The 112,809-nt window shown below is 41.6% G+C and overlaps 2 protein-coding genes and 1 pseudogene across 6 annotated transcripts; 1 reads left to right on the top strand and 2 right to left on the bottom strand.

Annotated features, from left to right (window-relative positions):
• Positions 1–17,204: 17,204 nt before the first annotated feature.
• On the top strand, positions 17,205–18,050 carry RPP38 (ribonuclease P/MRP subunit p38; the record flags this gene model as incomplete). The annotated part of the gene is made up of 1 exon (XM_080650443.1): positions 17,205–18,050. The coding sequence occupies one exon, from the start codon at positions 17,205–17,207 to the stop codon at positions 18,048–18,050; it is 846 nt and encodes a 281-aa protein (XP_080506569.1).
• Positions 18,051–18,175: 125 nt separating this feature from the next.
• NMT2 (N-myristoyltransferase 2) lies at positions 18,176–112,427 on the bottom strand. Of its 4 annotated transcripts, XM_080650404.1 has the most exons (14): positions 112,202–112,427; positions 64,343–64,478; positions 63,911–63,953; positions 59,472–59,616; positions 57,724–57,842; positions 57,537–57,628; positions 57,304–57,420; positions 55,795–55,965; positions 53,940–54,048; positions 42,977–43,147; positions 24,744–24,827; positions 23,284–23,451; positions 21,545–21,682; positions 18,176–21,180 (listed from the first exon to the last, which is right to left on the bottom strand). In XM_080650404.1, the coding sequence occupies exons 1-14, from the start codon at positions 112,227–112,229 to the stop codon at positions 21,160–21,162; spliced, it is 1,542 nt and encodes a 513-aa protein (XP_080506530.1). In that variant the 5' UTR covers positions 112,230–112,427; the 3' UTR covers positions 18,176–21,159. The 4 variants fall into 4 exon arrangements, with proteins under 4 accessions (XP_080506530.1, XP_080506532.1, XP_080506529.1 ...); XM_080650406.1 differs by lacking the exon at positions 24,744–24,827; XM_080650403.1 differs by lacking the exon at positions 63,911–63,953 and having other exon boundaries at positions 112,202–112,421.
• LOC308246279 (chromobox protein homolog 1-like) lies at positions 80,266–80,853 on the bottom strand (annotated as a pseudogene). The gene has a single exon. The product of its transcript is annotated as a chromobox protein homolog 1-like (transcript).
• Positions 112,428–112,809: the final 382 nt, after the last annotated feature.

The following is a 112,809-nucleotide window of genomic DNA, read 5'->3' as shown; positions in this document are numbered from 1 at the left end:
CTCACTTAAGTTTCTTTTTTTATGTATACCTCCATCCTCCCCATATTGCCTAGAAATCTGGACGGTAGACAGCGTTTGTTCAGACCTTTCACGTCTCCCCAGCCGCCTCTAGACACACTTCACCAGGAGTGAAAAAGGCTGGTAGTTTGGGTCTTTTTTTGTAAAGCAAAAGCACATTCTGAACACGTGCTGCAACCGCGCTAACAACTTTCACAGGCACAAGACTACAGACCGACCGCATTTTTTTGGGGGGGGGGGCGGTGGGCGGGGGGAAACAGTGTCACTCCAAGTCTGCAGACACACAGAATGGGATTGTGATCCACATTGATTAAATTTCCAAAGAACTGGGACCGCGTTTCTCGGTCATATGAGGAGTTCATTTACAGCTCTTCCTTTAAATAGGAACATTGTGCAGCGAGGTGACAGGAAGAATCCACAAAGGCAGGGTCAAAAAAGTTACTAATTTGAAACGTCTAAGGATACAATGACGTCTAACAATGCAAGGGACAGAGAAGAAAAGCCTCAACAAATTTTAGCTTGTTTTTGCACAAAATGACATTTTAAAAATATTTGCTACTTTTTCATGTAAATCCCTTGGTTTGTAATTTTCTCCTTGAAAATATTTTCATAGTGATATCGGTTGAATTTCCAAGTAAAGAACAAAAAGCAAGTGTCAGAAAACTTAGTGGACACGATTTTTGTATTTTTATTTTCTAAATTCCTGGGCAATGGGCAATACACGCTTGGTTCAAAGGCAAACTTCCTCTGTGGAGAGAGCCCTGTCGGCGCATCAACAGGGAGATCCTGCAATGAGAGCCAATGTCTGTGTCTGTGCAAAGGAGGCATTTGGACATTATAGCCATTTTAAGAAACCAGAAGAAGGGGAGAGAGGAAAGGTACTCTGCTCTGTTTTATTCTCTAATCTAAAATGTTCTTTTAAGAACTCTTTTCAAAGCACATTCTTCTCTTGAGTTGCCATTCCTGAACAAAATGCCAGAGCCATGGGTGTCTTGTCTCCAGGAGCACAAAGGAAGAAAAGAAAATGGAAATATTGATGCCCTCTGTCCAGTGATAATAGTATGTTAGGTACAGTAGAAACAGCTTTCTGGAACCCTTAGGGGGTGAGTCAATTTGGACAGAAAATAAGTTATTTTTTCTTTACTACTTCATTAAACATTAATTATAAATCAATATATACATCCTATATAATAAAATTATAATATGCTAAGTGTCCAGTCATCTATTCAACCAATCAAAGCGTAATATGCTAATGATATGCTAAGGCAGCTCAACTGCTCACGATGATATGCACGGACCACCAGGGGGCAGACATTCGACTGGTCGACCAGTTGCTATGATGTGCACTGACCACAGGGGGCAGATGCTCTGACTGGTATGTTAGCTTGCTACTGGGGTTTGGCCAATCCGGACTGAGCGAGACAGGCCGGACATTCCCTGGAGCTCCCCTTCCCCCATGGTCCCTCCCCAGCTGGCCAACCTCCTACATCCCTCCCTGGAATCAATCGTGCACCGGTGGGGTCCCTTGGCCTGGCCTGTGCCCTCTCACAATCCGGGACCCCTCAGGGGGTGTCAGAGAGCCAGTTTCGGCCCAATCCCACAGGCTAGGCCTAGGGACCCCACTGGTGCATGAATTCGTGCACCGGGCCTCTAGTATATAATAAAAATTTAAAAATAAAAAGGCACCTTTATAAACCACCAGTTTAAGAAATAGTACCTTTGTGACTCTTCCGTCCCATCCTATCCTCCTATTTGTTCATTAGTTAAATTAATTTCACTCATTGATTCAAATAGTTAGTGAGTGCCTAATATAAGCCTGGCACTGTTCTAGGTTATTAAGAAACATCAGTCAGTAAAATTGAAACAATCCCTATTCTTGTAGGAAGTTACAGATAATCAACACTATAACAAGCAAACTATATAGTTTATTAAAAGATGTTTGGTGATAAGTGTTATTTTAAAAAGAGCAGATGAGTGGAATAGAAAACTGGTACATTTACACAATGGAATACTATGCTGCTGTAAAAAAGAAGAAATTCTTACCATTTGACAATAGCATGGATGGACCTGGAAAGCATTATGCTAAGCAAAATAAGCCAGTTGGAGAAAGATAAATATCACGTGATCTCACTCATTTGTGGAATATAATGAACAACATAAACTGATGAACAAAAACAGATCCAGAGACAGAGAAGCATCAATCAGAACGTCAAACTTCAGAGGGAAGGCAGGGGAGGGTGGGGGGAAGGGGGAGAGATCAACTAAAGGACTTGTATGCATGCATATGTCTAACCAATGGACACAGACAATAGGGGGTGAGGGCATGAGTTGGGGGGTATGGGGCGTAATGGGGGAATAAGGATACATATGTAATAACTTAATAAAGAAAAAATAAATTTAAAAAAAGGACAAAAAATTGTGCTATCCTAACTGTAATTGAAAAATAAATAAATAAAATGGTTCTACCTTGTTCAAAGAGGAGTAGATGAGGTAGAAAGAATAATCTCTTTAGGAAGTAGCTCAGGTGTTTCACAATTAATATTCAGATGCTATATCCAGCCATGCTTGTCCTGCCTGTGTGCTGGAAACCTGCCCTGCTTTGTGCCTGTTATTGGAACTACATAATTTTTACTGAGATGACTCTTTTCTGGCCTTGACACTAGACCTCTCTAACCTGCTCAGGAAACACTGTCTAGCTTTGGGCCACTATCCAGAGCAAGGTGAGGATCCCCTCTAAAATTTTCAGGTACTTATAATTATGTAACATTTCCTGACTACCCTCACAGTCCAACCTATTCAGAGCAGCAGCCGCCAGAATTTCAGGCAAAAATGTTTATAAATAAAATAACCAGACTTTAGGAAGCAGTCCTTGAAAATTCAATGTATTTCAATGACAGCAAATGCTACAACATGTTTAGCTCTTGGTGAAAAAAAGCATGGTTTGGTAAACAGCAGGCACTTATATTTGTACCTCAATTGTACCTTTCCAAATAATACTGTACTGTTGATGCCTAGGATAGGACATTTAATTTAGTGGCTGAGGTTAGGCAGGTATTTACGATGTTTCCCTAAAAATCTTTCTTCTACCCTCCCCCACTGCCAAGTTGTGGAAGGTACTAAAGTTGGATGAGGCTATATATAAACCTAACTTGTTTTATATGATGGCCAATTGAAGGACATCGTGTGTACATTAAACTGGGATTGAGCTATGGAATAATATTTATTTGTTCGTTCATTCATTGCTCATCTACATAATTAAAATTTACAAAATCCCTGTTTTTTAAAAAAAAAAAAAAGGATCACTCTTGCGCTGGCTGGTGTGGCTCAGTTGGTTGAAGTGTCATCCCGTACATGGGAAGGTCTCGGGTTCGATTCCCGGTCAGGGCACATACCCAGGTTGCAGGTTTGAATGGGGCATGTACAGGAGGCAACCGATGTTTCTCTCTCTTCCTCTCTCTCCCTTACTTTCTCTCTAAGATCAATAAAAGTATGTCCTTGGGAAAGGAAGCAAATAAATAAATAATCACTCTTGTGGAAAAGAGATTACAACGGAACAAGGTTGGAAGCAAGATCCTTAATGTCATAATAATTCAGGGAAGAACTTAAGGGTGCTTCAAACTCAGGTGGTAGCAATGGAGATAGTGAGAAGAAGTAGTTCAGATTCTGGGTATATTTTGAAGGCAGTCAACAGGAGTCCCTGATAGATTCTACATGGGGTGTGAAAGAAAAAGAGGAGTCAGGATAACTACAACATTTTTGACCTGATTGGTTTGGTTGGTGGCAAAGATCAGAAATTCAGTTTTGGACCTGCTACTTTTGAGATATCAGACATCCAAGTGGAGATGTCAAGTAGGCAGTTTGATATCCAAGTCTAGTCTGGGTTAGGTATATGAATCTGTGACTCATGGACATAGAGATGATATTTACTAGTAGACCTGGAGACTGGATGGCCCAAGAAACTGAATGTATATAGAGGAGAAAAGCAAAGAAGACTGAAGATTGAGCCATGGCAAATTCCAGCATTAAAAGTTCAGGGAGGAGCAAAGAAGACAAAGAAGTGATGAGAGAGAGAGAGAGAGAGTGAGAGAATATGAATGTGGTGTCCCAGAAATCAAGTCAAGAGAGAACAGCAAGTGAGGAAATATATTAAATTAGATGAGGACTGCGAGTTAATGATTGGATCTAGGTTATTGTTAAGATCATTGATGACCTGAAGAGAAGTTTTAATATGCAGTGGTGGGGGGCAAAGCCTAATTACAGTGGTTTTAAGAGGAAGTATCAATAGCAATTATAGAATAGTTTTTGGGTGCTGTTTGTTTATCCCTCCACCTATATCACTGTCTTAATTATTAAATCCTCCCAGTTGTGTTCTTCTTCAGGAAGAGTTGTTTTTGGCACTTTGCTCTTGTATGTAAACTTTAACATCCATGAGCCAAGTTCCACAAAAGAAAATTATTGAATTTTTCTTGGAATTGCATTAAAACTCCACATCAATTGGGTGGGGGGTAAGGAGGCAGATATCTTCTAAAAAATTTATCTTTATTGTTAAAAGTATTACAAATGACCCCCCTTTTATCCCCAATTGACACCCTCCTCCCCACTCCTGCCCCTTCCCCAGGCCTTCACCACCCTATTGTCTGTGTCCATGGGTTATGCATATATGCATATAAATTCTTTGGTTAATCTCTTCCTGCCCTCCCCGACCCCCTAACCCCGCCCCCCCCCCCCCGCCCCGTCTCCCCTCTCAGTTTGTTGCATTCTTCCTTATTTCTGGCTCTATTTTGTTTGTCAGGTTTATTTTTTGTTCATTACATTCCACATATAAGTGAGATCGAGATATTTGTCTTTCTCTGATTGGCTTATTTCACTGAGCATAATCATATCTAGGTCCCTTTATGCTGTCTCATTGTATCAGTGAAAATTCTATGTTTTCTTCACAGTGGTTGGCAAACTCATTAGTCAACAGAGCAGCAAACTGTGGCTCGCAAGCCGCGGTTTGCTGACCACTGTTCTAGGATGTTTATGGTTTCACAACTAAACATTTAATTTTTTTTCCATTTTGACTTTATTCTTGTGTATGATGTAAGTTGGCAGTCTGGTTTAATTTAACTTTTTTTGCATGTTCCTGTCCAATTATCCTAATACCATTTATTGAAGAGACTGTCTTTACTCCATTGTATGCTCTTGCCTCCTTTGTCAAATATTAATTGAGCATAATGGCTTGGGTCGATTTCTGGGTTTTCTGTTCTGTTCCATCGATCTCTATGCCTGTTCCTGTGCCAGTACAGGGCTGTTTTGATTACAATGGCTTTGTAATATAGCTTGATATCCAGTATTGTGATCCCTTCAACTTCGCTCTTCTTTCTCAAGATTGCTGCAGCTATTTGGCTATTTGGGGTCTTTTTGGTTCTATATAAATTTTTGGAGTACTTGTTCTAGATCTGTGAAATATACCATTGGTATTTGAATTGGGATTGCACTGAATCTATAGATTGCTTTGAGTACATTTTAATGATGTTAACTCTACCAATCCATGAACATGATATATTCTTCCACTTTTTATATCTTTTTTTTTTCTCAACATTCTGTAATTTTCTGAATACAGGTCTTTTGTCTCCTTGGTTAAGTTTATTCTGAAGTATCTTAATTTTTTTGTTGTAATGGTAAATGAGATTGTTTTGTTAGTTTCTCTTTCTGAGAGTTCATTATTGGTGTATAAAAATGCCATAAATTTCTGGGTGTTAATGTTGTATTCTGCTACATTGCCAAAATAATTTATTAAATCTAGAAGTTTTTTGGAAGAGTCATTAGGGTTTTCTATGTATAATATCATGTCATCTGCAAATAATGAGAGTTTTACATTCTCCTTTCCAATTTGGATGCCTTTTATTTTTTCTTCTTGTCTGATCACTGTGGCTAGGATTTCCAGCACTATGTTGAATAAAAGTGGTCAAAGTGGACAACCCTGTCTTGTTCCTGTTCTTAGAGGAATGGTTTGTTTTTGCCTATTGATGATGTTGACTGTAGGTTTGTCATATTTGGCCCTTATTATTTTGAGGTATGATCCCTTTATTCCCACTTTGCTGAGAGTTTTTATAAAAAATGGGTGTCGGATTTTTTTGAATGCTTTTTCTGAATCAATTGATATGATCATGTAATTTTTGTCTTTCAATGTTTATGTGATGTATCACATTTATTGATTTACAAATATTGTACCAGCCTTACATCCCTAGAATAAATCCCACTTGGTCATGGTGTATGATATTTTCTTGTTTATTGCTGGATCCTATTTGCTAATATTTTGTTGAGGATTTTAGCATCTATATTCATCAGGGACATTGGCCTATAATTTCCTTTCTTTGTAGTGTCTTTATTTGGTTTTGGGATTAGGATAATGCTGGCCTCATGAAGGGGGCTTGGAAGTGTTCCTTCCTTTTAGATTTTTTGGAATAGTTTGAGGAGGATAGGTGTTAGTTCTTCTTTGAATATTTGGTAAAACTCCCCTGTGAATCCATCCAGGCAAGGGCTTTTGTTTGCTGGGAGGTTTTTTATTTTTTTTATTATTGCTTCAATTTAATCACTGTTATTGGCCTATTCAAATTTTCTGATTCTTCCTGTCTCAGTTTTGGAAGGTTATATTTTTCTAGGAATTTGTCCATTTTGTCCTAAAGGGCAGCTTGTTTGCATATGGTTGTTCATAGTATTTTCTTACAATCCTTTATATTTCTGTGGTGTTAGTTGCTACTTTACCTCTTTCATTTCTTATTTTATTTATTTGAGTCCTTTCTCTCTGTTTGTTGATGAGTCTAGCTAGAGGTTCATCAATCTTGTTTATTTTTCCAAAGAACCAGCTCTTAGTTTCATTGATCTTTTGTATTGTTTATATTTTTGTTTTGTTTTGTTTTAGTTTCTGTGTCATTTATTTCCACTCTGATCTTTATTATTCTTTCCTTTTACTTACTCTGGGCTTTTCTAATTCTTTAAGTTGTAGGGTCAGATAGTTTATTAGTTTTTCTTGAAAATAAGCTATCGAGGGAAGGAAGATGGCTGCCGACGGGAAGGCAGACTTCAAGATAGTGTGTAAGTGAGAGAACAAAGGGAGAGTGTGTGGTTGCATGGGGAGTGTTTGTTTGTGAGCTGAGGGACAGTTATACTCCAGGGGACTGTGGGGGATTGCTGGACAGGGTTCCCCTGACCAGGTAGCCTCCACTGCTGCTGGGATCCCTCCAGGAGCGACCAGCTCTGACATGGAGACCACGCCATCTTGAAGGGGAGAGTGGATGTTGTCAGGAGCCTGAAAATCCTGGGAATTTACAACAAAGCCACCCAGCGAACAGCTGCGAACCCGGGAACATGGGTCCCCAAGCAGTGCGAGCACGCGGATTCGGAGGAGCTCTGCATCTTCTCATGGGAAGGTCAGATTTCGCCTGGGATAAGGTGAGGTCTGTGGTCCAGGCAGGAGAGAGAAACACGCACTGCAGGAGCTGGAAGATACAGGGAAGTCTCTGCACAGAAAAGTCCGTGGCCATTGGGGGTGGCATGATCTGCGAATGTGGAAGTGGATAGGCAGAGCTGCTAATAGAAGAGAACTATAAAAAGCAACCCTTAGCTGAACTTGGCGCAAAAGGGCAGCCTAAAAATTTTAAGAGTGTGCCGGCTGCTTAGACCCAAGGGGAAAAAAGACTGCACAGACTTGCACCGTAGTGCCAGAGTTCACGCACTTACTCTGGCTTGTTTCTCTCTCTCTCTCTCTCTCTTTTTTTTTTCTGTTTAAATCCTTGCTTTTGATTACTAAGCCCAATACGTAGGATCACCCAATTGGGGACACCCTAAGAGACTGCAGGGGGAAGTTGTTTTTGTGGAACCTGAGGATCAGAGTGGGGAATAACGATCAGAGAACCAGCTCTGGGGCAGTCCATTCCCCCAAACTGGTATTAAGTGCCACAGGGAAAACAAAATCTAAACACTAGCTAGAGAGGACCTATAGACCCAGAGGTCTATCCAGAAACACTGCCACCCAGGGGTTGAATCACAAATTGATGCTTGTGTAAACACAAATAAAGGAGTATAAGAAATAAAGACGTACTGCCTGCTTGAACATCAGGACTGTGGCCTACAACACTGAGGAGTAGTGGAACACAGGGATCTTCAATACTGTCCTGAGTAGGAAACAGGCGTGCCAAACAGAACAGTAGAGGAAGTGAATGACCTTCACTATGTCACATTTTTATTTTTATTTTCATCTTTTAATTAACAAACTAAATTTTTTTCTTTTTTCCTCACTTGATTTTACCTTTTTAATTATTACATTTTTTATTTTTAATCAGTATTATTACTACTGCTATTTTACCTTTTTTTTTAAAAATGTCATTTTATTTTCTCTTTATTTTATTTTGGGATCAGTGTTCTACATTTTATTTTCATCTTTCCTTTAGCATCATTTTACTCTATCTCAACTTTACCTTTATGCCAACACACTCTTCCTAACTTTTCCCCTTTTGTTGTCCTGTTTCTCTTATCCTATTCCTGCTTTAGATTTTCTCTATGCCTTCTTTTTACCCCCTGTTAAAATTTCACCCTACTTATATATCTAATTTCCAATCCCCTGCTCTAAGTCCATACACACTTCTCTCTTCTCTTTCTTCACTATCCAAATTTTTTCTCTCTGTCCTTTTGTTGTTTTGTTGTTGTTTGCTTGATTGTTGATTATATTGGTTTTTTTATGCTTGTTTGTGAGATTGTTTCACTTTTTATTTTTATTTTTTTAATAAATCTTTATTGTTCAGATTATTACAGGTGTTCCTCTTCCCCCCCCCCCCCCCCATATCTCCTCTCCACCTGATTCCCCACCCCACCCATGCCCTTACCCCCTGCCACTATCTTCATCCATAGGTATAAGATTTTTGTACAATCTCTTCCTGCACCCCTCACACCCCCTACCCCCTGAGAATTGTCAGCACACTCCCTTTCTATGTCCCTGATTCTATTATATTCACCAGTCCATTCTGTTCTTCAGATTTTTTATTCACTTGATTTTTAGATTCACTTGTTGGTAGGTATGTATTTGATGTCATTTTGTTGTTCATAATTTTTATCTTTACCTTTTTCTTCTTCTTCCTCTTCTTAAAGAATACCCTTCAGCATTTCATGTAATCCTGGTTTGGTGGTGATGAACTCCTTTAGCTTTTTCTTGTCTGTGAAGCTCTTTATCTGACCTTCAACTCTGAATGATAGCTTTGCTGGGTAGAGTAATCTTGGTTGTAGGTTCTTGCTGTTCATCCCTTTGAATATTTCTTGCCACTCCCTTCTGGCCTGCATAGTTTCTGCCGAGAAATCAGCTGACAGTCGTATGGGTACTCCCTTGTAGGTAACTAACCGTTTTTCTCTTGCTGCTTTCAAGATTCTCTCTTTGTCTTTTGCCCTTGGCATTTTAATTATGATGTGTCTTGGTGTGGTCCTCTTTGGATTCCTCTTGTATGGGGTTCTGTGTGCTTCCTGAACTTGTGAGTCTATTTCTTTTACCAGGTAGGGAAAGTTTTCTGTCATTATTTCTTCTAGTAGGTTTTCAATATTTTGCTCTTTCTCTTCTTCTGGCACCCCCAAAATTCGGATGTTGGTACGCTTAAAGTTGTCCCAGAGGCTCCTTACACTATCTTCATATTTTTGGATTCTTTTTTCTTTTTGTTTTTCTGGTTGGGTGTTTTTTGTTTCCTCATATTTCAGATCTTTGGTTTGATTCTTGGGGTACGTTGATCTACAGTTGAGTTTCTATATATTCTTTATTTCAGACAGTGTATGCTTAATTTCTGACTGGTCCTTTTCCATTTTTTTGGCATTCTCATTAAGGTCCTTGAAGGTCTCACTAAGCTCCTCGGAGGTCTCATCAAGTTTCTCTGCGGTTTTTAGAAGATTCTTGAGTAACCTTATAAATGTGGTTCTGAACTCTATGTCATCCATTAGTTTGCTTTCCTCCATTTCTCTCATTCATGACATGTTTCTTTGTCTCCGCATTTTGCTGCTTCCTTGTGTTGATGGAGTGGCTTTGTGTGGTAGGTGACCTATAGGGGTTAGTAGCTCAGCCTCCCCAATCACCTGAGGTGGACGCTCTTGGTACACCCCTTTGTGGTCTGAGTGCAAAGTCTTGGTGTAGTTAAGCCTTGATTGCTGTTGGTACACTGGGAGGAATTGACCTCCAGGCCAATTGGCTGTGAGGACCCGCTGTGTCTATAATGGAAGAACTGCTGTGCTGGAGACACGCTTATGGGGCAGGACTTGTTTCAGTGAGGCTTTGGTGCTCACTGAGTCTGCCTCTTGAATGTATCACTTATGGATGTGAGGAGTTGAAATCTGGTGTCTCACACTGACCACTAGGTACACTGGCTTCTGGATCTCCAATGGGGTGCAGGTCAGCTACTGTCTGAGGTCACCCAGCAGGAGCTACAGCAAGAACTACAGTTTTCTCCTCTTTGCTTGGAGTTTGGAGGTTTTGGAGCTGTCTGACCCGGGCTGCAAGTTTGCTATGTTAAGCTGCAATTGGGCAGGCCATTCATATGCTAAAGCCGCTGCTTGGAGCTTGGGTGGGTTTGTAGATTGTGCAGGGTGGGGTCTCAGGGCTTGACTAGGCTAGGGCGTGGCAAACAGCGATGGCTGCCAGTAAGCCGGCTCTGTGGCTCTGCGTCTCCGACGGTGTCCCTGTGTCCCGCGCCCCAGCACAATAAACAATTGTTCCTGCGTGCAGCCCTGCAAGCAAGCCTCCCTCACTTTCCGACCCCACAGCAGACAGTCCAGCTTCTCCCCGTAGGAGTTTGGGTCCCCCGCGTCTCCCCAGAAATGAGTTCGGAGTAATCGGGAGCTTATCTCCCTTCGGGTTGAAAACAGCAGCACTTTCAGTCACCCGTCGCCAGCCCGATTCGCGTGTCTTGTACCTCAGCTTTTCAGCGCTTGTGCACCCCTCAATGCTGTTTGCTCTTTCCTTCTAGTTGTAGAACTTCCACTCAGCCAGCTTTCCCGTGGTTCTGGGTGATAGACATTCTGTCTTTTAGTTGTAGTTTTGAAATTGTTGTGCGAGGCAGCAGTTTAGGTGCTTACCTATGCCGCCATCTTGGTTTCTCCTCTCTCATTTGTTTTAATATTCCTCAGTAAACTTGTGAAATTTTTAGCCTTTAGATTCAATAGCAATGTGTAACCAGGACTGAATTAAAGTATATAGGGCTTATAATTTTGTCTCCACTCTGCTCTTTTGGTTATAATATTGCATGTGCCTTACCTATTAACGTCCAGTTAATGTATTCTGCAAGGAGCTCCAGAAAACAATTATGTCTTCCTCCTGGGGAAGCCACTGCTCCCCACCTAGTATCCATCTCCTCCTATTTTGTCAACAACCCTACTTCTGCTTAGTTATGGAGCCAAAAGATGCTCAGGGAAGGTGGGTCCATCTTCAGGAGAAAAATCATAGTTGGCCTAAGCTGGTCTTGCTTGACTCATTCAGCTCTGCAATGACTGGTTTAGGCGTGGGCATATGGCCAATTCTGTCCAATAAGCCGCTAAGGGAAGTACATTGGGGCTTCTTCGATTTTTCTTTCTGGTAAAAAGAAAGAAATTCATGAGGCAAAACTTACTGCCTTATACAAGGTGATTGTGTAGGATGTGATGATTGGAATTGTGACCTTGAGAGGACAAGCTTGAGGGCACATGCCAACATTCTGAGGATGGCAAATGGAAATATAGAAAGCCCTTGGGATTTTGATGAACTGCTGTGTAGCCAAATGAGCCAGCTCTGGAAAACCTCCAGACTTCTGTGACAGATAATAACCCCTATTGAATAACCACTTTCAGTAGGATGCTTTGAAAGCATCATCATCCCTTCAACTGGATGGAAATATGTGCACCTTTAGACTATATTTAACACAGGTGGCACATATGGGTATGAAGAAGCACAGTCTATGCAATGAAGTGTTCCCTGATTTCCTTTTTGGCAAGTAGGACCTTTACTGTGCTCCAGCCCAAGGCTTCCTGTCAAGTGAGGGACTGACCATGTCTGGGACCACAGACAAGTACTGTTAGAGTATATGGTAAAATATACATAACATAAAGTTTATTATTTTAACCATTATTAAATGTGAAATCCAGTGGAATTAAATACATTCACAATACTGTTTTACCACCACATCTATCTACTTCTAAAACTTTTTCATCTTCCCCCACAGAATCTCTATATCCATTAAATAATAGTTTCCCATCCCCTCTTCCTCAGTCCTGGTAACCTCTATTCTACTTCCTGTCAGTATGAATTTGCCTATTCTTGGTAGCTCATATAAGTTTAATCATACAATATTTGTCATTTTGTGAATGACTTATTTCTCTTTGCATAATGTTTTTCAAGATTCATCCATGTTGTAGCATGTGTCAGTACTTCATTCTTTCTTTTATGGCTGAATAATGTTCCGCTGTGTGTATATATCACATTTTGTTCATCCATTCATCTATTGATAGGTGCTTTGAGTTATTTCCACCTTTTAGCTATTGAGGATAATGTCACTATGAGCATTGGCATATAAGTATCTGTCCAGTGCCAGCTTTCAATTCTTTCGGATATACAGGAGTGAGCGAAAGTAGGCATGTTTTTTCCCTCAAATCACCCTCACCTCCCATTTATCTTTCTTTGTGTGTGTGCCACTCCCTTCTGGATCCTCTATTTATCTTGATTTTTATGGAGCTGAGGATTCCCACGGGGATTCCGTGAAGATGAGGGCACTGGGCCGGGGTTAGGTGTGGTGACCCTTAGGCAAGCCAAATACAGAAAAGCGGGAAGAGAGAGAGGACTGCAACTGCCAGGCGCTGAAAAGTAGAAATTGGGTCAGAAGGGAGAGGGTGGCAGGTGAGAGGACAACCTTCAGGAGACTATTGGCGTCAGACTGGCTCCCAGATCAGTCGAGCCAGCTAGCAGCAGGTTACCGTGGCAACCGTGAGATCTCGCGAGACAGACATCGCGCCTGCGCAGTACTGCTGCAGGGCCCTCTCCGGAGCCTCCCGCCGCCACCAGACTCCCAAACTCCAGGTGTTTACAGCTTGGTCCTCCCTCTGTATCCCCTCGGCCGCGGGTGGCAGTGAGCCGACATTTTCTGTTGTGAGGTAACGCAGAATGATGAAGTGTGGAGTTCCGTGAGCATTTGGAAGGCGGAGCAGGGAGGGCGAGGGTTGTGCGCACGCGCACAGCGGCTCGCGCGGAGCCGGCGCTGCCGCGATCGGGAGAGGGAGCTGGAGCCGCGGAGGGGCGGGAGGGGGCTCACCCGGGTGGAGTCGTGGCTGGGACTCGCGGAGTGCGGGCTGGACTGCACGCAGGGTCTCCAGGGCTTGCCCTTGACCCCGCCTCCCCCGCCTGGCGGCCCTGCCCAGACTGTCCCGGCCTCGGGCCTTGGCTTACGCTCCGTGCTCGGCCTGGAGTTGAGCGTCTTGGGTACGAGAACTACTAAGATAAAGCCTCGCTCTGGCCTTACAGTACTCCACAGCCTGGAAGTGGAGACGGACAACAAAATAACTACAATCGTGTGCTAAATGGTAAAGTACTGAAGGCTCTAGATACCAGGGAGGGATAACTCTGGGCCTGGCCTTCCCTCCTCCGCAGGATCTAGAAGCCGGGAGGCATCCCTGAGGCCATTTCTGCTTTACTCCAGGTTGTTCACTATGTTTGCTAGATTTCACTTCTTAGCTGTTTCAATTAGTATGTATTTCTGTCCATCCCCTCTGCAGCTACTCATCTGCAGGCCACCATCATTTATTTATTTTAAATATATTTTTATTGTTTCCAGAGAGGAAGAGAGAGAGAAACATCAATGATGAGAGAGAATCACTGATCGGCTGCCTCCTGCACACCCCTCACTGGGGATGGAGCCCACATCCTGGGGAATGAGCCCTTCATTCCGCAGGCGGGCCCTCTATCCACTGAGCCAACCAGGTAGGGCCCACCATCATTTTTTCACTAGGACTTCTCCGGGAGCCTCTACTGCTTCCAGTCTTGGCACATGACCCTTTTACACCCCAATCCACAAAGGTCTTTCTGCAGTGCTTGTCTAGTCCTGCCACTCCTCTGCTTTAAGGTGAGAGAGTGGCTTCCCACTGTAAGGCCTTCGAGGACCTTCACCATCTGGTCCTTACCCACCTTTCCTAGTATCTCACCACTCTCTCTAGCATCTGCCCCAGTGACATTGACTTACCTCCTTTAATGCTGTTCCTTGGACACGCTACTTGTACTCCCTTTGGTAGGCATTCTTCGGGTATTTAGTCAAAGGGTCACTTCCTCCAGGAGGCCCTTCCTGACCCCCTCAACTAAGTCAGGCTTCTGCTGTTTCCTTAGTATCCTGTTGTTCCCTGATCTGAATGTCTTACTGTATTATCTGCTGATATGTCTTCCTCATAGATTCTAAGCTCGGTGAGGCCAGTGACTGTTTTTCTGTACTATTACTGTGGGTAATCCAGAAATACTTGAAGTAAGAAAGGGGGCTGTGAGGCTGAGGATGGGAGTAGTACTCCAGGCAGAGGGAATAATGTGCATAAAGACATGCGAGGAGAAGCTGATGACTTTATTAAGTAGCATGTGGCCCAGTGGATATAATGTGATGGGGCACAAAGAGAAAGGTTGGTGGGGAGAAGGGGCCAGTGTGTGGGGGGCCTTAGAGTTTGCACTTGATCCTATAGGCAGTAGAAGCCTCTAGTCAGCTCCAAAGGCACCTCAGCAAGGGCTTTGTATTTTTCTCCTCCAAAGCTGTTACTTCTCTTTACCAGTGAGTAGTTTTGCATTATAGGGCATTAAGATTCTGCTTATCTGAACTTGGTTCTCATCTCCCCCACCAGATTCTGAAGACAGAAGGAGTTAATGTATATCTTGCTGTCTCTCCAGAGCACATAACTGTAAGTATTTATTCTGTGTTTGAATGTTGATACATTAACTGACTTGCAGTTTGGCAAGAGCTCTGTTAGATCATTTTTGTCTTGCTTGTCTTCCTGACCACCTTCAACCTGCTACCAGCATTGGATTTGAATGAGCTACGTCCCAGTCCCGAGCTTGAGTAGAGCATGTAGAAAATGGGGGAAGTGGCGGGCTGTGCAGTGTGGTTGGGTTTGAAGACTGCAGATAGTCTCTAGCAGTGGACATGATACTGATATGAATGAGATCTGACCACTCACCCCATGGAACTGTGGAGACCAGGAAGAGGTCAAGAGACCATTTTTAGAGCTATCCAGTGTGGATAGGCCTCCTCTCCTGTGGTTCCTAATTCCAGTTCTGCATCACATTCACCCAGGCAAATTTTACAAGTCCAAATGCACCAGCCTTATTCTCAAACTCCAATTGAGTAGATCGATTGTAAGGACCAACCATCTCTGTTTTAAAGGCCACAGATTATTTTTGAAGTGCAGCCAGGATTGGGAGAGCATAAAATTTAGATTTGGAAACCAGCTGTGACTTCAAGCAAGGTGTCTGACCTGAGTCTGTTTCCTCACCCACATGCCGGGCAATTACACAGAAAATTTGTGAGACTCAAGTTAACACATGGAGAAAGTACCTTATAAATTCTGACATTCCACAGACACTTGCTTGTCAACATCAGTAGATAGCCCAGTAAGTAGAAATTCAATTGGAGAGGACCTAATTCCTAATCCTGCATGGGTGGAGTGTTTCAGGGAGAGCAGGCCTCAGTGGTAAGTCTGGAATATCTGGAATGAGAAAATCTGGTTACCTGAAAGTAGGGATAGTTCCAAACTCTAGATGTCTCCACAGCTGGCTTAACTTCCTTGAGTTTTGCCATGTGGGTCCCTATGGTTGTTACCTGAGCTCCAGAAAGAATGTGAGGAAGAAATCTGAGTGAAGAGAAAGGAATATGCAGTTGTCTCTGGGAAGGAGAAACACGATATATTCCCTAGTGGGTTTTTTTGTTTGTTTTGTTTATTGATTTCAGAGGGAGAGATAGAAACCTTGATAAGAGAGAAAAATTAATATTGACCATTGCCTCTTACAGGACCCCTGCTGGGGATTGACCAGGAGACCTCTTGGTGTATGGGTAGATGCTCAACCACTGGGCACACTGGCTGGGCTAGACTAGTGTTTTATAACATTTTCCCAGTAAGGCTCCTTCTGGTTATTTTTCCCTAATAGATTAGTATCTTTAAATTTCAGTACAAAATCTTGCTAGTTTTCATCAAATTGCCAGCTGGAGGAGCAGTTGGCTTGGAATAACTGTACGAAGGGGGACTGTCCACCTGCATGTGTATCAAATGTTTTAGGGAGAATATACAAGAAGCTCAGAGTCCAGGGAGGAAGACTTACAAGAGGCATAAAATGAAAGTATCATTTGAATTTTTAATCATGTGCACATGTTACTATTGCAGTTTTTTTAAAAAAAATCACGTGTAGTTAATCATAAATGGCAGAAGCTTCCAGGGCCCTCAGATTGTGAACTCCATGCAGGTGAACAAGGGGACTTATGTGGGTGGATGTGGGGACTTGTTCACGCTGAACCCCAGGGCCTAGAACACTGCCTGCACACTTGGAGGTGCTCAGTGAATATTTGTTGAATGGATGAATGGAAGCCTAACTAGAGGGGGATTTACAGAATGGTAACAAAGCTATGAGATTAATATCATACAGCCATTAAGAGGATAACCGCTAATTCTGAACAAGTAGAAAATTTTTATTGATTTTTAAATATTTTTATTGATTTTTACTGAGAGGAGGAGAGAGAGAGAAACATCCATGTGAAAGCGAAACATTGATTGGCTGCCTCCTGCACACCCCCTACTGGGGATCAAGCCCACAACCCTGACTGGTAATCAAACCAGCAACCCTTGGTGCATGGCATAATACCCAAGCAACTGAGCCACACGGGTCAGGGCAACATGAAACATTTTTAATAAGCTAAATAAATAGAATTTCACTGTGATTGGCAATAATGCAAAACATTCATATATGGCCTACATATGAATAAAAACAAAGTCATGAAAAAAAAAGGGGAAAATAAATTACTGAATCTTAAAAGAGAGGTCAAGTGTATGGTCACATAATTGGTCCTCTATGATTAGGCCTGCTGTAGCCTGTAAAGAATCAGAACAAGTATAACCAGGATATTCTTAAGACCTGCACTGCTAGTTAACAATTTTCCTTTGTCATTTTGCTTCTCTGAAGGATTTTTATAATGGCTGCAGCTCCTCAGGCCCCAGGGAGGGGCTCGGTTCGGAAGACAAGACCTTTAACTGTAAAGACATCATTGAACAACCCGTATACTATCTGCTGGAGTGCTCTGGAGAGAGAGGATTTGCACTTCATCTTACAGACACTTGAAGACAGATTTAAATCAATTGGACTTGAGAAAATTGAGAATAAGAAAAGAAGTAAAAAGCAGTTTTTTAAAAAACAAAGCAGAGACAAATGTAGCATAGATGTTCATATGAGTGAGGATCTGAGGGAGAAAAAAACAGAAGATAACGAACAAGTATCAGGGTGGACTTCTGTCCATGTGAGGAAGCAGCTTGCCATTGGCGTTAATGAAGTCACCAGGGCTCTGGAAAGGAACGAATTGCTTTTGGTTCTAGTGTGTAAGTCAGTCAAGCCTGCGATCATCACCTCACACCTGATTCAGTTAAGTTTAAGCAGAACGGTTCCTGCTTGTCAGGTTCCCCGTCTCAGTGAGAGAGTTGCGCCTGTCATTGGCTTAAAATGTGTCCTGGCTTTGGGATTCAAAAAGAACACCACTGACTTTGTCAATGAAGTGAAAGCTATAATCCCCAGAGTACCCACTTTAAATGTACCATGGCTTCAAGACAGACTTGAAGACTCCAGGGAAAATTCAGAGTCCGAATCTTTGGAAAGCCAAGACAAAGAGATTTGGGACATTTCCTTTGAAGACCTCTCTAAACATAAGAGAAAGTTCACTGAAGGTCAGCAGGCTGCAGTGCTACAACCCCTTAAAATAAAGAAACTGATTCCAAACCCTAATAAAAAAAGGAAACCACCTAAGAGTAAAAAAATTACTTCAAAGTAATCATGTATAAACTTGTCACTTCATACAATTGGAAAATGACACCTTGTAAAAGAAACCTTGAAGCTAATAAACTGAATTACTTTTACATAGGTTTGTGGGAGATTGTTTGGTAAATGTTCCTTTCAAATGCTTAAGACTTTTTAGACAGCACAGATATGCTGAAGCTTAAAAACACTAAATGCAGGAAATATTCAGAAGTATGCATATCAAAAGTTTATTGACACTAATGTCCATGCTTGTATAGATTCACTTTTTTAAAGGTTGATACAATGCTTGTGAGCAAAAACATCTGTATCCTACAGCACTTAACATCTTTCTCTCAAACTTGGAAAATGTACCACAGTAAACATGGTTCAAATTAGTAGAGTAGATGAAACTGGATTGCAGATACACCATCAGTTTTAAAGGAAAGATACTAAATGCTAAGCAATACATTGTCTTCAGAAATAATACATCAGGTTTTTACTTCCTTCTATTTTACTTTCTTTGGGTAGGTCTAAGCATTGGCTTGGGAGAAAGGCTTGACACCTATAGGAAAAGCCAGATAAGGTCTTTTGACTAGTTAGAATTCACCCCTTTACATGGTTAACATTTCATTGAAAATTTATCATGTATAAAGTGTGATAGTAATTAGGTGAAATGAAGCAGGAAGAAAATAAAAAAATGGAGCTTGGATTCTCAGAGGCAGGTCTGTACAATGATGGGCATCCTTCATGTTAGGAAATGGAGCATAATCAGTTATCTATGATTATGACTGCTACCTACAGTGTGTGTTTGGAAAAAACTTTTTCTAATTTAAGGGGAAGAGTGGCCAGAGTTTATTTTCAGCTTTAATTCTGTTTGATGCATGAATTATGCCATCTCCACTTATTTAAATTTTACTGAATACTATCGTGGCCAAAAAAAAAAATCCCTTAAGAAATTGAGTATTTTTATTATTGACAAAGGATGCAGGACAAATGTAGGTTTTTTGAATATGTAAAACACTATACTACACTGAAATTTAGTTCTAATAGCTACTTAAACACAGCAGTTTTACTGATTATTTTAAAATATTCATTGATAATCTGCTTAAATTATAGAGGCAAATGTGCTAGTTATTTTTAAATGAGAAAAAAGATTTCTATAAAATTGGAATTTTAGCCCGTAACAAAATTTCTGATTGGCAATTCTGCAATTATTTGAAAACTTCCCTTTGTATGACTTTGTGCTATAAAAATGAATGGAACATAATTCCCAACTGTGCCTTGGCTGGTATCTCAAAAAAGTTTCAGTGAATTGGTTCAGTTTTGTTCCTTAAAGTTTTCATCTTCTGTTAAGGAAGAATAGTAATACCATTGGGTTGAATCATCCTAAATAACTCTTCCCTTGTGTCTTCAAGAAAGTACACAGTTATCTAAGTACGCTCTACTGTGGGGCCCACGCGCGCCCTCTATTGGTAGTCTCAAGGATACCCCAAGCCCTGGGTTGGCCTGTTGGTTAATGGCAAAGCTGTAGAAAGTAGCTTTCAGCTCCTTAATGTAAATCAGGATCAACAATTTTTCTTTCAGGGCCAGTTAGCAAATATGTTAGACTTTTTTAAGAGAAAGAGATTGTTTACAATCTCTATTGAAACAAATCAACTCTGTCTTTTGTAGCATGAAGCAGCCACAGGCAGTATATAAGTGAATGAGTGTGGCTGTGTTCCAATATTATGGATGCTGAAATTTGAAATTCATACAATTTTCATGTGTCCCAAAATGTTATTATTTTCCTCTAACCACTCAAAAATGTAAATACCATCCTTAGCTTAGGGTGACAAAAACATGTGATGGGCTGGATTAGGGTGATGGGCCATAGTTGCTAACCCCTGCCTGGTATAAGATAGGACTGGTTTAATTTGACTACTTATGACATGGAGAAAAAACCATCATGTTGTCAAAAATAATTAAAATTTTCTGGTCAGAACAGCCTAGGCACTGGAAGAGGGAAGGCAGAAAAAAGTAACTACTTCGTGGAATGAGTCAAGGCCAGTTTATATGGCCTCATTTAGCATCTTTTTTTTCCTTGGACTATTGGCAATATATATATATATTACACTGTGAAACTTGTTTTTTCAAATTCTAGATAAAAACACCATCAGTAACAAAAGTATGAATACTTATTTACAAATAAGACATTTTCTATTAGCATGACAGCTTTCATGATAAATTAAAGTCAGCATTAAGGAATATGTGCAATTTTGCATAAGTAATAAAAACATTCAAACTATCAATATCCTGATAGCACTAATAAATTCCACTGGGCAGTTCCTTTGACTTTAGCACTTATATTTTCTTTTCCTCACATATCTTTGCTGTTCCTGAAAAGAAACGAGCTTGTGCAGCAGCAGCAAAGTCTAGTTAGTCATGGGTGCATATTTCAGAGAGCACATTTCATGTTTGCACAAAACTTTGCTTTTGAACCCATCCACCAAACTGTTGAACATTAAAGTACAAATTTGTGTGTTTACTGATTTGGCAACTTTGCTTCTGGAGAAATAAATGTACTAGTCACCAGTACATTTTTATCTTGCTCTACACATAAACACCCACCACTCGTCATTGAGTTGTGGAAGTGCTGATTCCAGAAATGTCTCCAATGATAGCATGGAAGGTGATAGGAGGAAAAATTTCCCAATTGGATCCTTTATTCTGTTACACGGACAAAAAGACCATCACTTGATAAATAGAAATGCAGCAGTTTCTCTCCACACATTAGCAAAGATTTTCTTACACAAGTCTGTGACTTCTGTTCCGTCTATTAAAAAAAAGTCCCTTTCTAGAGAATGGAAAAATACCTTCAAGAGACGGTCAAAAGTTTGAAAATTAGAGGAATGTGCTCTTTGTACCCTTTCATCCCTCCTTCAAATGGGTAAACGGTGAAAAAAAGGAAGAATGTTAACATTCTGGCTAGACATATGTAGTATTGGTCACATATGGATGTTTTTCATCTTTTCCAATTATTACTGACTGCATCGATTTCACTTAGGTTGTGCTTTTATTCTTTGGAATGAAATTTCCAGGAATCATTAAATAGAATATTAACAAATGATGGATGGTATCAGAGTTCTAGGAATGGAAACATCCATCTATTGTAATACAAGTCCAACCTAAAGGAAGGGAAGAAATGGAATAGTAAGAACAGGTAAGCAAAAGAGAAATCTATAATAATAAAAGCATACTATGCTAATTAGACCCAACGTCCTTCCGGATGAAGCTGGGGCTGTGAGGGAAGCCTGGGTCCAGGGTGCCTGCCAGTGGCCAGAGGGAAGCCTGGGTCCTGAGGGCAAGAGGGAAGCTGGTGCCGGCAGCCGGGGGAAGGGAGGCCTACTCTTGCACGAATTTCGAGCATTGGGCCTCTAGTTAAGTTATACTGTAGTACAATAGAACTGTATTTTTTTAAAGTTACTAAAAAATTAATAATCCTAAGGGAAGTATGGAACTATATATAAAGCATATATCAACTTTTCTTACCTTTTCAGAATCTGTTCCTGGACACCTCCAGTTGTACAAGTAATACTGTAAATTGCCATCTCCTATTCCAAACTTGAGTTTTTCCAAGAATGTCTTATTTTCCATCAAATCTAGTGCATTGAATACATCAAATCCTTTCTGCCAATGTAAAAAGGATTGAAAATTTCAAAAGACTAGAGTCTTTTCTGTATTATTTCAGCATAACATTGAATTCCTATAATAACCTGAATATGCACTTATAAGATTCGATGTCTGTAATATATATAATATGGGTTAAGAATTCAGTTATATATAATTAGCAGTGAATCTGTCTTACATAACTAGCAGTGAATCTGATGAAGTCAGCTATCCAGCAATGCTGAATTAAAATATAGTATACCAGCTAACAGTGACATAACAAATCTATTAAAAGTTCAGAAAATATTTGCTCCTGTTTTAGAAGGAACAGTCACCTAGATGGCTCCATCTCCAGAACTGTTACTTACTGGTCTACATTCTGACTTAGCTCAAGTTACAGCCAAAAACCCAAGTTGTAAAAACTTTAAATAGTATATCTTGGGCTGATAATGGAAAATAAATTTTGTAAAATTTAATAGTAAAAATCTAATGTCTTTAAAATGTTAAATAATACTATGCAAAATGTGATATAGATGAAGCACCTAAATTTCTATGTCTTAGGGCTTTTACATTAAATAACTTATTACTGGCCTCTTGGGGGAAATAGTTGAAAATGAGCAATAGGATGAAATAATCAGGATAATGTTGATTTGGGTATCCACTAGTAATGGGTGTTATATGTGTTTTAAAAAAATCAATGTTCAAATACTAGTAAATGCAAGGAAGACACTTTTGAGGTGTTGTTCCCAAATTCTCATCAATATTTCCTTATATTCAATAATTACTTTAAAATGTATCTGTCTACTGATTTTAATTTATTTTTAAAGGAAAATGTTTATTTGCAGCAAGAATTTAAATTGTCCTAACTATGACACTGAAGAAATAAAAAATATATATAAAATAAGGCATATTTTGAATTTAATTCCTTTCATTTTAAAGTCCTTTAATTTTGCCCTAACTGGTTTGGCTCAGTGGATAAAGCATTAGCCTGCAGACTGAAGGGTCCCAGGTTCAATTCCGGTCAAGGGCATATACCCTGGTTGTGGGCACATCCCCAGTGGGGGATGTGCAGGAGGCAGCTGATCCATGTTTCTCTCTCATCAATGTTTCTAACTATCCCTCTCCCTTCCTCTCTGTTAAAAAAATCAATAAAATATATTAAAAAAATAATAAAGTCCTTTAATTTTAACAATAATCCCCTTTAAAAATAAAGTCCCTTTAATTTTAAAATTCAGAGACCATTTATTTAAATAAAAAAACTGATTGATGCTAATTATTCACTACAAAACAAACACTCATGTATTTTCCTTATATCATGGGATCATGTATTAATCTTATATTTCTTACGGGTTTTATGTACTCTTATGTAAATGTTTAAAGTATCTACTTTATACAAAATGACTTTTTGGTTAAGTTGCAATAGAATTAATGAAGAAAATAACCACTGAAGTTTTACAAGAAACTCTTATCAAAATTCTTCCTTTGACCGATGGTCATAAGTAATAAACAAACAAAGACTCAAATTAATTCCTCCAGTGTGAAAGAAAATACAGTAAGATGCTTTATGTTCTTTGACACACATATTTAGAAAAACACAGGATAAAAAGGAATGAATTGCTTACCAATTTAGCTATAATGAGCGCATCATTCATGAGGTCTAACAGGGGCGTCTCCGTGTGAATGTTGTAGAAGGAGTAGGCAGCCTTGAGGCTCTTATGAGCAGGGTGGTGCATGACTGTGGAGGGGAGTGTGTAGAAGCTCAGGAAGTCAGTAAGTTTACCACTGGAGTTCTAAAGAACAAAGGTAGCATCAAGTAAATACCTTCTATTATCCATGCATTTAAGCTAACTTTTTGACCTTTGACTTACTTTCTGTTAGAATAAAAACAACAAGTCATACTTCTCCCTCAGCAGTCTGATATGGAGCCTTGTAGAATATGTTCTGTAGAGGTCAAGAAGGGTTTGGGGTTGTAACTTTAGGCTAAATGCTAATTAATGATTTGCATAAAGATCTTAATCAGTAGAAAGTTTTAAAAGGAAAGCTTTCCTTGGGATGATTAATGAGTCTCTCCAGACTTATGGAAAAGTGATCAAAATAAAATAATTGCTTTTACAGAAATGAGTGTTAAGGATTAGACGCTGCCTTTTCCAGCTAACAGACACTATATAATTTAACATCTTCTTGGCACAAGGGGAGAATTTTATTTTATTAGCTTAAAGCAAAGTTGGATAGAGTTTGGAAGCTGTTTTTAGAAGCTTATGGAAGGTACTGGTATTACACCAAAATATACATTATGTGAGTAACAGAAAATCTGAAGCTATCAAAAATTAAAAGGGATATAATAGTGATATTTATTTCATTATCATTGGTATACTCTTCAATACAAGAAATTAGCTGGTGTCATTTGGGTTGTTTTAAGAGCTGTGGTAACCTATGCAGTTTGCATATAATTCAAACGAAATGTTTCAATTACACAGCTGAGGAGGCTAGTCCACATGCATGCTATTGCTAGTATTTCTTTCAGCAGAAAAGACAATTCTATAGGGATGGATGATCTGGTCTTTGAGTTTTTCTGATTTATTAAACCATGTTTTAGACATTAAGAAGTTAGAGACATTAAGCTAAAGTTATTCTCTATTGTGTTGTATTAGCAGCTCAGTATTAGAGATGAATTAGAGACCTAAACTATCAGCGTTAATAAATACAGGCAGTCCTCGGGTTATGTCAGACTCGATGTACGTCGTTTTGTGGTTACTTTGCCATCTCCCATTATTTATTTTAAAAAAAAGTTCCATCATTTCGACATATATACATACATATGTGCTTTATGTTTTTTATTATTTATTTACCACAAGTAAAGGTCTAGGAATTGTTATCTTTCTTTTACATTTTTTTTTTTTACTGTTTCACTTTATTACTGCTGTGTATGTGCTCCATGTGAGTAGCGTAGGTGCTTATGTAGGTGGGTTCTGACTTATGGCAAAAATCGCGTTACACGCCTAGGAATGGATCTCCGAAGTAACCCAAGGACCTACTGTATTTTCAACTTAAAAAGTAATATAACAGAAAAAATTTTAAAAACCTTAATAGATGGGCTTAACAGTAGAGTGGAGATGACAGAGGACAGAATCACTGAACTTGAAGAATTCAGTAGAATAAATCCAATCTGAACAAAAAAAGAGAAAACAGACCAAAAAAACAAAACAAAACATGAATTAAGTCTCAGGGATCTGTGGGACAGTAACAAAAGATCCAACATTCATATGATTGAAGTCCCAGAAGGAAAGGAGAAAGTGTAAAGCTGAAAGAGTATTTGAAGAAATAATGGCTAAAAACTCCCCAAATTTGGTAAAATGCACACAACAGATTCAAGAAGCTGAGTGAGCCTTAACAGGATAAACTTAAAAAAAAAAAAAAAAAATTCACTCCAAGATGCACCATAGTTGAAGTTCCAAACACTAAAGACAAAGAAAAATCTTGAAAGTAGCCACAGAAAACAATGCATTACCTATATATAACCAATCAGACTGACAGAAGATTTTGCATCTGAAATCATATAGGCCAGAAGGAAGTAACAATTTTTTTTTTAAGTGCTGAAAGAAAAGAACCATCAAATATGAATCCTATATCTGGTGAAACTATCTTTCAGGAATGAATGGGAAATGACATTCTCAAATAAATGAAAAGTAGAAGAATTTGTTGCTAGTAGACATACCTTTAGGACTAGCCAAAAGAAATTCTTCAAGTAGAAAGGAAATAATAAGGAATCTTGGTGCATCAAGAAGGAAGAACAAACAACAGAAACAGCAGAAATTCTGGAATACAGTTAACCCTTGAACAAGATGGGAGTGAGAGGCGCTGACCCCCTGGACAGCTGAAAACCTGCATATAACTTTTAACTCTCTCGAAACTTAACTAATAGCCTACTGGACATCTTACTAATAACATAGTCAATTAACACATATTTTATATGTTATATGTATTACATACTATATTTTTACGATAAAATCAGCTAGAAAAATATTAAAATTAAAATCATAAGGAAGGGAAAGTGCATTTATATTACTATACATGTTTACTGAAAAAAGTCTGTATATAAGTGGATCTACACAGTTTAAACTTGGGTTGTTCAAGGGTCAACTGTATACTATAAATTATGCTTCAACTCTTAAGTTTTATAAATTTACTTGATGATTGAAACAAAAGTTAAAATGCCATCTGATACTCAAGACATTGATAATTAAAAGTCAAGAATGTAAAGGGACCTAAATGGAAGTGAAGTCACTTGAAGTGGTAAAATGTTGATACAATAGACTACGATCAGTCACACATGTATATTGTAATAGCCAGAGCAACCATCATGAAAACTATACAAATACACTCAAATGTACTAAAAATAAATCAAGACAGAATCCTAAAAAATTCTTCAAGCAATGCACAGGAAGGCAAAGAAAAAGAAAAAGGAACACCACCAGGGGAAACAAACAGAAAACATAATAAAATGGTACAGTTAAGCTCTAATACTATCTAATAAAGAGGGGATATGCTAATTGACCCTCACACCGTCGCAAAGATGGCGGCGCCCACAGCCAATAAGGAGAGAATATGCTAATTGACTGCCACGCCCTCAAAGATGATGGTGCACACAGCCACAAGATGGCAGTGCCCAGTCCCCTCAGCTCTGCTGGGGCGGCAGGCACCGCAAGGCCAGGCCTGCCCCAGGTGGGCCCGGCCACTCCGCACACCTGCCTCCAGAGTCCCCCAGTCCCCTCAGCCCCCTAGCCGCCCAGGGCCGGCCCAAGGCGCAGGCAAGCCTCAGATGGCGGCTGACCAGCTGATGCCCGAGGTGCAGGCAAGCCTCAGATGTCAACTGCCCAGCCACCTAGGGCCGCCCGAGGCTCAGGTAACCAGGGACGGCCAAGGCTTGTGCTGTTGGTAATGGCAGCAGCAGAGGTGTGATGGGGTGTCGCCTTCCCCTGATCTCGGGTTGCCTCCTGCCCCTGAGGGCTCTCGGACTGTGAGAGGGGGCAGGCTGGGCTGAGGGACCCCCGCTCCAGTGCATGAATTTTCATGCACCGGGCCTCTAGTCAATATATGTAGAAGCCTAAGCGACCGAACAACTGAACGACTGGTTGACCTGTTACTCTGACGCACACTGACCACCAGGGGGTAGATGCTCAACACAGGAGCTACCCCCTGGTGATCAGTGTGCTCCCACAGCCAACCTCCCATGGCTAGCCAACCTCCTGCGGTCCCTCCTCCCCGGCCAGCCAGCCCCGATTAGCCCTGATCGCCAGCCAGGCTGAGGACCCCCACCTGTGCATGAATTCGTGCACTGGGCCTTTAGTATATCAATAACTGTCAAATGTAAATGGCCTAATATACCAATTAAAAAAAAAGATTAGCAGAGTGGACAAACATGGCCCCAACTACATGCTGTTTGTTAAGAAATTCACTGCAAATTCAATGACATACACTGAAAGTAAAAGGACTATAAAAGATATACCATGCAAACATTAATTTTTAAAAAGTAAGAGTGGCGTCCAGCTGGTGTGGCTCAGTGGTTGAGTATTGGCCCATGAAACAGGAGGTCACGGTTCAATTGCCAGTCAGGGCACATGCCCTGGTTGCAGGCTCAATCCCCAGTAGGGGGAATGCAGAAAGCAGCTGATTAATGTTTCTCTCTCATCAATGTTTCTCTCTCTCTACCTTCCCCTCTGTAAAATCAATAAAAATGTATTTTAAAAAAAATTGAAAGTGACTATATTAATATCAAAGTTACTTGAGAGCAAAGAAAATTACTAGAGACAAAGAGGGGTATTACATGATGATAGAAAGATTGATTTCTAACTAAACACAAAGGTCCTAAATGTATAGGTACCAACAAGACCTTCCAAAACATCAAGAAAAACTGATAGAGCTGCAAGGAGAAATAGACAAATAAACACAATTATAGTTGGGGACTTCACAGCCCCTCTCATCAACTAACAAAACTATTAGAAAGAAAATCAGCAAGAATAAAAAAAACCTGACTACAATCAACAGAATTTAATTGCTATATATAGTACATGCCACCTAAAAGCAAGAGAATATACATTTCATAAGCACATAGAACATTCACCAAGATAGACCACATGGGCCTAAAACAAAGCTCAAGAACCCTACGAGAGTTGAAATAATAAAGCGTGTTCCCCAATTGTAATAGAATGAAACGAGGAATCAACTGGACTTCTCAAAACATAAAAATTGAACAACAGGAGATCTTCGAAGGAAGATGGCAGCTGGCAGGATGGAGGTGAGGGAGAGTAAGTGAGTGAGGGTATGAAAGGAAAGTGTGTTAATGTGTGTGGTGTGTGTGTAACTGAGTGAGGGACAGTTAAATCCCCATAGGAGCAGCAGGGGCTGGCAGACCAGGCTTTCTTGGACAAGGAGAGACTACCACCGCTGCGGGCACTCCCCGGACTGCAGGACTCCAGCACGGAGCCCACGCCATCTTGAAGGGGAGAACGGCCTTTTTAAGGAACTCATCAGCACCACCAACCAGACAGGCCTTGGAACTGCCCTGCGACCCAGCAGCCACTCCAGCCAAAATCCTGCTACCCCACCCGCAGACCCAGGGACCCTGGGACCTCCACCCCCAAAGGCACACCGCTCGGTAGCAGTAAGTGCAACCTCCCCCTCCCCAGCGGCAGAACTCCGGACAAAACATTTGCGTGTTTCCAGCGCTTGCAGACATCCAGGGCACACCACTCCGTAGGCAGCGCCTGGGAGCCACTGGGAGCCCCCGTTGGTGTGATTCTGTACAGACTAGGGCACGCTGCCCCACAGTAGAAATTCTGAACTCCCTCTTCCTGAATAACTGCCTGCAGACACCTCAGCTGTGCAACATCAGTGCCAGGGCCCCTCAGAGTGCATCAGAGCTCTGCGCCGGCAAACGCACCTCCACAGATGCGACTTTCCAACAGGCAGGCGCCCTGAGTCCATCTATCCACAGTGTGTGCGGGGGAGCAGCTGTGAGACGCTGCTGGGTGTGATTCTGCACGGACAAGGGCGTGCTGCCCCTCAGCAGAAATTCTGAATTCCCTCTTCCTGAATAACTGCCCACATTCACCCCAGCTGCTCAACCTCAGTGCCAGGACCCCTCAGAGTACGTCAGAGCTCTTCGCCGGCAAACGCACCTCCACAGATGCGAATTTCCAACAGGCAGGCACTCTGAGCCCATCTACCCACAGGGCACAGGGGCGCACTCCCCTCCAGCAGTAGAAATTCTGAATTCACTCATCCTGGAGACCTGCCCACAGGTGCCTCAAATACACGGCTACACTGCCAGGACCCTTCAGAGTGCTTCAGTGTGCCTCGCAGGCAAACATACCGCAGGTACCCCTGTGAGCCTCCACTGGGAGTGAGCGCCTATCCACCACAGGTGCAGCAGTAAAAGCTGCGTCTGCCCACCCCACAACTCAGAACTCTGGACACGCACAGTCACGCCTTTCCAGAGTTTAGGCCCCCTGAGCCCCAACACCCCAACAGATGATTCCTGTGAGTTCCCACTGGGCACGCGTGATTTCAATTAAGGGTGCAAGACAGCAAAAATTGGGACACACCCCTCCACAGCTGCTGACTTCTAGACACCGCAGTTGTGCCTCTCAAGCTCGCAGGCCTACATCAAGAGAACCCAAATAGCTCAAGTAGGGAGCTACACTAGATTACCAAGCTCAGGAGAACTGAAAGAGTACACCAGTAGCACCAATCCCAAAAGAACCTGGGTAGCAAAGCAATTGGATCTACAATTAAAACATTACAGGAAAACATGGGAAGACAAAAAACCAATCCCCAAAGTAAAGAAAAAGAGGAATCACCAGAAAGGGAGTTAAATGAAATTGAGGCTAGCAGCTTATCAGAGAAAGAATTCAGAGTAATGGTTATAAGGACGTTTAAATGGCTGGATGACAAATACACACAACTCAATGAGAATTACAAGGAGCTAAATGAGAATGTCGCCAACATGAAAAGGAACCAAGAGGAGATTTAAAACGATATAGCTGCAATAAAGAACACAATGGAAGGCCTAAACAGTAGACTAGAAGAGGCTGAGGACCGCATCAGCGAATTAGAAGACAATGTAGGAAAAAACACACAAACACAGCAGCAACTGGAAAGAAGACTTAAAAAGCAAGAGGAGAGCCTAAGGGAGCTTTGGGACAACACAAAACAAGACAATATTCACATAATAGGGGTACCAGAAGGAGAGGAAGAGAAGCAAGGAAGAGAAAACCTGTTTGAAGAAATAATGACAGAAAACTTCCCTGATATTGGCAAGAAAAAAACCATGCAAGTCCAAGAAGGACAAGAGTCCCAAACAAGATGAACCCTAAATGACCGATACCAAGACACATCATAATTAAATTGGCAAACACCAACGACAAAGAATCTTAAAGGATTCCAGAGAGAGACAAAAAGTTACCTACAGGGGTTCTCCTATTAGAGTAGCAATGGATTTCTCAACAGAAACACTCCAGGCAAGAAGGGAATGGAATGAAATTTACAAAGCGATGCAAAGCAAGGGACTGAACCCAAGAATACTATACCCAGCAAGGCTCTCATTCAAAATTGAAGGTGGAATCAGGAGCTTCACAAACAAAAAAGGGCTAAGAGAGTTTATCACTACCAAGCCAGCAATGCAAGAAATGCTAAAGGGACTGCTGTAAAAAGAAGAAAGAGAAAGGCAAGAAGAAGCACAAACATTAAGGAAAACTATGACAACAAACATGTACTTGTCAATAATAACATTAAACGTAAATGGATTAAATGTACCAATCAAAAGACATAGGGTAGCTGAGTAGATAAGAAACCATGACCCATATATTTGCTGTCTGCAAGAGACCCACGTCAAAACAAATGATTCACACAGACTGAGAGTGAAGGGATGGAAAAACATTTTTCAGGCAAATGGAAATGAGAAAAAAGCTGGGGTTGCAATACTTATATCTGATAAAATAGAGCTCAAAATAAATGTCATAACAAGAGATAAGGAAGGCCACCTCATAATACTAAAGGGAGCAATCCAACAAGAAGATATAACTCTGGTAAACATATATGCACCCAATATAGGAGCACCGAAATACATAAAACAACTTCTGGAAGATATCAAGGGAGAGACTGATAGCAATACAGTCATAGTAGGAGACTTTAATACCCCACTGACACCACTGGATAAATCAACTAAACAAAAAAAATCAGCAAAGAAACAGCAATCCTAAATGACACACTAGATCAGATAGACTTAATTGACATCTTTAGAACATTTCACCCCAAAGCTACAGAATATACATTCTTCTCCAATGCACATGGAACATTTCAAGAATAGACCACATATTAGGACACAGGCAAAGTCTCTTCAAATTCAAGAAGATAGAAATCATATCAAGCATCTTCTTAGATCACAATGGCATAAAACTGGAAATCAACTACAATAAAAAAAATCCAAAAAAATCAAACACTTGGAGACTAAATAGCATGCTATTAAACAATGACTGGGTTACCAGAGGGATCAAAGAAAAAATAAAACACATCATGGCAACAAATGACAATGAAAACACAACAATCCAAAATCCATGGAGCATAGCAAAAGCAGTCTTGAGAGGGAAGTTCATAGCTCTACAAGCCTACTGCAAAAAACAAGAAACAATGGTAATAAATTAACTAACCCTACAACTCAAAGAGTTAGAATGAGAGCAACAAGAAAGGCCCAGTGTAAGCAAAAGGAAAGAAATAATAAGGATCAGAGTGGAGATAAATGACATAGAGACCAAAGAAACAATACAAAAGATCAACAAAACCAAGAGTTGGTTCTTTGAAAGGATAAACAAGATTGATGAACCTCTAGCGAGGCTCACCAAAAAGCAAAGAGAGAGGACCCAAATAAACAAACTCAGAAATGAAAGAGGAGAAATAACAACAGACCGCATAGAAATACAAAGGGTTGTTAAAAAATACTACGAACAACTCTATTCCAACAAACTGGACAACCTGGAGGAAATGGACACATTCCTAGAAAAATATAACCTTCCGAAACTAAATCAGGAAGAATCTAAACATCTCAATAGGCCAATAACTATGGAAGAAATTGAAGCAGTCATCAAAAAGCTTCCAGCAAACAAAAGCCCGGGGCCAGATGGCTTCACAGGGGAGTTTTACCAAACATTCAAGGCAGAACTAAAACCTATCCTCCTCAGACTACTCCAAAAAATTCAAGAGGAAGGAACACTTCCAAGCTCCTTCTATGAAGCCAACATCACCCTAATACCAAAACCAGATAAAGACAACACAATGAAAGAGAATTACAGGCCAATATCCCTCATGAACATAGATGCCAAAATCTTCAACAAAATTCTAGCAAATTGGATCCAGTACTACATCAGAAAGATCATACACCATGACCAAGAAGGATTTATCCCAGGAATGTAAGGATGGTACAATATTCGCAAATCAATAAACGTGATACATCACATAAACAAATTGAGAGATAAAAATCACACAGTCATATTAATTGATGCAGAAAAAGCATTTGACAAAATCCAATATCCTTTCTTGATAAAAACTCTCAACAAGGTGGGAATAGAAGGATCATACCTCAACATAATAAAAGCTATATATGATAAACCCACAGCTAACATCATACTCAATGGGCAAACACTAAAACCATTTCCCCTAAGAACAGAAACAACACAGGGATGCCCACTCTCACCACTCCTGTTCGTCACAGTACTAGAAGTATTAGCCACTGCAGTTAGACAAGAAGAAGAAATAAAAGGCATCCAAATTGGAAAAGAAGTAAAGCTGTCCTTACTTGCAGATGACACGATATTGTATATAAAAAACCCGAAAGACTCCATCAAAAAACTAATAGACTTAATAAATGAATTCGGCAATGTAGCAGGATACAAAATTAACGCCAAGAAATCTATGGCATTTCTAAACACCAATAGTGAACTTACAGAAAGAGAGACTAAAAAAGCAATCTCATTTACCATCGCACCAAAAAAATTAAGATACCTAGGAATAAACTTAACTAAGGAGGTAAAAGACCTATATGCGGAAAACTACAGGACACTGAAAAAAGAGATAGAGGAAGACGTAAACAGATGGAAGAACATACCATGTTCATGGATTGGTAGAATCAACACCATTAAAATGTCCATACTATCCAAAGCAATCTATAGATTCAATGCGCTCCCCATTAAAATACCAATGGCATATTTCACAGACCTATAAAGAACTCTCCAAAAATTGATCTAGAATAAAAAATGACCCCGAATAGCCACAGCAATCCTGAGAAAGAAGAACCAAGTAGGAGGGATCTCAATACCAGATTTCAAGCTGTATTACAAAGCCACTGTTCTCAAAACTGCCTGGTACTGGCACAAGAACAGACATATAGATCAATGGAATAGAATAGAGAACCCAGAAATCGACCCAAACCACTATGCTCAATTAATATTTGACACAGGAGGCATGAACATACAATGGAGTTAAGACAGTCTCTTCAATAAATGGTGTTGGGAAAATGGGACAGATACATGCAAAAAAATGAAACTAGACCACCAACTTACACCATACGCAAAAATAAACTCAAAATGGATCAAGGACTTAAACGTACGACGAGAAACCATAAAAATACTAGAAGAATCCACAGGCAGCAAAATCTCAGACATATGCCGAAGCAATTTCTTCACTGATACTGCTCCTAGGGCAATGGAAACTAAAGAGAATATAAACAAATGGGACTACATCAAAATAAAAAGCTTTTGCACAGCAAAGGAGACCATCAATAAAACAACAAGAAAGCCCACTGCATGGGAGAACATATTTGCCAATGATATCAACGATAAGGGTTTAATCTCCAACATTTACAGGGAACTCATGCAGCTTAACAAAAAGAAGATAAACAACCCAATCAAAAAATGGGCAACTGGTCTAAATAGTCACTTTTCGAAAGAAGACAGAAGAAAGGCCAAGAGACATATGAAAACCTGCTCAAAGTCACTAATCATCAGAAAGATGCAAATCAAAACAACAATGCGGTACCATCTCACACCTGTCAGAATGGCAATCATCAACAAATCAACAAATGACAAGTGCTGGCAAGGATGCAGAGAAAAAGGAACCCTCTTGCACTGCTGGTGGGAATGCAGACTGGTGCAGCCACTGTGGAGAACAGTATGGAGTTTCCTCAAAAAACTAAAAATGGAACTCCCATTTGACCCAGTGATCCCACTTCTAGGAATATATCCCAAGAAACTAGAAACACCAATCAGTAAGGATATATGCACCCCTATGTTCATAGCAGCACAATTCACTGTAGCTAAGATTTGGAAACAGCCTAAGTGCCCATCAGCAGATGAGTGGATTAAAAAATTGTGGTACATCTACACAATGGAATGCTACGCTGCAGTAAAAAAGGAGTTCTTACCATTTGCAACAACGTGGATGGAGCTGGAGAGCATTATGCTAATTGAAATAAGTCAGGCAGAGAAAGATAAATATCACATGATCTCACTCATTTGTGGAATATAATGAACAACATAAACTGATGAACAAAAATAGATCCAGAGACAGAAAAACATCAGTCAGAACATCAAACCTCAGGGAAGGTAGGGGAGGGTGTGGGTAAGGGGGAGAGATCAACCAAAGGACTTATATGCATGCAAGTAAGCCTCATCAATGGACACAGACAAAAGGGGGATGGGGGCATGAATAGGAGGTGGGGGTTAATGGGGGAATAAGGACACATATGTAACACCTTAATCAAAAAAATTAAAAAAAGAAGACAGATACAGAAGCAGTAAAGCATCAAACAGACCGTCAAATTACAGCTGGAACGTTGGGGAGGGGTGGGGGAGATAAAAGATCAACGGAAGGACTTGTATGCATGCATATAAGCATAACCAATGCACGCAAGACACTGGGGGGTGAGGGCATGTATGGGAGTGGGGTGGGGGGGGGGCAATGGGAAGATATGTACACATGTAATACCTTAATCAATAAAAAATAAAAAAATTATCATGAAATAAAAAAAATTGAACAACAGAATTTAAGTATACGCATCAAAGAGAAAGTCTCAAAGGAAATTAAAAAAAAACCTGAATGAAAATGAAAAGAGAATATACTAAAATATGTAGAATTAAGCTAAAGCAGTACAGAAAGGGACATTTATAGAAGTAAATATTTACATTGTATCAGAGAAAGATCTTGATAATCTAAGTCCCTCCCTTGAGGTATGAGAAAAAGAAGAGCAAAATAAATTCAAAGCAAGCAAAAGGAAAGAAATAATCATAAAATCAGAAATCAATGACAATGAAAATAGGATAACAATAGAGAAAATCAATGAAACAAAAATCTGGTCCTCTGGAAAAATTAAACTGATGCAAAGCTAGCAAGACTGACAAAAATAAAGAGAAAGTATGAATCATCAATAAAAGGAATGAAATAAGGGTTATCACTATAAATCTGGCAGTCATTAAAAGAATAACAAAGGCCTGGCCAGTGTGGCTCAGGGTATATGCCCTGACCAGGAATCTAACCAGAAGGTCATGGTTCGAATGCTGTTCAGGGGACATACCCAGTTTCAGGCTCTGTCCTCAGTGAGGGGCATGGAGGAGGCAGCTGATCAATGCTTCTCTCTCATCCTTAATGTTTTTATTTCTCTCTCCCTCTTCCTTCTTCCCTCTGAAATCAAATATATATATATATATATATATATATATATATATATATATATATATATATATAGATATATATAGATATAGATATATAGATATAGATATATATTTTAAAGAATATATCCTTTAAAAAAAGAGTAACAAGGAAGTGATTATGAACAACTTCACTCTTATAAATTTGACAATTTAGCCCTGACCAGTGTGCTCAGTTGGTTGGACATCACCTAAGTGTACCAAAAGGTTGCAGTTGCTGGTTTGATTCCCGGTCAGGACACATGCCTGGTTTGTGGGCTTGATCCCAGGTAGGGGGTGTGCAGGAGGAAGCAAATTAATGTTCTGCTCTCATGTCCATGTTTCTCTCTCTCTCTCCTCTCCTCCCTCTCTTAAAAAAGAATCAATAAAAAATATAACTACATTTGACAATTTAGAATGGACCAATGCTTCAAAAACCACAATCCATTAAAACTTAATCAAGATGAAATAGATTATCTGAATAGTCCATTATTTTAGCAAAAATAGTTCTCTAAGGTCAGATGGTTTTAACTGAAGAATTCTAGCGAACATTTAAAGAATTATTACCAATTCTATGCAATCTCTTCTAGAAAATAGAAGAAGTAACACTTCCTAACTCACTTTATTAAGCCAGTATTATCCTGATGTCTAAACCAGACAACATGGTACCAAGGAACAAAATAAACAAAAATCACAAAACATACCCCAAACCCTCCAGACCAAATATTACTCATGAACTAAAAAAACTCAACAAAACATCAATAATCCAAATTTTAAAAAGTATAGAAAGAATTATATACACCATAAACAATTAGATATTTTTCTAGGAATGCAGAGAGGTCAAACATTTAAAAATCAATCAATGTAAGATACCAAAACAACAGACTAAAGGAGAAAACTCATATGATCATATCAATTGAAGCAGAAACACTGGACAAAACTCAACACCCATTCATGGTAACAACTCGCAGCAAGTTAGGAGTAGAGGGACTTATCTCAAATTGGTAAGGTGCATCTACAGAAATTCTACAGCTAACACACCTCATGATGAAATCCTTCTAATATGAAGAATGAGACAAGGATGTCAACCTTCACCACTCTTATTCGAAAGAGTACTGGAAGACGTAGCTCCTGTAATAAGTCAAGAAAAATAAATAAAAGAGATACAGATAGGTCCTAGCCAGTTTGGCTCAGTGGATTGGGCATTGGCCTGCAGAGTGAAGGGTCATGGGTTCGATTCCGAGCAAGGGCATATACCTCGGTTGCAGGCTCGATCCCCAGCCCTGGTCGGGGTGCGTGCAGGAGGCAACCAATTGATGTGTCTCTCTCACATCGATGTTTCTCTATCTCTCCCCTCTCTTCTACTCTCTCTAAATATCAATGGAACAATATCCTCAGGTGAGGATTAACAAAAAACAAACAAACAAAAAAAGAGATATAGATAGGAAGAGAAGAAATAAAATTGTTCCTATTTGCAGATGACATGATGTGCTATGTAGAAATCCACAAATAAACTGGAATAAGTGATTGCAGCAAGACATCTCCCTTCCTCTCTGAAATCAATAAAAATAAATAAAAATACAATACCATTTATAATCATTCCAAGGAAAATGAAGTATTTAGGTATACACTTAAGAAAACATGAGGCCCAAGACACATTATAATTAAAATGGGAAAGCTTAAAGGCAAAGAGAGAACATTGAAAGCCACAAGAGAAAGACAGTTAGTTCCCTACAAGAGAGCTCCCATAAGACTGTCAGCTGATTTCTTAACAGAAACATTTCAGGAAATAAGGGATTGGCATGAAATATTCAAAGTGATTAAAAGCAAGGACATACAATCAAGACTACTTTACCCAGCAAGGCTATCATTTAAACTTGAAGGAGAAATAAAGAGCTTCCCACTTTTCTCTGACTTCTTAGTTAACCAAAGCAGCCCAGCCTAGGCTCATTTCCCCGCCTAGGCTCATTTCCCCACCTAGTCTCTCTCCTGTTGCTTCTTCTATGCTAGGCCTTCTCTTGTTTGACTGTGCCAGCTTTAATAAACATCCCCTAAAAATAAAATGAATGAATGAATGAATGAATGAATGAAAATGGTTAAATGCTCCAAACAAAAGGACACAGGGTAGCTGAATGGATAAGAAAACAAGACCCACATATATGCTGTTTACAAGAGACCCACGCCAGAACAAAAGATACATACAAACTAAAAGTAAAGGGATGGAAAAAGATATTTCATGCAAATGAAAGGAAAAAGCTGGGGTACCAATAGTTGTATCTGACCAAACAGATTTTAAAACAATGATTATAGTAAGAGACAAAGAAGGACATTACATAATGATAAAGGGAACAATCCAACAAGAGGATACAGCCTTTGTGAACATTTATGTACCCAACACAGAAGCACCTAAGCAAATCCTGATGGACATAAAGAGATTAACAGTAATACAGTCATCATAGGGGATTTTTTAACACCCCATTGACATCAATGGATAGATCTTGCAGATAGAAAATCAACAAGGAAATAGTGGCCTTAAATGACATACTAGATCAGGTGGATTTAATTAATATCTTCAGAGCATTTCACCCCAAAAGCAGCAGAATACACGTATTTCTTATGTGCATTTTCTAGGACAGACCTCATGTTAGGACACAAAACAAATCTCAATAAATATAGGATTGAAATTATATCAAGCATCTTCTCTGAACATAATGGTATGAAACTAGAAAGCAATCATAAAAAAACCACGAAGAACACACAAAAAACATGAAGGCTAAACAATATGTTACTAAACAAGGCATGGGTTAACAATAAGATCAAGGAAGAAATTAAGATACCTTGAAACAAATGAAAATGAGAACACAACAACCCCAAATCTATAGGACACAGTGAAAGCAGTCCTCGGAGGGAAATTAATAGCATTACAGGCCTGTTGGAAGCCGCCCATTGTCCTCACTAGCAGAGAGGTATGGACAAGGGGCCCAGAAGGCTGGTCAACCTTGAAGCTCTGAAAGGTCAGAGCCAACCACCCACTGTTTAGTTGAGACAATGGTACGGTAGCTAAAGCTTTTAGCCACCTTTTAGTCTTATGTAAATCTTTGCTGATGGGCTATCATTGGAATTGCCTGCCTAAAGTTTATGGGTGTATCCCATAGTCTTAATAAAAGGGATAGCAAGGCCAGAGCAGGGTGAAGTCCTTCCCCTTGAGTTGGGCTCCCGCCTGGTCCCCAATATTTCCAAATTAATATTTTCTAGTCCCTTTCATTTGTGTGCGGCCTCCTCCAGAGCCCAAACCCTGAACCACGCGGGATGTGGGGGGGACATTCGCACAGGCCTACCTCAAGAAAAAAGAAAATTCTCAATAAACAATCTAACTTTACACTTAAAGGAAATTTCAAAAGATCAATGAAACCATGAGTTGGTTCTTTGCAAAGATAAACAAGATTGACAAACCTTTCATCAGATTCATCAAGAAAAAAAGAGAGAACCCAAATAAAATCAGAAATGAAAGAGAAGTAACAAGTGACTCTACAGAAATAAAAAGGATAGTAGGAAACATTATGAACAACTATATGCCAACAAATTAGATAATGTGGACTAAGTGGATAAATTCCTGAAATATATAATCTTAAACTGAATAAGGAAGAATCAGAGAATCTGAATAGGCATATTACAACTAGTGAAATTGAAGCAGTAATCAAAAAACTCGCAACAAACAGAAGTCCTGGACTGGATAGCCTCACAGGTAAGTTTTACCAAACATTCAAAGAAGAACTAAGTCCTATTTTTCTCAAACAATTCCAAAAAATTCAAGAGGAGGGAAGACTCCCAAGCTAACTTTATGAGGCCAGCATTAAACTAATTCCAAAACCAGATAGACACTACAAAGGAAGAACATAGATGAACATAGATGCATAAATCCTCAATAAAATATTAGCAAACCGTATCCAGAAGTACATTAAAAAGATCATACACCATGATCAAGTGGGATTTATTCCAGGGATGCAAAATTGGTACAATATCCACAAATCAATTAGCCTGATACACACCACATAAACAAAATGAATGATTAAAATGACATGATCATATCAATAGATGTAGAAAAATCATTTGATAAAATCCAGCACCCATTTGTGATAAAAACTCAGCAAAGTGGGAATAGAGGCAACATACCTCAACATAATAAAGGCCATATATGACAAACCCACAGACAGCACCATAGTAAAAAATTAGAAGTGTTTCCCTTTCGATGAGGAACAAGACAGGGATGTCTGCTTTTACCACTCTTATTCAACACTAGTGGCCCGGAGCATGAAATTTGTGCATGGGGCGGGGGGGGGGGGGGGTCGGTTTCCCTCAGCCCAGCCTGCACCCTCTCCAATCGGACATCCCTCTTGCAATCTGAGACTGCTGACTCCTAACCACTCACCTGCCTGCCGGCCTGATCTCGCCCCCAAGTGCCCTCCCCTGCCAGCCTGATCGCCCCTAACTGCCTCTGCCTTGCCCACCACCATGACTTTGTCCAGTAGGAAGTTGGATGTCCAGAAGATGGCTGGTTGACCTGGGCTAAGTAGCATATTATCATCCTTTTATTAGTATAGATAGATTATATAGAATAGGATTGCTTAAATGGTGGGGGGGGGGTCGGAGGGAGAGAGCATTTTTCAGCAGGAGGAGATGCTCTTGGCAGACAAAAACACATAATCCCTGTATCTGGACTGATAGCCAGCCATATGCAGTATACTGCCAAACCGGTCATTAAAAAATTGAACTGCTTTCTTACACCTTACACCAAACAGTTGTTGCCCTTAAAACCCCTCCTCAGCCCCCACCTTAGGTTCTGCCTTTGCAGTTCACCCAGAATAGGTTCTGATTGGTCGGTTTCTATGCCAGTCAATGTCAGAAGCTCCACCTCCTGGACAGCCATTGGCTCCTCTCAGGTCACCCAGATTTGGTTCTGATTGGTCAGTTTCTATGCCAGTCAGCATCAAAAGCTCAGCTGCCTGGGCAGCCATTAGCTCCTCACAGTTCACCCAGATTTGGTTCTGATTGCCAGTCAGTGACTCCAGGCCTGATCAGAGAGGCAGGGCTGATCAGCAGCCCCCGCAGAGGCCCAGAGAGAAAGAGAGGCAAGGGCTGATGAACAGCTTCCACGGAGGCTATGGATCAGACCCTGCTTCTCTCTCCAGGCCTTTCTCTAGGCCTGATCTGCAGCCCCCTCGGCAGTCAGTGCTGGGTCGCCACAGCAACCCAGCACTGACTGCAGGACTGACTTCCAGTCGGTCAAGCCTTTGGTCGTTTTGGACATTACAGACCCTAAGTTTTTATATATTAGGATAGTACTGGAAGTCCTAGACACAACAATCAGACAGGAAGAAGAAATAAAAGGTATCCCAATAGAAAAGGAAGAAGTAAAACTGTTATTATTTGCACATGACATGATACCATATATAGAGAACCCTACAGAGTCCATCAAAAAACTATTAGAACTGCCCTAACCATCATGGATCAGTGGTTAGAGTGCTGGCTCATGCACTGAAGGGTTGAGGGTTTAATTCCCGTTCAAGGGCATGTACCTGGGTTGCAGGTTAGATCCCCAGCGGGGGAACACACAGGAGGCAACCAATCGATGTATCTCTCTCATATCGATGTTTCTCTTTCTTGCTCTCTCTCTCTCTCCCTCCCTCCCTTCCACTCCAGCTTAAAAAAAAATCAATAGAAAAAATATCCTAGGGTGAAGATTAACAACAACAACAAAAAAGACCAATGGATTTTAATCTAACAGTAACAAAAGTTCATTAATATGATTTGAGATACATAATATCCACAATTACCTGAAAAGGCTATTAAAATACTCATTCTTTTTCATATCTCCAGTACTCTGTGTGAAGGATTTTTTTCATATACTTCAATTAAAATAATATATCACAATAGTCTGAATGCAGAAGATGTGAGAACCCAGTTGTCTTCTATTAAGTCAGACATTTAAGAAGAGACTTGCAATAATATAATACAATATAATTCTTTTCACTAATTTTGTTACTTTGAAAAAGTTATTTGTCATACAAAATATGTCATTTAGGTAAAATGTAATGGGTTTACTATTGTTATACGGTCATTAAATAATAGATTTTTTCCAATTATTTCTTGTTTTTCTTTTTTTACTGAGATATAATTGACGTATAACATTATATTAATTTCATATGAACAATATAATTTGATATATGTGTATATTATGAAATGATCACTACAATAAGTCTACTTAATATCCATCACCTCACATAGTTACAAGTTTTTTTTCTCTTGATGAGAACTTTTAAGATCTACTCTCTTGGCAACTTTCAAATATACAATACAGTATCATAACTATAATTACTATGCTGTACATTACATCCCCAGGACTCACTTATTTTATAACTGGAAGTTTTTACCTTTAACCACTTTCACCCATTCCCCTCTTCCCACCTCTGACAACCAATAATCTGTTATCTGTGCCTATGAGATTGTTTTGTTTTTAAAGATTCCTTATATAAGTGACATTATATATGGTATTTGGCTTTGTCTGACTTACAAAATAATATTTAAAATTTGTTTTAATTTTGAATACAGTATATATTTGTAGATATAATACACAAAAATAAAAAGCTCAATAATTCTTAAAAGAATAAAGGAGTCCTGGGATAAAAAAAACAAAAAAACTTTGAGAACTGCTGCTCTGGAGAAACTTACACAAGTGCATAAAGATTTGTACACAAAGATATCCACTCCAGCACTGTTTCAGAAATAAACGTTTAAAAACAAAGACTGCTCAATTGTTTTTCAGAAATGTCCTCTGAATTCACTCTGTCTACTCCTACCATTACTGCCCTAACTTGGCCGTAATTTTACATGCAGACAATGCCTGACAATGCTGAAAATACACTTCCAGCTCAATTCTCACAACAAATAGTGAATGGATCGCTACAGTACCTCTTCGCTCCTTTCTCTCCTCCAGGTACTTACCAGTTTAAATCCCAACTTCTCAACTTCACCTTACTTCAACCAAAAGAGCTTCTAAGCGAAGTAGCATCTGCACAACAAATTCTAAGCTTTTGAAAATATGGTTTAAAAATCACTATGTTAAACTCATCTAACCAATAATCAGAAAATCTAAACTGTTACTTTTCCTTCCTTCATTTGAACAAGGAGGGTTGAATTAAGTGGCTTAATCTCAACCAAATGCAGTTCAGTTCCAGTTTTGCAAAACCAAAGGAATATTAAACTTTGGAATGTATCTATCACAAAGGAGGTCATCCAAATTGGCTTTTTTTTTGCAAAATAAGAAAAGCAATTAATAACATCAGTAGCAACAGAAAAGTATAGTGATTTCCCATTCATAAGTAGTAAAAGTGTGCTTTTATCTAAGTAATGGAAGCTGTAAGAAGAAAACCTGGTTCTAGCAGGGTGAGCAGAAATCTGGTATAGAAGCGGCAAGTCATGGAGGAAGAGGAAAGATGGCACTGTGTGATCCTCCTGGAAAATGGACTCAGTGGCATATAGTATCTTCATATTTCTCTGAACCATCATATCATCTCATCTTTACCTCCACTACAAACGTGTCAATAATGTGCTCCTGGGGGAGGAACCAGTGGGCTACGTCCTCTTCATCCATCACCGGGGCAAGGTGAAACTGCTCCAGGTAACTGTTGGTTAATTCTCGAATTGCTTTGACATCTCTCGGTTCCATTGGTCTCAAGCCTGAAGTCTTTGTCACCTTGTTAGAGTGAAAACAAAACCAATTGAGAAGTTTAAATACAGAGAAGTAAAAAGCACTTTGTGCTAACCTGTGATCTGCAGAACAGCTGTATCAGTGTCACAGAGAAGCCTGTTGAAACTGCAGACTCTTGGCCTTGCCCCAGACTTATCAGGTCAGAATCTGCAAGTTACCAAGCTTCCCTGGTAATTTGTATACACATTAAAGTTTGAGAAGCACTAAGTTAGAATATATGCTAGACCAGTGGTCAGCAAACTCATTGGTCAACAGAGCCAAATATCAACAGTACAATGATTGAAATTTCTTTTGAGAGCCAAATTTTTTAAACTTAAACTTCTTCTAATGCCACTTCTTCAAAATAGACTCGCCCAGGCCGTGGTATTTGTGGAAGAGCCACACTCAAGGGGCCAAAGAGCCGCATGTGGCTCACGAGCCGCAGTTTGCCAACCACAGTGCTAGACCATGTGTTGTACCTTATCTCTGTGTGCCAGGTCTTTGTTCAATATTGCCCAGGACACAAACAAAGTCAAAGGAACACTCCAAGTTGATGTGTATACCAATGCCAAGAATTTTAGCAGCCTACACGGTAGGGCAGAGCAAGCTCAGCATGTGTTCTGGAGTATTGGGCTTTAACACTGCCTTGTCTGACAGTCTGAAAACACAGCTGAAAAGAGTTGAGAAACTTATTTTATTCAATGGCCTGTGATAAGGATGTAGCTATTTTATTCCCATGAGCAACAAAAATGAAATAATATTGATCAGAATGGGAAGGAAAGTGTTTTAATAGCCAAGATTTTTCTGAAGGCAAATGGCTGGCTGCCAAGGACTGTTTGGTCCTCCCAGCAATCTTTTGATTAAGGGTGATCAGAATATGCATTTGAGTCCTTTCTTCCAAAGTGTCACAATTTTTCCATTAGGTCACAGGAATAAACCTAAAGGTCAGGACATTTGGATTTGTTCAACTTCCTATCCTGACAAGAGCTCCAGACATCACTTAGCTCTCTAGGAACTGTCTAGACACCAGGACTCTTAAACCTAGAAGTGAAAAACCCACTCCATTTGCTAGTTTGTACAAACAAAACACTGAAAACTTAGAAATACAATTTCATTTTCCCAGTTTACTTGATTTTTTTTTTTGAAGAAGTAGTGGATACATTTAAGTGATAACTTGTATTGCTATTCTACCTTTTCCATCTTAATTATTTCTAAATATATGAAAATTAAAAGCTGCCTCTACTGGTAAAATTAGATTGGTAGTATGGCAGAAGCACAGGTGGAAAATAGGTTTTCATCTGCATGCAGCTCTGTTTGATGTTAGTTGTGCTGCAGTTTCTAAGGCTCTGTGACAAAGAATGCTGATTGATTATTGATTGGGGGGGAGAAGATGGCAGGTGCGTTCTTTGTATTTACAGACCTGATAGTTCTTCGCTGAGTATTTACTATGCACAACTCAGTTGTGATTTATGTAACCCATAAATACATAGTAATGCAGCTAAAACAGTTTAATAGTCAAAACTGAAAGAATTTAAGTCCTTAACATTTAATAGAGAACCTGTACTTCTAGCTTTTTGTGGATCTCAAAGCCAAAGGACAAGAAATCTCCAGGTCCCAGTTTCCAATCCTAGGCTAATCCTTCAGGTAAGCAGGGCAATAACAGCTTAAATATGTGTTGAATGAATTCCTATGTTTTGTATCACCATCATTTACAAATCGAGGTGAAGGCTACAAACATGGAAAAAAGTCACCATTGGCTTAGTAAAGATGACACTTCTGTGGCGTGGCATTTATATGCAAACCAGGTGTGAAATTACATTTTTCTTTTGTTTCCCCCTAAGCCAATTTTAGTATTGGTAGCATTTTTAGACTGCACTTCATGGGAAGAGGGAACCTATGTGTTTCCAAATACTGTTAAATGTAATAAATATATATTTCTAAATGCTAGTCAGAAGAGCAAAACCTTATAGGATACATACTGCAGTCATTAATAAACAAGATTATTTTCTGCTATGAGGATGACTTTGGAAATTTTAAATAGCCTTTCTCAATATTAGACATTTTTCTTTTGTTACTGGTTCAGTAACAACAATACCAAGCACTTAGCTTTATCAATGAAAGCAACAGGACACGTGATATGTTAATAGAGAACATTCAGAAATGAAGAAAAGGCTTGCCGGCTTCTCTCTAAAGCAAAACATTCTTCTGCAGCATAGCTGTCACGCATTCAATATTGACACTGCGAAATCACCGAAGTCCACATCCTGAAAGCAACTGTTAGCCTCCCCTTCATACTAGAAAAGGTTATTGCGTACTTCCATAGAGCTTTACTAATGTGGTTATATCCAACCATATTTGTCATACTAGAAGTTAAATTAGAAATTTTAAAACAAAAGAATATATAAGGCTCTCATGTTGAGTGATGTGAGAGGAATGGCGGTGTGAGAGCGCACCTTGTTCTTTCCCCCTGAAATTTCAACAAGTTAACCAACTATAATTCAACAAAGAAATCCCTACTTAACACAGACACACACCTGAGAGACCTGCACATTGAAACATCAAAAGATGGGCATCTGGAAATAGAGGGAGAGATGAGAAGGGAGGAAAGTGCACCCGGTCCGCAGATGCAGCCCTGCAGCTGGGAACTCTCGGCTCAGCTGATAGATTCAAAGTACAAGGGTGAAAAACGATTCTCCAAGCAAATAACATCCACAGAAAAGCACATGTAGCCATACTTATATCTGACAAAATAGATTTAAAGATAATAAGAGACAAAGATGGACACTTTATAATGATAAAGGGGACACTACATCAAGAAAACATAAGACTTCTTAATATATATGCATCCAACCAGGGAGCACTGAAATATATAAAACAACTACTCACAGAAGTAAAGGGAGAAACAGATCAAAACACAATCATAGTTGGGGATCTTAATACTCCTTTACAGCTCTAGAAAGATCAAATAAAGAAATATTGGCCTTAAATAAAACACTAGACCAAATGGACATAATTGACATTTACAGAACCTTTCATCCCAAGTGCATATAGAGCATTCTTAAGAATAGACCATATATTAGGTCACAAAACTAGCATCAATTAATTCAAGAAGATTGAAATTATACCAAGCATATTCTCTGACGACAATGCCTTGAAATTAGAAATCAACTGCAAAATGGAAGTAAAGAAACCCACAAATACATGGAGCTTAAACAACATACTATTAAAAATGACTGGGTCAAATAAGAAATAAAAGATGAGATCATAAGATACATAGAGACAAATGAGAATGACAATACAACATGTCAAAAAATCTGGGATGCAGGGAAAGCAGTAATAAGAGGGAAGTGTATATCATTATAGGCCTATCTCAAGAAATAAGAGAAATCCTAAGTAAACAACCTAACATTACACCTTATAGAACTAGAAAACGAAAAACAAAAGCAACCCAAAGTCAGCAGAAGAAAGGATATAATAAAAATCAGAGCAGAATTGAATGAAATAGACAACAAAAAGACTATATAAAAAAATAACACGACAAAGAGCTGGTTCTTTGAAAAGATTAATGAAATTGACAAACCCCTAACTAGACTCACTAAGGAAAAAAGGAAGAACCATATAAACAAAATCAGAAATGAGAGAGGAGAAATTACCACAGACATCACAGATATACAAAGGATATTAGAATATTATGAAACATTATATGCCACCAAATTCAATAACCAGAACCGTGGTCGGTGAACTGCGGCTCACGAGCCACATGCGGCTCTTTGGCCCCTTGAGTGTGGCTCTTCCACAAAATACCACGGCCTGGGTGCATCTATTTTGAAGAAGTGGCATTAGAAGAAGTTTAAGTTTAAAAAATTTGGTTCTCAAGAGAAATTTCAATCGTTGTACTATTGATATTTGGCTCTGTTGACTAATGAGCTTGCCGACCACTGACCTAGAAGAAATGTGTAAGTTTCTAGATATAACCATCCTAGACTGAATCATGGAGAATTGGAAAAATTAAATAGAACAGTCAGCAGTGAGGAAATTAAAACAACCATAAAAAAATTCCATTTTCAATTCCAACCAAAAGAATAAAATACCTAGGAATAAACTTAACAAAGACCGTGAAAGATTTATATACTGAAAACTACAAAGCATTATTAAAAGAGATTGAAAAAGACACAATAAAATGGAAAAATATCCTGTGTTCATGGATTGGAAGGATCAACATAGTTAAAATGGCCATATTACCCAAAGCAATATACAGATTTAATGCAATCCCCATCAAAATTCCAATGTCATTTTTTAAAGAAATAGAATGAGAAACCACAAAAGACCCCAAATAGCCAAAGCAATCCTAAGAAAAAAGAACTGGAGGTAACATGCTACCGGACTTCAAATTATACTACAGAGCTACAATAATCAAATCGGCATGGTATTGGCAGAGAAACAGACACACATCTCAGTGGAACAGAAGGGAGAGCCCAGCTATAAAACCATATGTATATGGACAGATAATTTTTGACAAAGGATCCAGAAATACACAATGGAGTAAAGACAATCTCTTCAATAAATGGTGCTGGGAAAACTGGAACGCCACATGCAAATGGATGAAACTGGATTACAGTTTGTCTTTATATACAAAAATTAATTCAAAATGAATCAAAGACCTAAATATAAGACCCAAAACAATAAGTTACATAGAAAAAAATATAGGTACCAAACTATGGACCTTGGTCATAGAGAACATTTTATGAACTTGACCCCAAAGGCAAGGGAAGTAAATGTAAAAATAAATGAATGGGACTATATCGAACTAAAAAGCTTCTGCACAGCAAAAGAAACTGACAACAAAACAAAGAGGTAGCCAACCAGATGGGACATGACATTTACAAACAGTAGCTCTGACAAAGGTTTAATTTCCACAATATATAAAGAACTCATAAAACTCAACATCAAATAAATAAACAAACAACAACCCAATCAAAAAGTGGACAGAGGACTTGAAAATACACCTCTCCCAAGAAGACATACAAACAGCCAACAGATATATGAAAAGATGTTCAACCTCACTGGCATTAGGAAAATATAAATTAAAACTACAATGAGATACCACCTCACACCTGTTAGAGTGGCCATTACCAATAAGACAAACAACAACAAATGTTGGAGAGGTTGTGGAGAAAAGGGAGCCCTCATTCACTGCTGGTGGTAATGTAGACTGGTACAACCACTATGGGGAGATTCCTAAAAATATTAAGAATAGAGCTACCATACGAGCCAGCAATCCCTCTCCTGGGTTTATACCCGAAAAACTCAAAATCATGTATTTGCAAAGATATATGCACACCTATGTTCATTGCATCATTATTCATGGTGGCCAAGACATGAAAACAACCAAAGTGTCCCGTGATAGAGGACTGGATAAAGAAGACATGGTACATATACACAATGGAATACTACTCAGCCATAAGGAAGGGTGAAACACGCCATGTGTAACAACATGGATGGACCTTGAGAACATTATGCTAAGTGAGATAAGTTGGTCAGGAAAAGCTAAGAACCATACGTTTTCACTCATATGTGGGATATAAAACTGAAACTCGTGAACACAAACAGCATGGGTGACTGCCAGAGGGAAGGGGGTGGGGAATAGGGGGTCTTAATATATTGTGACAGGAGATTTGACTTTGGGTGGTGGACACACAGTGCCATATACAGATCTTGTAACACAGAAGCCCACACCTGAAACCTATATATTCATATCAACCACTTCCAGAACTGTTACCTCAAGTCTCTGAAGGTTGGAAAACTGGGTAGTAGGATGTAGAAACACAGTGAAACAGTAAGCCTGGGCAAATAGTCAGGAGAAAGTATATAAGCTTAGCAATTTATAAGCACTTCCAAGTTTTCACACAAGCAGTAAAGCAGAAGAGAACAGACTAGTCAGCTATAAAAGGTCCTAAGAAACGGGGAGAATATTTACTTTTGCTGACCAACAATGGCTTATGGATCTCAGGGCCTAAACTTGCTTCTTTCTGACATTGTGAAGTTACATACTCTTCAAAAAAAAAAAAAATCTAGAGAAGCATGAAATAAAATTTAAAATGTAAACCAGAAACACTCAAATTATAGCTGTTGTCTTTAGGAAGAGATGGGAAGAACACAAAACCTAGATAAAAATGGTAACTTTGGCATAATCTGAAAGAGTGAAGCGGTAATGTTTTCTGAGTGTTCAATAAAACACAAAAACTATTTTCTAGTAACTGAGAAAATCTTAAATTTCATCAGCAAATTCTATATCTCAATCAGACTTACTTTTCCACAGTCCAACTAATATGCATTACTCATTGGACTCTGTATATGAAATGTGTGTAACATCTGCTTATAAGGGCATAAGGAAATAAAGCTCAGAGTCTATCAAAAAACAGAAGCAGTGTTGTATGTCAAACTATGAGGCATGTCTGTTTTAGAGGCAAGATTCCAGAGTGGAGATGTAAGCAGTGATTATGGTTATTTATTTGATTAAAAAAAGGAGCAGTAGAACACTAAACACTAAAAAAAAAAAAAAATCGTCTACTGCTACTAAATCTAGAACATCTTTTGTGTCTTCACATGTCTTCACAAGCGTGTCCTTGCAACACAGCAGAAAGCTGGGAGATTAATCTGAATCCTGTTCTTTATCTGTTTTTAAAAAATCTGACAAAAAGAATCTAATTTTGTTTGGAAATGCTCAACACCAAACTAAAAACAAACCAGCATTTAAAGGGTAGAGAAATGCATTACTCTTGGAAAAACCTCAGTATTTGAGTTAGCAGTAGTTAATGGCATGGGCTCCTGGATAGTTCTGTCCTAACTTTAAACTGGGCAAATGAGTCTAGTGTTTCCATGTCCTCTTTTACAAAACAGGGAAAGGGACCTGCCTGCCTATGACTGTTCTAAATAAATAAATGAGACTACAGATGCGCAATGTCTAGCATGATGCTGGCCACAATGAATGTTAACTTGTATTCAGAAGTCTACGAAAAAGACATAAAGCAGCACCGTAAGCAGAAACAGTAATAATGAATCAGAAAATAAGACATCCACAGAGCAAAAAGTTGCATTCAACAAAGTTGTTCTCTTCAGGCTTAATAATACAAACCTATTCTTAAATGACACGATTGCTAACGGTGGCAGCATCTATCTGAGCCCGTGAGGGAGGAGGTCTGCTGTATGCTGCATTGTCCAGTTTCTAACTCAAGAGACTGCTGTCGGCACCTTCCAATTTTCCAAATTCTGTACTTTCATCTCTTCTACCCCCTCTTTTTTTCTCATTTATTTACTCTTTATCTTTCTTCCCTTCTCTATGACTGGAACGTGCCAATGAGAGCTGTTTGGACCTGGACAATCGTCCTTTCCTGTCTTAACCTACACTCTAATGTCTATACAGAGAGACATTTGGTAGGACTGAGCAATGATGCCCCCCACAAGAGGTTGTTAGAATTGATGGCAGAAGCAAAGAGATCTAACAGGCAAAAAATGGAAGTCTGAGGCCTGCATCCCAAGACCACCACTTACTAATGACACTCCCTAAGTGTCAAACTTCACAAGCCTCAGTCTTTTCATCTGTAAAATGGGGATAAGAAGTACCAACTTCAAAAGGTTAATTGTAAGAATCCTATCCTATATAATAAAACCCTAATATGCAAATCGACCACACAGTGGAACAGTATGATGTGCACTGACCACCGGGGGCAGACTCTCAATGTAGGAGCTGCCCCCTGGTGGTCAGTGCACTCCCACAAGGGGAGCACCGCTTAGCCAGAAGCCTGGCTCACAGCTGGGGAGAGCCTCTCCCGCCTCCGCTGCAGGTGGGCGGTAAGGAGTAAGGGGTCCCGGACTGTGAGAGCCCTGGACTGCGAGTGGGATGTCTGACTGCAGGCCTAAGCTGGCAGATGGACATCCCCCAAGGGGTCCCGGACTGTGAGAGGGCACAGGCAGGGTTGAGGGACGCCCCCTGCAGTGCATGAATTTCGTGCACCGGGCCTCTAGTATACTGAATAACATATGTGAGAACCCTTTATAAACTTTAGTTTATTGGGGAAATAAAAACCAATTCCTGACAGTGACTTTTACCAACTGTTATTTGTGTTGATTCTTGTTCAAAAACATAAAGGCTAATGGACAAAGTCAAGTCAAAATACTGTTAGTAGCTCAAATTCTAATCATCCTGAATAAGCCCATGATAGGTACTAAAACTCCTTATTCTTTATTCTATTTTGGGCAACCTACATGTAAGTGGACGCTTTCCTTAGATACAAACTAGAGTGCCTTAGTCAACAAGCTGAAATCTGGGGAGACCAAAGTAGAAGAGCATTAGCCTCTAGTGAAAAAGCAGGCATGCTTCAAGTTTTAAATTCAACTCACAGGTAGCAAAGCAGTTAACAACTGGCAAGGGGGACGTTGAGAATGAACAGTGACTACAGAGGGCGTGTTTCATCTCAGCTGGGTGTGGTGCCCTTTTTTATCACTGCCATCTGTGCCCCTGTGACTGTGTCCCTCAGTTGCTCTGGGTCTTGGCCATTTCCATAAACTGTTTCTAGTTTCAAAAGAATCAGTAGCCCTAACTGGTTTGGCTCAGTGGATAGAGCGTCAGCCTGCGGACTGAAAGGTCCCAGATTCGATTCCGGTCAAGGGCATGTACCTTGGTTGCGGGCACATCCCCAGTAGGAGGTGTGCAGCAGGCAGCTGATCGATGGTTCTCTCTCATCAATGTTTCTAACTCTCTATCCCTCTCCCTTCCTCTCTGTAAAAAATCAATAAAATATATTTTAAAAAAAAAGAATCAGTAAATATTGATTGTCATGACAACAGTGTGACCTCTCTGAACATCTTCCTATTTCTTCATTTCCTTTTTGCCCCATAGCTTGAGAGGCCTGCTCCTTCCTCCCTAGGTTGTGTGCACCCTCCTTCTTCATGTCACCGTTTTTTATTTCCATCTGCCCTGATCTACACTGCCCCTCCCTGCTAGGCTTCACAGAGAGACAGTGAGCTCATTAGTTCAAGCCCCACTTCTGTAACAACAGCTAAGACAGAGAGAAGAACATGCTTCTGATCCCGCTGCCAAGTCATGAAACCCAAGAATGATGACCCTGACACTTCCAACACCCGCTTTCCTTCACCTCCACTTCTGTCCTTATTAAATTCTGCCTAAGGTCAGACATTAGGTGATTCTCGTCTATTATCAGAAAAAAGACATCAATTCTGCAGCCACTGATGACCTGCATTTGGCAAACACACAACTGGCCAAAAGGCAAAAAGAACTGGAGTGTGCTACACCCAGAATGGCCACAGTTAGAGGGGAACATGGCTATATTCTACATGACTCCCTCAACCAAGATAAAATACCAACTGAACTGCTTTGTAAATACCCCCCAAATAGAATAACTCTGAAGAAATCAAACTTCAAACAAAAGACCCCCGCTGTGGCAGAGAGGTTCTAGGTGGCCTCCTGGTACTCACACCCTTGGGATCCACTCCTCCCAAGTGCGGGTGGACCTGTGACTGGTGTCTAACCAATGGAACGTGGCGATGGCGACTGTATGTCACTGTTGTGAATTGGGAGTAAGGTTCTAACGCCCATCTGGTAGGAGAGTCTCTATGGATGCTCTCCTCACTGGTTTTGATGAACAAGCTGCCACGTTGTAAGTCCCCGTGGGGAGAATCCCATGCGGCAAAGAACTGATGGCGGTTAGGGTGGATAGTCAGCAAGGAACCGAGCCCTCGTCCAGCTGCCTGAAAGGAACTCAAGCCTGACAACAGCCATGTGAGCTTGGACGTGGATCCATCCCTGCAGGTTTCCAGGTGAGACCTGGCTGACACCTTGGTGGCAGCTTCATGAGAGACCCTGAAGCAGAGGCCTCAGCTAGCTGTGCCTTCATTCCTGACCCACAGAACTGGGAGACAGTAAGTGTATTGTTTTAAGCTGCTACATTTGTAGTCATTTGTTACACAGCAATAGATAATACACCATCCAAGCCAAGATGGTAAACATTTAAATTTTTACAATGGAATGTTACTCAGCAATAAAAAAGAATGAAATGTTGCCATTTGCAACAACATGGATGGACCTAGAAAGTATTATGATAAGTGGAATAGTCAGAGAAAGACAAATACCGTATGATTTCACTTATATGTAGAATCTAAAAAGAAAGCCAATAACAAATGAATAAATTAAACAAAACAGCTTAGCTATAGAAATAAGCTGATGTTTGCCAAAGTGGAGAGTGTTGAGGGGATGGATGAAATTAAAACAAAAAGTTTAAATAAGAACAAATACATTTTCCCCTATTAAAATACAGACAATATTTCATGTTGGGAATTTGCTAGTTTAAAAAGATGATAATTTATTTATAAGACATTATTTTCTCTCCCAGATCTCTCCTTTTAACCTTATTCCTTAGTTCTATTGCATTAAGATTTCATCAGAAGCCTGAAACTTTTCTTCCTTTTTACTTAACAAACCATAAATACTCAAAATTTCAAAACTTACGTCTTGAGTTTAATCCCATCCAACCAAAAACTGAAGAACTTAGACTTAAAAAAACAAATTGGTATTTCCAAGTGAACTCCCTTATTTTTCCTTGCCCCTGAATTCTATGCAGACCTTTTAGCTACCTATTCATATCTTCAGATACACAAGTCAGGTTTTTAGTATATGTGCTGCCGAAGAGAGCACACAAGTCAGGTTTTTAGACCCCTGAAAATAATTCTTTTCTACATTGAAAGTTTCAGTCTTGAAAAACTGAAAATTGTTTTTACTTACATCTGGAAGTCTGTACAGCTTCATTGTTCTCTGTAAAGTCATATTTCTACTCAAGTGAGAAAATTTCACTTCTACCAATTTTCTGGGGTTTAGTGATCGATGCCAGTATCTGGAATACAATAAAGTTTCAAAGTCGGACTAATTTCTCTGACTCTCCAAATTTTTACTCTGTCTAGCTAAGCTGTGGTAGAACATTTAATGAATACTTATGTTATGCCTGGCATAATGCTGGATGTGGTCCCTCTTCCAATGCAATTATTTTATCTATCATTTTTTTCCTCTACAGTACGTCCTGCATCCCTAGTTATGTTCCTCGTAGTTTGTGATCTTTCATCTCTTTCAGTATAGAGGTATCTTAAAATTTTAACAGTCTTTTAATAATGACCAGTTTGGCCCTGACCAGTTTGGCTCAGTGGATAGAGTGTCGCCCTGAAGATTCAAGGGTCCCAGGTTCGATTCTGGTCAAGGGCATATACCTTGGTTGTGGACACATACCCAGTAGGGAGTGTGCAGGAGGCAGCTGACCGATGTTTCTCTCTCATAGATGTTTCTCTCTATCCCTCTCCCTTCCTCTCTGTAAAAAAACAATGAAGTATATTTAAAAAAATAATAATGACCAGTTTGCAAGTATTTCATAACCATCCCTGATTCTATAGAAAGCAACCCAAAAGTTTAAAACTTGAAAATATTCACCCTAAATTAGTAGAGCCTTCATATTTATCTAACAACCAACCAATAAAACAATTTTCTCTCTCTCTCTCTCTTTTTTTTTTTTTTAAAGTTGGTTCCAGAGAGGGAAGAAGATGGAGGGAGAGAGAGAGAAGCATTGATCAGTTGTCTCCCATACACACCCTGACGGGGGACTAAACCCGCAACCTGGCCATGTGCTCCAACTGGGAATCGAACTGGCGACCTTTGGTGCACAGGACAACACCCAACCAATTGAGCCACACCAACCAGGGCAAGAAAACAACTTTTCGAGAAACTAGCTTGAATTTCTTACGTGTTCACAGTTTAGGTATTGGGCTAAATGATTTGCATTAACATGTACCTGTAAGTACCAAGAGCTACCCGATTGCGCCACAAGAGCTCAAATATGCACCTGTGAAGTCTTATTTATCCTATTTATTTATGAATAATTTCATAGGACATGGTAATTGTATGGCTTAATTTTTTTATACTATGTTTACCTAAAGTTTCATTTTATTCGAATAAATGAAAATAGTGGAGGGAGAGAAATTGATTCTTCAGCAACAGATTAGTCAAGTGACAATCCGACACTCAATTTTCTCCCTGAATTAACCTCTGAAAGCTTGGTAAGAGCAGACTGAGTCATAGGCTTTTTTACCAGACATTTGGAATAGCAATGCAGAGCATGGTATAAGACTGAGTGTTAGAGGAGAAAAGGAAATGGTACCACCCTGGATATTTCCACATCACGATGCCCGGGGTTTCTCTATGTGTTTTTCCTGTAATGTATACAATTATGGCATAACTGGGTCACCCACATGCAGAATCTGATAAGATGTTGCTCTGTATATAATGCAATCCCCAGGACCCCTGAGAGGTGCCTCAACCAGACCAGACCTTCCAGTCTTTCAAATGGAAGAGACACTGAAATACAGCTCCAGATCATTGGCATACAAGTAGCTATGGTAACTGGAAAGAAGACTGGATTAAGTGGTTCTTGCTTCCAGTCTCCATCTCTGCTATCAACCAACTACATAATCACGGGTTCAGCCAAAATCCCTCTGAGCTACATAACTCACAAGTGAAAATAACACTTCTAGCAACAGGGTGGGAAGGCTCAATGCTTAGGTACAGGTAAGATGCAAGGTAAGGGTGTTGCTATTACCTGCAAGTGGCCACTGGCTTCGGAAGAACAACGCCAGCAGTATAAACGGCCTGGAAAATCCCTTCCAGGTTCACCCTCCTAGTTATTTCTCGAATTAACACTGGGGCTACCCGTTTTGATCTCAATTTTTTATGAACACAAAGAAAGTTGATTTCGACCATCTTCTTCACACTAAGAAATAAAGAAAATCAGAGCAAACATAAGATGAACATGTTTTTTAAAATAAGACAACACCCATAAAATTTCAAAGAATAAAAACTGAAAGACCTCCTTATATATAATATTAAAGAAATATATTCTTTCCTCTAGGTATTTCACAAATTCAGATCGATATGCTATTTCCCATATACCCCTACTTTATAACTCTAGAATACAGAGATGCAAACCTCTTATTCTAAATAAATTTTAGAACTTTGGTCTTCTATAGAAGTTTTTGGTTTAGAAATTGGACCTGAGGTGCTTCAGAGTTTCTCTAATTGTTTTTCCTGTAATGTATACAATTATGGCATCACTGGTCACCCACACGCAGAAACTGATAAGATGTTGCTCTAGATATAATGCAATCCCCGGGACCCTGAAAGGTGCCTCGACCAGACCAGACCTGGTGCTATTCTGGGCTACACTAAACCTTCTAGAGCAGGGGTGGGCAAACTTTTTGACTCGAGGGCCACAATGGGTTCTTAAACTGGACTGGAGGGCCGGAACAAAAGCATGGATGGAGTGTTTGTGTGAACTAATATAAATTCAAAGTAAAGGAGTGGAGGGGAGAGCAAGAGAACCCTCCGCTCTTTTGGCTCCTTGGGCCGGATAGAACAGCCAACCGCGGGCCGTAGTTTGCCCACAGCTGTTCTAGAGCTTCAAAGCCCATTCCCGGGTATGCAGGTATGCAGGCATTTCATTCAGCACACAGTATTCCTTGGGAGCAAATGTTTTTTAGCAGTAAACAACCCATTGTATTGAAAGGTAAAACAATCTATTATGCACTAGATCTTTGACTTTCAAGAGCTGGGTCTTTGACTTTCTAGACTGAAGACCCAGAGCAAAAATGCAACACAAACTTATCCTATGAAAGAGAAAGACTTTTAAAAACCTCTCCTAAAACTTTCTAAAGTAATTTCCCCGGAAATAAATCTAAAATACCTATTTATAGCTTTATTTATTCCGCTACGTACAGATACACATGGACATGTATGTTCATATATGTACACAAAACATATTGTGTGTGTGCATGTATGAGACTGAGAGGCAGAGGGAGAAAAAGAGAGTTGTCCTTTTTGTTGTTCACAGACCAATGTTTAAAAAATTAATAGACTTTATTTTTTAGAGCAGTTTTAAGTTCAAAACTGAGCAGAATGTGCAGAGTTCCCACATACTCCTGCCTCCCCTCCCCCCACACACAACCTCCCCATCTATTAATAGCCTGGATTAAGTCACTTTTAAGTCTCTTATAATTGCAATCCTTGAAAAAGCAACACATCAAAACTGACATGGGCAAGCTTTCATATGTACCTGTCATAAATCCGAATGTTTGCTGGGATGGCACTTATGAACCCTACCAGTTTTTTGTTCGAAGACACTCTAACTCCACAGTGCCACTGAAGAAGCCAGCCTGGGGGACGCAGAGCCCTGAAGTCAACGTAGGCAAGGAAAACAGGCTCCAGTTAGTGTCCAAGAATACAGGGACAGACAGAGACGCGCCAGCCCACCGCCCGACCACAGCCAGTGAGACCAGCAAGACTCACCACAGCAGGAACTCAGGCGAATAGTCAAACCGGAACATGTTGTCATCGTCCTCTACGTAATTCTCATTTAACAAGGTGTACAACTCCTTGAGCTGCAAGACCAAACAGGTGTGGGTTTATGGTGCTCAGAACCCACCCACAAGCAATCCGCATGAACGCAAGTGTTGAATTTAAGACTTTTACTCACCACCTCAGCATTACCCAAATCTAAAGTGTCCCACATAAAGCCCTGTGGCAAGGAGTACGGTTCTTGACGCACATTGTCTTTATCTGCTTCGATTGCACCATGAGATGTTATCACTTCATCTGAAGAGGAGAGAATAGAGGACAAAAAGAGAGAATATTCAGTCACAAAGCATTCTGATGATCCAAAATGGTCCGTTACATAAAATAAAATCATATTTAGGGCCCTTGGGCTAATATAACCATTAACGTACTATTATTTCACCTACTTCTAGAGTGAAAAGGGTGGCAAATAACAGCTATTTCACCACTAAAAGGAGAAATCCTGTGTCATACAATGACAAAGTGTACAATGATGGCGATTTCTCCGTCTCGACCCCGAGATTACAGATTAATTGTACAGCACCATGGGAGACCACAGAGGTTTGATGACAGACTTTTATTCTGCACTTCAAGTAACTGGGGGAGGGGAGGGACAGAGTAAGGGGAGAAGGCTGCAGAGACTTCTGACCACTTCCAGCAAAATCTAAAATTAATTTAATGTCTCTCCACCTGGATTGCTGGCAGTGCAGTTCAAGTCATCAACATCTTAGCAATTTCCAATTTCTTCCCTGCAGCTTCCCACTGTGGCTGGGATAAAACCCAGACTCCAACCATGTCGCTGCCTGCCTGGCCACCCTGGGACCCCCACCCAGCCCAGCTCCCAGGCTTAGCCACACTGCCTGCCCTAATGCTGGCCCCAGCTCAGAGCCCTTGCAAGGCCCTCCCCATGCTCTTAACTCAGCTGGCCACTTAAATTTTTTCAGATATAAGTTTACATATAGCTTTCTCACAGCATCCTTCCCTGACTAAAGCTTTTTCCTACCTGGAGCATATCCTCCCCGCCAACCCCTACTTGGGCACCACTTACCCTACTTTCATACCACTATGTACCCAGTGCCTGGCATTTAATAACAAACACACAACGAATATCTCCTAAATATAATTCAGCCATAAAAAAAGAAGGAAATCATGCCATTTGGACAACATGGATGGACCTTGAAGGTGTTATGCTAAGTCAGTGGTCGGCAAACCGCGGCTCACGAGCCACATGCGGCCCTTTGGCCCCTTGAGTGTGGCTCTTCCACAAAATACCACGGCCTGGGCGAGTCTATTTTGAAGAAGTGGCGTTAGAAGAAGTTTAAGTTTAAAAAATTTGGCTCTCAAAAGAAATTTCAGTCGTTGTACTGTTGATATTTGGCTCTGTTGACTAATGAGTTTGCCGACCACTGTGCTAAGTGAAAAAAGTCAGACAGAGAAAGACAAATTACCATATGATCTCACTTATGTGTGGAATCTAAAAAAATAGGAAAACCAAAATGAACTCATGGATACAGAAAACAGATTGGTGGTTTTCAGAGGAGATGGAGGGTGGAGAAGTGGGTAAAGGGGGTCAAAAGGTACAAACGTTCAGTTATAAGATAAATAAGTCCTTTAATGTATAGCATGGTGACTATAATTCATAATATATTACATATTTGAAAGTTTGCTAAGAGAATAAATCTTAAAAGTTCTCATTACAAAAACAATTCTGGAACTGCGTGTGGTGATGGATATTAACTTTAAGAAGAAAAGTATTACTTTTGTATAAATTTCTAACCTGTGGTATGAAGCAAGTTATATAAGTGAAATAAAGCCTCTTTTGTGTTTTTTGATTGTTGTTAACCCAGCTTTGTTCTGGGGAGGGCGGAGGAGAAAGGCAGAAAAGCTTACTTAGCTTGGGTACCGGCTGTGTGTCCCAAAACTGGTATCTGTGTTTGGCAGCCTCACCGATGTTCCTGGTGGGGCCCTGGCACACCGACAACAGCTCCATTGCTCTCTGGATGTCCTGCAACTTCTGCACTGGGATGGCAGGATTCTGCAACAGCAAAGACACACAGACACAGACTGTGAGGAAGCTGCCACCGCTCCAATGCCTGGGGCAGAGACACGTGCATCTGCCTTGGAGACTACAACACCGAAAAATGAGTAGTCTTCCTCTAAACCTGGTCAGGGCCTTGGGCTCATGTATGCTAACACATTAAAATTTAAGCAATATTACGTTAAAGATAACCACTATAGTTTCACTGGGGCTCTGACAGTTTGGGAAATCTACAGTAAATAGAACTACCCTTCACTCTAGTTTCCCACCCATCTGCAAATGGTCTTGACCATTACTCATCTGAGCGCAGCAGCAAAAAGGGGTGACATGCAACGCATGCATTACTGTCATTCGGCAGCCAGCCAGCCACTAGCCTTGCTTTCACTGTCAGGGTTAATGCTCTGCAGTAGCAATGTGGGCACAAAGGAAATAACTTCCAGGATGGAAACTAGGCAGACAAGTTCATTAAGAAGAAGAAAGAACAAAATCTGAATTTAGTGTGAGCTGGGAAGAAAGTGAATCAGGAAAGGAAACCTCTAGGGATGCCTTCCTCCTGGACCACACCTCCCTCTCCTCACCCTGACACCCCTCCAGAAACAAACCTTCCAACAAGGACCAGCCGTGTCCTCTAGGAATTCAAATCAGGGGCCATCCTAGCCTGTTCGAAACTAAACTCCTTTTTATAAGGTAAAACGTATTTTCAGACTATAAAGTGGATAATACCTTCAAATTCTAAAGTACCTTTCTCAAAGCCAATATTCTTGTAATCTGAAGATCCCCCAGCTCTTTTTTTTTTGGAAAATCCCTCAACTAATGTCATACTTCCTGCAAAATGAAACTATTCTCGAAATTAGAGAATGAATAGTGTGTAGGACTGAATATGAATATCGGGTCTGCCATATGCTTTTGAGGCCATCCACAGAATGCTAGCTCTTCACTGCAGTTCAGAAGTGGTTATAAGGAGTTTCAGAGCCCTGAGGCTGCCTGTATGTCAACACACCATGGACACCAAGGAAAGGGACCACTGCCCCTCAATGGTGTATAAACAGAGACTTCTGCTCAACTTTGACCCTCATGTGTGTGGTCTGAAGCAAATCTTCTAACCTGGACGCTTACTTGTTTGACCAGGTACAAAACGGGGTTTATTTAATACAGACTGTCCTGTGTTGCTTTACTCACTGGACTCCCTTAAGATTCTTGCCACTACAATGATTCAAGGAAACGAAGTGTTGGAGTCTAACCAGAGGTAGGTTATAGTCTTAACATCTTCCCTTATAAGTCTAACAGCATCAGCCAGGACTGCCACGAGTTTTGTAAGCTGTTTATCTTATATTTTGATTAAAGGCTAAATCATAAGGGACATATCTCAATTACACATACTAATTTAACAAAATACTTTTGCTGTTGTAAAAAGGCTAGTGCATGTCTTAATTTCTCATTTGCATCTCTTTGGAACCTCCAACATAAAGTAACTGGTTTCTAGCAAAGTGAAATCTATAGTCAAATGGACCCCCAGCAGCACGGCCTGTTAAGAGACCTATGCCTCAAACAGGAACTAAGAGCGTAGCACATGAGCTAATAGTGCTTGAACATGCACCCATTTATCTTTAAAAAGGCAGAGTAGAACCCACTCTTTCAGAATAGACCTCTAGTGTCTTCCCTGAACTTGTCATGGTAGTTCTTCCTCCCTGATGCGAGTTAAATCCCCTAACAGGAACATAGCAAACTGCAACTATTTTATAACAAACATGAGTCAGCATCTTTGTGCCAAAGGAGCCAATGATATCCCAACTCCATTAAGGGGGACTAAGAGTGCTCTCTACTCCACCTAATTAGCCTCAACAGGTTGACCAGTAGTGTTTACATGAAATCACCATTTATGAATTTACATTCCATTGGGATTAATTTATATCCCAATAGCATATGATTTATTTAAATGCTTTCTGAAAGTAGATTAAAGTAAGCACAATTTTCAAATCCATGGTGACAAAGCAGTAAGGAAAACTCAGCTATGATAAATTCTTAAACCTATCCATCCACCTTCAGTAGTAGCACCACCTGGGGAGGAATGAATTACTGTTAGGAAACGTGAGAATGTATACCAACCCGCATTAGCTTCCCACTAAATATTCCTAAGAAAGAGTCTGGCAGGCCTCTTTTCCTCCTTATCTGCTCCTGTGATATAAGCACATCAACTGTTCTCTTCATCTGTTATTTTCCAAATTTAATACTTTGAAAATCTACAAGAACCCAGACAAATATTTCATTCTGGTTCTTGAGTGTACACCAGAATATTCTCTAAGCAGGGTCCACTGCAATTTACCGTGTTATCTAGAGCTGGCATCAGCTTAAAAGAAATGAGCCTAACTTCTAAAAAATGCTATGGAGAATAGCCCACATTTAAACAATTTTAACTTATTCTTAATTTTAAAGAGAAAAGAATTTCTCTACCATATAATGCTAACAGTTCCTCCAGCCTTGGCTGGCTCTAGTTTCTTATAAGTGACCAGAAACAGGAGAAGGGCTCAAAATCACTAGGTTTCAGAGATGAGAAGCTGATGGTGATGACAGAAGCAATAAGGAAATGGTCACAACTGCATATATGTGACACCGTGTTTATCTGATGAAGCAACGTTTAGAAATGTGAAAAAAAAATCTTGCAAGCTTATGGTGTACCTTACATGAGTTACCTTGGAAATTATGTCTGATGGATAGAATATTTATTACCTGAGAACCAAGGTGAAAAGCTAGGGAGGGAGACTCTATTTTCTTCTCACCCCACAAAGGCAATCAGGGGAAAATTGGGGCAAGTAATTTTCCTTCTCAGTGATTCCTGGTCCTTAAGTGTAAAACAGGCAACAACAAAACTACCTGCAAGATTCACTTCACATGATACAATGCAAACAAAGTTTGTACAAGAATAGAAATTTTAACCCCACAAAACTTGCATAGTGGTTTATAACTGCCAGGCAGACAGAGTGCTTTATAATATAAACACCATTTAATAAAAATGATCCTATCTAATAAAAGAGTGCCATGCAAATTGACCATCACTCCAACACACAAGATGGCTGCCCCCATGTGGTCAAAGATGACTACCCCCATGTGGACACAAGATGGCCACCACAAGATGGCCTGCAGGGGAGGGTAGTTAGGGGTGATCAGGCCTGCAATGGAGGGCAGTTGGGGGCAATCAGGCCTGCAGGGGAGGGCAGTTGGGGGGGACCAGGCCAGCAGGGGAGGGCAGTTAGGGGTGACCGGGCCTGCAGGGGAGGGCAGTTTGGGGGAACCAGGTCTGCAGGGGAGAGCAGTTGGGGGGGGGGGGGGACCAGGCCTGCAGGGGAGGGCAATTAGGGGTGACCAGGCTGGCAAAGGAGGGCAGTTAGGGGTTACCAGGCCAGCAGGGGAGGGCAGTTAGGGGCGACCAGGCTGGCAGGGGAGGGCAGTTAGGGGTGACCAGGCCTTCAGGGGAGGGCAGTTAGGGGCAATCGGGCCAGCAGGGGAGCAGTTAGGCATCAATCAGGCTGGCAGGGGAGTGGTTAGGGGTTGATCAGGCTGGCAGGCAAAAGCAGTTAGGGGCAATCAGGCAGGCAGGCAGGTGAGCGGCTGGGAGCCAGCAGTCCTGGATTGTGAGAGAAATGTCCGACTCCCCGGGATTGGGTCTAAACGGGGAGTAGGACATCCCTCGAGGGGTCCCAGATTGGAGAGGGTGCAGGCTGGGCTGAGGGACACACACCCCCGTGCACAAATTTTGTGCACCAGGCCTCTAGTCTAATTATAACTTCATAACAACCCTGTGAGGTGGGAGAAGGCATCATCCCCATTTTGCAGATGAGTAAATGGGCTTAAGGAGGGGCAGAGCCCTGTGCAAAGGCCAAGCTTGAGCGCCATGGGTCAGGATGGAGCCCGGGTTCCCCATGGCACCTCCTGAGTCCCTCCCATGACACACACTACACGCATCAAAATAACTCTATCTCATTATACTTCTAATTCTACCCCTTTTCGCTGAGAATTTCTTGCATCAAGAAGGCTCTGTGCTTCACTGGGCCCAGCACACAACGCCTGTGTTCACAGCTAGGGTGACTGGGGTTGGCCCTCTAGAAAGGGTGCCTGCCATCTGCACCACCAGATGTACCAATCTGCCGGCACAGTGCCCTGGCAGATAACTTCTGGTTTGGTTTAAATGGGTGCTTCTTCAGGGAAAACATTAGGCACTATTTCCCACCCGTGGCAATGAAATTAAGAATGGCCACTGAAGACTGTTCTGATTCAAAGTCAACGTAAGACTTACCCGTGGCTGCTCCCGCTGAAATCTGCTGCCAGATGATGTTGTGCTATTCAGATAATTAGACAGACACCCAGAAAAATTAAAATGTGAATATCTTCTGAACTAATAGTTATCAAATATTAAGTGTAACTTTAAAAAAAACACAGCCTAATAGCTCACACTGAGACACTGTTCCATGATTATAATCTATATACTAATTTGCTGAGAAATATGCAGGCGGTATCCTAGTACACACAAAAGCACAAAATGTCCCTCTCTGTTATCTGGCTGCAGACGTCAGATTTAAGAAGGCTATAAGTACCCTCTGGTTACTGTCACAGTACAGTCACAACAAAACCCTCACTACATATCTGATCCAACAGGGGGCTGAGCTGCACAGATCTGCTCTCAAATGCACGAGGAACCACACAGATTAAAATAAAACAGTGCTCTCACTTTTGAAGGCTGTTGAATCTTAATCTCCTGGGAATCAGATGCAGAGTCTGACTTGGTGCCTCCGGAATTTGGTTTCTCCTTTTTTCTCTTCTGTTTCTTCTTTTTCTTTTTGGCCCCCAAGTCCCCTCTGGAACTTCTGTTCGGAAATTCACAGAGGGTAAAACAATAACAAATCATTATATAAAACTAATCATTTAGAACAATATATGTCATAATAGGGAAAAACTATGTTAGGATGTATGATATTGTGATTTATAATAAATACATAAATACACACACACACACACACACACACACTTTAATAGCAGATAACTCACTTAATTTTCACTCCTTTTCAGTTAATAAACACTAACTTTATAATCATTTGAAGTGCATATACATTTTTTGAGACACCCTGTATATATATATATATTTGGTCATATATATTTGGTTTTTGTTGATGGTTCCTGGCCTACAGTCCTAAAACCCTTGGAATTTCCTAGGTGATGAGCGCTTAAACATGTCTCTTATGTTAATGAGGTGACTTTTGGAAAGCACCTAAGTAAGGGCTGGTTGCTAGTAGAGTCAATCATGTGATTGGAACTTTTAGTGCCAACCCCCAAACTCCGGGGATGAGAGAGGAGCAAGAGAATAGCCGATGATTTAATGGTCATGCCTATGTAATGAAACCTTCATAAAAACCCTTAGGGACGGGGTTTAGAGAGCTTCCAGGTTGGTGGCGGTGCTGGGAAAGTGGTGTGCCTGGAAAGAAAATGGAAGCTCTATACCTTTCCCCAGGCATTACTCTATGCATCTCTTCCATCTGGATGTTCCTGAGTTATATCTATAATAATAAAAGCATAATATGCTAATTAGACCATGTCCTTCCAGATGACTTTCTGGACAAAGCCAGGGCTGTGAGGGAAGCCCGGGTCCCAGGTGCCAGAGGGAAGCCGGTGCCAGCAGCCAGGGGAACGAAGGCCTACTCTTGCACAAATTTCGTGCATCGGGCCTCTAGTCTTTTATAAAACCAGTGATCTGGTAAGTAAAATATTTCAAAATTGTGTGAGCCACTCTAGAAAATTTATCAAACTCAAGGATGGGGTCTTGGGAGCCTCTGATTTATAGCTGGTCAAAAGTACATGTAAAAATCTGGACATGTTACTTGTGCCTGAAAGTGGGGGCTTTGGGGGGACAGTCTTGTAGGACTGAGCCCTTAACCTGTATGGGATCTGAGGCTGCCTCTGAGTAGACAGCGTAAGAATTGAGCTGAATTCTTGGATACTCTGCTGGTGTCTGAGAATTGCTTGTTGTGTGGGAATCTCCCCAACTACACACATGTTGGGATTGAGTCCAGGAATCCAAAATAGGATGTAAGCAGGAAATGAAATTTAGTCAGACTAGGAAGTTAACAGGACAAGTAACTCAGAAGTCTACACTCAGTCATCTGCAGAATGCTCAGATGTCACTCCAGCGGGAAAACTGTAGACATAAACCATCCTATCTAATAAAGAGGGAATATGCTGACTGACCGTCACACCCTCACAAAGATGATGGCACCTACAGCCAATAAGGAGGGAATATGCTAACTGACTGCCACGCCCTCAAAGATGGTGGTGCCCACAGCCACAAGATTGCAGTACCCAGTCCCTCAGCCCCGCCGGGGTGCCTGCCTCCCAAGTCCCCCAGTCCCTCAGCCCCCCAGCTGCCCAGGGCCAGCCGGAGGCACAGGCAAGCCTCAGATGGTGGCTGCCTAGCTGCCCAGGGCTGGCCCGAGGCACAGGCAAGCCTTGGATGGCGGCTGCCCAGCCACCCAGGGCCACCTGAGGCTCAGGTAACCAGGGCCAGCTGAGGCTTGTGCTGCCGGCAGTGGCAGCAGCAGAGGTGTGATGGGGGCGTTGCCTTCCCCTGATCGCCGGTCACCTCCTGCCCCTGAGGGCTCCTGGACTGTGAGAGGGGGCAGGCCAGGCAGAGGGACCCCCCCCACTCCAGTGCATGAATTTTCATGCACCAGGCCTCTAGCACTTTATAAGAGAAGTCAAACAGTTTTCACAGTTACCACTGCTCCACTAATCTAATTCTTAGTCAGCTTTTTAAATTGATCTTTTAAAAATATTTTTTATTGATTTTTAGAGAGAGCAAGGGAAAGGGAGAGAGAAAAACTTTGATGTGAGAGAGAAACATCAATTCCAGCTGCCTCCTGCACGTCTCCCACTGGAAGTTGAACCTGTAACCCGAGTATGTGCCCCAACTGGGAATTGAACGGCAGCCCTTTGGTGCACAGGACAACAACCAACCAACCAAGCCACACTGGCCAGGACACTGCAGCTTTTTAAAGGGAGAGATACATGTTGTCAAAATTCCATTAAAAACATCTCTTGGGTACAACAAACCACTAATCTTGACAAACAGAACCAAAGAAACTGCTTCTCAGCAGAGGGGGACATTTTTCTTGATAAAAATTTTTACTAAAAGGATTAACAATAAAAAACAACAACTCTAGCTGAAACCGGTTTGGCTCAGTGGATAGAGCGTCGGCCTGCGGACTGAAGGGTCCCGGGTTCGATTCCAGTCAAGGGCATGTACCTTGGTTGCGGGCACATCTCCAGTGGGAGGTGTGCAGGAGGCAGCTGATCGATGTTTCTCTCTCATCGATGTTTCTAGCTCTCTATCCCTCTCCCTTCCTCTCTGTAAAATATCAATAAAATATATTAAAAACAACAATAACAACAACAACTCTACATGAAAACATTCACTGGTAAAACACTTCTGTTTGGAACCCTTGTCATCTATGGCTGTTTCTGAAGAACAAAAGAAACACAAGGAGATTTAAAATTTCTATTTATTTGGGCCTTTCCTTACCTATTCTCAGAAGGTAAATTAAAATTTAGAGTCAGAGATTATTGCACTTTTGCCTTGATGTAGGAAAAAGTGATGGAAATAATTAGTTCTGTTCTATTGTTCTCAATTAGCTCTACCAGTCCCCACCCATTTTCTTTCTTGAATTTTTACCTAATTTTAAAATACATATTCACCATAGAAAACACAAATGTCATTTATTTGTTAACATCCTTCTTATAACATTTGTTCCTAAAGACAACCAATAGTTCTTCTGATATGTATTCTTCCAAAATTTTCTTTTCTAAGCATGCCTTCATTTTTGCTTTGACTAAGTTTTAAACAAAAATTGAATCTTAAACATAACATTATGAAACTTCCTTTTTTTTCTCCTTTCACTTCATAATATGTCTTGGACTTCTTTCCATGTCAGGATATACTGAGCTACATCATTTCTTTTTAGTTACTGGATAGCATTCTATTGTGTAAATATACTAGTATCATATTTCATTCCTATATTAAAAATACTGCTGCCAAAAAATATTCTGGTACTTACATTTTTGTTCCTCATACTAGTATGTCCGAAGGTGGAAATGCTAGGACAAGGAGCATGCACTAAAGCTGCAGTTCTAGTAGATAATTTTAAGACTGCTTTAATAAATGCTATACCAATTTCCACTCCACCAATAGCAAATTGGGCAGTTTCTGGTTCTGCATGTAAGAAGCTTAGAAGTCATTACTGCATCCTAACAAACTGAAAAATCAACAATTCTTCTTAAATCCACTGGGATTGACCAAGTGCTGGAGGCTACATGTGGACAAGCCTGAGAGTTAGAAACTCCAGGGGACCCAGTAGTAGGGGTTGCTCACATTTTTGTGAGTTTTACCTCCAGGAGCCCAAGCAGGTTCCCACAATAAATATTGGAGAGAAGTCCCCTTGTGCTTCCACCAGCGGGGAGAGAAAATCTTGAAAAACCCAGAGCACTCTGCTCTTCCTAACAAGGTCTGCCCTGAGGAGAGACTAGTCAGCCACAGCCTAACCTGCTGGGAGATGACCAGAGCCTAACTGACCTGGGGAAGGGAGATACCCAACTCTGACCCACACTAGCCATTCCGTGCCACCTACGGGGGATGGAGAAAACCGCAATACTTGGGAGTTCACAGTCCAGAGGCACAGGCTCACTAAGACTGCGACCTGATTATAGGGCTACAGAGCACTTCCCTCCCCCCACCACACACACCTCGCCACCACGGAAAACCTCTTTATAGCAGTTCATTTTATCTAGTATATCATGTCCAGCTAACAAGAAAAAATTACAAGGCATACTAAAATACCAAAAACACAATTGGAAAAGACAGAGCAAGCATAAGAACTTAGACGAAGCAAAGATGTTGCAATGATCAGGCTAGGAATTTAAAACATCTATGATTAATATGCTAAGGCAGTGGTCGGCAAACTCATTAGTCAACAGAGCGGCAAACCGCGGCTTGCGAGCCGCATGTGGCTCGCAAGCCGCAGTTTGCCGACCACTGTGCTAAGGGCTCACATAAACAAAGTAAAAAGCATAAAAGAAGAGGTGGGCAAGGTTAACACAGAGATGGAAATTCCAAAAAGATCCAAAGAGAAATGCTAGAGATCAAATACAGTGACCAAAATGAAGAATGCCTTTAATGGGCTTGTTAGCAGACTGGGCACAGCTAAGGAAAGAATTTCTGAGTTAAAGGATATAGCAATGGAGACCTTCATAGAAACCTCCCAAACTGAAAAAATCCTGAAATAAGCCGGAGGGATACCAGAGAGGGTTAAAAAAAGACACCTTGTCTATAAAGAACAGTAAATAAGAATGTCAATTTCCCTACTTCTTTGCCATCACTGAAATATCGCCATGCTTTTTAAACCCCTTCCCCCACAAGTCTTATAGGTAGAAAGAAAACTCATTGTAGATTTAATTTTCTTTGTTTAAACAGGAGTGAAGCTACATGTTTATTGACCATTTATATTTTTTCACAAATTGCTCATTCATATGCTTTTTCTGTGAGTCATATTTGTAGGTGCTCTTTATTTAAAGTATAGATAGAAACAATAAGTAGGTATTTTTACTTTGGGCACTCTAAGCTCATTTAATCTTCTCAACAGCCCTATGATATACTACTTTTTGCCTATATTATATGGCCTAGTTTGTCGTCTATTATGTAGATTACGAATACTTTCACCAGTTTATTTTTTAGCTTTCAGTTTTAGTTATGGTATCTTTTCCTGTACAGACATTAAAATTTTTATGGAGTCTAATATTTAAATATTTTCCCTTGTGGGTTCTTGGCTTTTAAATCTTGCTGAGAAAGGTCTTCCCCGTTACCAAAATTACACAGACATCCTTCTATACTTTCCTTTCTATATAACTTTCAGGAAAAAAAAATTAGCTTCATAATTCATCTGGAATAAAGGCATATAATGTGAAGTATAGTGTTCTTATTTTTTAAAATATGTTTTTATTGATTTTAGAGAGAAAGAAAGGGAGAGGGAGAGAGAAACATTGATGAGGGACAGAAACATTGACTGGCTGCCTTCTGCATGCCCCCTACTGGGGATTGAGCCTGCAACCCAGGCATGTGGCTTGACAAGGAATCGAACCAATGACCTCTTGGTGCCCTGAACGACGCCTAACCAACGAAGCCACCCCAGCCAGGGCATTGTGTCCTTATTTTTAAAAAATACATTATAAATACAAGAAGTCCCATTATAACATAACTCGTTATTAATGGGGTAACACTGTATTGCCCAAAGACCAACAGGCATATATACTAAGAGAGGCAAACATGCCTACTTCTTAGATGCAATTTCATAGTGAGTTTTCTTTTTGCCAGACAGTGCTCCAGGTGCAAGCAATTTCAAAACAAGTCCAAAAATTCTTTGATACTTCTCCCATTAAGAGGTGGGTTCTCTTCTCCTGTAAATATAGACAGGCTTGTCTCTTTGCTCTTAACACAGAAATGACATTATGTGATTCCAAGGCTAGGTCACAAAACACACAGTTTCTACCTGGCTCCTTTGGGATGAGGCAGCCAGAAGTGATAGAAGAAGTCTGACTGCCCTAACCACCAGGCTGATGATAGTGCAGCTGAACTTCCAGGCAGCAGCTGGCACCAACTAGCAACCGTGGGAGAGAGCACTCTTGGACGATCAGCTTGGTCAGTCTGCGGAAGATTCCGTAAGGCAACATCTGACGGCTCCTGTGCAAGATGCCCCAAGTGAGAAGTTGCCTTTTCCAACTTCCTTACTCATAGAACCTACAAGCATGATAAAATAATTGTTCTTTTAAGTGACTAGATTGGTAATAAAAACCAGAACAAAAATTTGAAACCTGAAAATGGAGGGCTGCTCTAACAAAAACCTAAAACACAAGGCACACTGGCACCAAGACTAGGTGGAAAGACCCTGAGAAGACTGTTAGCAGAAGTCTATGGCTTCAAGGAGGCTGTTGGTGAGGGCTCCAAGAAAATACTTCATGTAATGATTATTTCAATAATTTCTTCATATAAAATAGAAGATTGAGGAAAAGAGACCTTTGTTATGTAGTAGAGGAGCATTTATAAAACTGTTGCCAGCAATAATGTGGAAAGCAGAAAATGTTCCACATGAACTTGATTATCTAACTAAAAAGATTTCTGGGCAGAGGGTTGAAAGTGCTGGCTTCTCCCAGCTGTCTATAACAAAATGAGAGAGGAGAGATTAAAGGAGAGAATATATAAACCCAGTCATACTTTGCAGATTAAAAAATAAAACTGTTCCTCATCTCTAGCATCTCCTGAAGCGAAAGAATTTGCATATTAAGAAATGGCCTCGGGGAGAAACCAAGATGGCAGCATAGGTAAACACCTGAACTTGCTGCCTCGCAAAACCACTTCAAAACTACAATTAAAAGACAAAATGGACATCATCCAGAACCACAGGAAGGCTGGTTGAGTGGAAATTCTACAACTAGAAGGAAAGAGAAAAGCACACTGAGACTCAGAGGAGGTGCAGAAGTGAAGTGCAGAGGTATGGAGGTGTGAGTGCGCAGAAAGGGCTGGCAACTGAGTACGCGGCTGGCTTTTTCAATCCACAGGGAGACACAAGCTCCCAACTGTTCTGAACTCCAGTTCCGGGCGAGACTCTAGGGACCCAGACTCATACGGGGAGAAACTGGACTGTCTGGCATCGGGTGGAACTTGAGGGCGGCTTTCTCTCAGAGGTGCTTGCAGTGATTACCAAGGGACACTGAGACCCGGGGGCCTCTTAGGGCAGGGCTGATGGGAAGCCATTGCTATTTGCTCTGCCCTGAGACCCCACCTCATCCAAGCTGTGTTCAGAGGCTTTTGCATATGAATGGCCTGGTCCTTTGAAATCTAAAATTACCTAACAAACTGCAGCTGAGTCAGAGTGACCCAGAACATACAAAAGAAGGGCCAAGGCCCCGCAGCAGCTTGCATTGCTTCACAGCTGGGCCTCATCTGGGCACCTCCAAAACCCAAACAAAGAAGAGGAATGTGAAGATCTCTCTGTGGCTCCTGCTGGGTGGCCTCAGGCAGAGCCTAAATTAGCACTGCCTTGGAGATCCAAGAGCTAGTGTACCCAGGGGTCACAGTGGGACCATCCAGATTACAACTCCTCAGATCCATAAGGGACACACTCAGGGGGCAGACTCAGTGAGAACCAAAGCCCCACTGAAGCAAGTCTTGCCTCATAAGGGTGTCTCCAGCACATAAGTTCTCCCAGCACAGACACAGCTGATCCTCACAGCCAACTGGCCTGGAGGTCAATTCCTCCCAGTGATACCAACAACAATCAAGTCTTAACTACAATAAGACTGTGCACACAGCCCAAAAAGGGGTGCACCAAGAGTGTCCACCTCAGGTAACTGGGGAGGCTGAGCCACTGGGCCCTATAGGACACCTAGCACACAAAGCCACTCTATCAACTCAGGGAAGCAGCCAAAATGTGGAGACAAAGAAACAGGTCACAAATGAAAGAAATGGAGGATATAGAGTTCAAAACCACGGTTATAAGGTTTTTCAAGAATTTTCTAGAAACCGCCGATAAATTTAGTGAGACCCTTGTGGATATGAAAAAGAACCAACTAGAAATCAAGCATATGCTGACTGAAATAAAGAATAATATACAGAGATCCAAGAGCAGACTAGAGGAACCCAAGAATCAAGTCAAAGATTTGAAATACAAAGAAGCAAAAAACACCCAACCAGAAAAAAAAAAAGGGAAAAAGAATCCAAAAATATGAAGATAAGTGCAAGGAGCCTCTGGGAAAACTTCAGGCATACTAACATCCGAATTATAGGGGTGCCAGAAGAAGAGAGAGAGCAAGATACTGAAAACCTATTTGAAGAAAAATAATGACCGAAAACTTCCCCCACCTGGTGAAAGAAATAGACTTACAAGTCCAGGAAGCACACAGAACCCCAAACAAAAGGAATCCAAAGAGGACCACACCAAGACACATCATAATTAAAATGCCAAGAGCAAAAGACAGAGAGAATCTTAAAAGAAGCAAGAGAAAAACAGTTAGTTACCTACAAGGGAGCACCCATACGATTGTCAGCTGATTTCTCAACAGAAACTATGCAGGCCAGACGGGAGTGGCAAGAAATATTCAAAGTGATGAATAGCAAGAACCTACAACCAAGATTACTCTACCCAGCAAAGCTATCATTCAGAATGGAAGGTCAGATAAAGAGCTTCACAGATAAGAAAAAGCTAAGGGAGTTCATCACCATCAAACCAGTTTTATATGAAATGCTGAAAGGTATTCTTAAAGAAGAGGAAGAAGAAAAAGGTAAAGATAAAAATTATGAACAACAAATACATATCTATGAACAAGTGAATCTAAAAATCAAGTGAATAAAAAATCTGATGAACAGAATAATCTGGTGAATATAATAGAATCAGGGGCATAGAAAGGGAGTGGATTGACAATCCTTGGGGGGGAAGGGGTGTGGGGGGGTGCAAGAAGAGACTGGACAAAAATCATACACCTATGGATGAGGACAATTGCGGGGGGGGGGGGGGTAAAGGCATGGGGTGGGGTGGGAACCAGGTGGAGGGGAGCTATGGGGGGAAAAAGGAGGAACAACTGTAATAATCTGAACAATAAAGATTTATTAAAAATAAAAATAAATAAAAAAGAAAAAAGAAATGGCCTCAGGATAGACAGACAAATCCAGGGTGGCCCTTTTAGACCCTTCCTTAGGAACTTGGAAAGGTATAAGGTGCTACCTTGTTGACCATTCCAGATAAAGGCCTTGTATATTTCCGAAGGATACGCCTTGTATATCCTCTCTAAACACTATGGTTTCTAAGAATCTTTGCTCCACAGTAGCCTCATCAGAAGTCCAAGGAAGAAAGAAGCTTATCTAGAAGAGATCTATGGCTAACTTTTGTCTAATGGAGTGGGATTAAAAATTGAAAGGCAGGAAGCCCATGATATATTTTTTTAAATATATTTTTATTGATTTCAAAAAGGAAGGGAGAGAGAGTAAGATAGAAATATCAAAGATGAGAGAGAATCACTGATTGGCTGCCTCCTGCACACCCCCACAGGCATGTGGCCTAACCAGGAATGGACCTCTTGGTTCATAGGTTGACACTCAACCACTGAGCTACACCAGCCGGGCACCCATGATATATTTTTTTTTAATTACATCAACATGAAAGAGACAGACAGAGCAGAACAAAATGAAAATAGGCCTTTGGATCCTCAGCCTTTTATAAGCAGGAAGCAGACAGAGAAGGTGACTCACTCAGATGCAAAGTCAGTTTTCTTTTGGAAGAATGTCTTAAAGGGCACAACAAAGAGCCCAAAGGGCAGAGGCCAGAGTCAAGGAGAACAGCTCCCAAAGAATAGGGCTGAATTCAAGTTAAGGAACTGGCAACACATTACTAAATAGGTTTCAGAACTGTTATGAACGAGACTGGGGTATGCTCTCTATTTTCCCCTTTTTGAATGAAAATATCTACATTGGCTCTCCTACTTCTGTCCACCACTTCACAAGGGATATGTGGAGAGCAGACAATGTATCTGTTCAGTTCATGGGTATTCAGATTGACTGGGGGCGGGGGGGGGGGGGGTGGAGAGTCATCCACACCTGGACTTAGTTTAGATGATGAGATCCTGGACTTCAAGCCTGAGCTTAGTAGATAAGTTAAAACACAATAGGATTTTGGAGAGGGAATTAGGGAGGGTAAATATATTTACATATGGGAGAATGTAAATAATTTTGGCCAGATGATAGACTGTGGTAGTTTTTAACATGTCCTCAAAATTTTTAAGACTCCTCCCAATGAAAGATGGAATCTAGTTCCCTTCCTCTTGAATGTGCACAGGCTTATGACTCACAGTCAGTCATTTACAACAAATGTGTCAATATATGATTTTCCTGTCTAGGTGAGAAAAGCCCATGCAGCTGCAACCCACTTCTCATAAAACGTTCTTTCCATCAGACAACCCTGAGATTCGCCATGCTGGTGAGACCACAGGTAGCCACACTGGGGTGAGAAACAAGCTGATCTCTGGCCAACAGCCAACACTGACAGCAAGCCATGTGAGTGAGCCACCTGGGATGTCCAATCCAGTGCAGCCTTCAGCTGACTGCAGCCAGCCAAAATCTAACTGCCACCACATGAGAAACCCCTTCTAACTGTGCCCTTTCAAAATTCCTAACCCACAGGATCTGTAAGTGTGATAAACTAGTTGTTGGTTTGCTATACAGCAATAGTTACTGAAACATAAAGATACAACAATGAACAAAATAAAGTCCTATTCTATGAAACATATATTCTTAGGCAACAGACTATACACAAATGAGAGACCTGGGGAAAATTAATGAGATAGGGCCTATAAGTGCATAGCCTAAGGGCTGGCATGGAGTAAGTAATTCAATAAATAATAGGGACTGTTATTATTACACATTTAAACATGTTGCTGCCCTTGCTAGGACACCGTTCTCCCCCTCATTTCCTAGCAAATTGCTTGTCATTCAAGATGCAGGCCAAAAATCCCCTTTTCTGAGAAAGGTCCCTCCTTCCCTAATCTGAATCAGGTACCCCTAACTCAATGACCCCCCTGCCATCTGAGCATCCTCTCATCTAGCACTCTAAACCTGGTGTTCTTATCTGCTTTTCTCACTAGAATATAAGCTCCTTCAGAATAGAATGTCTCTCATTTCTCTATAGGAAAAAAATGCATATTGGTCTTCCCCCCAGTTCTTGGCACAGACTCCTAAAACCCTTGAAAAAAAGAGTCTTTTGTTTTACTGAGGTGACCTGATGGCTTCCTGGATGGGAGCTGGTCACCAGAAAGACCAAGCACCACGGTTAGAAGCTTGTTATTTTCGGCCCTAGCCTCCCATTCTCCATAGAGGGAAGAGGGACTGGAAATGGAGTTAATGATGGATCATGCCTATTCATGAAGCCTCCATAAAAATCCCAAAAGTACAGGGTTCAGAGAACTTCCTGTTGATGAACATGTGGAGATCTTGGGATGGTGGCATGGCTGCAGAGGGCACAGAAGCTCTGCATCTCTTCCCACATACCTTGCCCTATGCATCTCTTCCATCTAGGTGTCCATCTGTATCCTTATCATAGCCTTTTATTTTATTTTTAAATATGTTTTTATTGATTTTAGAGAGGAAGGGAGAGGGAGAGAGAGAAAGGTTGATTGGCTGCCTCCTGCATTCACCCTACTCTAGGGAACGAGACCACAACCCAGGTATGTGCCCTGAGAATCGAACCAGCAACCTTTGGGCGCATGGGACAATCAATACTCAGCCAGGTGAGCCACACCAGCCAGGGCTATCATATCCTTTTTTTTTTTTTTTTTTAATTCTTGATTGTTGAAAGTATTACATATATCCCCTTTTCCCCCCATTATCCTCTTCCAGCCTGCCCCCACACCCCAGCACTGGCCTTCACCACCACCCCCCATTGTCTGTGTCCATTGGTTATATGCATACAAGTTCTTTGGTTGATCTCTTATCACCACCTCCCCACCCACTGACCCTCCCCTGCCTTTCCTTTAAGGTTTGACAGTCTGTTCAATGATTCTGTGTCTCTGGATGTATTTTTGTTCATAAGTTTATGTTCATTTTATTCCACAAATGAATGAGATCATGTGATACTTATCTTTCTCTGACTGGCTTATTTTGCTTAGCATAATGCTCTCCAGGTCCATCCATGCTGCTGCAAATGGTAAGAATTCCTTCTTTTTTATAGCACCATAGTATTCCATCGTGTAGATGTACCACAGCTTTCTAATCCACTCATCTGCTGATGGGCAGTTAGGCTGTTTCCAAATCTAAGCTATGGTGAATTGTGCTGCTATGAACACAGTGATGCATATGTTCTTTCTGATTGGTGTTTCTGATTTTTTTTGGGATATATTCCTAGGAGTGGGATTACTAGTAAGATCAAATGGGAGTTCCATTTTTAATTTTTTGAGGACACTCCATTCTGTTTTCCAAGTGGCTGCACCCGTCTGCATTTCCACCAGCAGTACACAAGGGTTCCTTTTCTCCACATCCTCGCCAGCACTTGTTGTTTGCTAATGATAGCCATTCTGACAGGTGTGAGATGGTACCTCATTTTTGTTTTGATTTGCATCTCTCAGATGATTAGTGACTTTGAGCACTTTTTCATATGTCTTTTGGCCTTCTGTATGTCCACTTTTGAAAAGTGTCTATTTAGGTCCTTTGACCATTTTTGATTGGATTGTTTATCTTCCTTTTATTAAGTTGTATGAGTTCCCTGTAAATTTTGGAGATTAAACCCTTATCTGAAATAGCATTGGCAAATGTGTTCTCCCATGCAATGGGCTTTCTTGTTGTTTTGTTGATGGTTTCTTTTGCTGTGCGGAAGCTTTTTATTTTGATGTAGTCCCATTTGTTTATTTTCTCCTTCATTTCCATTGTCCTAGAAAATGTCAGTAAACATATTGCTATGACCTATATCTGATATTTTGCTACCTATGGATTCTTCTAAGATTTTTATAATTTCCTGTTTTATGTTTAAGTCTTTTATCCATTTTGAGTTTATTTTTGTGTGGGGGGTAAGTTGGTGGTTTAATTTCATTTTTTTGCAAAATGCCTGTCCAATTTTCCCAGCACCATTTATTGAAGAGACTGTCTGGACTCCATTGTATGCTCTTGTCACCTTTGTCCAATATTAATTGAGCATGGTGATTTGGATCAATTTCCGGGTTCTCTGTTCTGTCCCATTGGTCTATGTGTCTGTTCTTGCGCCAGTACCATGCTGTTTTGAGAACAGGGGCTTTGTAATATAACTTCAGTGTCTGGTATTGTGATCCCTCCAACTTTGTTCTTTTATCTTAGGATAGCTAACAGCTATTTGGGATCTTTTTTTATTCCATATAAATTTCTGGAGAGTTTGTTCCAGGTCTGTGAAATATGCCGTTGGTATTTTAATGGGAATTGCATTGAATCTATAGATTGCTTTGGGTAGTATGGACATTTTAATGATGTTGATTCTACCAATCCATGAACATGGTATATTCTTCCACATGTTTACTAGGTGTACCGGTTAATAATGAGGATTTTTTTCAATAGATGGAGTTACACATATGTTGATATATATGTGATTTGATATGTATGCTATTTTGTTGTATTGACAACAAGCTTCAAAACTTCATATGTCAAATTTGTTGAAGATGTTAACATCATAGATATTTTTACACTTAAAAATGTCGAATTGCATGCCAAAAAAAGAGCATTGCAGGAAGTTATAATTCATTACTTTATTTTGAAGAAAAGTGCTGCTAAATATATTGGGAAGCTTATGTTGAACATTCTCCATCTCAAGATTCTTGTGAACACTGGTTTAAACACTTTAAAAGTGATGATTTCAATGTAAAAGACAAAGAACGTCCAGGTCAACCAAAAAAGTTTGAAGACCAACAATTACAAGCATTATTGGATGAAGATGTGTGTCAAACTCAAAAACAACTTGCAGAAAGATTAAATGTTGCCCGGCAAACAATTTCTGATCATTTACAAGCAATGGGAAAGATTTTAAAGGAAGGAAAATAGGTGCCACATCAACTGAACGAAAGACAAATGGAAAACCGAAAAGTCATCACTAAAATGTGACTGGTGATGAAAAGTGGATTTATTTTGAGAATCCCAAATGCACAAAACCATGGGTTGATCCAGGTCAACCATCAACATCAACTGCAAGGCCAAATCACTTTGGAAAGAAGACAATGCTCTGCGTTTGGTGGGCTCAGGAAGGTGTTGTATATTTTGAGCTTCTAAAACCAGGTGAAATCGTTAATACTGATTGCTAGCAACAACAAATAATCAATTTGAACCACGCTTTGATCATGAAACTACCAGAATGTTCCAGAAGACACAGCAAAGTAATTTTGCTTCATGATGACACACCATCACACACTTCAAAACCAGTTAAAGACACGTTAAAAGACATTGCCTGGGAAACATTAACCCACTGGTGTATTCACCAGACCTGCTCCTTCAGATTACCACTTGTTCCAATCAATGGCACATGCACTTTCTGAGCAGCGCTTCAAAACATACGAAAAAGTGGAAAATTGGGTCTCTGAATGGTTTGCCTCAAAACAAGACAAGTTCTATTGGGACGGTATCCACAAATTACCTGAAAGATGGGGAAATGTGTAGCTAGCGATGGACATTACTTTTTTTTTTTTTTTTTTTATAAATCTATAGTTTTATTAAAACAAAAACCGACAATGTTGTATGAAATTTACATTTAAACAATGTTTTCACAGAAATCTAACACATGCCTAAAAGGATTTTACAATGAAGTTCTAGATGTAGGTCTGGATGATGTCAATAACTGACGGATTTTATGAGTAAAGACAGCATTTTGGGTATTAGTTAATTCTTGGGATAAAAAAAAAGAATTTTTATTTTGTGTCTTAAAGTGAACCACTGCCCCAGTTTGAAAGTGAAAGTTTAATCTCCCGAGACCAGGGCTTTTGAAATAATCCAACTCTTGAAGTGATTCAATGAACTTGTGCTGTCAGTGACTGAACCCTGCCACCAATGGTTTCAGAGTTCAAAAAACAGAGAGGCTCCAAGAGTTTTTCCATCCTAAAAACATGGGACCCTCTCTTTACTCTCACACCTCCTATACCATCCTTTTCACCTCCCCCCAAATACCTCAGCCAGGAGCTTGGATGGACAAGCTAATATCTATAGCTTCCTAACTGGAAAAGAAAGGGTCTTGTCAATTTCAAGAATTAGCACCTCTAAGACAGAATGATCTGCCTATATATATGCTCCAATAAAAGACCTTCCCTTCTCAACTAATTTCCATCCCCCCTACCTCCCGCCCCAAATGGCAGCTTTGGTAACTTACCAACTGGCTTAGTCCTTTGATGGGAACAGAATTAATCTCAGGCAGGGAACACCTTGGCCTGTAAGTTTCAGGCATTCACAGCTTTTAAACAGTCTCTCAAAGTCCTCAATTAGATTGCCAATTACATTTTTTAAAAAGAAAATATTCTGGACACCAAAACCAAATCATTAGCAGTTTCTTCTTTTCATTGTTTCACCATTTCCACAACCAGGTCCCAAATTTTAATAAAAACAATCCTATTCATCTTCCTTCCTACCCCATCCCTCCCACCCCCAAATAATACATCAGTAATAGCCAAAAACTACACAGATGCTACGCTGTAAAAATGCAGTTAGCACTATTGGGAAGAAGGCTGTGGGTTGTGGAGATGCTCTTTGAAGATCTACAGTATCTTTTTGCTCTCACACATACCCATTCTGCAAGTTTTGTCCTTCATAGAAGGCCCTTCGCTTTTCTCAGCAAAGTGCAGAATGAATTGCCTTGAAACACTTATCTTCCTTCCCCTCCACATGGATGGGTGTGCAAACTATATAGCATGGAAGAGCTTTAAAGCACTTGGGCTGCTGTAGGGCACAGAAACTATACTGGCTCTCCAAAGGACATCTTCTCAAGCCACTTCTATGGTATCAAGACAAGTAGAGCTCCTTCCCCTCCCCACTTGAAACCCACAGTCAGATGTGACAGGGGCTGGTACTCGAGAGAGTTAATTCTTGTCATCTTTTTTGTCATCATCCTCTCAGGGATTGGAATGCCACGTCAGCCTTTCCTCATAGAAGGATATGACAACCTGGGGGCACTTGACATTGGCTTCCTTGGCTGGGACCAGGTCAGCCTCATCAGAGTTTTTCCATTTCATCAGAAACATGAGCTCTCCATTGGAGTCTGTAGCTCCAATAATCCATTCTGGCTCCAAACCCCGGGCAAAGCCTCGAGGCTTTTCTGGCTCTTCTTACTTCTTCTTTGGTTTGCTCTCCTCTCCCTTATCTTCAGAATCAGAGTCAGCTTTGCGCTTGCCTCCTTCTGATTTATCTGTCTCATGTGCTGTTTTCTGTGACTGTAAAAACTCAGCAATGAGGTCGGGGCAATCCAAGTTCTCTTCTGGCTCCCTCGTGTTGTCCTCATCTGAGAACCCCTTCCACTTGAGGAGGTACTCCACTTTGCCCTTTACCACTCGACGGTCAAGAACTTTTTCCACCACATATTCCTCTTCCTCCTCTTCTAGCACCTCCTCCACTTTCTTCTTGTTTTGTTTTTTCCCCATAGTGCCCGCCAGTTTTCTGGTATAAAGGGTGACGCTGCTCAGAGCAGCACCCAAAAGCACGAGGAATCGGTGCTGCGCTACTGGCGTGTCACATCGGGGGACTGGGGGAGTGGCGCCCAGAAAAGCAACAGGCCGGGTGGCCACAGTCGAGCCCCTCACTGAAGCAGTGTACTGCAGGCCCAAGCCAACGGCCCTCTCCTTAGCCGAACAAAAGAGCCTCTCACTCTGCACTGCCCGCCGCTCACACTGCCGATGGACATTACTTTGAATAAAGCACTTTTGATGTTTCTCTTGAAATTATCATGTTTTCTTTGATTACAAAATCAGCATTATTAACCGGTACACCTGGTATATCTTCCTCTATCTCTTTTTTCAGCATCCTGTAGTTTTCTGAGTACAGGTCTTTTATCTCCTTAGTTAAGTTTATTCCTAGGTATCTTAATTTTTTTGTTGTAATGGTAATTGGGATTGTTTTTTTAGTTTCTCTTTCTCTAAGTTCATTATCGGTGTATAAAAATGCCAGATTTCTGGGTGTTAATTTTGTATCCTGCTACATTGCCAAATTCATTTATTAAATCAAGTATTTTTTGATGGAGTCTTTAGAGTTTTCTATGTACCGTATCATGTCAGCTGCCAATAATGACAGTTTAACTTCTTTTCCAATTCGGATGCCTTTTATTTCTTCTTCTTGTCTGATCACTATGGCTAGCACTTCCAGTACGATGTTGAATAGGAGTGGTAAAAGTGGGCATCCTTGCCCTAGCTGGTTTGGACAATGGATAGAGTGTCGGCCTGCGGACTGAAGGGTTCCAGGTTTGATTTCAGTCAAGGGCACATACCCAGGTTGCAGGCTTGATCCCCAGAAGGGGGCGTGCAGGAGGCAGCCAATCAATGATTCTCTTTCATCACTGATGTTTCTATCTCTCTCTTCTCCCTTTCTATCTGAAATCAATAAAAATATTTTTTAAAAGTGGGCATCCCTGTCTTGTTCCTGTTCTTAGGGGAAATGGTTTTAAATGTTGGCTGTAGGTTTATCATATAAGGCTTTTATTATGTTGAGGTATGATCCCTCTATTCCCACTTTGCTGAGAGTTTTTATCAAGAAAGGGTATTGGATTTTGTTGAATGCTTTTTCTGCATTGATTTATATGATCATGTGATTTTTGTCTCTTAATTTATGTGGTGTAACACATTTATTGATTTGTGGATGTCATACCATTCTTTTATCACTGGAATAAAGCCTACTTGGTAATAGTGTATGATCTTTCTAATGTAATGCTGGATTCGATTTGCTAGAATTTTGTTGAGGAATTTGGCATCTATGTTCATGAGGGATATTGGCCTGTAATTCTCTTTCTTTGTATTGCCTTTATCTGGTTTTGAGATTAGGGTAATGCTGGCTTCATAGCAAGAGCTTGGAAGTATTCCTTCCTCTTGAATTTTTTGAATAGTCTGAGGAGGGTAGGTTTTAGTTCTTTGAATGTTTGGTAAAATTCCCCTGTGAAGCCATCTAGACCAGGGCTTTTGTTTGCTGGAAGTTTTTTTTTTGTTTTTTTTTGTTTTTTTTTGTTTTTTTACTGCTTCAATTTCCTCCATAGTTATCGGCCTATTCAGATTTTTTAATTCTTCCTGATTGAGTTTTAGAAGATTGTATTTTTCTAGAATATGTCCATTTCCTCTAGGTTGTCCAGTTTGTTGCAACAGAATTGTTTGTAATATTTTTTTTTACAATCCTTTGTATTTCTGTGTTGTCAGTTGTTACTTCACCTCTTTCATTTGTTATTTTGCTTATTTGGAGAGCCTGGCTAGAGGTTCATCAATCTTGTTTATCCTTTCAAAGAACTAGCTCTTGGTTCTATTGATATTTTGTATTGTTGTTTTTTCCCTTTATGTCACTTATTTCCACTCTGATCTTTACTATTTCCTTCATTCTGCTTACTCTGGGCTTTTCTTGTTGCACTCTTTCTAATTCTTTTAAGTTGTAGGGTTAGATAATTTATTACCAATTTTTCCTGTTTTTTTGAGGTAGGCCTATTAGTACTACAAACTTCCCTCTCAGGACTGCTTTCATTGTGTCCCATAGACTTTGGATTATTGTGTTTTCATTGTTATTTGTTTCCAGGATGTTTTTTATTTCTTCTTTGATCTCTTTGATAACACAATCATTGTTTAATAGCATTCTATTTAGTCTCCAAGTGTTTGACTTTTTAAATTGTTTTTATTGTAGTTGATTTCTAATATTATGCCATTGTGATCTGAGAAGATGCCTGATATATTTCAATCTTCTTGAATCTGAAGAGACTTTGCCTGTGTCCTAATATGTGCTCTATCTTTGTAAATTCACAGGTGCACTTGAGAAGAATATATTTTCCGTAGCTTTGGAATGTAATGTTCTGAAGATGTCAATTAGCTCCATCTGATCTAGTGAGTCATTTAGGATTGCTGTTTCTTTGATTTTTTTGTCTAGAAGATTTATCCAGTGATGTCAATAGGGTATTAAAGTCCCCTACTATGATTGTATTGCTGTCAATCTTACCCTTGATATTTTCCAGAAGTTTTTTTATTTATTTGGATACTCCTGTATTGGGTGTACATATGTTTACCAGAGTTATATCCTCTTGTTGTATCAATCCTTTTAGTATTATGATGTGGCCTTCCTTATCTCTTGTTATGGCCTTTGAGATCTATTTTGTCAGCTTTAAATATTGCTACCCCAGCTTTTTTAAAATTTCCGTTTGCCTAAAAAAAATTTTCCCATCTTTTCACTTTCAGTCCGTGTGAGTCTCTTGTTCTGAGGTGGGTCTCTTGTATGGGTCATGTTTTCTTATCCCAACAGCCACTTGATATCTTTTGATTGGAGCATTTAATCCATTTACATTTACAGTTATTATTGATAGGTACTTATTTGTAGTCATTTTTATTCTTTATGCCTGTGCTCCTTGTTCCCTTTCTATTTCTTCTTTTTACAACAGTCTCTTTAGCATTTCTTGCATTGCTGGCTTGGTGGTAATAAACTCCCTTAGCCTTTTTCTGTCTGCAAAGCTCCTAATTTCTCCTTCAATTTTGAATGATAGCCTTGCTGGATAGAGTAGTCTTGTATTCAGTCCCTTGCTTTGTATATTTCATTCCATTCCCTTCTGGCCTGATATGTTTCTGTTGAGAAATCATTTGATAGTCTAATGGGAGATCCCTTGTAGGTAACTTTCTGTCTCTCTCTTGCAGCCCTTAAGATTCTCTCTTTGCAATTAACGTTTACCACTGTAATTACAATGTGTCTTCATGTGGGTCTTTTTGGGTTCATCTTGTTTGGGATTCTCTGTGCTTGGGTGACTTTTTTCTTTCCCAAGTCTGGGAAGTCGTCTGTCATTTTTTTCTTCAAATAGGTTTTCTAATCTTTGCTTCTCTTCTTGTCCTTCTGACACCCCATATCATATGGATGTTGCTTTGTTTCATGTTGTCCCAAAGCTCCCTTAAACTCTCCTCCTGCTTTCTAATTTTTTTCTCCAATTGCTGTTCAAATTGGGTGTTTTTTTTCTACCCTGTCTTCTAACTTGCTGATTCGGTCTCCTGCTTCTTCTAGTCTACTGTTGAAACCTTCAATTGCATTCTTTATGGCAGCTATATTATTCTTTGTTTCTTCTTGATTCTTAAGTATGTTGGTCAGTTTCTCATCCAGATGGTTTAGCACAGGGGTGGGCAAAACTTTTTGACTTGAGGGCCACAATGGGTTCTTAAACTGTACCGGAGGGCCGGAACAAAAGCATGGATGGAGTGTTTGTGTGAACTAATATAAATTCAAAGTAAAGGAGCGGAGGGGAGAGCAAGAGAACCCTCTGCTCTTTCGGCTCCGTGGGCCGGATAGAACAGCCGAACGGGCCGGATCCGGCCCGCGGGCCGTAGTTTGCCCACGGCTGGGTTAGCATCTTTATGACCATTACTCTGAATTCTGTCTCTGACATATTGTTTGCCTCCATTTCAGTTAGTCCCTTTTCTGGTGATTCCTCCTTTTCTTTCCTTTGGGAATTGTTTCTTTGACTCCCCATTTTTGCTGTCTCTTTCTGGCCCTATGTACCCTGCTTGGGGTCCAAGAGGTCGAAGCTCTTAGCAGTCCAATAGTCCGGGACTCACTAGCCAGGAGGCTGGGTCTGCCTTGAGTTTCACACCTTTATTGTCTCTGCTCTGAGTTGTACCCCCTTCTCCCATGGCTCTGGTCCCTCAGTTGTTTGCTTTAGATACTCGGGGTCAGCAGGGGCATGTGCACAGTTGCTCTGGTGTGCGACTCCCTGTGAGGGTCCAGAGCCCTCTGGCTTGCAATTCACTGTGCGGCCCCAGCACCCAACGCAAGATGGTGCTCTAGGTCCCTCTGACAGCACACTTGCAACATAGTCCTGTAACCTGTGGCTGGGCACACCAGGTCACACCAGCAGCTCTGAACTGGGGCTGGGGATGAAGCGCACACCTGGTGGCCACTCTGTCCTGTGCCAGGGATTGAGCGCATGCCTGCCAAAGGTCTGTCCTGGGCCAGGTATGGAACATGCACCTCATATTGTTTTATAATGAACCTATAAACAATAAGTAAACGGTTTTCCTAAATTCTTTGAATTTAAATTGATCAAACCTGAGGATCTGGTCAATTAGTCAGAAGCACAAGTGAAAATCTAGACTTGCAATTGTCATTTGAATTAGGAAGGAGGCAGTCATGCAGGTCTGAGCCCTCAACCTCTGGGATCTAAATCTGTCTCCAAGTAAATAGTGTCAGAATTGAGTTGAACTGTGAGACACCGGCTGGTGTAGGAAAACCCGCCTCACATCTGTGTGTGTGACAGTAGAGAAACACAGGAGGAGAACTGGGGTTTTTCTACTCACATGTGTGGTAAACATCATTATTGCTAACCAGCTTTTTTTCCTGCAAGCAGCTGAAAGTATGTCACATACGCTTCCAGCCTCTTGAATTGAGGCACTGGTGGGCAGTTTGTTTAGCCAATGGAAGAGGAGTAGACGTAACAGGTGCTCCTTCCTGTGAAAGCCTGGAGAGCCATTAGACTTGTCTCTCTGCTGAATTCCCCTTCCAGCCAAGTCCTGCACAACCTTGTCAAGATAATGGCATCAGGAGGTGATGGTGCCTGCTTTAGCTTATGCCTGTGAGTCCTGCCAAGGAGGCAGGGGCTCCAGCCTGCACACATGCAGTATAGGTGGGAGACAAACTTTTCCTGACTTATGCAACGGAATTGTAGTGTTGTTTTTACCACATCGTAACTTGGAGTAGCCTAGCCAATACAAAGTCCTAGCCTCATCACTCAGTATCTAGGTCATAAAGGGGATTTTCTTCCTGTCAGTTGTTCATTATTAAAATCATACCCTTTTAAAATTTAAACTGGATTTTTTCCTCCGCAATGTCAAAATATGAAAGGTATGTTCAATAGTGAGAAAAACTGTTTAAGAGACAAGCATTTGGACTACAGCTTCATATTTCCCTGTTCCAAATCCTAGAATAAAAAGTAGAACTCATTTTTAGAGATAGATTGAGACCCCACCAAATAGCACCCTGGTGGTCTAAAATTAGCAATGCATTCCCACCCCAAAATGGACAGTTTATTTTCCTCAGTAGAATCAAATCTGTACTATTGTGGTATTTATATTTAAAATCATCTGGTAGCTAAGGATTCCCATAAATATCTGACTAGATTTCAGGCTTTCCTCCTTCAATGTTTCCATAGCTGACACCTTGTAAACTAGTGAACTTGCTATATTGTGAATATGTGATTTATGTATGCATTGGGCGGTTGGGGAGGGGGGGAATGAGTACAAAAGAAAACTATATTTGTATCCCTAAGGTCTCTAATGCTTCCATGCCCAACACAAGTAGATTTTTATAACAAAGGCTTGTTGAATAAATGAGTGAATAATTCTGGCTCTTGAGTTGGCTCCCATTCCATACTGTTAGGTGGTAAAATACCTTAGAAAGCTAAAATTCTCCCCACCTGGATGGTAAAGTCTATCACAGACATATTCATTGAGCATCTACTATATGCTCAGCATTGCATCAGGGGGATGGTAGTAATTGAAATCATCCAGGACATGGCCGTGGCTTCACAACCCAGAGAATTATCCCTCTCCTGCCTCAATCCTTTAATTGCTATTGGCCATGGCTTTTCTAGAGGCCACTAGCACCCCAGGATCTCACAGCTTTTCTGTCTAATATACCCAGTTTAAAATATCTCTAAATTTCCCAGAAGCTTTCACCCAGAGGGATACAGACTGAGAACTTAGGACTGGTATGGATGCCTATCCAACTAGATGGAAATATCTCCACCAATGAAAAATCCAGAAATGTTTGTCCTGAGTGTGAATCAATTTTTTTCTAAAACAGATCAATTAGATTCATGGAAACTGGTGAGGATATAGAGACATAAAAGATAAAAATAGATTATTTCACCAAAAATTTCTTAAATATGTTTATATCACTTATTCTATAACTTATAAGACACTTGTGCAAAGAAGTTTTCCTCTAGGTTACATTTTGGTAGTTAATTGGGAGTACACACCAACTGTATTGTTAAAATTGTACTATCTTATTTTGGTGTGATGGAGAAGCTATAATCCTTTTTGTTAACTCTAGTTTGTCAAGATTTTATTTTTCCTTCTCAAATATAAATTGATAGGGACCAACAGAAATTGCACTAAATTAGCCATCCCCTCATCCAAACTCCAAGACGTATCTGATAGTATTCATACAGTGATGAGAAGCAAAGCTACCCAATCCTTGAGTAAGTTAGAGCTACTTTCCATTCCCCAGAAGCCTGAAGGAGAATGTGAGCTGATAGGTGCAGCAACTCACACTCATCAGAATAACTATAATCAAAACAGGTAATGACCATTTTTGTTGGCGAAGAAGTAGAGAGATCATACCCTGCTGGTGGGAATATAAAATGATGTAAGAGCTAAATAAATAAAATAAAATAAAATAAAATAAAATAAAATAAAATAAAATGGTGCAAGAGCTTTGGAAAAGCAGCCTGGCAATTCCTCAACATGTCAAAAAAAAACAATTACCATATGACCCATCAATTCCAAAAAACAGGATTATATACCCCAGAGAAATGAACATATGTCCACATAGAAATATGTACATGCATATTCACAGTAGCATTATTCTAATAGCCAAAAAGTGGAAACGACCTAAATGTCCATCAACTGGTGAATAAGGAAAGAAAATATGGTATACAACAGAATATTACTCAGCAATAAAAATGAAGTACTGTCCTAGCCGGTGTGATTCAGTGGTTGGAGCATTATCCTGCAGACTGAAGGGTCGAGGGTTCAATTTCAGTCAAGTGCACGTACCTTGATTGCTGGCTTGATGATCCCTGGCCCCAGTTGGGGCATGTGTGGAAGGCAACCAATCAATGTGTCTTTCTCTTTATCTCTCCCCATCCCTTCCACTCTTTCTCTCTCTCTCTCTCTCTCTCTCTCTCTCTCTCTCTAAAAAAAAAAAAAAAAAATGAAGTACTGACACATGCAATAGCATGGATGAACTTTGAAAACATGCTAAATTAAAGAAGCCAGTCACAAAGGACACACAGTATATTATTCTATTTATATAAAAATTCCAGAACAGATAATCTACAGAGATAGAAAATAGATTAATGGTTGTACAGGGCTGGGACAATGCGGGGGGTTGGAAGGTGTCAGCTAAGGGACGTGGGGTTTCTTTTGGAAATGATAAAAATGTCCTAAAGTTGATTGTGGTGATGGCTGTCCAACTCAGTAAATATATTAATTACTAATGGATTGTACATTTTAAATGGGTGAATTGTAGGGTGTGTAAATTATATCTCAACAAAGCTGTTAAAAAATTGGGAAGTGAGCCCTAACCAGTTTTGCTCAGTGGATAGAGCGTCAGCCTGCAGACTGAAAGGTCCCAGGTTCAATTCCAGTCAAGGGCATGTACTTTGGTTGCAGGCACATCCCCAGTAGGAGGTGTGCAGGAGGCAGCTGATCGATGTTTCTCTCTCATCGATGTTTCTAACTCTCTATCCCTCTCTCTTCCTCTCTATAAAAAAAGCAATAAAATATATTTAAAAATTTTTGGGAAGTGTAATTCCTGTCCCTGGGGGTGGTTACGATGTTGCAAAGGCTTCAGGAAAATACCTACCTGAGAAGATTCTTCTCAGAAATCCTGCAAAGAAAAACTGACTCAGAACTCCAGTACTTACGGTTGATTACTGCATCAAAGAAGTTTATCCATAGATATTATGCAGCACTTTTATAGATTTCTCTTGGATCTTTAAACACAAAATTTCCATTTCCTGCTTCCCCAAGAATTCATATGAATGATCCACAATGAAAGCCTCTCAATTTTGCTATCCCAGGAAAGACAACAGATACTTCAGTCTATGTCTAGAGAGAATCTTTGGCATATTCAAATTTCAAGTGTAAACCAATAAATTCCTTCTTAACCACGCAGATGTCAAATATTTAATAAGCACATCCAGCAAATCCCTTGAAAGAAATAGTCAAGGATTCTACAGAGATAGCTTAATGCAGTGGTTGGCAAACTGCAGCTCGCGAGCCGCAGTTTGCCGCTCTGTCAACTAATGAGTTTGCTGACCACTGGCTTAATGGAATGAGCAAAGGAACACATCTACACTAATAAAAGAGTAACACGCAAATTGGCTATACCTTTGCAACGCCCACCAGCCAATCAGGAGTGAGTATGCAAATTAACCCAACAAAAATGGTGGGTCAATTTGCATACACAGGCACTGCACTAGCCGCTCCGGGCCTCTGGGCAGTGTGGGAAGGCGGAAAGGCAGCTCCGGCCAGAGCGAAGGCAGTGCCGGCAGCCAGGGGAAGGAAAGCCCATTCTTGCACAAATCTTTGTGCATTAGGCCTCTAGTTTTATAGTAAAGTGTTAAACATGTTACAGTTGCTCCAGAAGAAATAAGAGAGACAGAGTCTGCTAGCTGCCCCCAAAAATCCATCTCACCCTCTGTCCCTGAGCTCATAGCAAGATATTTCCCAGCACATTGCAGTGAGGTATGGCTATGCAAGTGAGTTCTGAGCATTGGGAAAGGAGTGGAAGTAGCATCTGTCTCTTCGCTAGCCCAGAGACCCTCTTGGGCGTGCTCCTCCACACTCCTCCTTTCCTGTGCTGACTGGATACAGGTGAAGGATGAGACACTAGAGGATGGCACAGCCATCTGATGGAGGAAGGCTAGCCTCTGACTGACAGAACAAAGGGAAGTCCCTTGGCCATCCATTTGAACACCTTGACCTGTGAATAAGAAGAAAACCTCCACTGTATATAAACTTCCAAGTACACGTTAGGGTCTACTTGTTATAGGCAATTAGTCTATCGTAACTAATACATTGTTTTTATTGTTTTTAATCCTTACCCAAGGATATTTTTGCCACTGATTTTTAGAGAGAGTGGAAGGGAAGAATGAGTGAGGAAAAAAAGGAGAGAAACATCGATATGAGAGAGAGACGTTGACTGGTTGCCTCCTGCATGTGTCCCAACTAGGACTGGGGATCAAAACTGCAACCGAGGTACATGCCCTTGACCAGGAATCAAACCTGAGACCCTTCAGTCCTCGGGTCAATGCTCTAACCACTGAACAAAACAGGCCAGGGCACTAATACATCAATTTTAAGGATGACATCAAAGGAGCTCAATTTATGGCATGTGAATCTCAAAGATAAGAAACAATTTTGGATTTCATAGGATTCCAGCAGGGAAATCAAAGAGCTTCCCCCACCCCCCAAAACCATTAGTAGTTTGATATTATAACAATTTTACAATTTTCCCCCTTGGTTTCCAATTTCCTGCATAGAAAATGGTGGGATTATAGTTGATTTCAATCTTCATTGTATTTTAAAGCATGTTCTAAATTATTTATAATAATCACAACCCCTCTAATCGCAACTAAAATATTATTAAAAATACAACAGAGCCCAAGAAGAGATAAATAGATCAGCAAAACAGATTTCCTAAATGGAGAAAAATTTAATTATTTTGCCTCTTCCCACAAATGACAAAAACAAATTCCAAATGAGTTATAAACCCAAACTTGGAAAACAAAACCTTAAATCTTTAGTTGGCTCAGTTAATATTTACCCAGTGCCTAGAACAATGTCTGGCCTATAGTAGATGCTGAAGTAGATATCTATTGAATGGGTAACTGAAAGAATAAGACAATAACTTCATAATGTCAGTGAAGGAAAGAATTCCTTAAACAAGGACTCAGAAGTACAAACCATAAGCTAAAAGAGGATAACCTGACTACATCAAAGTTAAACATTTTGTAGCAAAGTGATTATAAACCAAACTTTAAAATGACAAAATGAGGCAAGATTTTTATAAAGCACACTAGAGGCCTGGTGCATGAAATTAGAGGCCTGGTGCATGAAATTCATGCATGAGAGGGGAGAATCCCTCAGCCCGGCCTGCACCCTCTCCAATCCGGGACCCCTCAGGGGATGTCTGACTGCCAATTTAGACTACTGGCTCCTAAGCACTCACCTGCTTGCCTGCCTGCCTGATCGCCCCTAACCCCTCTGCCTGCCTGCCTGATCGCCCCTAACCACTCCCCTGCCTGCCTGATTGCCCCTAACCTGCCTGCCTGATCACCCCTAACCACTCCCCTGCCTGCCTGATCGCCCCTAACCACCTCCACCTGCCTGCCTGATCGCCCCTAACTGCCTCTGCCTGCCTGCCTGATCGCCCCTAACTGCTCTCCCCTGCCGACCTAATTGACCCTAACCGCCCCTAAAATTCGTGCATTGGGGAGGGGGGAGGATCCCTCAGCCCAGCCTGCCCCCCTCACAGTCCGGGAGCCCTCAGGGGATGTACTACTAACTAAGCCACAGTCTGACCTCCCTCTGCAGGAGGCGACCAGGCCGATCAGGGGAAGGTGCCGCCCCATCACCTTGCTGCTGCTGCCACTGCCGGCCACCATGGCTGCCTTGCCCTCAGGCCTCACAGCCACTGTGGCTTTGTCCGGAAGGACGTCCAGAAGACATCTGGTCTATCTGGTCTAATTAGCATATTACCCTTTTATTAGTATAGATGTTAAAGTTTTAATAGTCAGAATATATAACAAGCTCTTTGCCCTTCACATTTTACCTCCATACAGTAGAGAGAGGAACATGATATCCTGACCAAGACTGTAGGCATTAGCTAGAGTCTGACCACCTGGTTTTGAATCCTGGCTCCACTACTTCCTAGCTGTGTGACTTACAGCATATTACTTAACCTCTCTGGGCCTCTGTTTCCATATCTGTAAAAAGATGAAGTTTTCAATAAATAGTGTTATAAACACTGTGAGGATAAAATGAATTAATACATTAGTATTAATAGTTGGCACACAGAAATCACTGAGTTAGATATTATTATGAATAATCTACTTTACTTTTCTTCATATTGTATAGCTTATTGCTAGCTAAAAATGTATTATTTATTCATTTGTCTTCTCTAACTAGAACACCATTTTCCATTGTATTCTCAGCACCTAAAATAGGTTTTAACATATAAAAGGTCCTCACTAGATATTTGCTGGATGAGTGAGAAATCAATGTAAAAATCAATAAGAAGAAGACAAAAGACTGACAGAAGAATGTGCTGAGGATATGAATAAGCAACTCCCAAAAGAGGAAACCCTAACAGCCAATAAACTTACAAACAGATGCTCAATCTCACCAGCAGTAAGGAAAAGGAAACAGTCTCAGATTCTACTTTTTATCCACTGATTTGCCAAACATTTTGAAGTCTAATACTATCGGGAAAATGTGAGGAAAGGGAACATTCATATACTGCTGGTGAAATGTAAATTGATGTAACCACTTTGGAGAACAATCTGGCATTGCCACAATCACCATCATCACAGTCATCATCACAGCAGCTAACATTAAACACACTTACTATTGTAAGGCACTATTCTAAGCACCTTACAGACAACAATCTTGTAAACTGTCACAACTTTGTGGGGTAAGTCCCTTATTATTATTTCCATTTTATAGAAGAGGAAACTGAAATATAGAGAGATTAAGTAATTTATAGAAGTCACATGGCTAATAATGGCAGAGTCAAGACTTGAATCCAGCCAGCCTGGTTTCAGAATCCATGTAATTGCTACATTATACTCTTGTTTATGCATTTCTACTGGCTGAACATTGTTTTAGATATTTATTGGCAATTTTTAGGTCTTCTTTTGTAAACTGACTGTTTAGGATCTTTGAACACTTTTTATTAGCTAACTGTCTTTTATTAACTTGCAGCAGATCTTTAGCCTAGCCCTGGCCAGGGTGGTTCAGTTGGTTGGGTGTCATCCCGTGCACCAAAGGGTTGCCAATTTGATTCCCAGTCAGGGCACGTGCCCAGATTGTGGGCTCGATCCCCGGTGGGGGGTGTGCAGGAGGCAGCCAATCAATATTGTGCTCTCACATTGATGCTTCTCTCCCTTCCCTCTCTCTCTAAAAATCAATAAACTATTGTTTAAAAAAGATTTAAAACAGCAGAGGTAACTCAAAGGTGCACCACAGAAGATAATTCACATACATACAGCTGTGGGGATCTGGTCAAGGCACAGTCAATTTCTCCCATGTACCGGCCACAAGCCTGCCCTCAATCTGGGTCAGGAGCACCCATCTTACACAAGTTGATCATATAGTCACCCAATTTAATAATGGATTCTACCTGCAGTTCAGGTTCTTGAAGAAATTATGTGTTTCTGTCACTGGCTCATCTTTGCAATTTCAGTAATGACTTCTTCAACCTTCTTCCCCCCAAACGTAATGCACAACCCAGAGTAAGAAGCAAAGCTGCCAGCTGCCAGCATCTGGCTTCAGTACGGCCTGACCTAAAGTAAGATTTCAACTGTTTTGTAGGTTGGGTAGCTTCATCCCTTTCTCAGCATGTCCCTTCTCCTTCTGATACTGATATAGAAAACATCTGTCAGAGTCTCTTAGAAGCCACATCATCTCTGGTCAAAGCAGAAAGTCCCAGAAAAGCCCTTGGAAGGCTCAGAGCTCAAAGATGCCCTATAGTTGATGGCCAGTGAGGGGTGGAACCTGATAATGACCTTTATCATTATAAAGATCAGCAAGGAGGCAGGTGCAGCTACTGAGGCTGAAGCATTGGGCAGAGGTCATGCCAACAACTTCAATATTTACATGGATGTCAGGAGCAGAGGGTGGATGCCTCAGGGCAGTGGCTGAACCAGAAGCCCTGGATTCAATCCAGGCCTGGCTGGAGTAGAACCTGGATGACTCCATTGGCTGGCTTCTGATCTATACTTTGTTAACTAATCCCCCTCTGAGATACTGAGCTGTTTCCAAGTTTTCAATTCTTTCGACTCTTATCATAATCTAAATATGGGAAATGTTATATCTCATTAGCCTTCTCCTTCCATGATTATTACATTACCAACAAACAAATTGATGCACCCTAAAAGCTCAATTCTAGTGAGTTAATGTTAAATCATAATAAAATTATATCAAGACTCGTTGGCCAGAAACTAATCTAGTGTGAAGTTTAGTTTATGAAGACCTGTCTTTGCAGATTGTCCTAGATCAAAATAAAGGAGGACATATTTTAAATGCCAGAGATTTGTTATGAATCTTTAAAATCAGCATACATAATTAAAAGACTAAATACGAATTGTTCAGCTATTTAACAAACTAATTTCTTAAAGGCTTACTTATTTGCCTCTTCGGTAAAACTGCTTCCTAAAGATGAAATGATGAACAAAACAATTAGAAAAATCAATTAAAAAATAAAAGCTTGAGGGAATTGGCAGAGTATATCCTTCATGATAGTCCAAATTAGTAAAAAAAATTACCCTATTTCCTACAACCTTTATCACTCATGCTCACAAATGTTTTCCTAAATTCCTTGTATATCTAATTTTCATTTCATCGATTGGGAGGCAACCAATCAATGTGTCTCTTTCACCCCTCCCACCGTCCCTCCCTCCTCCTCCCTCTTTTGTATATCCCAATGCTGATCATGGACCTAGTCAATTCTTTCATTAAAGGAATGTTCCACATTTAAATAAAAATCATTGTAGTTACAGAATGTAGTGTAGCAAAAACTAAAAATGTTTCTCCCCTCACCCCAGGAGAATCCTGTGAAGGAGTAAGGGGCAAGCTATGAATGGTATGGAAGGAAAAATGCCATTTCAGGCAGTTAAATCTTTGAGGAGGAACAGTGAGGCTGCAATAGCAATAAGATAATGGTCAATTCCTAACTCCGAACAGATCCACAGCATATGCAGGCTAAGGGATTCCAGGGACAGATGGCTCCGAAGAAGTAGAGAATAACAAGAATAGAGAAAACAGGATAGTGCCTGAGAAGGGCTGAGAGATAAGTCTGTAACATGTGACCAAGAACAAAGGTCAGAAGAAAGATGAAAACAGGCCAAGTAAAGGGTCACAGGCAAAGGTGAGGCTGTGCAGAGGGCACTTTTCAACGGCAATCTCAAAGGTGAACCTGGAGTTTTCCAAAATAAAAGGATATGACCCTGCAAATCCAGAAGGGAGTTAAAGGTCATCGTCTACTTTGGGATGGTAAAGAGACAAAGACAGAAACATACCAGAACTCAGAGAAATGGGCTGATGATGCCTACAAGGGACAGCTTAAACTTGGGATAAGCCAAGAGAGAAGGCAGGACTGGGATCTCTCTTGCCAACATTTATCTTCCCTCTTACCCCTGGGCTGTGACAGCAGAAAATTAATCCAAGAAGAGCAATGGGGCATGATGGGCACGTGAGGCACAAGGTGTATGGTCCACCCATGGGCTTGTGTACTGACTGTTCAACCCAGTTTCTTCCCAGCCTCTGTTATCCCTGAGGATGGGGATCGGGCCCAGGACAAAGTATGAACTTATCTATATATGTAAAAAGCCAGCAACTGTAATGGCCATAACGACCATAACAACCAGTCGCTATGATGCCCACTGAACCGGCCCGATCAGAGGGTGGGGCTGGCTGGCCAACCTCGAAGCCCCTCCCCCCTGCCGGCCTGCCCCTGATCGGACTCTCCCACCCCGATCAAGAGCGGGGCAGCCAGCCAAACGCTCCCTCCCTTCCTCCCCCACCCCCGCCAGCCCCACCTCCATCAGCCAGCCCCACCTCCATCAGCCAGCCCCACCATGATAGGCCCACAGGCCCTCCCCCCTGCCGCCCACCCCTGATTGAACCTCCCACCCCAATAGGGGGTGGGGGTGGCCAGCCAACCTCCTGCAGCCCCTTCTCCCACCCAGCCCCACCCCAGATCGGACCCCCAACCCAATCAGGGGCAGGGCCAGCTGGCCAACCACCCATGGCCCCTCTCCCAGGCTGCTGGCCCCCAGTCGGCAACCCCCACCCCATTTGGGGGCGGGGATGGCCGGCCCACCGCCACAGCCCCTCCACATGGCCAGCCCCACCCCCAATCGGTCCCCCAACCCCAATCAGGGGCGGGGCCCACGGTCCAATCGCCCCTTCCCCCAGCCGGTCCCTTCCCCCAGCCAGCCTAGCTCTGATTGGCCCCGATCGGGGTGGGCCAGCTGGCCAACCTCCCGCCAACTCCTCCTCCAGACAGGCCCAGCCCCAATCTGCTCCGACTGGGGCTGGGCCGGCCAGACCCCACCCATGCACAAATCCATGCACTGGGCCTCTAGTCTATAATAATAAAAGGGTAATATGCTAATTAGACCAGACATCATTCCGGATGTCCTTCCTGATGAAGCCAGGGCCAGAGGGAAGCCAGCCTGGGTCCTGGGTGCCTGTGGGCGGTCAGAGGAGGAAAGCAGCCCGGTTCCTGGGTACCTGTGGGCGGCCAGAGGAGGGAAGCAACCTGGGTCCCAGATGCCTGCCGGCAGCTGGAGGAGGGAAGCCCGGGTGCCAGAGGGAAGCCGGTGCCGGCAACCAGGGGAAGGAAGGCCTACTCTTGCAAGAATTTTCGTGCATCAGGCCTCTAGTTAAATCATAAGACTTTGAGAGACAAACTCTACAATTCACTAATGAAGACATGTATAAAGAGAGGTTAAGTGACTATTCTAAAATCAGACTGAAGGTTAGTGGCAGAGGTTCCTGCCTCCAGCCTTACTACTCATTTCAACATATCACACTGCCTCCCTAAAACTTGTTAGCTGGAAAAGATTTTAAAATATTAAGAAATAGGCCTTGGCCAGTTGTGCTCAGTGGTTAGAGCGTACAACCTCAGATCAAAGGGTCTTGGGTTCAATTCCCAGTCAAGGACACATACTTGGGTTGCAGATTTGATCCCCGGCCACAATCGGGGTGCATGCGGGAGGCAACCAATGGATGTGTCTCTCTCTCTCTCTCTCTCTCTCTCTCTCTCTCTCTCTCCCCCTCCCTCCCTCCCTCCCTCCCTCCCTCACTCCCTCTTTCCCTTCTCCCTCCACTCTCTAAAAATCAATGGAAAAATATCCTCGGGTGAGGATTAAAAATAAATAAATAAATAAAATATTAATAAATATTCTGAAATTTAAAAAGAAATATTCTGGAGACATGATATACACTCAAGGATATTAATTTCAGCACTGTTTTATTAGCACAAAGGATTAGAAGTAACCTCATGATGTATTAACAGGGGCAGATTAAAAATAATGGTACAACTATTCAACAACATAACATGCAGCTTTAAAAAATGAGGTCTGTCTATATGGTTCGATATATAGATAATGACTTCTAATACACCAGTGTGCTTGCACACGTAACCCTGGGTATGTAGAGAACACCACCAGAAGACAAGCCAAAAACTGGCAAGAGCAGCTGCTTATGGGAGGGGAAACTCAGTGGTGAGAGAATGAGAGTTACTTTATACTGGATATCCTTTTGTGCCTTTTGAATTTTGTACCATATGCTCATACTACCTATTCAAAAATAATTTAAAAATTAAGGTGTCGATAAAGCCAAAGCTAATATACAGATGTAATATTATTTAGCATACAGGTCGGGCTGTGAGTAGTAGAGTCCCAAAATAACAGCAACATCTGACACAGGAGCTCAATTTTAATTGTTTCATGGAAAAGTTTCAGCTTCCCTCACGGAGGATTCTGCAAAAAGAGGATTCAGGCTCTCTCTACCTTGTTCTTGGCCATCCCCAGGATGTGGCTGGGCTCACTGGGTCCACAGTGACTTCCCACTGCATGCACACTCTAGCCCAGGGGTGGGCAAACTTTTTGACTCGAGGGCCACAATGGGTTCTTAAACTGGACCGGAGGGCCGGAACAAAAGCATGGATGGAGTGTTTGTGTGAACTAACATAAATTCAAAGTAAAGGAGCGGAGGGGAGAGCAAGAGAACCGGATAGAACAGCTGGATCCGGCCCGCGGGCTGTAGTTTGCCCACGGCTGCTCTAGCCAGTGGGAATGAGGAGAAAGACACTCCATGTTCCAGGGAAAAACAGGGTTGCTTTGGAGAAGGGGCCCAACAATAGCTACCTAAGCAAATGATGATACTCTCTACAGAATCACAGATGGAATGGCCAGCAATTTCACATGATCAGAAGAGGGCTTTGCAATGCCTTGGGAAATTGTTCAAGGTATACCGAATGACAAACAGGAACTTCCAATAGGAATGGTATATCTGTAATTTTGTAAATATGTGAAAAGGAAAATGTACATATGAATAGACCATGGCATTGTCTTTTTCCTTGAGGATACAGTCTAACACTCTATATTAAAAATGATGTGCTTTTGCAAAAAGATTTTTTTAAAAAAAGCTTCATTTGGGAAAACAAAACAAAAATTCATTCACTGGTTCTTTCTTCATTTTTCATAAAATGTTAATAAATTCCCAGAGGGTAGTGAAACACAAGTATTACTCCCACCGCACCCCATCATAAAAAAAAAAAGAGAGAGAGAAGAAACAATGGGAAATTATCATATTAAATAAATCACCACCTTTATCTCGGAAAGTACTACATGAATTTGAACACTGAGTGAACACAGCTGTGGGAATAAAGGAGCCCATATTTCCCTGATGTGTGTATATGAAGCCAGTAACAGAGTCCAATGTGCTAACAAAACAGAAACTATGAAATTAAATCCCAAGTCAGTAAGGGAGCCCCCACTGAGTGCCCTGCATTTTCTTCTGCAGCTGGAAAGGCATGACAGGCCACTAACTTACAGGGACTCAAAAGCACTCAATAATACTGTAATAACTACATATGGTACTAGCTGGGTACTTAAAATATTGGAGGAATCACTTATGTAAATTATATAATTGTCTAACCACCATGGTGTGCACCTGAAACTAATATAAAATAATACTGAATGTTAACTGTAATTGAAAAATAAAATTTTAAAAAGAAAAGCATTACCCACCCATCTCGAGTGCTAAACAGGCTGGGCATGAGAGCTGGGTACCTGCTTGCTGCACAGGTTTCCTCTAGAAGCTCTGTCATCCAGAGATGCTCAATACCACATTCCGCCGCCCATTTGCTTCTTACAGGAAACTGGCACTGTAGAGGCCTACATGATTGCAGTGACGGGGGAAGGGGACACCAGGAAAACGATGCTGATATGTATGAGGCTACACCTGGGCAGCTCCTGAACCTGATCCAAAAAGGAGATGAGACACCCGGGAAAGAAAGGAGATCTCACTGCAAATTGAATTGATGCTATAATTAAAAGTAGTCCTTTAAGAGACCCGAAGAGACACTTAAAACGGTTCTCTAATCAAGCTGCAATATTTTTTAAAACAAGAAAATGTATTCATTTATTTTAAATTCATTGACATTAGTGTACCCATTACACTGATGAATTTTGTTCCAGAGGCACTCAAGTTGGCAATCTAGGACTTATGGGGAGATAACCTTGAAACATTATCAAACAAATTACTCTATTTTACTTATTTATGGTCTATGAGACCATGTAGTTAATTACCAAGGCAAGAATTTACGGTCAGTGAAAGGCCCAAGATCTAAGTTTGAATTTGAGATGTGGTCTGCGTAAATTATTTAAACTTGAATAAGCCTCAGTCTCCCCATCTGTTGTAATCCTATATAATAAAAGGCTAATATGCAAATTGTCCCCTCATCTGGGAGTTCGACCAGGAGGTTGACCAGGGGGCAGGGCTGGCCAGCCAACCACCTGTGGCCCCTCCCCCCGGCCGGGCTTGTGCACGAATTCATGCACTGGGCCTCTAGTAACTCAATAAGAAAAACTGTATACACAAAGTAGAAAGCACAAACCAGGAGTTCATAAATTAACTATTATTTTACCATGCTGAGTCCTATACACCATAGGATATATACAACCAAAAACTCTACAGTCCAAGTAATTTCAATTAGAAAAAGAAAATCCTTCATATATTCCTAATGCACCCAGGGAGAAATTTTTTAAAATTAGAAATCAATTTGTCAACAAGGACAAAGAACCCCTGGAATACATTCAACAAATCTTTATTAAGCCACCAATGTGTGCAAAGTACAAGATGTTGCAAGGATGGGAGACTACAATGTACCAGCTACTGCAAAGAGAGGAGTCTCCGTGCCCACAGTCTACCTGTAAGTAGACAGGTAGACAAACACTCATGTTCTGAGATGCCAGCCTTGTTTACTATCTCCTTCTGTGATAACTACTTTGACTGCAGACCTCACTACAGGTGTGGCCTAAGTGGCCTTGTTGTACCACATGATAGTCCCCTCCCTCCACTTTCCCGCCCTCTACCACAGCTGACTGGACCATGCCTTGCTGTCCAGAAACCAATGAGATCCTTTCTGCAGAATATGAACCAAGGAACAGTCTTCAGGCAATCAGTAGTTAACAGAAGAAGGCTAGAGAGATAGGTAGACCCTGAATTTGTGAACTGCTGGTCCCCAATTCTAAGTCTAATACAGTTCTACCATACTTTATTTTGAAGTAAACTATTTATCCTATACTAGAGGCTGGGTGCATGAAATTCATGCACTTGGAGGCGGGGGTCCCTCAGCCCGGACTTCACCTTCTCGCACTCCGGGAGCCCTCAAGGGATGTCCGACTGATGGCTTAGGCCCGCTCCCCATAGGGAGCGGGCCTAAGCCATCAGTCGGACATCCTTAGTGCTGCCGCATAGGCAGGAGAGGCTCCCACCACCGCTGTTGCGCTAGCCAGCCATGAGTTCAGCTTCCGGCTGAGCAGCGCTCCCCCTGTGGGAGCACAATGACCACCAGGTGATAGCTCCTGCATTGAGCATCTGCCCCCTCATGGTCAGTGCGTGTCATAGCGACTGGTCATTCCGATGTTCAGTCGATTTGCCTATTAGCCTTTTATTATATAAGATAATGTGTTATTATGGGCCTCTAATTCAATTTTTTTTAGGTAAAGGGAGGGGCAGAATTTTCACTTGAGCCTGAAGCTAAAATTGCCCTTAGCTCAAAAATCTGCATACCACTGAGACACATCTTGGTGAGCCTCATTCTGAACCCCCACACTGTTCTATTATGTGTGTAAGTATTGGGAACCATCTTATCTCTTTAGTGAAAGGAACCTTTTGTTATGTTACAATGACTAACTTTATCTCATTTGTTTTGGCTTCAAGCCTGTATCCAGTATTCATGCAGCAACTTCGTCTCTTCTGTTCAATATTTACCTGGCATATCTTTTATTTTATTTTCTCTAACTCTTTCTAGATTTTTATGTATTAGATAGGAATAGCCCATGGACACAGACAATAGTCTGGCGAAGGCCTGGAAGAGGTGGGTGCAGGGTGGAGGAGATCAATGGGAAGAAAAAAAAAACTAAAACAAAGAGACATCTGTACTACTTTCAACAATAAAGATACATTTTAAATAAAGAAAATTATTTTAGTTGAAAAGAGTTTTATGTGAAATAATGTAAGTAATTGCTCTACACTGTACTTTATATTCTCAACTCCTCTCAAAGAGATATGAATTGACCCTAAGTTCACTTAATATTAATTGACCCTATGTTCAATAACTGCAGGACTGACTTACACCACGCTGACCCAGCACTGACTGCCATGGGGGCTGTGATCAGACACTGCTTTTCTCTCCCGGCCTGCTCCAGGCCGAGGGTTCAGTCTCCGTGAAACCCGGGTCAGTCTTTGCATCAGGCAAGTGGAATCGCTGAGGCCTATTTGAGAGTCACCAAGGCTGGGAGCGTGATCTCAGAACAGTTAAAAACACGTTCGTGAAGGAATGTTATGGATTCTCGTAAAAAAACCCACATGTGTCTGTGCTACACCAAAAGGGTTGCTTTAACACAGAAGCCTCCATCCGCAAGCCCACCTGCCTCCAGGAGCTGGCAGGAGGTTGAAAGTAGCCATGGATAGATAAGGCCGGTGCCAGGCGACATGGCAGTTATCAGCAGCTCCGCTGTCTGAGCCCCAAGCGCGGGGAGACAGGCTCTGACGTCACCACCCTATGCAGCAGCAGCAGCGGCTTCATAGCTTGTTGCTATTTTGTTTTATTTATATATCCTTTCTCTTTAAACCTCTCCAGGTTGCGTTTGTTCAAGAGAGGAGCAGCCTTTGCAGCCTCCTTGGTGGGGAGCAGGCCTTCAATCTGGGTTCACATGCAGCCAGACAGAGTCCTGTTTAGAAACACGTGTAGGTCTTGCATTATTTGCTCTATTAACAATGAAGAGGGTTTTAGATTCTGGCACATACATATGTTTCCTGCTTACCCACAAGGGCAGGAGGCGGAGCACAGCCACAGGCACAGCCACAGTTCTTCACTCCTTCACAGGCCTCCATCCAAGGGCGGCGATGCAGGCGCTTCACACACTGAGGGGGACGGGGAGCAGGGTGGGCAGCCCTGCTTTTCCCAGACCTTCTGTCTCAGTCCCGATCTTCCCGCTCCGGGTCTGTAGCATCTTCCTTTGGAAGCGGATTCAGGCGTCGGGGACATGATGTTTATCACACGCTGTTTTCCGTGTGGGTGGTCAGCATGGGGGTGTTCCTGAATCAGGCTTCCTTCGGCATTGCGGTGGGAGGTGGAGGGGAGACAGCAGGAAGGTGCAAACACAACCCGTGGGATCTCCTCGCTGAGCACCTTCTGTATACCTTCTGTATACTTGGTGGGTGTCTCCCCTCAGAAGGGATGCTCCCTGTGTCTGCCACCAGCAGGTAGAGGGGAGCAGATCAGGCTGGTTGGCTGCTGCAGTGCCCTCATAGCCGCAGTGTCAGCAGGCAGGCAGAGTACCTGGGACCCTGGATTCCCTCTGGGGTTTGCAGAACCGCCCCCTCCCTTTGTTCTCCCATTCTCCGCAGAGGTGGCTGTTGGCAGACGGCAGGACAGATGGATCCGCGATCAGACCTACTGCCCGACCTCCAGGGAGGTTTCCTGACCCCTCTGCGTGCCCCACTCACCTGAAGCCCCTAAAATAGTTGGGGTGCCCAGTGCTCAGAGGCTCCCGTGAGCTCGTGGAGGTGGGCTCTTGGTCATCGGTTTTTATTTTTTTACTACATTTTTTCTATGTGCAGTGATCACACTTCGTCTGGAGTGGAGCAGGCTCAAGTGATCTTGTGGAGCATCTAGGGAGGGGAAGCAGCCACAGTGCCCGAGGCCAAGTTCCAGGAGGCCGGCAGCACTGTCGGGATCATGCCGGCAGCGCTAGTCCATTGGTGCCTGGCCTGTCCTCTTGAGATTGATACTAGAGGACTACTAAGGAAGCCAGTCCCCAGTTCCGCCCCACCTCCACCACCGATTGATTGGAGTCTGAGGGCCGGGAGGAGGGACCAAGAGGTCTGCCTTTCAGCCGCTCGCCAGTCACCACTACCACTGATTGATCAGCTCCCACTCCCTCAGCTCCCTAGCCTGGCATGGTCGAGCCTTCGGTCGTTGTGGATGTGACAACCTGGCTCTTCATTTTATATAGATAATAAAAGCCTAATATGCTAAGTGTCCAGTCATCTGGTTGGCCATTCAACTAATCAAAGCGTAATATGCTAATGATATGCTAAGACCACTCAACTACTCGCTATGACGTGCACTGACCAACAGGGGGCAGATGCTCCGACCAGTAGGTTAGCTTGCTGCTGGGGTCCGGCCGATCAGGACTGAGCGAGACGGGCCAGACATGCCCTGGAGCCCTCCCATGGTCCCTCCCCGGCCCCAATCGTGCACCAGTGGGGTCCTTTGGCTTGGCCTGCACCCTCTTGCAATCCAGGACCCCCTGGGGGATGTTGGAGAGCAGGTTTTGGCCTAATCCTGCAGGCCAGACCGAGGAACCCCACTGGTGCACGAATTCATGCACCGGGTCTCTAGTATCTATATATATAATCTATATACATAATAGAGAAATATGCTAATTAACCGGGACGCTGTAATGGGTCGACCAGACAGGAGAAGGTTGCACACACAGCATCGGGGGCAGGATGGCAGGGGCCTCCACGCACCTGCGCTGGGGGAGGGCCTGGGCAGCAGCCCCTGAGGCTGCTTCAAGGGCCGGAGAGGGAGGCAGGGCCAGACAGACGACTCCAGGGTGGGCCTGGGGGTGGGTCCAGTGGCACAGCTTGACAGCAGACAGCAAGGCCTGCTTGGCCGTCCCCAGGGCAAGCTGGGAGCATGCAAGCACTGCCCCCAGGTAGCACCCAGCAGGGCCTCCTTGGTCGTCACCATGGTGACCCGGGAGCAGGCAAGTACGACCCGCAGGCAGCACCCAGCAGGGTCTGCTTGGCCGTTGCCGCGGCGACCTGGGAGCAGGGAAGCGTGGCCGCAGGCAGCACCCAGCAGGGTCTGCTTGCCCATCGCCGTGTTGTAGAGTAGGCAGGCCCCGCAGAGAGCAGAGAACCACAGGGAGCGGGCCTAAGCCATCAGCAGGACATCCCCTGAGGGCCCCCGGACTGGAGAGGGTACAGGTCGGGCTGAGGGACCCCCCCCCGCCATGCATGCCTCTAGTTTAAAATAAAACATCTTGCCCTGGTTGATGTGACTTAGTGGTTCAAGAGTCGGCCCGAGCACCAAAGGGTCTAGGGTTCGATTCTTGGTCAAGGGCATGTACCTGGGTCTCTCTCACATTAATGTTTCTCTCTTCCCCCTTTCTTCCTCTATCTCTGAAAATCAATGGGGGGAAAATCCTCGAGTGAGGATTAAACCCCCAAAAAATATAAAAAAATAAATAAAATAAAACCTTCTTTAATTTGAGTCCATTTGTAGATGATGCTACACATACACATTAAATAACAGTCACAAAAAAACTCTGTTGCCCACTTACTAGCCATTTGACCCTGGACAAATCATTTATCTCTACGAGTCACAGATTTTTTTGCAGTAAGACAATGATCTGCCTTAGAAGATGACTGGGGAGATGGGGGCAGGGGGACGTGACTGGTGGAAAGGTGACACGTGAAGGATACATTCAGTAAAGGCGAGAGGACCTTGGGTTATAATGACCATGGAAGTTTTCATAAAAGAAAGGACAGTGGAGCTGGACCCTGAATTTGGAAAAGAGGTGGAGAAGAATTTCTCAGTCAATCTCAACAATGCACAGAAGTAACAATGTACTGCACAGGAAATCACTTCAAGTTTTTTTGGTTTTTTTTGAGACAAGAGTAGTGGAGGTAGACAATTAATTTTGGACAATTAAGAGACTGCTCTCAGAGGGAGAGAGGACTTCCCAGAACACTGCAGGAAAAGATGGCCCACAGGGGGCAGTAATAAATTCCCTTTGGTGGACGATGATGTCTGATGTTGAATTTGAAGTTGTTTTCTGCCTATGCTATAATCAAACCTTCCCCCTCATTTACAAAACCATCAGTAAATGATGTGAAAAGCAAGTGGCTTATATTAGTAATTCTTGGGGTGGGGTAGGAATGAAAGAGAGCTAACTGTATTTAGACAGGGTAATGTCTAAGGAGAAATACTAAAAGGGCCCAAAACATGGAGCTAGTGATGGGGGAGCTGGCAGTAGCATGGATGTGCTAGAGGACCAAGAAAACCTCAGTCCCCAAGAAATCCCCACCAATATGTATGACCCGGAGCCATTTTGTTTACTTATTAAGGAAAAGAGCGATCCTAGAAGGTAAAAGGATGTGGAAACCCTTGGGTTATAGAAAGAGAGAAAATCCTAGAGGCTTCTAGACTTAAACACAAATCAAAACAAAGAAAAAGAATAAGGTTTCCTATACATGAAAGAGAAGCAGATTGGCAGAGAAACAACATCTGTGCCACTAAAGGCTAGAAAATAACAGAACAATGTTTATGGAGATTGAAGGAAAATTATTATCACAGAATTACATATACACCATGTAATTCCTGAGAGCAAAAGAAAGGCATCTTCAAACATACAAGAATTCAGAAAATAAAACATCTGCACATTCTAATAAAAAAAATGAGAAAAAGTCCTCAAAAAAGAGGGTGTGGTTTACAAGGAATAGAGGTAAGCAATAAAAACAGTAAAGCTGCCCTGGCCCATTTGGCTCAGTGGACAGAGTGACCCTCAGCTTTCAGACTGAAGGGTCCCAGGTTCGATTCTGGTCAGGGCACGTACCTTGACCCTGAATTTGCTTTACTGTTTTTTTGTTTTAATCCTCACTCGAGGATGTTTTTTCCATTACTTTTTAGAGAGAATGGAAGAGAGAGGGAAAGACAGAGAGAAACATTGATGTGAGAGAAACACATCGATTGGTTGCCTCCTGCATCGTGAATATTGAGGGAGAAGCTCTGTGCATGGAAAGAAGATGAAAAACAATCAATGTGTCTGGAAATGTACATTTTGCAAGTCAGTGTTGGTAAAGCAAGGAGAGAGTTTTGGTTTTGTTGCCAACTTAAATGCTAATTTTTATTCGAGGCCAACTGTGTGACCCTGTCATAACACTGCGCAATAAGTATGTTTAATGTGGGATGGTAGGCTGAATAAGAGATAATGACCATGGCCCAATGTATTTGACAAATGCAGAAGATGCATATCAATGGTGCAAGGACAAGGAAGATAATTGAAGTTAATTTTTACCTTTAGAAAGTCCTTGCTAAGGAAATAACAGTATTTTAAACAAGATTACCCTAGAACTTTAAATTTGCTTGGAAGTTTTCAAGTTCCCTCATGACCTTTCAAAGACCTACTTACTTCCCCTAGTTGTAAATTATTTGTTAAAGCAAGTTACTTGAAGAATCTTTCTAGATTAACCTTCTGTTAATCTACTTTTAATTGCTGCATATTATTTGAAAATAATAAAACTACACTTCTTCAGCTATAGTCTATTTAAAATGAACAATCCTTCCCCTTCCCCATGATTTTTAGAATTTCATGGAATTTTTATAGTGATAAGCTACTTTTGTAATTGGATGGGCCAAAAAACTAAACAAAGAACACATTTTTCATGAAAAGTAAGATATAAAAAGAGATGCAAGTATATTATAATACACAAGCCATTGCTTTTAATTGAACATAAATCATATTTCATTCCTGAACTTCCACCATTACCCACAAAATGAAATAATCTTTTTAATTCATAAAGAAAATCCTATGAAAATGAAAGGAAAAGCATATACAGTAATATGTATATTGGGAACAAAATAATCTAATGTGATAATTTCCTTTTTATCTGAGGCTCTAGTTTTAACTTAATATGTCTGAAACTACTAGTAAATACATTATATTCAATTGTGGGGGTAAATTAATTGTTTCAGGCCACAAGAGTACTAATTAGTAAATCACCGCTTTGTGTACTGACCTATACCTAGAGGTAAAACCTATTCATTTCTCCAAAGGCTCTTTATTTGTCACTTAATTTAAATTGGTGGAGGAGAAACCAAGATGGCAGCATAGGTAAGCACCTAAACTGCTGCCCCGCACAACAATTTCAAAACTACAACTAAAAGACAGAACAGACACCATCCAGAACCACAGGAAAGCTGGCTGAGCGGAAATTCTACAACTAGAAGGAAAGAGGAAAGCTCACGGAGAAGGAGCGGCAAAGAGCTGAGGTACGGAGACACGCACACGCAGAGAGGAAGGGCGGCGGAGTGCCTCGCTGGCTTTCTCTGGCGGAAGGGGAAAGGAAGCCCCGACTGCACTGAACCCCAGTTCCGACTGCACTGAACCTCAGTTCCGGGTGAAACCCTGTGGACCCAGGCTCATACAGGGGGAGTTTGGACTGTCAGGTAGAGAGAAAGGCACACGGAGACTTGGAGACTCAGGGGAGCCACGGCGGCAGGGGTCTGGAGGCGCGAGTGCACACAAAGACTGACTGAGGAGGTTACCACAGGCAATCTCTAGCAGAAGGGAGTCAGAAGCTCCTGACTGCACTGAACCCCAGTTCTGACTGCACTGAACCGCAGTTCCGGGCAAGCCCCTGGGGACCCACGCTCTTACCAGGGAAATCTGGGCTGTAAGGCAGAAACTCGGGAACCGCGGAAGGCAGAGGTCTGGAGACTCAAGCACGCGCAAGGGCAGGGCTGACAGGAAGCCAAGACTGTCTGCCCCGCCCTGAGACTCCACCCCTTCCAAGCTGAGCACAGAGGCTTTTGCAATCTGGCAAGGCTAATCCTATAAGGCTGTCTCCAGCACCGAAAATCTCACAGTGTAGACACAGCTGATCCTCACAGCCAGCTGGCCTGGAGGTCAATTCCTCCCAGTGATACCAACAACAATCAAGACTTAAGTACAACAAGGCTGTGCACACAGCCCACAAAGGGGTGCACCAAGAGTGTCCACCTCAGGTTAACAGGGGAGATCGACCCACTGGGCCATATAGGAAACCTAGCACACAAAGCCACCCTACCAACTCAGGGAAGCAGTGAAAAATGGGGAGACGAAGAAACAGATCACAAACGAAAGAAATGGAGGAAAACAAATGACTGGATATAGAATTCAAAACCACGGTTATAAGGCTTTTCAAGAATATCCTAGAAAAGGCCGATAAATATAATGAGACCCTCGAAGATATGAAAAAGGACCAACTTGAAATTAAACATACATTGACTGAAATAAAGAATATTATACAGAGACCCAAAAACAGACTAGAGAAACGCAAGAATCAAGTCAAAGAATTGAAATACAAAGAAGCAAAAAACACTCAACAGGAAAAGCAAGAAAAAGAAAAAAGAATTCAAAAAGTTGAAGATAGTGTAAGAAGCCTCTGGGACAACTTCAAGCGTACCAACATCAGAATTATGGGGGTGCCAGAACAAGAGAGAGAGCAAGATACTGAAAACCTATTGGAAGAAATAACAACAGAAAACTTCCCCCACCTGGTGAAAGAAATAGACTTACAAGTCCAGGAAGCGCACAGAACCCCAAACAAAAGGAATCCAAAGAGGACCACACCAAGACCACATCATAATTAGGACCACATCATAATTAAAATGCCAAGAGCAAAAGACAAAGAGAGAATCTTAAAAGCAGCAAGAGAAAAACAGTTAATTACCTACAAGGGAGCACCCATACGATTGTCAGCTGATTTCTCAACAGAAACTATGCAGGCCAGACGGGAGTGGCAAGAAATATTCAAAGAGATGAATAGCAACAACCTATAACCAAGACTACTCTACCCAGCAAAGCTATTATTCAGAATGGAAGGGCAGATAAAGAGCTTCACAGATAAGAAAAAGCTAAAGGAGTTCATCACCACCAAACCAGTATTATATGAAATGCTGAAAGGTATTCTGAAAGAAGAGGAAGAAGAAAAAAGTAAAGAGAAAAATTATGAACAACAAATACATATCTATCAACAAGTGAACCTGAAAATCAAGTGAGTTAAAAATCTGAGGAACAGAATAAACTGGTGAATATAATAGAATCAGGGGCATAGAAAGGGAGTGGACTGATAATTCTCAGGGGGAAAGGGGTGTGCGGGGTGCAGGAAGAGACTGGACAAAAATCGTACACATATGGATGAGGACAGTGTGGGGGGAGGTAAGGGCAAAGGGTGGGGTGGGAACTGGGTGGAGGGGAGCTATGGGGGGAAAAAGGAGAAACAATTGTAATAATCTGAACAATAAAGATTTAGTAAATTAAAAAAAAAGAAAAAAATAATAAATAAATACATTTGTGGAGAATAAAGAAGCCAAGAATAGAAAAAGAGAGTCTCAAATTTTTATATATATAAAAAAAATCTAAGTTTCTATTGAGCCATATCATCAATGCACAAGCCAAAAAAACCATAATTACTCCCCCAAATTTGGCAGATATTATCTAAATTTAAAAAAAAAAAGCCCCACAAGCACAGCAACTTGGATTTTTATTAATCTCCTTATCCTATATAATAAAGAAGTAAATGCAAATTAACCCTCACGCCCTCACAAGACGGCTGCCTACAACCAGGCCGGCAGGGGGGTTAGCGAGGGACTACCAAACGACTGAACAAGAAGGCTGCATGGGATGACCGGGCCGGCAGGGGGGTTAGTGAGGAGCGACCAGGCAGGCAGGCAGGTGAGCAGTTAGGAGCCAGCGGTCCCAGATTGTGAGAGGGATGTCCCCCAAGGGGTCCCGGATTGGAGAGGGTGCAGGCTGGGCTTAGGGGACCCTCCCCATGCATGAATTTCATGCACTGGGCCTCTAGTCATCTTAATAAACTATAAATCCATTATATCAATCTCTCCTGCTAGGAGCTATGTTATCTGCTCTGGGTTAAAACATTTCAGTCCACTGGGTGTTCCTAAATTCTGAGTCAGCATGCTAACATATATTTAATGAGCTAATGTACAAAACTAAAAACTGAAGAGGGCATGGGGATGACTTTGGGTGCTAACTTGGGAACTTCACAGAGCCTACAGCAAGGCTGCTAGGGACAGGCCCCAATCAATAGGCACAGACATGAATACTTCTTTGTACTGTGGATATTTTTGACTGTGTAATAAGCAACGAAGTAGTAACCAAACTTTCAAAGAAAAAGAACAATAAGCAGAAATTATAGGGGAGAAGGGAAAGTCCTAGGTTTACTCCAGAAAGATAATGGACAGGTGCTGAAGTTTTGGGATAATCTACCACATTTCCATCTGGGCCCGTTTCTGGCCATTGCTGTTGTTTCAAAAACATGTCTACACTTAGATAGCTATCATAGGCAAATTTCTTTCACTGTGTAAACAAAACTCAGTCTCAGATGTCTGTAGAATTTCCTTTCCTCTCTTTTAAAAAAGCATTCTAGACTTGAATTATAGCATAGGGTACTTGCAGCTGCCACTGAAGTATTCACTGCAAATATAAGTAAAAAAAAGCAACTCGCAAATGGGATATATAGCTAGTCAGCTTTTCTTTTTCTTGATCTCTTTTAATATTTTATAACACATTAAAGCTCAGTAAAAGTTCCTGTCTTAAATAAATCTTCAAGCAGACGTTAAATAGAATGCAAATGCTTTACACTTTAAATCACCAATCATTTAAAGAATCCTCTGCATGAACTGAATAAATAAGCCATCTGTGACTACGGGCTCCCATATCATATTTTAAGCTGACCCACTTCCTCATCAGTCACCAGTTTACAAAATCTTATAAGGGGCAGCATGAAGTGTTCTGTGCCTGCGCATAGTTTGAATCTAACAGGGAAAGGGTAGTGCAAACACCACCTTTAAGGACGCCAGTCTTTATTTAAAATGATCCCCCGCCGCTAAAAAGAGAACTTCAATACCACCCTTAACCGGAAGCAATCTTTTCTCCAACAGAGAGCAAACCGAGTCTGCGGGGGAGAAAAGGGACCTTGTGAAAAGGCAGGAGAAACCCGACCAGGTGTGAAAACGCACTGTGCATTTGGCCTTGAAGATCAAAAGCTGTCCCCTCAATCTGGGTCTGATGAGGGCTGCGAGAACTGACCCAAGACCGACAATAATTCAGGGGGTAGACCTGCTCTAGAGAGCTTAGCAGAAAGGGTCTGCGTACGCGCTCGGCGAGGCAACCCTGCGGGTCGCCAGGGGCGGCCAGACCAGGACCCCATGGGTGCCCCCTGCCCGGCTGGGCGCGAGGCGAGAGCCTCAGGGGAAACACAACTTTCTGCAGTCCCCGCCAGGCGAGCAGGGGCAAATCTACACCACTTGCTTGCCAGCAGCTCCTCTTTTATTTCTGGCGGCGGCGGTAGCTGAAGGAGGGGTGGGAGGGTCTGGAGGGACTTCGGGAAAGGATACGGAAAGAAGAGAGGACGACGACGACTCCCAGCAACCGGACCACCATAAAGGGAAAGGGGCCGCGCCTCCCTCAGTCCCATCCAGACACACACGGGTCGGGCCGGCGGCGGGAATGCGCGAGGGCCGGTGGGCCGCGTGGCAGGTGACAGCGGCGTCGCCGATCCCCGCACCGGGCCCCGGCCTCCCCGCCCACCACGGGGCCTCGCTTCCCCCGCGCCACTGCGCCGCCAGCCGCGCGACCCGCCCTCACCACGGTCTCGGGCCGGGCGCACCCACGCGGGGACCCCCGCCCCCTCGGAGCGGCGGCGGGCGCCGCCCGCGCCCCAAGACCCGCGTCCGAGCGGAGCCCGAGGCTCCCGCGCCTACCCTTTGGCGTGCTCGGTCTCCTCCTCATTGTCCCCGTCTATCCCGCAAGTGTCCTGGTCGTCCAGCTCCAGGCTCTGCTGGCTGGCTGCAGACTCGCTGTCCTCCGCCATCGCGGCGGCGCGGGCTGCGGAGGCGGCGCCAGGGGCCGCGAGCGTGGGGGCCAGCGCGGCGGCCACGGCAGCGCGAGCAGCTCCCTCTAGTGCCGCCCGCCGTCCGCTCAGAGCCCGAGCCCAGGCGCGCGCCCGCCCCGCCCCGCCCCGCCTGGGCCCGCCCCGCCCGGCCTGGGCCCGCCCAGCCTGGGCCCGCCCACCGCGCCGGGGGCGGGACTGGGGTTCGCGCGCAGCTCCGGGCCGACGCCGGGCCGGGGGCGGAGAGGGCTGGTGTCGGGGAGATCTGCAGGCGATGTGAATCCGCGGGGCGCCACGGCCGAGCCCTGGAACCCAAGCCAGTCCCGCACCTCAGCTCCGCGTCAGTCTTTGCCGCAACCTGCAGATGTCAAATCCTGCGAGTCTTCATTTTTTGGATCACAGGCCACACGATTTTACATCGCTACATGTTGGCGAGCGCTTTTAACCACTGCAGAGATTTCTGACTCAGGAGCGGGCGTG

The sequence above is a fragment of the Plecotus auritus genome, assembly GCF_963455305.1.
Source record: "Plecotus auritus genome assembly, chromosome: 1".
In the NCBI taxonomy this organism is placed as follows: Eukaryota; Metazoa; Chordata; class Mammalia; order Chiroptera; family Vespertilionidae; genus Plecotus; species Plecotus auritus.
Note: the sequence above shows the minus strand (reverse complement) of the source record. Positions and strands in the feature narration are given on the sequence as shown.

Bases quoted from the DNA above. Each gene is read 5' to 3' on its own strand.
- NMT2 (XM_080650403.1), bottom strand. From the start codon at position 112,311: ATGGCGGAGGACAGCGAGTCTGCAGCCAGCCAGCAGAGCCTGGAGCTG. The intron at 57,421-57,536 runs GTGAGTCTTGCT...CGTTGACTTCAG, and splicing joins TCGCCTGAGTTCCTGCTGTG to GGCTCTGCGTCCCCCAGGCT. The intron at 54,049-55,794 runs GTAATAGCAACA...ATTGTATTCCAG, and splicing joins AAGCCAGTGGCCACTTGCAG to ATACTGGCATCGATCACTAA.